Source organism: Jaculus jaculus, chromosome X (assembly GCF_020740685.1).
Source record: "Jaculus jaculus isolate mJacJac1 chromosome X, mJacJac1.mat.Y.cur, whole genome shotgun sequence".
Taxonomy (NCBI): Eukaryota; Metazoa; Chordata; class Mammalia; order Rodentia; family Dipodidae; genus Jaculus; species Jaculus jaculus.
In genome coordinates this window covers 53,263,046-53,407,224 of record NC_059125.1, presented here as the reverse complement: position 1 = coordinate 53,407,224, position 144,179 = coordinate 53,263,046, and the positions used below count along the sequence as shown (strand labels likewise).

The 144,179-nt window shown below is 39.7% G+C and overlaps 2 protein-coding genes and 1 pseudogene across 2 annotated transcripts; all 3 read left to right on the top strand.

Annotated features, from left to right (window-relative positions):
- Positions 1–46,705: 46,705 nt before the first annotated feature.
- Nbdy (negative regulator of P-body association) lies at positions 46,706–61,555 on the top strand. The gene is made up of 3 exons (XM_045140718.1): positions 46,706–47,039; positions 49,133–49,269; positions 61,297–61,555. The coding sequence occupies exon 1, from the start codon at positions 46,804–46,806 to the stop codon at positions 47,011–47,013; it is 210 nt and encodes a 69-aa protein (XP_044996653.1). The 5' UTR covers positions 46,706–46,803; the 3' UTR covers positions 47,014–47,039; positions 49,133–49,269; positions 61,297–61,555.
- An 8,638-nt stretch (positions 61,556–70,193) lies between these two features.
- On the top strand, positions 70,194–110,287 carry LOC101610782 (annotated as a pseudogene).
- Positions 110,288–111,658: 1,371 nt separating this feature from the next.
- LOC101596677 (spindlin-2) lies at positions 111,659–115,692 on the top strand. The gene is made up of 2 exons (XM_004670053.2): positions 111,659–112,217; positions 112,937–115,692. Exon 2 carries the CDS (start codon positions 112,939–112,941, stop codon positions 113,716–113,718), a length of 780 nt encoding a protein of 259 aa, XP_004670110.1. The 5' UTR covers positions 111,659–112,217; positions 112,937–112,938; the 3' UTR covers positions 113,719–115,692.
- The last annotated feature ends 28,487 nt before the right edge of the window (positions 115,693–144,179 follow it).

Here is a 144,179-nt window from a genome sequence, read left to right as displayed (position 1 = left end):
CAGAATCTGAAACTGGGAAGTGCTGTAGACTATCTGCAGAACTGCTATGCAAAACCAAAGGAGCAACTGAAAACCTCCACCTGATGCAAGAGTCTTGTACCAGAGAACTAAAACTAATCCAAGATTCTTGAGTTCTGAGTGAGATTAGAAATCTAACCTAAGTCTTTATCCACATTTAGCAAAGAATTTAAAAACACTGACCTGCTGGGCGTGGTGGCACACGCCTTTAATCCCAGCACTCAGGAGGCAGAGGTAGGAGGATAGCCATGTGTTCAAGGCCACCCTGACACTACAGTGAATTCCAGGTCAGCCTGGACTACGGTGAAGCCCTACCTTGAAAACCAAAACAACAACAACAACAATAAAAAAAAAAAAACATTGACCTGAGGAGTAAATTATTAAAGATTTATTTGAAAGAGGAGTATAAGTAAGAAAAGAAAAGATATAAAGGTAGCCAGGCATGGTGGCGCATGCCTTTAATCCCAGCACTCGGGAGGCAGAGGTACAAGGATCGCCGAGAGTTCGAGGCCACCCTGAGACTACATAGTGAATTCCAGGTCAGCCTGAGCCAGGGTGAGACCCTACCTCGAAAAACCAAAAAAAAAAAAAGAAAAAGAAAAAGAAAAAGAAAAGAAAAGATAAAGGTCCCAAGGTGAGTAGCCGGGAGGAGTTCTGAGCAGATTTCCAGTGGCAGCCTGGTCTGGGCTTCTTTCTAACTTTAGAAATGTAATTTAAGAGGCATTTAATTGAGATGTGTCTACTGGTCAGGGTCAGATGCATAGTGGAGATTTTGACTGATTGGTAGGCACTCAGAAAAGGTATCTATGCTTATAAGGGGTCCACCAACCTGGGAAGGGTGCAAATATGTTGGGGAAAAGTCCACTAAGTTGTTCAAGATCAAGAACCAGAAAGTGGTGCTAAGTAGCTGTTTTTTAATCAGACCAGGATAGGCTAGCATCCATATTCCACTTTGGCCTCTGTCCCTGACTGACCACCTATGAAAAAGCTACCTTACTCCTATTCTCTGTCACTCAGGGGGAAGTGTGGTACTTCAGAAGAGATGGGCAGCTACAGTGCAAACACAAGACTTTATATCAGCTACTGAAAATGAGAAAGACAAAGTACAAATTTACAAAATATCACTTCAAGTTGAGCTACTTGGTATAATCATGGTATGAAAAGAATTTGCATGTAATAAAATGAAGGAAGGTCTACATCAATTTATTATTAATAAGAACATAAAATAATATCCATGGAAATTTTATGTTCCATGCAGAAAGCTAGTGGAGAAAGAGGCTTCTGAAGGACAGACAAAGTGGAAGCCAGAAATGAAGAAGAAATGCATAAAATTCTCTTGAATGGTTATGAATATTGCCAGAAACAAAACAAATTCTGATGAAAAATGCTGAATTTAAGAAGGTTTTCCAGCAAATTTAAAAGGAGATAGTTTGATAATTTGTCTTCTTTTTTCCCAGAAGAAGCCTAGAGAAAGAGCAGAAGATAGTGTGGGAACTGATACCTCTGATATTTGAATAAGATTCTGAGTAACACTACAGAGAGAGTATAAGGGACTTATGAAGAGGAGACATAAATTAAATTGAACAGTTTTTTCCCCTTCAACCTGGTTTTTGCTTATTTCTGTCCTTAAAGGTGTCTTTGGCAGCCTCCACCTTGCTAGAGACCAGAAATGTCAGAAGAAGGGTCTGGTCTTTCCTTATCTCTTTTTCCCCCAGAGGAGTTCCCCTTCCCTAGAAAATATATAGCTCACCATAACATGTGAGGGAGATACCACTTCCCTGTTATGAGACTTATTTATTGGAAGAAAAGGACTATATTAAACAAGACTGGTTCCTTTTAAAGAGCAAAACACAAATTTTGAGAAAAACAATGGTTTTTTTTTTTTTTTACAGATTTTTAAAAAAAAAATATTTTAGAGAAAAAGAGAATTGGTGCACCAGGGCCTCAGCCAGTACAATCGAATTCCAGACACATGTGCCACGTAGTGGACATGTGTGACCTTGTGCTTGCCTTACCTTTGGGCATCTGTCTTCCCAAAAGAGCTGAAATGCTAAGCTATTTAAAAGAATATGAAACCTTTGTATAAGTCCTATTAGTAAAAGAGCATTGGGTTCTGTGAAAAAAAAAATGAAAGTAAGATGCTTGGATGGAAACAAAAACACTAGAATGAGTTGCCTATTACCATTATTGAAAGTAGAACTTGTAGGAAATTATTTCTGTAGATGTTTACTTTTTGTCCCAAATACAGTTGGCATTGGAAATTTAGCTTTCATTTGAATATATACTGTAGATTTTAATTTATCTTTATTTACTTGAAAGAAAGAAATTGACAGAGAGAGAAAATGGGTGTGCTAGGGCCTCTAGTCACTGCAAATGAACTCCAGATGCATGTGCCACCTTGTGCATCTGGCTTAACATGGGTACTGGGGAATCAAACCTGGGCCCTGTGGCTTTACAGGCAAGTGTCTCAGCCACTAATCCATCTCTCCAGCCCTACTGTATATTTTTGACAAAGCAAGTTCTGTATTTAATATGTTTAGTGTGATTTGAATTACCTCTTTCTTATGTTTTAAATAAAGTGAAATTTATGCATGTATTATAAAATAAAAAAGAAAAGATTTCAAGTGTTGGCAGGAACTGCCTGATTATAGGGTCTAATTCCAAAATAATTGGCTAGTCTGTTAAAGTCGTCTTTGGGGCTGGAGTGTCAGGAGGTTTCCAAATCCCAGGGTGTCTGAGTCAGAGGACAGTATCTGTAGTCTCACACCAGGAAGATGTGGAAGTCTGTGCCACATGTTGTGGAGTAGTCTGGTTGAATCATTTAGCAGATGGCTAGAGAGGGGCCTATGTATGTAGAACTGATACAATTATTGGGGGAGTAACAATGGGTATTTTTGAAAGCATTTGAAATTGGATCTGCCTAAATGAATTGTATAATTTGGCAAATTAAAGACTGAACTGGCATGGCCAAAGAAGTATCCATACTAATGCCATTGGAAAGCCAGAAAAATCTCAGTAAATGTAAGCCCTTGCATAGAAAAGAATGATGATTAATCCAGAGGAAGTAAGCAAGGCCTCATGTACAGGTCCAGTTTAAAATGGTATATGTCTAGAAGATCCATAATATAGAACAAGGAGTACCTTACCTGGTTACAGAGATTTCTGGTGAAACACAGGGAAAGAGACTAAGTTGGCAATTTTAAAAGGTTATATTATAGCCAGTAATAATTTTGGCTCTGGACGTGTAACATTTAAGTTTCCACAACTAATGCAGTCAGCAATTAAGATTATAATATACAGGTTTCTTTTGGCCACTTCAGAATTTGGTTCCATTTTGACCAAGCACCATATTATATGGTGCATTTGGTGAATTGTTATTGTCCCACATTGCTAAGGGGCTTACTATTAGGGTCTGCCATGAGGCTGAAGAGGCAGTACATCAGGACACAGATATAATTTAATCTATAGAGCTGTTATACAAGAAATTCCTAGATCACATTAATCTAATTAGCTATTGTGGTGATTTGATTCAGGTGTCCCCCATAAACTTAGGTGTTCTGAATGCTAGGTTCCCAGATGATGGAGATTTGGGAATTAACATCTCCTGGGGGAGTGTATTGTTGGGGGCTGGCTTATGGGTATTAAAGCCAGTTTTCCCTTGCCAGTGTTTGGCACACCCTTCTGTTGCTGTGGTCCATCTTAGGTTGGCCAGGGGGTGATGTCCACCCTCTGCTCATGCCATCGGTTTCCCCTGCCATCAGGAAGCTTCCCCTTGAGCCTGTAAGCCAAAATAAACCTCTTTTTCCCAGAAGCTACTCTTGGTTGGGTAATTTCTACCAGCAATGCGAACCGGACTGCAACAGTGAAGTGGTACCGAGGAGTGGGATTGCTGCTAGACACCTGACTGTGGCTTTGGCCTTTTGGAGCTGGTTTTCAAGAGGAATGTGGAAGGAGTTGAAACCTTGGCCTAAGAGATGCCTTGCAGTACTGTAAGTACAGCTTGATGGACTATTCTGGTCTGAGCTGCAAGACCTGAATGCAATAAGAACTATGGACTGTGAGGTTTGGCTTATGAGAGTGAGAAAAAGCTTTGCCTGGACTGGGCTAGCAGTTTGTGTGAGAAGTTTGCTCTTGTGCCCATGTCCTGAGAAGTTGTGCAGGGTTACTTTGTGTAGAAATGAACTGGTGTGTGCAGAGGGATATGGCACAGAAAGAAAAATCTTTGGGTGAACTGTTGCCCATTCAGCTGCAACTGAGAGATTACAACCTTTGAGACTGGGCTAGCTGACCTGTGCTGGGGCAACAAGAAGAATGTAGACTTTTTTGAAGGGGTCTTGGTGCTCAAGGAGTGTCCTGTTCTTCAAAGTCTGCTTTATTCCCCCATGGATTAACAAATTGGCACCCTACCTGGTATCATGGAGTATAAGAAATGCTGGAGGACTTCCGGTTAAGATGGCGGCGTAGGTACCACGCCAAAGCAGCCTGGGGGGGAAAAGACCAAAAAAAACTCAGCAAAATACACACTTTTACTAAAAAGTGAGGTGTATAGGAAGTTGAGGCGGCAGCTGAGAAGTGGAAGAGTTATAGAGCATCCAGAGCCTGCACAGGCGGGAACAGCGGCCCCGGGGCGGCTCGGCTACCCGCCGCAACCGCGGAGCGGCAGAAAACCGCCGGACTCTCGGCTCGAGCCACAGGACAAGCCAGGTGCGGGATTTTCCCCTCACACCGCGCTCTCCGCAACTCGGGAAACGTGAGGGGAGAGCGGCAGCGAGCAGCGGAGGGAGGAGCAGACCGCGAAGTAAAAGCACACGTGGAGAAGCGATACAATCAGAGCAGCCGCGGCTCCCTCCCCTCCCCCGCCGCCTGAACCCAGCTCCAGCGAACACAGCAGCGGCCTGGGACCCGGCCACGCCAACTTGGGCTGACGGCGGGACCCAAGCAGGAGCAGAATTCGGCAGCAACTTCAGCGGCTCCAGCACCGGTACCAGTGGCCCCAGAAGCAGCGGACCCAGGAGCGGCTTCGGGGTGAGCAGCAGCGGTGGACACGGCAACGAAGCAGCGGACCCAGGAGCGGCTTCGGGGTGAGCAGCAGCGGTGGACACGGCAACGGCAGCTTCAGCAGCGGTGGGGGCTCCGGGGGTGGCAGCTACAACAGCTGCAGAGGCGGCAGCAGCGACTCAGTTTGCCCCGTAGGAAAAGCAAGTGCCCAGCTCCAGAAATCAGAACAGCAGCCCGACGACCCAGGCAGCAACTTGACTGAGACCAAAATCACCCAAGGTAACTGGGATTGCACCAGGGAAGGGTCTCACTTGGTCACAAGCTGACTTGGATACCTCAACAGACCAGAAATCTAAACCTCTTTGTTGATAGAGGATCTGGTCATTATAATAACGACTCTTGCATACATACTCGGGGCTGTTTTTGATGGAATGGGTACAGTGTTTAGTTAAATTTTAGAATCTACCAGTATATTATTCCACTCAGCCTGCTTGAATACTCCTATAGCAGGGAAACTCAACCCCTAAGAACATCTTTGTAGATACTCTGAGAGTCTTAAGAGCCACACCTAATACCTTAAGGTCCTACCCTGAAAATATATTACATCAAATCAATTGATACACCTAAGAATACACAGCTAGCTAGAAAACCCAAGCATTAACTTAATCCAAGATGCAAAAATATATACATTATAACACAGGAAACACTAAAAAGCAAGACGATATAAATCCACCTAAAAGTATTAATGCATCAGAAATGTCCTCCAGTGAGAAAGAGTTAGAGGAAATGCCTGAGAAAGAGTTCAAAAGAATAATTATAAATATGTTCAAAGAGGTCAAAGAACACATGAAAACAATCAAAGAAGAAATCAAAGAGGAAATCAAAGGAATCAAAGAAGAGGCAGGACACCAATTTAATGAAATAAAGAAGGCAATACAAGACATAAATAGAGAAATAGAAATAATAAAGAAAAACCAGTCAGAATTACTAGCAATGAAGAACACAGTTAATGAAATAAAAAACTCTGTAGAAAATCTCACCAGTAGGATGGATGAGGGAGAGGACAGAATATCTAAGCTAGAAGATCAGGTGGCAGACCTAATGCAGTCCAACAAAGAGAAAGACAAACTTATAGAAAAGTATGAGTGGGAATTTCAAGATATTCGGGACACTATGAAAAGATCCAATATAAGAATTCAGGGCATAGTAGAAGGAGAAGAATTCCACTCCAGAGGCATAGTAGGCATCTTCAACAAAATCATAGAGGAAAATTTTCCCCAAATTGGGAAAGAGGTGCCAATACAGATACAGGAAGCCTTTAGAACCCCAGCCAGACAAAACCCAGAAAGAAACTCTCCTCGCCACATTATACTCAAACTTCCAAACACACAAACCAAAGAAAAAATATTGAAAGCAGTTAGAGAGAAAAATCAAGTTACCTACAAAAGCAAGCCCATCAGGATTACAGCAGATTATTCAACACAAACTTTTAAAGCCAGAAGGGCCTGGAGTGATATATTCCAAGTTCTGAAAGATAACAACTGTCAACCAAGGTTACTTTATCCTGCAAAGTTATCCATCCAAATAGATGGAGAAATAAAGACATTCCATGACAAAAGCAGGTTAAAGGAATATCTGAAGACAAAACCAGCTCTACAGAAAATACTTGATAGAATCCTCCATGCTGAACAAAAGGAAAAGCACACATATAAGGAACCTAGAAAAAACCAGCCATACTCAAATACCAGTTAACAGAAGAGAGCACAGGTAGAACAAGTAACACACACACACACACACACAAATGGCAAACATAAATACACACCTTTCAATAATATCTCTTAATATCAACGGTCTCAATGCCCCAACGAAAAGACATAGATTTGCAGACTGGGTTAAAAAGCAGGATCCTACAATTTGTTGTCTCCAAGAAACTCACCTTTCTACAAAGGATAGACATTATCTTAGGGTGAAAGGTTGGAAGACGGTGTTTCAAGCAAATGGGCCTAGAAAACAAGCAGGGGTTGCTATCCTAATATCAGACAGGGTGGACTTTAGTCCGACGTTAGTCAAGAAAGATAAGGAAGGTCACTTTATATTGATTAAGGGCACACTACAACAGGAGGACATTACAATCCTAAACATATATGCACCTAACATGGGGGCTCCCAAATTCGTCAAACAAACACTATTAGAACTAAGGTCACAGATAACACCAAACACGGTGGTGGTGGGTGACTTTAACACCCCACTCTCATCAATTGACAGGTCATCCAGGGAAAGAATAAACAGAGAGGCATCTGGACTAAATGAGGTCATAGAAGGAATGGACCTAACAGATATATACAGGACATTTCATCCAAAGGCTGCAGAATATACATTCTTTTCAGCAGCACATGGAACATTCTCTAAAATAGACCATATATTAGGACACAAAGCAAATCTTAACAAATTCAGGAAAATTGAAATAATTCCTTGCATTCTATCTGACCACAATGGAATTAAACTACAAATCAGTAGCAAGAAAGGCTATAGAGCATACACAAAATCATGGAAACTAAACAATACACTACTAAATGATGAGTGGGTCAATGAAGAAATCAAAAAGGAAATCAAAAAATTTATAGAGTCAAATGATAATGAGAACACAACATACCAAAATCTCTGGGACACAATGAAGGCAGTTCTAAGAGGTAAATTTATAGCCTTAAGTGCCTATATTAAGAAAGTAGAAAGGTCGCAAGTAAACGACCTAATGCTTCGCCTTAAAGCCTTGGAAAAAGAAGAACAAGGCAAACCAAAAAGTAGTAGACGGGAAGAAATAATAAAGATTAGGGCAGAAATTAATGAAATAGAAACAAAAAGAACAATCCAAAGAATTAATGAAACAAAGAGTTGGTTCTTTGAAAGGATAAACAAGATTGATAAACCCTTAGCAAATCTGACCAAAAGAAAGAGAGAAGAGACACAAATTAATAAAATCAGAGATGAACAAGGTAACATCACAACAGATTCCAGAGAAATTCAAAAAATTATAGGGACATACTATAAAAGCATATACTTCACAAAGTATGAAAATCTGAAAGAAATGGATGATTTCCTTGATCTATATGACCTACCTAAATTAAATCAAAATGAGATTAATCACTTAAATAGACCTATAACAAACATGGAGATCCGAGCAGTTATCAATAATCTCCCAACTAAAAAAAGCCCTGGCCCGGATGGATTCACTGCTGAATTTTACCAGACTTTTAAGGAAGAGCTAACACCATTGCTTCTTAAGCTTTTCCAGGAAATAGAAAAAGAAGGAATCCTACCAAACTCCTTCTATGAGGCCAGCATCACCCTGATACCAAAACCAGGCAAAGATAGAACAAAAAAAGAAAATTACAGACCAATCTCCCTCATGAACATAGATGCAAAAATTCTCAACAAAATATTGGCAAACAGAATACAAGAGTATATCAAAAAGATCATTCACCCTGACCAAGTAGGCTTTATCCCAGAGATGCAGGGATGGTTCAACATACGCAAATCTATAAATGTAATACATTACATAAATGGGTTGAAGGACAAAAATCACATGATCATCTCATTAGATGCAGAGAAAGCATTTGACAAAATCCAACATCCCTTCATGATAAAAGTCCTACAGAGACTGGGAATAGAAGGAACATATCTCAATATAATAAAGGCTATTTATGACAAGCCTACAGCCAACATATTACTAAATGGGGAAAAACTGGAAGCTTTTCCACTAAAATCAGGAACAAGACAAGGGTGTCCACTGTCTCCACTTCTATTTAATATAGTTTTGGAAGTCTTAGCCATAGCAATAAGGCAAGAGACACACATAAAAGGGATACAAATTGGAAAGGAAGAAATCAAGTTATCATTATTTGCAGATGACATGATTCTATACATAAAGGACCCTAAAGACTCTACTAGCAAGCTGTTAGAGCTGATCAAAACCTACAGCAATGTAGCAGGATACAAAATAAATACACAGAAATCAGTAGCCTTCGTATATGCTAACAACAAACACACAGAGGATGAAATCAGAGAATCACTCCCATTCACAATTGCATCAAAAAAAATAAAATACCTTGGAATAAACCTAACTAAGGAAGTAAAGAATCTATACAATGAGAACTTTAAGACACTCAAGCGAGAAATTGCAGAAGACACTAGAAAGTGGAGAAACATCCCTTGTTCCTGGCTTGGAAGAATCAATATCGTGAAAATGGCAATCTTACCTAAAGCAATCTACACATTTAATGCAATCCCTATCAAAATTCCAAAGGCTTTCTTCATGGAAATAGAAAAAACAATCCAAAAATTCATTTGGAATCATAAAAAACCTCGAATATCTAAAATAATACTGAGCAACAAAAAAGAGGCTGGTGGTATCACCATACCTGATTTTAAACTATACTACAGAGCCATAGTAACAAAAACAGCATGGTACTGGCACAAAAACAGACATGTAGATCAGTGGAACAGAATAGAGGACCCGGATGTAAGCCCAAGTAGCTATAGCCACCTGATATTCGATAAAAATGCCAAAAATACTCATTGGAGAAGAGACAGCCTCTTCAGCAAATGGTGTTTTGAAAACTGGATAAATATCTGCAGAAGGATGAAAATAGATTCTTCTCTCTCGCCATGCACAAGAATTAAGTCCAAATGGATTAAAGACCTTAACATCAGACCAGAAACTTTGAAACTGCTAGAGGAAAAAGTAGGGGAAACCCTTCAACATATTGGTCTTGGCAAAGACTTTCTGAATACAACACCAATTGCTCAGGCAATAAAACCACAGTTAACCACTGGGACCTAATGAAATTACAAAGATTTTGCACCGCAAAGGACACAGTGAAAAAAGCAAAGAGGCAACCTACAGAATGGGAAAAAATCTTCGCCAGCTATATATCTGATAGAGGATTAATATCTAGGATATACAAAGAACTCAAAAAGTTAACTAATAAGGAATCAAACAGGCCAATCAAAAAATGGGCTAAGGAGCTAAATAGAGAGTTCTCAAAGGAAGAAATACGAATGGCATATAAGCACCTAAAAAAATGTTCTACGTCACTAGTCATCAGGGAAATGCAGATTAAAACTACATTGAGATTCCATCTCACTCCTGTCAGATTGGCCACCATCATGAAAACAAATGATCATAAATGTTGGCGGGGATGTGGAAAAAAAGGAACCCTTCTGCACTGCTGGTGGGAATGCAATCTGGTCCAGCCATTGTGGAAAACAGTGTGGAGGTTCCTAAAGCAGCTAGAGATTGATCTACCATATGACCCAGCTATAGCACTCCTGGGCATATATCCAAAGGACTCATCTCATTTCCTTAGAAGTACATGCTCAACCATGTTTATTGCTGCTCAATTTATAATAGCTGGGAAATGGAACCAGCCTAGATGTCCCTCAACAGATGAGTGGATAATGAAGATGTGGTACATTTATACAATGGAGTTCTACTCAGCGGTAAAGAAAAATGAAGTTATGAAATTTGCAGAAAAATGGATGGACCTGGAAAGTATTATACTAAGTCAGGTAACCCAGGCCCAGAAAGCCAAGCGCCACATGTTCTCCCTCATATGGGGATCCTAGCTACAGATGACTGGGCTTCTGTGTGAGAATGAAAATACTTAGTAGCAGAGGCCAGTAAGTTGAAAAGGAGACATAAAGGGTGGAGAAAGGAAGGGAGGAAGATACTTAATAGGTTGATATTGTATATATGTAATTACAATGATTGAGATGGGGAGGTAATATGATTGAGAATGGAATTTCAAACGGGAAAGTGTGGGGGTGGGGAGGGAGGGAATTACCGTGGGATATATTTTATAATCATGGAAAATGTTAATAAAAATTAAAAAAAAAAAAAAAAAAAAAAGAAATGCTGGAAAGAGGGTCATTGAGTTTGCAACACGGTCTTGTGTTTTGGAAATGGCCATGGGCAGTGTGAAACAGGTTTGCTGGTTGCCTGCATAGAGACCCCATGGGGCCATGAAGATGAACCGTGGCTTGCAGTGGAGACCCAGTGGAGATGCTGGAACCATGAGATGGCTGCCGAGGAGCTGCCGGCCCTGATGAAATTTGACAGGCCCGTGAGTAGCCTAGCTGGAGGGGCAGAATTGGAATGCCAGAGACTTGTGCTGGTTTGAATTATCGGACTTGAAGATTTGTCACTGGCTAGAGTTGCTGGACTTGAAGCTACAGAGTTTGATAATTGCCCTGGTTGTTCTAAATCTTGTATTGGTTGAATGTTTCTTTGCTATGCCCAATGCCATCTTTTGCAGTGTGAATATTTATTCTGTGCCATTATGGGTTTTTTGAGGTATTTTTTGGTATTATGGCTCAGTTAAAAGATCTTGGACTATGGGGATGTATGAACATCATTGAGATTGATAAAAACTATGGGGACTTTTAAAGTTAGATGAATGCATTGTATTTTACATCATGTATGGATATCAGTTTATGGGGGCCAGGGGCGGAATGTGGTGGTTTGATTCAGGTGTCCCCCATAAACTTAGGTGTTCTGAATGCTAGGTTCCCAGCTGATGGAGATTTGGGAATTAACGCCTCCTGGAGGGAGTGTATTGTTGGGGGCCAGCTTATGGGTATTAAAGCCAGTTTTCCCTTGCCAGTGTTTGGCACACCCTTCTGTTGCTGTGGTCCATCTTAGGTTGGCCAGGGGGTGATGTCCACCCTCTGCTCATGCCATCGTTTTCCCCTGCCATCGTGAAGCTTCCCCTCGAGCCTGTAAGCCAAAATAAACCTCTCTTTTCCCAGAAGCTACTCTTGGTTGGGTGATTTCTACCAGCAATGTGAACCGGACTGCAACAGCCATTATGATCTGAGTCTTAATCATATACATTTTCTCTATCTTTCCTGACATTTACATGTGACACATCACTTATGAGTGTATCAGGTGACATTTGGAATATCTTGAACAGTTTAAAATTATTTAAATATGTTTAATAAAGACTTGGTTGGAATATGGAAGAGAGCCAGTCCCCAGACAGTTAGCCCATCTAGTCCTGGAAGGTGCTATATGAGCTACTGGGGGAAAGTGGCCAATATCTGTCCAAGCAACTCAAAGTCTAAGCTACTCAGAAGCAAACAACCTGACATGATGCTCACACAAGTGCAATAGTGGCACACAGCCATGGTGGGTAACCAACTGCTCTTGGATTGGCTAACCGATCTGTTCAGTGGAAAGGAAACCATATCTGGAAATGGGAAACAAGTCAGAATCATATCAAGAGAACAATTTTGCTTTCCAATGTCAAGCTCCTACTAATCTTAGGCTATAAGAGGGTCTACACCCTTTAAATTATCTCTAAATTAATAATGGTTATCCCATTGAACCAGTGCTTACTTCACTCTCCATTGAAGATTCTGTTTCTCTTTTTCAGATGGGAGCTGGGCCTGAGGAGATAAAGACCCAGTGCACTCCACCCCAGCCCCAACTGAAACCACAGAGGAATTGGGGACATGAGCAAGAGTGCTGCTTTCTTTTGTGAACCTGATATCAGCACAAAGGTGAAGGAGATCGACACTGAGGACACTCAACATCTACCAAAGCAGAGATCCAGAGGCTCCTAAGAGCCCATTACTGAAGTAGACTTAAAACACATCCAACATGGCTTAGGGAATTTCACAGATAAGGGGTAGAAAGATTGTTAGAGCCACAAGTTGGGTCTTTATGCCCAGAGACATTGCCTCTCCCCCATAACTGACTGCTGTCCTCATAATGTAAAACCCACAATCCCCATGAGGTTGACCTGCATCCACAAGGAGGAGGGCCTTTTTGGAAAAGGGGCAGGGATGAGGGAAAGGATGGTACTAACATGTGTTGTTTACATACTAAGTATATCCATATCTAATAAAAATAAATTAAAAAAAGAAATTAACCAATAAGTTTTTTATCTAACAATTATAGACTTTCCATAATGGGAAAACAAATAAACTTAACATTTGTATATAATTTAAGAATAGATTTTGCTGGGCATTTATTTCAGCACTTTGATGAGTTTTGAGTCTCCTAAAGTACTTATGAAGAGAAGCTTCTCTATCCAAAGTGAGAGCAGGGTTGGAGAGATGGCTTAGCAGTTAAACGCTTGCCTGTGAAGCCTAAGGACCCTGGTTCAAGGATCAATTTCCCAGTACCCATGTAAGCCAGATGCATAAGGTAGCACATGTATTTGGAGTTCATTTGCAGTGGCTGGAGACCCTGATGCACCCATTTTTTTTTTTCTCTCTCTCTCTGTCTGCCACTCTCAACTAAATAAATTAAAATAAACAATTTTTTTTTAAAGTAAGAGTAGTAGCTGGTACGGTGGTGCATGCCTTTAATCCTAGCACTTAGGAGGCCAAGGTAGGAGGATTGCTGTGAGTTTGAGGCCAACCAGAGACCACATAATGAATTCCAGGTCAGCCTGGGTTAATGTGAGACCATATCTCAAAAACAACAAAAAGAATAGGTTTTAAATGTCTTATTTAGCAACAATAAATAAAATTCTCTTTTTTTGCTGGTAGGAATGCAATCTGGTCCAGCCATTGTGGAAATCAGTGTGGAGGTTCCTAGAACAGCTAAAGATTGATCTACCATATGACCCAGCCTTAGCACTCCTAGGCATATATCCTAAGGACTCATCTCATTTCCTTAGAAGTACATGCTCAAACATGTTTATTGCTGTTCAATTTATAATAGCTGGGAAATGGAACCAGCCTAGATGTCCCTCAACTGATGAGTGGATAATGAAGATGTGGCACATTTATACAATGGAGTTCTACTCAGCGGTAAAGAAAAATGAAGTTATGAAATTTGCAGAAAAATGGATGGATCTGGAAAGGATTATACTAAGTGAGGTAACCCAGGCCCAGAAAGCCAAGTGCCACATGTTCTCCCTCATATGTGGATCCTAGCTATAGATGATTGGGCTTCTGCATGAGAAGGAAAATACTTAGTAGCAGAGGACAGTAAGTTAAAAAGGAGATATAAAGGGAAGAGAAAGGAAGGGAGGAGGGTACTTAATAGGTTGGTATTTTATATATGTAAGTACAATGATTGAGATGGGGAGGTAATATGATGGAGAATGGAATTTCAAAGTGGAAAATGCGGAGGGGGGGGAGGGAGGGTATTACCATGGGATATTTTTTATAATCATGGAAAATGTTAAAAAAAATTGTGAAAAGAAAAAAATAAAAATAAAAAATAACAAAAAAAAATCTCTTTTGTAAGCCATTATTGTAAACAATTAGTAACAGCAGAGCAAATATTTAAGAAAACCTTGGGGACTGGGGAAATGGCTTAGCAGTTATGGCATTGGCCTGCAAAGCCTAAGGACCTGGGTTTGATTCCCCAGGACCCACATAAGCCAGGTGCACAAGGAGGCGCACGTGTCTAGAGTTTGTATGTAGTGGCTAGAGGCCCTAGTGGGCCCATTCTCTCTTTCTCTCTAACTGTCTCTCTCTCATAAATACATAAATAAAATATTTTTAAAACTTATTGCTGTAAACAAAATCAAGTGTAAGTTTTAGAGTATTGAAGTTTTTTTTTTTTAAATTTTTATTAACATTTTCCATGATTATAAAATATATCCCATGGTAATTCCCTCCCTCCCCACCCCCACACTTTCCCGTTTGAAATTCCATTCTCAATCATATTACCTCCCCATTACAATCATTGTAATTACATATATACAATATCAACCTATTAAGTATCCTCCTCCCTTCCTTTCTCCACCCTTTATGTCTCCTTTTCAACTTACTGGCCTCTGCTACTAAGTATTTTCATTCTCACACAGAAGCCCAGTCATCTGTAGCTAGGATCCCCATATGAGGGAGAACATGTGGCGCTTGGCTTTCTGGGCCTGGGTTACCTGACTTAGTATAATACTTTCCAGGTCCATCCATTTTTCTGCAAATTTCATAACTTCATTTTTCTTTACCGCTGAGTAGAACTCCATTGTATAAATGTACCACATCTTCATTATCCACTCATCTGTTGAGGGACATCTAGGCTGGTTCCATTTCCCAGCTATTATAAATTGAGCAGCAATAAACATGGTTGAGCATGTACTTCTAAGGAAATGAGATGAGTCCTTTGGATATATGCCTAGGAGTGCTATAGCTGGGTCATATGGTAGATCAATCTCTAGCTGCTTTAGGAACCTCCACACTGTTTTCCACAATGGCTGGACCAGATTGCATTCCCACCAGCAGTGCAGAAGGGTTCCTTTTTTTCCACATCCCCGCCAACATTTATGATCATTTGTTTTCATGATGGTGGCCAATCTGACAGGAGTGAGATGGAATCTCAATGTAGTTTTAATCTGCATTTCCCTGATGACTAGTGACGTAGAACATTTTTTTAGGTGCTTATATGCCATTCGTATTTCTTCCTTTGAGAACTCTCTATTTAGCTCCTTAGCCCATTTTTTGATTGGCTTGTTTGATTCCTTATTAGTTAACTTTTTGAGTTCTTTGTATATCCTAGATATTAATCCTCTATCAGATATATAGCTGGCGAAGATTTTTTCCCATTCTGTAGGTTGCCTCTTTGCTTTTTTCACTGTGTCCTTTGTGGTGCAAAATCTTTGTAATTTCATTAGGTCCCAGTGGTTAATCTGTGGTTTTATTGCCTGAGCAATTGGGGTTGTATTCAGAAAGTCTTTGCCAAGACCAATATGCTGAAGGGTTTCCCCTACTTTTTCCTCTAGCAGTTTCAAAGTTTCCAGTCTGATGTTAAGGTCTTTAATCCATTTGGACTTAATTCTTGTGCATGGCGAGAGAGAAGAATCTATTTTCATCCTTCTGCAGATATTTATCCAGTTTTCAAAACACCATTTGCTGAAGAGGCTGTCTCTTCTCCAATGAGTATTTTTGGCATTTTTATCGAATATCAGGTGGCTATAGCTACTTGGGCTTACATCTGGGTCCTCTATTCTGTTCCACTGATCTACATGTCTGTTTTTGTGCCAGTACCATGCTGTTTTTGTTACTATGGCTCTGTAGTATAGGTTAAAATCAGGTATGGTGATACCACCAGCCTCTTTTTTGTTGCTCAGTATTATTTTAGATATTCGAGGTTTTTTATGATTCCAAATGAATTTTTGGATTGTTTTTTCTATTTCCATGAAGAAAGCCTTTGGAATTTTGATAGGGATTGCATTAAATGTGTAGATTGCTTTAGGTAAGATTGCCATTTTCACGATATTGATTCTTCCAAGCCAGGAACAAGGGATGTTTCTCCACTTTCTAGTGTCTTCTGCAATTTCTCGCTTGAGTGTCTTAAAGTTCTCATTGTATAGATTCTTTACTTCCTTAGTTAGGTTTATTCCAAGGTATTTTATTTTTTTTTGATGCAATTGTGAATGGGAGTGATTCTCTGATTTCATCCTCTGTGTGTTTGTTGTTAGCATATACGAAGGCTACTGATTTCTGTGTATTTATTTTGTATCCTGCTACATTGCTGTAGGTTTTGATCAGCTCTAACAGCTTGCTAGTAGAGTCTTTAGGGTCCTTTATGTATAGAATCATGTCATCTGCAAATAATGATAACTTGATTTCTTCCTTTCCAATTTGTATCCCTTTTATGTGTGTCTCTTGCCTTATTGCTATGGCTAAGACTTCCAAAGCTATATTAAATAGAAGTGGAGACAGTGGACACCCTTGTCTTGTTCCTGATTTTAGTGGAAAAGCTTCCAGTTTTTCCCCATTTAGTAATATGTTGGCTGTAGGCTTGTCATAAATAGCCTTTATTATATTGAGATATGTTCCTTCTATTCCCAGTCTCTGTAGGACTTTTATCATGAAGGGATGTTGGATTTTGTCAAATGCTTTCTCTGCATCTAATGAGATGATCATGTGATTTTTGTCCTTCAACCCATTTATGTAATGTATTACATTTATAGATTTGCGTATGTTGAACCATCCCTGCATCTCTGGGATAAAGCCTACTTGGTCAGGGTGAATGATCTTTTTGATATACTCTTGTATTCTGTTTGCCAATATTTTGTTGAGAATTTTTGCATCTATGTTCATGAGGGAGATTGGTCTGTAATTTTCTTTTTTTGTTCTATCTTTGCCTGGTTTTGGTATCAGGGTGATGCTGGCCTCATAGAAGGAGTTTGGTAGGATTCCTTCTTTTTCTATTTCCTGGAAAAGCTTAAGAAGCAATGGTGTTAGCTCTTCCTTAAAAGTCTGGTAAAATTCAGCAGTGAATCCATCCGGGCCAGGGCTTTTTTTAGTTGGGAGATTATTGATAACTGCTCGGATCTCCATGTTTGTTATAGGTCTATTTAAGTGATTAATCTCATTTTGATTTAATTTAGGTAGGTCATATAGATCAAGGAAATCATCCATTTCTTTCAGATTTTCATACTTTGTGGAGTATATGCTTTTATAGTATGTCCCTATAATTTTTTGAATTTCTCTGGAATCTGTTGTGATGTTACCTTGTTCATCTCTGATTTTATTAATTTGTGTCTCTTCTCTCTTTCTTTTGGTCAGATTTGCTAAGGGTTTATCAATCTTGTTTATCCTTTCAAAGAACCAACTCTTTGTTTCATTAATTCTTTGGATTGTTCTTTTTGTTTCTATTTCATTAATTTCTGCCCTAATCTTTATTATTTCTTCCCGTCTACTACTTTTTGGCTTGCCTTGTTCTTCTTTTTCCAAGGCTTTAAGGCGAAGCATTAGGTCGTTTACTTGCGACCTTTCTAATTTCTTAATATAGGCACTTAAGGCTATAAATTTACCTCTTAGAACTGCCTTCATTGTGTCCCAGAGATTTTGGTATGTTGTGTTCTCATTATCATTTGACTCTATAAATTTTTTGATTTCCTTTTTGATTTCTTCATTGACCCACTCATCATTTAGTAGTGTATTGTTTAGTTTCCATGATTTTGTGTATGCTCTATAGCCTTTCTTGCTACTGATTTGTAGTTTAATTCCATTGTGGTCAGATAGAATGCAAGGAATTATTTCAATTTTCCTGAATTTGTTAAGATTTGCTTTGTGTCCTAATATATGGTCTATTTTAGAGAATGTTCCATGTGCTGCTGAAAAGAATGTATATTCTGCAGCCTTTGGATGAAATGTCCTGTATATATCTGTTAGGTCCATTCCTTCTATGACCTCATTTAGTCCAGATGCCTCTCTGTTTATTCTTTCCCTGGATGACCTGTCAATTGATGAGAGTGGGGTGTTAAAGTCACCCACCACCACCGTGTTTGGTGTTATCTGTGACCTTAGTTCTAATAGTGTTTGTTTGACGAATTTGGGAGCCCCCATGTTAGGTGCATATATGTTTAGGATTGTAATGTCCTCCTGTTGGAGTGTGCCCTTAATCAATATAAAGTGACCTTCCTTATCTTTTTTGACTAACTTCGGACTAAAGTCCACCCTGTCTGATATTAGGATAGCAACCCCTGCTTGTTTTCTAGGCCCATTTGCTTGAAACACCGTCTTCCAACCTTTCACCCTAAGATAATGTCTATCCTTTGTAGAAAGGTGAGTTTCTTGGAGACAACAAATTGTAGGATCCTGCTTTTTAACCCAGTCTGCAAATCTATGTCTTTTCGTTGGGGCATTGAGACCGTTGATATTAAGAGATATTATTGAAAGGTGTGTATTTATGTTTGCCATTTGTGTGTGTGTGTGTGTGTGTTACTTGTTCTACCTGTGCTCTCTTCTGTTAACTGGTATTTGAGTATGGCTGGTTTTTTCTAGGTTCCTTATATGTGTGCTTTTCCTTTTGTTCAGCATGGAGGATTCTATCAAGTATTTTCTGTAGAGCTGGTTTTGTCTTCAGATATTCCTTTAACCTGCTTTTGTCATGGAATGTCTTTATTTCTCCATCTATTTGGATGGATAACTTTGCAGGATAAAGTAACCTTGGTTGACAGTTGTTATCTTTCAGAACTTGGAATATATCACTCCAGGCCCTTCTGGCTTTAAAAGTTTGTGTTGAATAATCTGCTGTAATCCTGATGGGCTTGCTTTTGTAGGTAACTTGATTTTTCTCTCTAACTGCTTTCAATATTTTTTCTTTGGTTTGTGTGTTTGGAAGTTTGAGTATAATGTGGCGAGGAGAGTTTCTTTCTGGGTTTTGTCTGGCTGGGGTTCTAAAGGCTTCCTGTATCTGTATTGGCACCTCTTTCCCAATTTGGGGAAAATTTTCCTCTATGATTTTGTTGAAGATGCCTACTATGCCTCTGGAGTGGAGTTCTTCTTCTTCTACTATGCCCTGAATTCTTATATTGGATCTTTTCATAGTGTCCCGAATATCTTGAAATTCCCACTCATACTTTTCTATAAGTTTGTCTTTCTCTTTGTTGGACTGCATTAGGTCTGCCACCTGATCTTCTAGCTTAGATATTCTGTCCTCTCCCTCATCCATCCTACTGGTGAGATTTTCTACAGAGTTTTTTATTTCATTAACTGTGTTCTTCATTGCTAGTAATTCTGACTGGTTTTTCTTTATTATTTCTATTTCCCTATTTATGTCTTGTATTGCCTTCTTTATTTCATTAAATTGGTTTCCTGCCTCTTCTTTGATTCCTTTGATTTCCTCTTTGATTTCCTCTTTGATTTCTTCTTTGATTGTTTTCATGTGTTCTTTGACCTCTTTGAACATATTTATAATTATTCTTTTGAACTCTTTCTCAGGCATTTCCCCTAACTCTTTCTCACTGGAGGACATTTCTGATGCATTAATACTTTTAGGTGGATTTATAACGTCTTGCTTTTTAGTGTTTCTTGTGTTATAATGTATATATTTTTGCATCTTGGATTAAGTTAATGCTTGGGTTTTCTAGCTAGCTGTGTATTCTTAGCTGTATCAATTGATTTGATGTAATATATTTTCAGGGTAGGACCTTAAGGTATTAGGTGTGGCTCTTAAGACTCTCAGAGTATCTACAAAGATGTTCTTAGGGGTTGAGTTTCCCTGCTATAGGAGTATTCAAGCAGGCTGAGTGGAATAATATACTGGTAGATTCTAAAATTTAACTAAACACTGTACCCATTCCATCAAAAACAGCCCCGAGTATGTATGCAAGAGTAGTTATTATAATGACCAGATCCTCTATCAACAAAGAGGTTTAGATTTCTGGTCTGTTGAGGTATCCAAGTCAGCTTGTGACCAAGTGAGACCCTTCCCTGGTGCAATCCCAGTTACCTTGGGTGATTGTGGTCTCAGTCAAGTTGCTGCCTGGGTCGTCGGGCTGCTGTTCTGATTTCTGGAGCTGGGCACTTGCTTTTCCTACGGGGCAAACTGAGCCGCTGCTGCCGCCTCTGCAGCTGTTGTAGCTGCCACCCCCGGAGCCACCACCGCTGCTGAAGCTGCCGTTGCCGTGTCCACCGCTGCTGCTAACCCCGAAGCCGCTGCTGCGGGATCTGCCACCGGTGCCGCTCCTGGGTCCGCTGCTGCTGGGGCCACTGGTACCGGTGCTGGAGCCACTGAAGTTGCTGCCGAATTCTGCTCCTGCTTGGGTCCCGCCGTCAGCCCAAGTTGGCGTGGCCGGGTCCCGGGCCGCTGCTGTGTTCGCTGGAGCTGGGTTCAGGCGGCGGGGGAGGGGAGGGAGCCGCGGCTGCTCTGGTTGTATCGCTTCTCCACGTGTGCTTTTACCTCGCGGTCTGCTCCTCCCTCCGTTGCTCGCTGCCGCTCTCCCCTCACGTTTCCCGAGTTGCGGAGAGCGCGGTGTGAGGGGAAAATCCCGCACCTGCCTTGTCCTGCGGCTCGAGCCGAGAGTCCGGCGGTTTTCTGCCGCTCCGCGGTTGCGGCGGGTAGCCGAGCCGCCCCGGAGACGCTGTTCCCACCTGTGCAGGCTCTGGATGCTCTATAACTCTTCCACTTCTCAGCTGCCGCCTCAACTTCCTATACACCTCACTTTTTAGTAAAAGTGTGTATTTTGCTGAGTTTTTTTTGGTCTTTTCCCCCCCTAGGCTGCTTTGGCGTGGTATCTACGCCGCCATCTTAACCGGAAGTCTGAAGTTTTTTTTAATCACCTTCTGTCATCCTCCCTTTGTTACTCTCCCTCCCCCCCCCACCTCCCAAATATCCCCTCAACTGAATCCCTTCTTTACAACTAGTCTATCTTTTATTTTTAGGCTATCTTATTTTTTTCCTCCTATTATGCAGGTCTTCTGTAGGTAGCATCATCCACTGTAAGTTTATGAACATATAGGCCACTTTGTGTTTGGATGACAGTATTGTAAACATTCCCCTGAGCATTGAAGGGTAGGATTTCTCACTGAGTGCTAAACACTGTCACTACTCAGCACTTTGGTGAGTTTTAAATCACATCAGTGGTAACAGCTATCTGAAAAGAGAAGCTTCTCTAATCAAAATTGAAAGTGCTGAAGTTTAATAGTGAACTGAGTTGTAACCATGTCACCTCTTTTAGCTTAATTATTTAACATATCTTAGTGAGATTTAATAGTCTTTTTAAACAATACTTTTATTTATTAATTTGCAAGAAAGAGAGAATGGAGAGAATGAGTGCATCAGGACCTCTTTCCACTGCAAATTACAGATGCATGTGCCACTTTGTGTATCTGGCTTTATGTGCTTTATATGAGTGCTAGGGAATCAAACCTGGGCCATCAGACTTTGCAAGCAAGCACATTAGCCACTGACCCATCTCTCTAGCCCTAAATACTCTTTTATTTAACCTTTTTGTTTAGAATTGTACGTTATATCTTTTGTATCTCTCTTTTTTTTAAATGAAATCCCAGTGTGATGGTTTACATGAAATGGCCCACATAGTCTCATGTGTTTTGCATACTTGGTCCCCAGATGGTAGTAATTTAGGAAAGTTATGGAGCTTTTGGGAAGTGTAGTCTTGCTGGAGGAGTTGGTGCTCTTGCTGGGGGCAGGCTTTAGGGTGATATAGCCCAGCTCCAAGACCAGTAGATAGACACTTCCTGCCCACTGATGTGGAAACATGACCCAGGTTTCCTGTTCAGGACTCTTATGCTTTCTCCACCATATGGAAGCCTCCTTCCTCAAGAGTGAAGTTGAAATAAGCTCTTTGTTCCCATAAGCTTGCTTAGAGTTTTTGTCCCAGCCATGAGAAGCTAACTGCAATACCAGAAAGTGGTAATTAGAAATACTTTTCAAATGAAAACTTGGGAAAGACAGAAAGCATGCATATTATATCTTAACAGTTAAAAATATAAGCAAAACATATTAACAGTCCTATGTCTTATTAATAAGCACAAATTAATTAATTTTTAATAGATATACCATATAAAAAACCTTGACCTTTTACTTGAATCTGTAAAGCAATTTAAAAAGCAGGATTAAAATTTGATATTTTTGTTCACCCTTAAAACATCTGTGTGTTAGCCGGGCGTGGTGGCGCACGCCTTTAATCCCAGCACTCGGGAGGCAGAGGTAGGAGGATCGCCATGAGTTCGAGGCCACCCTGAGACTACAGAGTTAATTCCAGGTCAACCTGGACCAGAGTGAGACCCTACCTTGAAAAACCAAAAAAAAAAAAAAAAAAAAAAGAAGAAGAAGAAGAAGAAAAAAAAAACATCTGTGTGCCATCACAGTAAGCATGAACAAGCATTTTTCTTTTAAAGCCAAAACCACAGAGATGAACTAATTTTTTATTAAGTTTTAAATGAATTATGATAGTGGAGAGAGGGGGAGAAAATGAAGCCAATGAAGAAATTTTAAGAGTGGGGAAGAGAGGTGAAAGTTATATTAGAATTTAGGGTGCTTATTAAATCTTTATCAAGTCGATTTATTTAAATTTGTTGGTAAAAATTATCTCCAGGGCTATTAACATGTTTGGCCTTTACTTACAAATGTTAGATATATGCTTTCTATCTTTTCAGTTCTGACTTATAATGTAACCAAACAACTTGTTGGGAATGATATAGATCATCTGTTAACTACAAGTGTTTTTCTAAAGACAAAAGATGATCAGATATGCTCTATATCCATACTTTTCCTCAAGACTGGTGTAACTTTTCTTCTGGGTGTTCAATAGTCAGATGTAGAAGCTTTAGGGGAAGCCAATATTTGCTCCCAGCCTCCAGGTCAAGAAGGATCTGAGAGATGACAGGATACTGCTAAAGGAATTCATCCACATCTCTAGGAAAACACCTGTTGTCTTGACCAGAAATGTCATGGAGAGGAAGGGGTTGAACTCCATTCAAGAGGAATGCCAAAACCGGGAAAAGTTGTCAATGCTTCCAAGGGAAGTCACATGATCAGTAAGACTCTGTCTCATCCAGCAGATGGCAAGAATGTGAAAGGAGCCATGGGACGCCTTCCAGGTCCCTGAATGTTTCGCCAAAGAGGTGCAAATGAACTTTAAAAAATTATATACATATGGGCTGGAGAGATGGCTTAGTGGTTAAGCGCTTGCCTGTGAAGCCTAAGGACCCCGGTTCAAGGCTCGGTTCCCCAGGTCCCATGTTAGCCAGATGCACAAGGGGGCTCACCGCATTTGGAGTTCGTTTGCAATGGCTGGAGGCCCTGATGCACCCATACTCTCTCTCTCTCTCTCTCCGCCTCTTTCTCTCTATGCCTGTGGTTCTAAAATAAATAAATAAAAATATTTTAAAAATTATATATGTAGTTAAATCTTAGCTACCTACTTGGTCATAAACACCCAGCAGAATAGTATAACCAGAGAGTAAAGAATGCCTCAAAAGCTTTGGGAAACACATCCCAGGGAATTTCTCTTCATAATTCAGCAGTTCAAATGATGAGGGACAATTATACAGAGCCATGTGACTTTAGATGGGTTCACAATGACTCAGAGTGACACTGGTGCCAATGTCAGAGCTAAATACTTTGGATACAGTCCTGATAATTATTCTAATGTCTTATCTGATTTACCAGACCTACAAAAACAGATTCAGATAATTTCAGATAACAGAGTGACATTTGATAAACAGCTTTAGAAATAGATTTCTGGATTTTCATGGTAAAAAAAAATATGCCTATCATTCTGGTAACAGTAATTATGTGAATTTTTTAGGCCTAATGTACTTAGCCACTGTTTTAACTTTATCTCCTTTCATTTCCAGTCAGTTCATACTCAAATGGTCTTACATCAATCAAACTCGATCTACCTGGATTCCCTTGATCAATCTGCAAGCTTTAACAAACATGGGAGTCCTAAGGAACCCAAAATTTACTCAGTGCCATCACTCCCTGATTCCTCTTGTTTTTATTATTTCTCCATGGCCTCTTTCTTCAGGAATTTCTTCTTATATTTTATCACTGCAGTTTCAGGGTCCCTTAGATAGGCCCACTGGGAGGTACCCCAACTACCACATGCAATGGCCCCTTTTAACTCAAATGAAGACTGATTATATGTTGCATCAATTCCCTAATGGCAGTTAGGGTTACAGTTTCAAAGGGGGAAATGAGACAGTTTAGCCTTCAGAGTAAATTAAAAGCAGCAAATGTCTTTCAATCTGTGAGGGGTAAATTCAGTTCGTCTTTATCCTTTCCCTAACAGTGTCCTACAGTGTCCTTGCAGCAGCTACCTTGCTGGAAACCAGACGTGTCAGAAAATTTTTACCCCATTTCATAGAAGTGAAAATTATTATTCCTTTTCCTAAGAAGATAAATGAAAGTATTCTCTTTCCTTTAAGATTCCTGGAAGATTACCCCTTTCAAAAAAAGAAAGAAAGAAAGAAAAAAATAAAACACCTGGAACCTTCCATGATAACTGGACTGACCATTTCTGCCACCGTCCTGTAAATACCTATAAAAGACCCCAATCAGAGTCACCAGGTAGGCTTTCTAATTTCCAGGACCACCCTCTACCTCATATTAGAAGCTGTGTCTTTTTTCCTTCTCTTAAACTTTATAGTAAAATCTTTTTTAGATTTATCCTCTGTGGTCTATGAATTTCATTTGTCAAATTCAAAAGATGAGAACCTGGAGGCCACTGACTTAGTGGAAGTTTTGAGTTACAACCCAACCAAGAGCTAAAAAGGGCTCCTTCACTCTCCAAGACAGTACAACTTCCAATATCATTTCTAGCACATTGGCCAGGAATAAAAGAGGGGGAGGAGTACACAGACTGTGGTAGTTTGAATGTATGTCTCTTAATAGACTCAGTTGTTTTATTAAAGCTTATAACTTGCATTTCCAGCTGCCTGGCTGGAAGAGGTGTGTTTGGGGGCAGATCTGATTCCAACTGAAATGTAGGCAGAGAGGTTTCTGAGCTCTGCCTGGGTTCCTGCTGCTGGCTGATGTTTCCCTGTTGTTTTGCTTACTGTTTGTGCTTGCTTGTGGTACTGGTGATTTTCTCTCTGCTTGGATCTCTATATGGGGACCAGTATTTTCCACCACTATGGAACTGCACCTGGATCATAAGCCTGAAATAAATTCCCTTCCTACGATAAACTGTGTCTGTTTGGAAGTTCATCCCAGCAACACGGAGCTGACTACAACACAAACCTAGTCTATCCTTCACTTTCTTGCTTTCTTCAGCTGTTTTCCACATTTCTGCCTTTCTCTGCTACAAACGGGTGGTATGATTTGTTTTTAAATATTTTTAGGGGTGTGTGTGTATGTGTGGGGGGGGGTGTTTAGAGTCTCTTGCCACTGCAAATGAATACCATACATTTGTCCAACTTCTTGCATCTGGCTTTTAATGGGTGCTAGAGAATCGAAGCAGGACCAACAAGCTTTGCCAGCAAGTGCCTTTAACACGTTGGTCTATCTCCCCAACCCCGAGATGTGATTTGTTCTATCCCTGAATTCTCCCTCTTCTGTGAAACTCACTTCTGATTGAGAAATGAGCACATTTGAACCTATATAGATGGTAGATTTGGTGAATTTCTATTGGAGAAATGTATAATATCCTGTTTTCCCTTTCTGTCCACTTGTAAGGCCAGAAGCAAGATGTATATGTTTGTGCTCTATAGAACATTAACTGAGTTTGTAAACTTGTAAATAGAAAAGTGCTCCACACTGGCAGGTGCCAAAGGAACCAGTGCTTTGAGACACAGAATCACACAGTGGCCTGACACAAGCTGCCAAAGGAAGATCATACTCAGGTGGGAGACTAAAGACTCGGGCCTCTCTGAGTCCCAAAGACAACCATCTGGCTGATGTTTCCTGGTCTGCCTTTTGCTTTAGATAATAAAAGATGGCAGTTTGTTAAAGTAGTACCTACACTCCTGGACTTGCATCAGTTTCTATTAGATTTTGAGCTCAACATAGAGGCACCTAACTGATGCAACCATATTCTCACTCTCTCATAAATAAAAATATTAAAACAACAAATAGGAAGCTCTCAAGACAAATTTTCTTGAATCCAAAACTTTATTTTAATGTGCAAGGGAGAAGAAAAGGAAAGAGGAAGAGAGAGGATATATACACGAAGGAGCAAGAGAGCCAAAGAGAGGGAAGAGACAGAAGGTTTTCAGGACTATGGAAAAAGAAGGGAAAAAAAAAAAACTGCCCTGAGTGAGAGACACTGGGTGATGTGCTGAGGCTGGGAGTGAAAGTGGTATTTCCCTCTTTTTATCCTAGGGATATCCTTAATTATCAAAATAGAGAGTAATTCTAGAATCATAGACCTAATCTGAGCATGAAGGTGGGAGAGAGGGGAATGAGGAGAGAGCTCTGGACTCTTCCAATAGGAAACTGATTTCATGTGAGGAACAGAATTTTGCCTCTCAGCAAATGTATGAAATGTCCACCATAGGTTCCACTTTGGCCACTTTTGAGTTTATACTATCACCTACAGCTTAGCAAGTTCCCCATACCAAAATCTGTTCTGTGAGGTTATCAGATTGTGAGATGGTCTTTTAAAGTGATTTCTCTGATGAATTCTCATTTTTAAATTTGTTTTCCTGCCTTTTGATAATGCTGTATTTACTCTGAAAATTTTGCATATTTTGAAACATATCAATTACCTGGGATCCACATAATCTGTCAATTTTAAGAACCAATTCTCCCAATTAAGGACATAATTCCTACCAAACAGAATTTAAGTATTATAGAAGAGAGAAACAGAGTATTGCAAGAACAGAAAGGAAAAATTCATATGCTCCCAAGGTATTCCCAGAGGTTTCTCAGTTGATTTGAATAAGTTGATCTGACCAGATGAATAAGAATTATCCAGAAGAAGAAAGGATAAACATTACAGGCAGAAATATTGTCAGCAAAAGCAGAGAGGTGTGGAAACACATTATGTACTACTTACTGCATTCATTTTTTTTAATACTAGAATCAAGAAAGGCAGGCTACATCATTCTCAAGACCAAAAGAAATTTTCTTCATTTTTTCTGCATAATCCAAGTAAAGAATGGACTAATTACCCCATATGCCTATCTATCACCTAAGTTATTTTATTTAACATGTATCTTCTCTCTTTTATTTAACATGTATCTTCTCTCTTTTATTTAACAGGTATCTTCTCTCTTTTATTTAACACGTATCTTCTCTCTTTGTCTTCAGGTGAAATTTTTATTTATTTATTTATGAGAGAGAGAGAGAAAGATGCAGATAGAGAGAAATAGAGAATGGGCACACCAGGGCCTCTAGCTACTGCAAATGAACTCCAAATGTGTGTGCTCCTTTGTGTATCTGGCTTACGTAGGTCCTGGGAATCAAACCAGGGTCCTTAGGTTTGACAGGCAAATACCTTAATCACTAAGCCATTTTCCCAGCCCAAATCTTTGGGTTTTAACATAGGGATTTTTTTTTGCCATAAAGAAAGTGTTAATGCTGCTATGGCCATGGCTCTCTGGATCTTAAACTTTTGTTTCAATCAAGTAGTCAAATATGTTTTTTAAAATATTTTATTTATTTATTTGAGAGAGAGAGGAAGAGACAGACAGAGAAAATGGGCATGCCAGGGCCTCCAGCCACTGCAAACAAACTCCAGATGCATGTGCCTCCTTGTGCATCTGGTTTATGTGAGTCCTAGGGAATCATACCAGCATCCTTAGGCTTCAGAGGCAAATGCCTTAACCAGTAAGCCATTTTCCCAGCCTCTCAAATATGTTTTTTTTTCAAATATGGTTTTTAGAGACAGTGTTAGAAATGGTTTGGATTTGAGTGAGGATACATTTGTCTGTAAAGTCAGAAAACCAGACTCAAGAGTACATTTGCTTTCTCATATAATAATCTTAGGTCATTTATGTCATTGGTTATTTAAGTAATTGAATGAATTCTTTAAAAATGTCTTTTATTATCATGTTTAGCTATTTTTGGCATGCAGATAATTCCCTTCATGCTCACAAAATATATTTGGTAACTTCAAATACTGCATATCTACTCAACATAAACATGGGAATTTAAGGTGCCTTCAAGAGTGACAGAGCCATTCTCAGCTCTTGGGTGGGATTTTAACTCAGGAGTTAAAGTGCCACATGTTCAGAGTCAAACAAAACTTCCACTAAGTCAGTAGCCTATGGGATCTTTTCTTGTGAATTTGAAGCATAAAATCCATGAACCACAGAGGGGGAGGTTTAGAAACGAATGTATTATAGCACTTAAGTGAAGAAACAAAGGAAGAGCTTCTATATATCAGGAGGGGTCCAAAGCAAATAACCCAGGTGGTGACTCAGACTGTAGTTTCTTTTTTATTTATTTTATTTATTTGAGAGTGACAGACATAGAGAGAAAGACAGATAGAGGGAGAGAGAGAGAATGGGCGCGCCAGGGCCTCCAGACTCTGCAAACGAACTCCAGACGCGTGCGCCCTCTTGTGCATCTGGCTAACATGAGACCTGGGGAATCGAGCCTCGAACTGGGGTCCTTAGGCTTCACAGGCAAGCGCTTAACCACTAAGCCATCTCTCCAGCCCTGTAGTTTCTTATAGGACTAAGACTTTATTGGATGGGGGAATGAGCTGCTCAATCCAGTTTCCATGCCAAGTGTCTAAATGCCTTGCAGTCTTAGTCATGTCCATATGCCTGGTTTTCAGGACAGGGGAAATTCTTTAGGGAAAAAAATAGATAAGGATTCTCCCTTAGATGATCAAAGACATTTTCCACTTTTACCTAAGGTGGGAGGGGAACCTGCTCACTTTGAGGAACCTGTTATCTTCAACCTCCTGGCCATTTATTGTTCTTCATCAGTAGCCTAAAGGCACAGAAGTGGGGGGAGGGGGAGGCTGTGTTTACAGACCTAAAGCATTTTGGACTCTAACTATTTAAAGACTTCATTACCTGCATTTGTTAAACATTTCATTTTAAGGTAGTAAAATTGTTCCTAGAAAACTTGCTTATAATTCCACACATTTCCAGACATCATATTTCTCTGATTAGGTTATTATCATACAAATCACTAGCAAGGAGAATGTACCCACTATCATTGGCTTAAATCTATCCTCGTGCATTCCTGGAGGTTGGAAAAAGAGTCAGTTTCCTCTGACACAGACGATTTTATAAAATCTGATAAAAAGAAATAATCCAGAGTGTATAACAAAGTGGCTGCTGGCAGTGTTCACTTCGTCTCTTATACTTTGAGAGAGTGGAATCAATATCAATACATGAAAGAAGGTGATAAGAGAGAAAGAAGACTGACATTATTCAATTTAAATAAAAGAAATAACCTCAGAGATGCTCCTAGCAGGGAACTTTGTCCTAGGGGAGAAACAACATAGATGACTGATCTAAACCCCTGTCAGGAAAAGGGTAAACCTAGACTACCTTGAGTCAGAAACCAGTGTTTCTGGTTCTTCTGAAGATATGTTTAGAAGTGCCCAAGAGACAGGAAGGAAGGCATTCTAACCTATTTTGAGGTAGAAATCCTCGGCTTCTGGTAAATAGTTAAGAAACTTAGAAACTGTATGGCTGGCTTGGAGACGGAGAACCTACAGAGCTGGCTGAGAACAAGCTGGGGCTCTGAGAATTTATCCAAAAACATCATGGCTTGCCAGGGCAGTTAATCACTGCTTCTGCGATCAGCCTGCCCTGTTACCTCCTCAACACACAAGATCTCTATGGTACCACTAAACTTTCAATAGGCAGTCAGTCAGCCTAGGATACTCTCAATCACAGGCAAGGAGAGCTCCTACATACTCAAGACCCCCTGAATCTGGCCTTCATTTGAATTAGCAGCTTTTGGTGGCTCCCATCCATGTTAATGCATGCTTTCTTGCTTGTCTGATGTTTCTGCCTGTACTGTATCTCTGAATTGTGTTTAATAAAGCTTATTACAATCGCCCACTCTCTCCTACTGGCTTTTTTAAATGTTTTTTTTTAATTTTTTGTTCTTTTTTTTTTTTTTTTTTTTTTTTTTTTTTTTTTTGGTTTTTCGAGGTAGGGTCTCACTCTGGTCCAGGCTGACCTGGAATTAACTTTGTAGTCTCAGGGTGGCCTTGAACTCATGGCGATCCTCCTACCTCTGCCTCCCGAGTGCTGGGATTAAAGGCGTGTGCCACCATGCCCGGCCATTTTTTATTTATTTATTTGAGAGAGACAGACAGAGCGAGAAAGGCAGATAGAGAGAGAGAGAGAGAGAGAGATGGAGAGAGAGAGAGAGAGAGAGAGAGAGAAAGAGGCGCGCCTCCAGCCACTGCAAACGAACTCCAGACGCGTACACCCCCTTGTGCATCTGACTAACATGGGTCCTGGGGAATCGAGCCTCGAACCGGGGTCCTTAGGCTTCACAGGCAAACGCTTAACCGCTAAGCCCTCTCTCCAGCCCTCCTACTGGCTTTTTGATGGATTTGGCTTGGCTTGGTAGCAACAATCTCTGTCATTCTCTAAGTATGAATTCAGGTCGGCAGAGTGGAGCTGCTCCCTCCTGCTTCAGTTTTGGTAGCAAAAGCAGAGCTGCTTCCCCTCCCATTTCAGTTTTATCTCATTGAGGACTCAGAGTGGACCAGAGAGTACACTTTAGAAGTCTTGGTACTTGTCTCTCCACTTACTGTCTCTTGGACTATGGTGTGGCCTTAAGAATTACAAAAGGTTTATCCTGAGAATGTAAAAAAAAGACACTAATTATTGAAACCCTGACTAACACAGCCTCAGTGCAAGCTGGGTGATGGAAAAGTTTGGGCAAAGGATGGAATCATAAACTTAATACAATCCTATAATTAGAACTATTTTGTAATAATCAAGGAAAATGTTCCAAAGTGCATTATGGACAGTCCTTCATGGCTTTCTACCAGGGTAAGAGGCAATATGAATAAAATAACAAAAAGAAGGAACTAAGTCCTGGGGCAAAAAAGGAATAGAGCTTCCTGTCATCCAGCTACTCCTGAAAGTCCAGTTCCCCTAAGGGAAATGCCTGGGCCCACAGGGACAATTATAGTCAATGTTCCATTAATTAAAGATTCTCAGCAATACAAAGAACATTTAGGAAGGCTTTTCAGAACCCCAGAACAACACCAGGGAACTAGTACATACTAATAGGCCATATCTAATTCTGTCTCCTATTTTGATTTTCTTCTGCCTCACGAGGATGTCCAAAAACCCAAATTCTCTGCTCCCATGTCACAATAGGCTCTTGCCTATCTACTCCCTTCCCAAATGGATAAATCTTTTTACTCATGCCAGGCCTACTGCTGTTTGTTGTTTTGATTTATTACTGCCCCCAAAACTATTCCTATACCTCAATAACCTAATTAACTATGTTAGCCCAAGAAATCCTCAATTACAAATACTCTCAAACTGTACAAACTTGGCTGTCAGACATTGTTCAATAACTAAGATCCAAAGAAACTGACCAAACCCTGACTTGACCACCTTAAAAGTCTGAATGTACTCAGGGAAATAGACTGACAGACATAAAAGCAAAAGCAGCCTAACAGATCCACCAGTACTTAACCTTGTTCTCAATGAAGATAGACAGCGATCACACCTTTTTACCTTGTTAACACAATGGGTCAAGTACGCTCATAGTGGTTTTTATGTGATTTATTAAAGGCCATTCCATGTTAAGAGAGCATAGAACAAAAGTCAGTCTGTCCCTACAATTTCCCCAAATAATTGAGCAGCAATACTTATGGCCACTTCCAATTATTTTCATTGATTTTTATTGTTCAATGACATAATTGTCCTTTAGCAGTTCTGTGCATGTGTATGAAAGCAAGCGATTTACTGATATATTAAAGGGCCTGATAAGTACATGATTATAAACAGACATTGTTAGCTTCTCAAAGCCTATTAAAATGGTATCTTTGGTTTCATTAACCTTAAAGTGGTACTTGTTTATACAAAATAGCATTCACTGGGGTCATAAAATAAAAATATCATTAAGCTATGAAATTTAAGTGGATACATAAATTTAATAATTATTTCCTTCCAAAATAGGTTACAGAGAAAATAATTGATTATATTTTCTTTGCTTTAATTAGTTATGTATAACAAAAGTAATATGATATAAAATATAGTATGTTAATCAGTTAATCAATACTTTTAAATATACGTTAAATATTTTATTAGATTTAATGCTATGAATATTTTTCAGGAATATTCTTTTTTGGGGGGGTTGTTGAGGTAAGGTTTCACTCTAGCTCAGGCTGACCTGGAATTCACCAGGTGGTCTCAGGGTGGCCTTGAACTCACAAAGATCCTCCTACCTCTGCTTCCCAAGTGCTGGGATTAAAGATGTACACCTCCGCACCCAGCTTTTTAGGAATATTCTTAACATATAAGTGTTAATGTGAGGTTTTTATTACGGTTATACATGTAAAATGATGGTATATATTTGTCAAAGATCTTTGCATTAAATTTCATTTTCATAATAAAAATTATGAGAAATGATCCTGTTAACATTCAGAATCTGGATAAGTTACTGTATCAGTTACTTTTCTCATTGCTGCTACAAAATACCTAACAAGAGCAATTTAAGGAAGGAGGGTTTATTTCTGCTAACAGTTCAAGGTTGCAGTCCACCATGGAGAGGAAGGCATAGCAGTGGGAATTTGAAGCTGTTGGTCACATTTAGCACAGTGAGGAAGCAGAGAGCAATGAATACTGATTCTCAGTCAGATCTCTTCTTGTCCAATTTAAACTTTAAAAAAATGGTCATTTTAATACCAATTTTAGGGGCTGGAGAGATGGCTCAGCAGTTAAAGGTGCTTGCCTGCAAAGGCTGATGGCCTGGGTTTGATTTCCCAGTTTCCACATAAAGCCATAATGCACAGAGTAGCACAGGTGTTTGGAGTTTGTTTGCAGTGGCAGGTGGCCCTGAAGCTCCATTCCCTCTTTCTCTCTTGCAAATAAATAATAAAAAACATTAAACCCAATGTTAGTCTGCTTCAAACCTCATCAATTCATGAATGATTAGGTTAAACACTGTCTTTGACATACAAAGTCTTCTATTTTATTAATATGCAGAGTCATGTCTTTTGAAAATATAGATACTAGATTAATGATTTTTTAATGCTGTAGAGAAAATAATCAGGTAAATAGCCTAATTTTAAAAATGGCAAGTGAGGAGCTGGAGAGATGGCTTAGTGGTTAAGCGCTTGCCTGTGAAGCCTAAGGACCCTGGTTCGAGGCTTGATTCCCCAGGACCCATGTTAGCCAGATGCACAAGGGGGCACATGCATTTGGAGTTCAAATTTGCAGTGGCTAGAGGCCCTGGTGTGCCCATTCTCTCTCTAACTGCATCTTTCTCTCTCTGTCACTCTTAAATAAATAAATAAAAATGACAAGTGATACAAAACCTTTGGTAATTTTTAAAAATCCATCTATCAGCCATATACATGTAAAATACACACACACATATGTATGTATGTGTGTGTATATATGTATATATATATACACACATATATAATATATATGTGTATATACACATATATATGAATATATATATATATATATATATATATATATATATATATACATATATATTCACATCTGCTTATGTTCTAACATTGTTCACATGGTACCAAATTTGCTTAGAAGTAAATCTTTTAAATAACAAATAAAAACCTAATATATACTTTTAAAATGTTTTGCTTAATGCAGAAAATTTTGTTAGCATGTTAGTAAGATGATAGATTAAAATTCACCAGTGCTCAATTCCATTCAATCCATCTTTCAAACAACTATCATTGCAAAGCCATGTGGGGTTTTACAAACCTTTTCCCCCCACCAATTGGGAGGCCAAGGCAGGATGATTCTATGAATTTAAGGTCCATAGGGATATATAGCTAGTATAATGTTAGTCAGGGCCAGATAGCAACACCCTGTTCCAATAAAAAAATAAACACCTGATAAAGGACTAATATCCAGAATATACAAGGAACTCAAAAAACAGGACAATAAGAAATTAAACAACCCAATTAAAAATGGGCTACAGGCCGGGCGTGGTGGCGCACGCCTTTAATCCCAGCACTCGGGAGGCAGAGGTAGGCGGATCACCATGAGTTCAAGGCCACCCTGAGATGACAGAGTTAATTCCAGGTCAGCCTGGACCAGAGTGAGACCCTACCTCGAAAAACAAAAAACAAACAAAAAAAAAATGGGCTACAGAACTAAACACAGAGTTCTCATCTGAAGAAATTCAGATGGCATATAACCATCTAAAAAAATGTTCTATATCCTTATCCATCAGGGAAATGCAAATTAAAACTACCTTGAGATTCCATCTCTCTCCCATCAGAATGGCTACCATCAATAAAACAAATGACAGTAAATGTTAGTGAGGATGTGGTAAAAGGGGAACCCTTTTGCACTATGCACTATTAGTGGGAATGTAATCTGGTACAGATATTATGGAAATCAGTGTGGAGATTCTTCATACAGCTAAAAATAGATTTACCATATGATCCAGCTATAGTACAGCTCGGCATATATCCTAATGACTCTTCCCACTACCTTAGAGATACTTGCAAAACCGTTTTTACTGATGCTCTATTTATAATAGCTAGGAAATAGAACCAGCCTAGATGCCCCTCCACAGATGAATGGATAATAAAGATGTGGTACATCTACACAATGGAGTTCTATTCAGCAGTAAATAAAAATGAAATTATGAAATTTGCAGGGAAATGGATGGATCTAGAAAGGATTATACTGAGGTAACCCAGGCCCAGAAAGCCAAACATCGCATGTTCTCTCTTATAGGTGGATCCTAACTACAAATATATATATCGATTAGGCTAGCTGACCATCCCCCTCAGTGCAGGGGTTGCAGGCGTGCACAGCCACACCAAGCTTTTTATCTTTTTGAGGCATGCCCAACAGAGTGGCCTGTTTTTATGAGAGAGAGTGAGAGTGTGGAGTGTGTGTGTATGGGGGGAGAATTGGCACACTAGGGCTTTCGACCACTGCAATTGACTCTAGACGTGTGCACCACCTTGTGTGCATGTGCAACCTTTGCACGTTTGTATCACCTTGTGTGTCTCGTTTAGGTGAGATCTGAAGCGTCAAATATGGGTCCTTAGGCTTTGTAAGCAAGTGCCTTAACTGCTAAGCCATCTCTTCAGCCCCACACCAATTTTTTATGTAGATGTTTACTTTATGGTAAAGTCCGCTGAATTGAAACATTCCCTCCTGGAGGGATGAAGAGGATCATGAGATCCAGAAAGAAACAATTTACAGGTCTTGGAAAGTTCCAAAAACTTGTAAGAGTCACAAGGTGATAGAAGCAGCAAATAACTGCTTGTATTAAGGTTTGTATCTTGCCCAATTTAAGCAAGAATGGCCATTTTAATACCAAGCTGTTAGGTTTAATAAAGACCAAGTTCTACTTTACTTCTATTGAGAGACCTGTAATTCAATAGTCAAGATTTCACAGTCTCGGGCTGGAGAGATGGCTTAGCGGTTAAGCGCTCGCCTATGAAGCCTAAGGACCCCGGTTCGAGGCTCGGTTCCCCAGGTCCCACGTTAGCCAGATGCACAAGGGGACGCACGCATCTGGAGTTCGTTTGCAGAGGCTGGAAGCCCTGGCGCGCCCATTCTCTCTCTCTCCCTCTATCTGTCTTTCTCTCTGTGTCTGTTGCTCTCAAATAAATAAATAAAAAATGAACAACAACAAAAAAAAGATTTCACAGTCTCTCTGTGACATAAGAGTGGGGAATGACTTCCTGAACAATACTCCAGTAGCCCAGGAAATTAAACAGTCACTCAACCAGTGTGATCTCATGAATCTAAAAAGCCTTTGCACAGACAAACATACCATAAACAGAGCCAACAGACTACCCACAAAATGGGAGAAAATCTTTGCCAGCTATACCACTGACAAAAACCTAATATCTAGCCGGGTGTGGTGGTGCATGCCTTTAATCCCAGCACTCGGTTGGCAGCGGTAGGAGGATTGCCATGAGTTCGAGGCCACCCTGAGACTCCATAGTGAATTCCAGGTCAGCCTGGGCTAGAGTGAGACTCTACCTTGAAAAACCAAAAAAGACAAAAAAAAAAAAAAAAAACCCTAATGTCTAGAATCTACAAAGAACACACACAAAAAAAACTAAGTAATAAAAAAAAATCAAACAATCCACTCAAAACATGGGGCAGAAAACTGAATAGGGAATTCTCAAGGGAAGAAATTCAAATGGCTAACACTCACCTAAGAAAATGTTCAACTTCCCTAATCATCAGGGAAATGCAAATTAAAACAACTATGAGATTCCACTTTACTCCATTCAGAATGGCAATCATTAAAAAAATCAAATGACAATAAATGTTGGTGAGGATGTGGGGAAAGAGGACCCCTCATTTACTGCTGGTGGGAATGCAAACTTGTACAACCACTGTGGAAATCAATATGAAGACTTATGAGAAAGATGAAAATACCCAGCCTTTTCTTTATTGGGCATCTACCCTAAATGTTCCATTCCTCATTGCAGGATATTTGCTCAAACATGTTTATAGCTGCTCAATCCACAATAACTAAGAACTGGAATCAACCCAGATGCCCATTGTTTGATGAATGAATGGATAATGAAGAGATGGCACATATACACAATGGAATTCAGCATTAAGGAAAAATGATATGATGAAATTTGTAGGAAAATGGATGCTCTTGGAACAGATAATACTAACTCACACAGGCACAGAAAGACAAATGCTACATGTTCTCTCTCATCTGTGGTTCCTAAACTGGAAGAGCTTGAGTTGCAGGCATATCTGATAAGAAACTGGAGGAACAGATAAGAGGGATGGAAGAGTTCAGGGGGAAGAAAATGGGATGGGTGGATTCACAAAACCAAAATGAATAGTACCATAGAAAACTTCCTCCTGGATAGCAGACTAAAATATGTAACCCTTAATAGAAGCATGAAGGAATTGTCTGGTAAAAAGGGCCCTGGAGCTGGTGGATGAAGTCTAACCCTAAAAAAATTTGCTCTGGCTTATAACTCCCAGTAGTAGAAATTGGTTACAACCCACATTGAGCTGTTGATTGGAGAGACCTACAAGGTCCCCAAAACAAGACAGGCTTCTATTAAAGCACTTGATTACCTGCCTGAGGTAAAAGGTAAGACCCTATTGCTGAAGATACCACATGCTTCTGTTGCAAAACATTGAGAGATCTGTCTCATTCTAAAAGGACACCAGTTCCCAGATGGTTAGCCCATATTGTGTTGAAAAGTGCATGAGCTGCTAGGGGTAAATGGCCAACAACATTGTGAGCAAGCAGGGGCCACTGCTACTTGAAGGCAACCAGCCCAACAAGATGTACACACCTGTGCAATAGTGACATAGCCTGGGTGGGTAACCAATGGCTCTCAGATTGGCTATGAAATATTCTCAGTGGAATGGAAGCCATAACTGGAAGTGGGAACTAAGCCAGAATCCTGTGGAGACCAAAATTATGGACTCCAATGAGAAGCTCCACTTGTCTTTGTACAAAAATGAGGTTACACCCATCAAAATCTCTCTAAATTAACAATGTTTATCCTCTTTACCCTATACTTATCCCACTCTCTGTTGGAGAATCTGTTTTTCTGTTTTAGAAAGCAGCGAGAACCAAGAGCAACCAAAACCTAACAAGACAAGAATAGATAGCCGACTCCCTAGTAAGAGATGAACCAACCCTTTGCACAGCAGCTAAATCCCAGGTGAAACCACAGAGGAATTGACAAGATGGGCATGAGCGCTGCTTACACAGTGAGCCTGATTACCATGCACCAGGGTGATGGAGACAGACACTGAGGATCTTCAAAGCACGCTGTTGCAGTCAGGTTCACACTGCTGGTAGAAATCACCCAACCAAGAGCAGCTTGTGGGGAAAAGAGGTTTATTTTGACTTACAAGTATGAGGGGAAGCTCCATGATGGCAGGGGAAAACAATGGCATGAGCAGAGGGTGGACATCACCCTCTGGCCTACATAAGGTGGACAATAGCAACAGGAGAAGTATGCCAAACACTGGCAAGGTGAGACTGGCTGTAACACCCATAAGCCCACGCCCAACAATAACACTGCCTCCAGGAGGGGTTAATTCCCAAATCTCCATCAGCTGGGAACCTAGCCTTCAGAACACCTAAGTTTATGGGGTGTTGGGAGCTATGAACCAAACCTCAGCCATGTTAACAGAGACTGCCATATAGCAAGTTGTTTTTACTTCCTCACCTAATACTCAACTACCAGAAACAAAGACTGCCATATAGCAAGTTAACTTTCTACTTCCTCACCTAATATTCAACTACCAGAAACAATGGGATAGTACACCTGGCTAAACACTCCCCCATCCTGCCGGTAGCTGATGAAGAAACAAAGGTATTGCGGTTTAACCAGTAACTCTGTGATCTTTGCCCTAACTATGTCCCCTTTCCCCTACAACTCCTTGCCCTGACCACATCCCCTTCCCCCTACAACTCTACATAAACCTACATGAAAGAATAAACTCTCAAGGCCGTGACAAACACCTAGCATGGTCTCCTTCTTGTGTCTGTTTGCCTCCTTTCACCCAGGTTAGCTTCTCCTCGTTTCCTTGTTGACTCCCCGCTGGCCGGGGCAATGGGGGACACCTGAATCAAACCACCACACACACTAAAGCAGAAATCTCGAACCTGCTAAGAACTCAGGACTAAAATAGACTGAAGTACAACCACCAAGGCTCAGGGAATTTTGTGGAATAGGGGGTGAAAAGAATGTAAGAGCCACGGGGTGGGAGGGAATACCCAGAGGCATCGCCCCCCCCCACAATGACTGACTGCTGCTCTCACAACTCATAACCCACAGCTCCATGGTGACTACCAGCAGTCCCACTAAGGAGGATCCCTCAGGGCAGTAGACACAGGGAGGAGGAAAATGATGGTACCAACATATGATGTATCCATACAAAGTTTCTACCTAATAATTTTTAAAAAAGTCTTGGGCTGGAGAGATGGCTTAGTGGTTAAGCGCTTGCCTGTGAAGCCTAAGGACCTCGGTTCGAGGCTCGGTTCCCCAGGTCCCACGTTAGCCAGATGCACAAGGGGGCGCTCGTGTCTGGAGTTCGTTTGCAGAGGCTGGAAGCCCTGGCGTGCCCATTCTCTCTCTCTTCCTCTATCTGTCTTTCTCTCTGTGTCTGTCGCTCTCAAATAAATAAATAAATAATTTAAAAAAATATTTAAAAAAAAAAGTCTTACTTCTGGTTTTACAAGAAGTCCCTGTTGCTTGCACTGGTTTTCAGGACATGATGTCCCTGCTCCAACCCGTAGCCTCAACTTCATAAATAATTGCCCTCATCTTGGAGGGACAGTCCGCTAGGATCTCCTAGTCTTATAATCCAAAGATTGAGGAATGACTTATCCCTGCTTTCAGTTTTCCTTTAGGAAATAATATTCTTGACTACAGAGATAGGCAGATTAACCAAAAGTGTTTTAAATAGAGATGCCAGGACTTTGTACTGCCTTGGTTGCTTTTTCTATTTTTTTTTTCTTTTTTAAAATTTAATTTATTTTTTTATTGACAACTTCCATAATTGTAGACAATACATGGTAATTCTCTCCCTCCCTCCACTTTCTCCTTAGGAACTCCACTCTGAATCATACCCTCTCCCCCTCTCAATCACTCTTTCTTTTATTTTGATGTCATATTTTCCTCCTATTCCAGTTGCTTTTTCTTTGACAAAAACTGTTGCTGAAAGCTTGTTAAATATTTAATTAATTAATTAATTTAAATCTGCTGGTAAAAAATATTTTGCCAAAGCTGTGAATATAATTTGCTTGTTCTTGTATTTAAATGTAAGATATACATACTGTCTGTATTTTAGACATGGAGGTAATCAACTGCTCTCTGATTGGATATGAGGCCCCCTCAGTGGGAGAGAATTCATACCCAGTACTGAGCACCAAGTCAGAAGCCTATGGTTTGGTAGGTCATGAGCCCTAGAAGGAAGCTCTCACTGTTCTTCTAAAAGGAGAGATTATGCTCATAAATAGTCTTCTAAATGTCTATGTTTATCCCCTTTGATCCATGCTGCTATCACTCTTGGTTAGAGAATCTGCTTTTAACAGATTAAGTGAATACAGGGGAAATCCAAGACCCATCAGTAGGACAATAAAAGAAAGCAAAGTGCCTAGCATGAGAGGAGTCATTTCTATTATATCTTCCAGGGACCAGGATACATTACAGAGTAAGTGACAGATTAAATGGAAGTGCTTCTTTCACTCCTAGTCTGGGAACATCCTCCAGGGAGATGGCTGTAGGTGCCAAGAAGACTCAAAATGTATCAAAGCCAAAAATCAGAGGTTGCTGAGAGCTCAACTCTCAAAGAGGCTTACAGAATTCTCTATGAGGCTCAGGGAATATTGTAGAAAAAGGGGCAGAAAGAAGGTAAGAGCAATGGGTTGGGGTGCAAAGGTGTATTCTCAGGCATTCTTCCCCCCTGCCACCCAGAGCCTGGCTGGTGTATTCACGACCCCACAGTGATTATTGATAACACCACTAAGGAGGGCACTCAGAGGAATGGGGTCAGAGGAGAAGGAACATAAGAGTACAACCTAATGGGAAAATGACCAATATGTAATATGTTCATGTGGTGAAGTTCTCAATTAATAAAATAAAAATATTTACATAATTCCCTCCCACCACCCTTCTCTGTCTCCCCTCCCCATTCACTGCACTGAGCCCCTTCTTTCCCCCAACTCTTTCCTCTTGTATTTTGATGGGGATTTTCCCTTCTTCATCATCTATGACAACCTATTAATGGGGCAAGTATTATGCAGGTCTTATGCAAGTAATTACAACAGTTGTGCAGTCATGAATGAAATGACTACTTTGTGTCTGGAAAACAGCATCCAAAGCACACCTCCTCATCTTTGGATCTTACAGTCTTTCCACCAATTCTTCTGATGTAGTCCCAGAGCATTGGAGGGTGTGACAGAGATGTTTAATTTTGTACTGAACACTCAACTGTCAGTTCTCAGCACCATTTTGAGGTTTTACAGCAGTCACTGCTACCTGAAGAGAGAAACTTCTTGAACCAGAGCAACACTAACATATGGACATACACATAAATATTTAGAGGATAATTTGTTGGGAATAATATACCCATTTAGCCAAACAACACTGGTACCTACCCCTTGGGCTTATGTGTATAATTACTATTTAATTATATACTTCAAGTGGTTAAGACAATTATATTTTTATTTATTTGTAAGCAGAGAAAAACAGAAGAGAGACAGAGAGAATAGGCACACCAGGGCCTCAAGCCACTGCAAACAGACTCCAGATGCATGTGTCATTTTGTGCATTTGGCATTTATGTGGGCACTGGGGAATCAAACTCAGCTCATTAGGCTTTGAAGGCAAGCACCTTAACCACTGAACCATCTCTCCAGCCCAAGAGAATAAATTTTATCATGAATATTTTACCATATTAAAAATAACATTATCAAAATAAATTAATTATTGGTATATGGGATAGAATCATGAACTGTGATTATATCATATTTCATGCAAGAAGACAGATACATTAGAACAAAATAGCCAGACTGGAAAAATCCTTCCAGATAGAGAGTGTACTATAGTTTCAAAGTCTGGGTGTCATGAATTACTGTGAGTTTCTTTTTAAAATATAAAAATATTCTTGGAGCCTGGCATGGCAGTGCATGCCTTCAATCCCAGCACTCAGGAGGCAGAGGTAGGAAGATCATCATAAATTCAAGGCCACCCTGAGACTACATAGTGAATTTCAGGTCAGCCTGGACTAGAGTGAGACCCTACCTCAAAAAAAAAAAATACTTGGATTAAATAGTGGTGATGGACATGCAATTTGGTTGAATATGCTTTAATATTCTTAGCTGTCTACTATAAAAGGATGAGCTACAAAGTACATTAATTATTTTTCAATTAAAATACCTATAAATAACCTAAATATTCACAAATACCCAGTTCTAGAAAATTAATTAATTAAAAACATTGTTAGGTCCATACAGAGGGATTATATATAGCCACCACAAGGATATTAAAGTGAAAATAAATAACACATACAAAGAATACATAGTCGGGCATGGTGGTGCACACCTTTAATCACAGCACTCAGGAGGCAGAGGTAGGAGGATCACCATGAGTTCGAGGCCACCCTGAGACTCCATAGTGAATTCCAGGTCAGCCTGGGCTAGAGTGAGACCCTACCTCGAAAAATCAAAAAAAAAAAAAAAAAGAATACGTTATATATAAAAGGTATTTTGATTAAGTTAAAATAATACTTCCAATGATTTGAGAAATAAAAAATATATTTGCAAGTAGATGAATTTCACACACAAGTATCTGTTTGTTTGTGCATGCACACACATATATCTCCAATGTCCTGTAAGAAATCTGTCAAAAGTGATCATAATGGCCAACTTTAGGGCTTTGATTTTAATTTGACATCTTTTTGACATACTGTTTTTCTTAAGCTTATACTATTTATCTCTTATTTATTTGAAGTTTTAAATAATTTTAGAGGTTATCCAGCCTCATAGTGGACCTTTTGCATTCTTCCTTGCATTTCTTACTATTCTAAAATAGTCCTACTCAAATTTGTTCAGTAAAATAAAGTGAAAAAATCCATTGTGTGTAGTGTCCCTCTTCATTATTCTTATTTTTCAGTTTATGAAAATGTTACATGAACTCCATGGTTCAGATCCTTATATTTATACTTAAAAGCAATGAACAGATATAGACATCCTTCAGATATGCTTAAGTAAGAGAAACATTCTTGGGCTTGAGGCGAAAAGCTAATCATCATGATGATTTATCCAATTTCTCAATAAAAATAATACATGAAAATCGGCAGATTTCACTCAGAAATAAATTCAGTTTGTTGTCTGTTGTCCTTTGAGTACTATTAGCCATGAAAGAAATTTAGATCCCCAACATTTCTAATACCTGGATTAACCATTCTTCACCCTAACAGTGCCCTCTTCTGGTTTTCTGATGTTAAACAAAAGTTTAATTGGGGTCAGGCATTATGGACTACACCTATAATCCCAGCACTCTGCAGAAGCTGAGGTAGGAGAATGGCTTGGTCCAGGTCAGCCTGGGCTAGAGTGACAGACTGCCTCAAATAGCCAAAAAAAACAAAAACAAAAAAAAGTTTAACAATTTTTCAATATAATAAAAACAAACAATCAATTAAAAACCATTGTGAGTAGAATATTTGGCGGTTGGCAGGAATTGGGGGAAGGGGAAAATGGAGTCTTCTGTTTAAATGGGAATGAAAAAGTTCTGAAGATTAATTGTATATCAAGGTGAATACACTTCATCATATTGACATGTATATGTAAAAGTGGTTGATATGGTAAGATTTATGCAATGTTCATGTTCCTACAACTAAAAACAAACAAGTGGGTTGAGGACTTAGCATCATTGGAGTGCTTGCCTAACATGCAGGAAGGAAGTCCTGGATTTGATTCTCAGCACAACATAAATAGGGTATGGTATCACTGGTCTGAAATCTCAGCACTTGAGAGGTGGAGGCAGGAGGATCTGAAATTCAAGGTCATCTATGGCTGTATAGTGAATTTGAGACTAACCTGGGATACCTGAGACACTATCTCAAAAACAAACCACAAAACAAACAAATCTGGTTATAGTGTCAAGAGGGTCATGGAAGCAGCTCGAAGGCGACACTGTCGTCAACTCAAGTAATATGTTTATCATAAATCAAGTCTGCCTGAATTTGATACAAATTTTATTTCCTATCATTTTACCAAACAATCACACATTTCCTTTAATTTACTAAAACTATAGCTATGAAACAACTTAATTTCAATGTTTACTTTTAATGGTATTGATTTTGCATAGTTAGAAACTCATTAAAATGACCATTTAATTTACTTTGGGAAATAATAAGGTATCCTTCAAATTGAAAAATGAATAAATAAAGGCTCCAAGGTGTAACTTACATAACTGGGTGGAGGGCGTAACATTCCAAGATAAAAATGACTAAGAAAGGAACAAGTTTGGAGGATAAGGGATATAACAATTATCCTCAATGGCAGATTTTTGTTTACCTTGAAGATTTTTGGCTTGGTTATCATAAGTAGAAGGCTAAGAAGTGCTGCTGGTACACTCTGGGATTAGACTACTTCTAAATATTTCACAATGTACTGGACAGGCCACCACCACAAAGAATGATCTAGTCTCAAATGTCAATAGTACTAAGTTTCAGAAACACTTGGTCAGACTCTGTTTTGACTTGTTCACTCTCTGAGCATTTGCTGATATTTTTTCTTCTACCTGTCATTAACTACTCCAAATGTATTTTTAGGCCACTTTTCTTTCATCCACATTTTCTCATGGGATATCATCATACTTATGACTCGAATGTACTTCTTACGTTGCTGACCCTGATACTATGTTTAGACACTAAGGTTCTTGGTGTAAGGCATTCTCTCCCTCTCTCTCAATATCCCCTCAGTTTTTTTTATTATGCTATTAATACACCTGAATTTTCTGTTTTTATTAGTAGTAACTAATAAACAAACATAGGGCTATTGACTTTGCCTAAAAAAAAATTATTGGTACCTAATTTATGTAAAAGGCTGTGCTGGCTCATTGGAAAAAGTTACTAATGGTAGAGATCAGAGGTAGTCATGGTAGTAAATTATGCTTAATATAGTAACATTTTCCACAGAACTTATTAGAATCTGGAACCCCAAACTCCATTTTCTTTTTGGTTTTTCGAGTTAGGGTCTCACTCTAGCCCAGACTGACCTGGAATCAGTCTCAGGGTGGCCTTGAACTCACAGGGATCCTCCTAGTGCTGGGATTAAAGGTGTGCACCACCATGTCCAGCAAAACTCCAATAATTTAATTAAAGAGCTTTAAAACATCACAGTTTATAAAAGCTAGTTCTAGTGGTGCATGTGTTCTGAGTTCATTTATAGTGGCAGGAGGTCCTGGAGCACCCATTCTCTCTCCTTTCAAATAAATAATCAATAAAATTTTTTAAAAGCTACTTCGCTTTTGAAATGTACTTAACTTTTTTTAAAAAAATATTTATTTGCAAAGGAAAAGAGGGGGTGGGAAGAGAGAGAGAATGGGCATGCCAGGGCCTCTTCCTGTTGCAAATGAATTCTAGATGCATGCTCCACTTTGTGCACCTGGCTTTAGGCTGTCAGGCTTTGCAAGCAAGCACCCTAATCACTGAACCATCTCTCAAGCCTTTAGCTGCTTTTATTAGAAAATATTAGGGATGTTAGGCATGGTGGTGCACACCTTTAATTACAGCACTCGGGAGGCAGAGGTAGTAGGATCACCATGAGTTTGAGGCCACCCTGAGACTACATAGTGAATTCCAAGTCAGCCTGGGCTACGGCAAGATCTTACCTCAAAAAACCAAGAAAAGAGATCGTGGATGGTGCTGAAAAAGCATAGTCTAGTCTGTGAATAGCTAAAGAGGCATTGATATTACGATTATTTTTGTTTGCTTGTTTTTGTTTATCGAGGTAGGGTCTCACTCTAGCTCAGGCTGACCTGGAATTCACACTGTAGTCTCGGGGTGTTCTCGAACTCACAGTGATCCTTCCTACCTCTGCATCCAGAGTGCTGAGATTAAATGCATGTGCCACCATGCCAGGCTTATGGTTATTTAATAATGAAAATCCAAGAAGTCCAAGAGCCTCTCCTTGGGTGGTACAGTGAGTTTTCTGGTTATTTTCTTCTGGTTACTTACCATATGACATAGAATATAGCATACTACTATTGTAAGATGAGTCATTATCTTCAACAGCTTTAAGGGGAAAAAAATGTTGCCACTTAAACTACAAAGTATCACCAACTGCCTAATTTCAGAGAGTTTCAAGATGTTGAAATGTGAAAAAAAATGGTAAGATTTCAAAGGTTATAAATTTTTTTTAAATATGAAGAAAAAGGTAATCTTGGGTTCTGACAGTCAATTAATTTTTTCCATTCAATTTCTAAAAATCAATATTCTAATTAGCACTTTAGGTAACTAGTCCACATTTGTATACTGCTTTTCAGTTGGCTGTAACTAGTTTCAAGACTCTGTGATGTGCATATGAGACTGTATTGTAAAGCTCTTAACTTATTGGGTTACCACACCCAATACAACCTTCCCACACTATACTCATTAAAACATGGAGAGTTGACAAGTTAGAGGCAAACTGGGATTTCTTGCTTAGATTATATAAAACTCTCCATATGTTTAGTTATAATGTGTGGGGGCGCTAAGGGAAAGCATTTTATTAAACATAAGCTTCTTTTTTGAAGTCCCAGGTTTGTAGAAAGGTTTAAAATGGGATGGGGTATGCCGCGCTGTGGAGGCGGAGAGGGGATATACGTCTCAGGATACAGGAAATACGGTAACAGCGAAATCAGGAGGAAGCCAGCTCTTTGCCTGGAGGGGATCCGCCATCTCAGATCTCTCGGCCTTGCCAGGGCCCACCAGAGAAAACTGACGTCCCGGTCCTATCATACTTATGGGGGACCAACCTTGTGCCTCCGGGAGATCCACACTCCCACCTGGAAACACGCGGGAACCAAAGCCTCCCAAAAAGCGCTGCCTCCTCGCTCCGCGGTGGGATTATCCAGAAGGCACTCCCAGCGGAGGCAGTACCACTCTCCCCTCGGCGCCTCCTCCTGCGTCAGCCGGCATGAAGTCTCACCCTCCTCCTCCGGAGAAATCCTGAAATATATTTTTCCCACCTTAAATCAGGTCAGATTCTTTCTTTCTCTTCTGGGACATCCAGGCTCTCTGAAACTTAATTATGCATTTCCCAGATCCTCCCCCCTTTCTCTGTTCTTCCCACAAATTCAAATTTTTTTTTAAAAGGACATGCGTGCATTAAACAGCTTTTTCATTAGATACATTTAGATGGAATGGATGTTTGATGACATTAAGTAATTTAAAAAATTTATGTGGCATGATTGTATGTGATGAACTGGAATATTTTGATTTGCGTGAAAGTAATTCAGTCTGACCAAGATGTAGGAAATTATAGAAAATATTAACGAGTACAGAAGTTAAAACGGAATAATGTATATGTGGGAATTTATTATACTGTTCTCTCTACTTTTGTGTATACTTGAAAATTTTCCATTGGAAAAATGCTTAGTTCAAGACCAAGACCAAGAATGTATTGAAGGCTTAATGCCTGTGCCCAGCACTGTGCAAATAGAGATCGTAAGGTGAGCTTAATGAATGCTTATGTGTAAGGTGGGATTTAATAAGTAAAAACAAAAGTTAGAATATGACGATTCAAACCATATTTGCTTGTTCAAAGTATTCAGGAAGCTTGAGCCAAGTCAGTGCCTGTAACCAAGTGCCCATGAGGAAGGGAGAATTTTGGGTGGGCCTTAAAGGGTGAGTGACATCTGTCATATGAAGGCCGGCATTTCCACAATACAAGCCCCAAGGCAGGCAGGGTTTTTGTTTTTTGTTTTTGTTTTTTTTTCTGGGAAAGCTTGAGTAGAATTATGATCTATGAAACAGATGAAGAGAGGTAAGAACACAGTGTTGTAGGGCCTTCCCTATTACGCAAAAGAGTATGCAGTTTATTCTTCAACCAGTAGATACCACAGAAGACTTTCAAGCAAGTGCTATCATCACTTGTATGTTGGGAATCTAAATCTTACCTGTATACTGTTTTACTGAGTATTGGAGGATACAAAAAATAAAATAAAATAAAATTTGATTAAATTCTCAGAGATCCTTGTAAGCCCTTAGAGAGGGGCATCCTTTCTTTATCCTTCCAATAAACCTTTGTGGGGCCCTTGCAGGGGTTAGCCATTGTGCTGGGAGATGTGGGGGATGGAGGACCAAGGCATAATGGCTGGAACATAGCAGGAGTGAGGTAGATCTTTGAGTAAGTCAATGAATGAGGAGTTAGCACCGGCAACCATGGAGGTTCTAGATATCCTGTTTGGTGATAAGGATGGAAGAGGAATGAGCTAGCTCTATTTCACTTGGAAGCAACTCCTTGTCATCCATAGAACTTTATTTTCTTCTTGTTTACCTGTGCCCAGGGTGGGAAATGGGGTGCAGTGGTGCAGGCTACAGATAAAAGCAGTGCTCACAGAGAAAACAAAGGAGGCTGGGTAGAGCAGAGAGCGCAGGAGCTACATAGTTTCTCCTTCCTGATTCAAATCCTTGAACATTGGAATGACCAGTATTTACTGAAGTTAGTTTAAAAAAAAAGAAAACTGAGTGGGAGAATTTACTACTGATGTATTTTAGTAAGAGTGAAGGAGAAAATAAAAGTGCTTAGAAATAGAAGGAAAGTACACCTGAGACCATGGGTGTAGGCTTCTTTAATTGTCTTAGTGGTAGGCATACATATCATTTCAGAGACTTTCAAGCTATACCCCAAAAGGTTGCTAAAAAGCCTTTTTTCTCTTCCCTTTCTTTCACTCTCTTGCTCTCTTATTTGTTGACATTGTTATACATGTATATAATATTTTTATATCACTGTAGATTTTTGAATTTGCTTTGCATGTTTTAGTTTAACCAAATAAGTTCATTAAGGGAGTTTGCACAGACCAAAGGAAGTTTGTAACTTGCCACAAGTGCAAGGCACTTAACTAAATCGCCAAGATGGGATTTTTTTTTTTTTAAGTTTGATTCCAGAATCTATGCTGTAAGGTGCTTTTCAGTACATTCTTTGTAATACTATTATACAACTGTTTAATAGAAATTTATCATTGAAGTGGGGACAGAAAGGAACAGCAAATAAGGAATTGGAAAGGAGACAGAAAATGAGATGGGCTGTAACAGAAGAAATGATTTCACCTTGTTTTACTATTTTTCAGTCTTTGAGGAATTTCAGTATGACTTCATTTCCTTAGTGCATTTGTAAAATAGTTCACCCATTGAAGACTATGAAGATTATTTACAATGCTATCCTGCTTTTTCTGATGTGCTGCATCTCGAAGTTGTGATGTTAAAGGTAATGTCTTTACTAAGAATGTATAAAGAAGTGGGCTGGAGAGATGGTTTAGCCGTTAAGCGCTTGCTTGTGGAGCCTAAGGACCCCAGCTCAAGGCTCGATTCCCCAGGAACCACGTTAGCCAGATGCACAAGGAGGCACACACATCTGGAGTTCGTTTGCAGTGGCTGGAAGCCCTGTCACACCCATTCGCTCTCTTTCTCTCCTTCTGCCTCTTTTTCTCTCTGTCACTCTCAAATAAATAAATAAAAATAAACAACAACAACAAAAAAAACCCTTTAAGAATGTATAAAGAAGTGGTCCTCCTACCTCATTCAGCCTCCTGAGTGGTGTGATGATTTTTTTAAAAGAAGTTATTTATTTATTCGTTTGTTTGTTTAAGATAGAGGGGAACAGAGACAGATAGAGTGATAGTGAGTGTGGGTACTCCAGGGCCTCCTGCCATTGCAAATGAACTCCAGATGCGTGTGCCACTTTGTGTATCTGGCTTTATGTGGGTACCAGGGAATTGAACCTGGGCTGTCAGGCTTTGCAAGCAAATGCTTTAATAACTAAACCACCTTTCTAGCCAACATTGGTAATTATTGATTTAATCAGTTATTACCATGAGTACTTCATAAAAATTATTGATGCTATCAATTATTTTAACGGTACCAGATTTAGCTATTGGCTACCTATTCAAGTTGCCTTCTGTATCCTTTTGATGTATCCCACCATTCCTTGATAGATTTTTGACTTATTTTAATATTTCTTTTCTTCCTTACTTTCAGGCTCATCTTATATTTTCCACCCCATTGACCATTTCTGTATTTGACTCTGCTACTGGGAGATCATATTTACAAATTGAGGCGTGGGTATATGGATCTTTTTTATCTTAACTTTTTGTTATTGTTTCACATTTAATTTCAATGAGTACAGGTGTTGCTTATATGATACTAATCGTTTAGTATTTGTTGAAATTTGACTTAGGTCCTAGAGAAAATGATTGACAAATTGTTTCATGAGATGCTGAAAAGATTCTGTATATTTTTATTTCTAGGGATCCATAAATATTCATTAAACTTAATAATGTTGTTGTCCAACTCTTCTATATCACTACTGATGTCTAGAATAGACACATCTTTTATCATTTACAGTGTCCTTTTCTAACTTTTTGATTTTAAAATCTAGTTTATTTCCTATTAACAGTTATACTAGCATTCCTTTGTTGGGGTAACATTCCCCTTTTTGGCATATGTGTGTGTGTGTGTGTGTGTGTGTGTGTGTGTGTGTGTGTGTGTGTGATTTTACTATGAAGTAAAATGAAAGCATATTTGCATACTAATAAAATTGATTGATGTGTTTTCTCATTTTTACATGAAGAATTAAATTGTGGATGAATATTTCATACAGCAGGACATAGAGCATCTTAAACATTTTCCAGAATTGATTGATATTTTGATTTTACAGTCATCAATGTTGAGAATATGGCTATGTGTATATATAGTACACAATGGCAGAAGAATGCCTAGAGCCATTATGGAAGTTGTTACCTACTTACTATTGATCTTCTTGGTAATTTTCAGAAAATGCTCTTCCAAAAGCACAAATGCATTAATTTGTTTCTGAATTTATAAATTTATAAATTATTTATGTATCCAAACATTATTTTTAATTTTAAAAAAATATTTTATTTATTAGCCAGGTGTGGTGGCGCATGCCTTTAATCCCAGCACTTGGGAGGTAGAGATAGGAGAAGCGCCATGAGTTCAAGGCCACCCTAAAACTACATAATGAATTCCAATTTAGCCTGGACTACAGTGAAACCCTACCTCAGAAAACCAAAAAGAAAAACAATTATTTATTTATTAATTTGACAAAGAAAGAGGGAGAGAGAATGGGCATGCCAGGTCCTCTAGCCAGTGCAAATGAACTCCAGACATGTGCACCTCCTTGTGCATCTGGTTAACATAGGTCCTGGGGAATCAAACCTGGGTCCTTTGGCTTTGCAGGCAAAAGCCTTAACCGCTAAGCCATCCCTCCAGCCTTTTTTTAAAAAAAAATGTTGTATGTATGTATATATGTATATATTTTTATTTGTGTGGAGGTGTGTTTTCATGGGTGTGGCAGTCTCTTACTGTTACTATATGCTGTTGCAAATGAACACCAGATGCTTGTGCCATTTTATTTTTTGGCGGGGGGGAGGAGGTTCTTGAGGTAGGGTTTTGCTCTAGCCCAAGATGACCAGGAATTTACTATTAGTCTCAGGGTAGTCTTGAACTCATGGTGATACTCCTACCTCTGCCTCCCAAGTGCTGGGATTAAAGGCGTGCACCACCACACCCATCTTATACCACTTTTTGAGTCTGGCTTAAGAGAGTGGCTTGGCAATTGAACTTGGGCTGGCAGATTTTGCAAGCAATCACCTTTAACCACTGAGCAATCTTCTGAGGCCATTATTTTTTTATTTTAATATGTAGATTCACCAGTTATTTACATTTTGCTATATATGGTTTTGCTCAACTGAATATTTTATTTATTCACACAAATATCCATATATACATGCTTTAAATATTTAATTTTTTTTATTTTTGGTGTATGTATAATATGTGATGTGTGTGTGTATGTATGGTTTATGGACATGTGTGTTCAGTTTCATGTACCCCATGCTCATTCATATGTATTCCAGAGGAAGTATGTTAGGTGTCCTCTATCACCTTTCTGTCTTATTACCCTGGCACAGAGTCTTTCACTGAACCTAGAAGCCCATTGTTTTTATTTTTTTTGCTGACCAGGGATCTCTACCAATCCTCCTGGGTCCTCCCCTTCAGAGCTGAGGTTACAGGCCTGCACAATTATGCCTGTTTTTTTTTTTAAATAAAACTATTTTTCTTCTTTTTATTAATAACTTTCATGATTGTAAACAATATCCCTTGGTAATGCCCTCCGTCCTCCCACTTTCCCCTTTGAAACTCCACTCTCTATCATATCCCTTCCCCCTCTCAATCAGTCTTTCTTTTATTTTGATGTCATGATCTTTTCCTCCTATTATGATGGTCTTGTGTAGGTAGTGTCAGGCACTGTGAGGTCATGGATATCCAGGCCATTTTATGTGTGGAGGAGCACGTTGTGAGGAGTCCTACCCTTCCTTTGACTCTTAAATTCTTTCTGCTACCTCTTCCACAATGGACCCTGAGCCTTGGAAGGTATGATAGAGATATTGTAGTGTTGAGCACTCCTCTGACACTTCTTCCCAGCACCGTGATGCCTTCTGAGTCATCCCAAGATCACTGCCATCTGAATAGAGAAGATTCTCTACCAAAAGTGAGAGTAGCATTAATATATGGGTATGAACATTAAGAGAAGTGCTCACTGGGCAGTTTGGTGACCATAGTATATACATTTAGCCAAACAGCAGATGTTTCACCCCTAGGGTTCATGACTACCCATGTTTTAGGTTTTCAGTATCAGGGATGTATTCCCTCCCATGGAGCCAGCCTCCAGTCCAATTAGAGGGCAGTTGGATTCCTCCATAACAGATGTGCCACTATTGCACCCATTGGCTCATTTGGCCTGGCTGGCCACTTATAAGGCTTGCAGTGTCCACTGTTGAGTATCTTCACTGGTGATTTCTCTCTCTCCCATTGAACTGCATGCAGAATGTATGCATGTTTTTTTATGTGGACACTGGGGATCAAATTCAGGTCCTCATGCTTGTGCAGCAAGTGCTCTTACCCATTCAGCATTAACTTCCAATAGCTCCTTGGAAGGAATGGGGTCCTATGAGCCCTTTTCCATCCACAATGGAATGTTTGCAGGCTCTTTCTTGTGCAGGAAACCATGGCTGCTGGTGAGTTCATGGTATAACTGCTGTGTATCCAAAAGACTGCATTCCACAGCCATCCTCCTTATACTCTTGCCCTTACATTCTTTTCACCTGGTCTTCCATGATGTTCCCTGAATCTTGGAAGGGGTAATACGATTGCATATTTATTTTAGAGATGGCATTCTAAGGACTCTGGCAAGAGCAAACAGGCAGTACTGAATATCGTTTTCAGTATTACAGCCTCTACCATATATAACACTGCTATTTTCTATATTTTTAAAACTAGTTTTCCATTGACTTAAAAATATTTTTATTTGAGAGAGAGATACAGAAATAGGCAGGGGGAGAGAGAGAGAGAGAGAGAGAGAGAGAGAGAGAGAGAGAGAGAGAGAGAGAGAGAGAATGGGCATGCCAGGGCCTTCAGCCACTGCAAATGAACTCCAGATGCACGTACCCCCTTGTGCGTCTGGCTTACATGGGTCATAGGGAGTCAAACCTAGGTCCTTTGTGCTGGCCATCTCCCTTAAAAGACCCTGGCCATTCAGTTGTGATCCAGCCTCCAGGGTGAGTGGACCTCAGGGTATAGGTATCATAGGTAGCTGTCTCCAGAAGACTACTGTCATGTTCCCTGCAATGCACTGGCTCACAAGGTGGGATGACTGGTCTCCCTGCACACAGAAATTGCTAGCCAAGTTGATACACTTTAGTTCAAAAGCCATATATAACTGCATCAAAATTATTTTACTGGGCTGTAGAGATGACTTATTGGTTAAAGCACATGCCTGCAAAGCCAAAGGACCCAGGTTCAATTCCTCGGGATCCACATAAGCCAGATGTACAAGGTGGCACGTGTGTCTAGAATTTGTTTTCAGTGGCTGAAGGCCCTGATGCACCCATTCTCTCTCTCTCTTTCTCTCCATATGTGTATCTCAAATAAGTAAATAACCCATCACTGAAGTGAAATTAAAATTCTCCCAGTATGCCTTATGGAATTTTGCAGAAGAGGGGGTGGAAAGATTATTAGAGCCACAAGTTACATTTTGCACAGAGACATAGCCTCTCCCCCTATAATGCATGACCCACGATCCCCATGGGGTTGACCTGCATCCCCAATGAGGAAGGCCTCTTCAGAAACGGGGCAGGGAGAAAGGAAAGGATGGTACTAACATATGTTGTTTACATACTAAAGATGTCCATATCTACTAAAAATAAAGTAAATATAAATAATATTTTTTTAAAAAATTAAAATTATTTTATTTTTATATTTCTTTTCTGCTAACTTTTTTTGACAATTTTCATCCCAAGTACATAAGGTATTTTGATCATAATCCACTCTCAATACTTTCTTTTTTCCTTCCAATCCTGATCCTCTTTCCATGGAACCCCCTTTTCTTACCAACTATTCCTCCCTATTTTGGTGGCTTTTTTGTCCTGTTCCATCATTCATGATAGAATATTGATAAGCCCAAAATTGTGAAGGTCTTATGAAGGTAACAACAGGCACTGTGAGATCATGAATGCAATGGCCATTTTATGTCTGGAAGATAGTGTTTCAAAGCACTCCTTTCCACCCTCTGGTACTTTCATTTTTCTACTCCCTCTTCGGTAATGTTCCCTGAACTTTAGAGGAGTGATGCAGATGACTCATTTATTCTCAGCACTTTGATGAGTTTTGAGTTTCCCTAGTAGTCATTGCCACCTGCAAAAAGTAAATAAAAATTTCTCCGATGAAGGATGAGAGAAGCATTAATCTATGGGTATAAATATGAATATTTAAAGGGCAATTTGGTTGGTGCAACATATCCATACCAAACAACAGCTTTAGATTCTGCCATACCATCACCTTGGGTCTATGAACTTCCTAGCCACAGGCTTTGACTATATTTTCAGTACCAGGCATAAATTTCCTCCCATAAAGTGGGGCTCAGATTCAGACAGAGAGCAGTAACAGTCATGCCACTATTGCACCAGTGGGTACATCTTGCTTGGGTTGTTGGTTAAATAGTTTGGAGGGTCCACTGATGATTAAGACTATTAATGACTTTTCTCCCTCAACAACCTGCTTAGAAACTTCCAGCAGTATGACATTTACCCAGCAGAGAGGATGGTGCAAGCTCAGTTTCAACTTGATTTCTCAGTGTCTTGCAGCTGAAGCATGTGGATTCTTTGTCAATGGTATCTTACTATCTAGTTCTAGTGCTAGTGGGCAACCAAGATCATTGGCAAAAGCCTGAATTATTTTGGGGGTGTCCCTAACCAACATGTCACTGGGTTGTATGCCACACCTGGCACTGAGATTTTCCTATAACAGCCTGTGGCCTTTGGGAGCAGCATTATCCACTCCTGCTGATATTTCTGCCCAAACTCCCATTTAGCTATTTTTAATTAACAAATAAAAAAGTAGGTTTTATAATGTTCTTTTTCATAATGACTTTAGTTTTAGTTATCTCTCCCCTCATCTGCTCCTCTCCCCCATCCTCCTGCTCTAACTTCCTGCTTTATACATATACATATCACGTTTTCCTACCACCATTTGTAAAACCATTCTACCCTCAGAATTCTACCCCTGTACTTAAGTTTCTATGATCCTGTACCCTTAAGCCCCTCTACCCCTACCCCCCCATGACCCTTTCCTAACTTCCTGGCCTCTACTGACTCTTATTCGAACTTACGTACAAAATTTAAAAATTTAAAGCAAAGATCTGTATATGAGAAAGAACATGTATTATTTGACTTTCTGAGCCTCTGTTACCACACTTATATTTCCCCTTTTCATTAATCTTCCTGCCAATTCAGAATTTCGTTTTTCTTTAACAACTGAATAAAGCTCAGTTGTGTAAATTTACCACATCTTCATTATCCATTCATCAGTTTATGGGCTTCTAGGCTGATTTCATTACCTAGCTATTGTAAATAGAGCTGGAAAAAACATGGATCAACAAGTGTCTTTAAAGTAAAGTGTCCTTAGGGTATACGCTCAGGAGTGGTATAGCTGGGTCATGTGGTAGTTCTGTGTTTTGCTTTTTAAGAATTTTTCATACATATTTTCATAATGGCTGTACCAGTTTACACTCCCTTCAACAGTGAATGAGGGTTTCTCTTTCCCCACACCCTCACTAGCATTTGTAGTCAGTTGAGTTTATTTATTTATTTATTTATTTATTTATTTATTTATTTATTTATATTTTAGAGAGAGAGAATTGGCCTGCCAGAGCCTCAGCCACTGCAATTGAACTCGAGATGCTTGTGCCACCTAGTGGGCATGTGCAACCTTGCACTTGTGTCACCTTGTGCATCTGGCTTACATAGGATCTGGAGAGTTGAACACAGGTCTTTAGGCTTCATAGGCAAGCTCCTTAACCAATAAGCCATTTCTCCAGCCCCTCATTTGATTTCTTGATGAAGCCATTCTGACCAGAGTGAGATGTAACCAAAAAGTGCTTTCAATTTGCATTTCTTTGGTGGCTAAGGTTGTTGAACACTTTCTAAAATATTTATTTGCCCTTTCTATTTCTTCTTTTTGAGAACTCTCTGTTCATTCTATGGCCTGTTTTGAATTGTGCTATATGATTTCTTGTTGTTCAGTTTTTTGAGTTCTTGTATATCCTAGATATCAATCCTCTGTCAGATGTGTAGCTGGCAAAGATTTTCTCCCATTTTAGAGGCTGACTCTTTACTAGATTAACTACTTCCTCAGCTGTATAAAAGCTTTTCAATTTCATTATGTCCCATTGGTTGATTATTATCCTTATTTCTGAAGTAATTAATGTTTTATTCACAATGTTCTTACCTTGAAGTGTCTGCCCTACTTTTTTCACTGTCAGTTTCAGAGTTTCAGATCTGACATTAAAGTCTTTGATCCAATTTCAGTTGATTCTTATGCACGGAGAGAGATATAAGAATCTAGTTTCATTCTTCTACATATACATATTCAGTTTTCCCACCATTTGTTAGAGTCTGTCTTTTCTCTAGACTGATCTCAAACTGGTGATCCTCCTCCCTTACCCACCCAATTACTGAGTTTATAGGATGGACATTTCACCAGGATTTACTTAAAAATCAATTTCTGTTAACAAAAAAATCATTTTTATAAAGTATGTGACTTGGTTTGGATACATCTTACTCATTGGTCTTGAAAATCTGTTCAACATCTAACCCTACACCTTGAAAAATAAAAACTTTATTTTATTTTATTTATTTATTGCTTTTTGGAGGTAGGGTCTCACTCTAGCCAAGGCTGACCTGGAATTTACTCTGTATACTCAGGGTGGCCTTGAACTCATGGTGATCCTCCAGAGTGCTGGTATTAAAGGTGTGTGCCACCTACCCAGTGCTTTATTTCATTTTATTTGTTTGTAAGAGAGAGAGAGATAAAGAGAAAGAGAGAGAGAGAGAGAGAGAGAGAGAGAATGGATGTGCCTTCAGCCAGTGCAAACAAACTCCAGACATATGCGCCACCTTGTGCATCTGGCTTACGTGGGTCCTGGGGTACTTTGGCTTCACAGGCAAGTGCCTGAACCACTAAGCCATCTCTCCAGCCCTAAGCCTAGTCTTTTTAAAAACAAAAATATATGCTGAACATAGTGGCTCATACCTGTAGTCCTACCACTAGGGAGGTGAAAGCAGTAGAATCACTGCTAGTTTTAGGCCAAGCTGTGCTACATAGTGAAACCCTCACTCTGTCTCAAAAATGTTTAATATTAGTACACTAAACACTACATCATAGGCCAAGGATATAGTTTAATGACAGAGCCAAAACTATAAACTTAGAATATATGAGGCCCTAGTTTTACTACCCAGAAGAAAAAAAATCCCTTCAAACTAAACACAAAACCTCATTCTTTGTTATTTAAAAACATTATATCTGTAAAGAAAATTTAAACCTATATAGCAAATTAATATAACTTTTACTAAAACCTGTAGAGGTTAAAAATATGCATGTATGTGTTGTATGTGTGTATATTTATTTTTGTTTTTTATCTATTTGAGAGAGAGAAAGAAGCAGAGAGAAAGAGAATGGGCATGTCACAGCCCGTAGCCACTGCAAATAAACTCCAGATGCATGTGCCACCATGTATATCTGGCTTATGTGGGTACTGGAGGATTGAACCTGCAGCCTTTGGGTCTGTAGGCAAGTGCCTAACTACTAAGCCATTTCTCCAGTCTATGTCTATATAGCATCTCATCCTACAGCCCAGGCTAGCCAAAACGCACCCTGTATTCAGGATGGCTTCATCCTGATCCTCCTGCTTTGGCCTCCTGATTGTAAGTATGTCCAGCTTATAATTCATTTTCAAAAAAATATTTATTTATTTATTTGCAAGCAGAGAGCTAGAGAGAAGAGAGACAGAGAGACAATGGTCACACTTAATAGGTTGATATTGTATATATGTAAGTACAATGATCGTGATGGGGAGGTAATATGATGGAGAATGGAATTTCAAAGGGGAAAGTATGGGGGGGGGAGGGAGGAAATTACCATGGGATTTTTTTTTATAATCATGGAAAATGCTAATAAAATTAAAATAAAATAAAATATTTATTTATTTATTTATTTGCAAGCAGGGAGCTAGAGAGAAGAGAGACAGAGAGACAATGGTCACACCAGGGCTTCCAGCAACTACAAATGAACTCCAGATGCATGTGCTCCTTGTGCATCTGGTTTACATGGGTCCTGGGAAATCGAACCTGGGTCCTTTGGCTTCGCAGACAAATGTTAATTGTTAAGCCATCTCTCCAGCCCTATAATTCATTTTTGAACATGACAATATTAGACTATTAGAAGATGTTCATAAGAAAAGAATTAAACATGAATATATTATTTTATAATCGTTTTATACCAGGGCTGGAGGGATGGCTTAGCAGTTAAGGCATTTGTCTGCAAAGCCAAAGGACCCAGGTTCGATTCTCCAGGACCCAAGTTAGCCAGATGCATAAGGGAATGCACATGCATTTGGAGTTTGTTTGCAGTGGCTGAAGGCCCTGGTGCCCCCTTTCTCTCTATCTGCCTCTTTCTCTCTCTCTCGTAAATAAATAAAAATATTCTTAAAAATAGAGTATTTATTTAGAAAAAGTAAAATAACTGGAAAAGCTCAAGTCCCTTTATATAGAGAATTATTGATTAAGTTGTCATGAAACCTTGTAGTTATACCATATTTAAAAACTCATATTAGCCGGGCATGGTGGCGCACGCCTTTAATCCCAGCACTCGGGAGGATAGGAGGATCACCATGAGTTAGAGGCCACCCTGAGACTCCATAGTGAATTCCAGGTCAGCCTGGGCTAGAGTGAAACCCTACCTTGAAAACCCACCAAAAAAAAAACCCTTATATTAAATCTGTAATGCTTACTAAGTTTGAGATATTAAATAAGAGCAACATAGAATGTGTGTATATAGAATAATGTATTAAATTAATTAATGTATTAAAAATTCATTTTAATAACAAATGGAGAACCTTACATATTTTTCAATATACTTGTCAATGGTGATTATAGAACAAATAGGAAGCATATACTTTTAACATCTATCAACTTCCTTCACAGACTGGGATGGTAGTTGTTAGGGTGGGTGTGTATAGAGGAAATGAAACTGTAAAATTTTCAGTATTTTAGCAGCATCAAAAAGTTTGTATGTATATGTTTTCACTTGTGTTCCATTTGTGAAATTCATAAAAATAACCCAACACATGGGCAAATGGATTTGTTTTTCATAAATAAAAGTTGATGTCATATTCAATGCCATTCAACAGGAGAATGATTTAATACCTTATGTTGTCATACAATGTAATATTGTGAAACAATTGAAATATTAGGATAGGATAATTTTCATAAACTTCATCAAGAAAGGTGCGCATGGTCTTACATGCCTCTAGTCCCAGCAATTGGGAAGCCTAGGCAGTCCTGTTCTAGGTTAGCCTGGACTATTTAATGAGACCCCCATCATAAAAATAGAAAAGAAAGGACATCAAGACTTAAGTGGGTAAAAATTGTATAGAAATATATAATATTTTAACTTAAATAGCATGTATATATACATTTGGACACATAGAAAATTTTATAGAAATAATTGGTACATGTGTATTTATCTGGAGGTAGAGGCAAGACTGGGGAACAGTAAACATTTGGTGGCAAAAGGATATGTATCTACTTTCAGGAGGTTGAGGTAGGAGGATCACTGTGAGTTCAAGACTAGCCTGGGGCTACAGAGTAAGTTCCAGGTCAGCCTAGGCTAGAGTGAGACCTTCCTTCAAGGGAAAAAAAAAAAGTGGCAGGGCTGGAGAGATTGTTCAGGCGTTAAGGCACTTGCCTATAGAGCCTAGGTTTTATTTCCCAGTACCTATGTAAAGCCAGATGCACAAAGTGGTTCATTCATATGGACGTCATCATTTGCAATGGCTAGAGGGCCTGGTGTACCCATTCTTTCTCCTCTCTCTCTCTCTCTTTTCTTTTTTTCTTTTTTTTTTTTTTTTTTTTGGCTTTTTGAGGTAGGGTCTCCTGCTATCTCAGGCTGACCTGGAATTCACTATGTCATCTCAGAGTGGCTTCGAACTCACCGTAATCCTCCTACCTCTGCCTCTTGAGTGCTGGGATTAATGGTGTGTGTTACCATGCCTGGCCCATTCCTCTCTCTCTTTTAAATAAATAAATATTTAAAAAAAATATAAGTGGCAAGCCGGGTGTGGTGGTGCATGCCTTTAATCTCAGCACTTGGGAGCCAGAGGTAGGAGAATCGTTGTGAGTTCGAGGCCACCCTGAGAAGACATAGTGAATTCCAGGTCAGCCTGGGCTAGAGCAAGACCCTTCCTCAAAAAATACACACACACACACACACACACACACACACACACACATTAACTTAACATATACATATATATGTGGCAATGAAGTAACACTGAAGCTTGTTCAGTGATGTAAGTAAGTCTAGAAAAAGACACATAAGTAGACATCCCAGAAATTTTCCAGGAAGAAATACGCTTAGGGTGTTAGAAACATCTGATCTATTTGACACATAAATGTTCCTTTTGCAGTAGGTACCAAACTCATTTGAATGCTATCAGCATACTATGATTTTGATTTAATTTCTATCAGGAAATCTATTAATTTTGTTTCCCCTGTAATCTGCTTAGAAGGGAAAGTGAGGTATTGCTGTTGAACACATATCTCTGACCTGCATAGTTTTCTTTATCATTATAACCTAATAACCTCTTTTTCATATCTTTCAGTTTTATGATGTAATGAGTGTGATTTCACTTCCTGAATTTGGATGAATTCTGAGACATGGGCAAGATCAGGTTTTAGACTTCTAAGACTGGAGGCCGTGGCCATGGATCATGGTAAACTCACCAAAGCAAATAATGCCCATGAGATGGTCCTGCCGAAACCAACCTTTGCTGTCTTTTGGTGATACCCAGTTCTTGCTGTATTACTTAAAATTTCATATATCCATTAAAGTCTAAATAAATTTGTGTCATTGATGTTTTAGAACTATGTGACTATTATCAAGTAAATTGTGTGAGTTTTAAGTAACTATTCCATAAGAACTTCAAATATAAACTATTACCAAAATTAGTACCAGAAGAATATTACCTTCTTTTAACATATGGCTGTTTATTAATTTATTGTAGTATAAATATATAAGTTCCCAGCACATATTCTTCATTTTACTGCCAATGTTTTTATGATATCTGTGTCCTGTCTTACTAATCGTACTCCTGTATTCTTCAACATTTTCACTATTGTCCTAGTCAAGATAGCTTGTGTGCTTAGTTTTGTAATTTTCTACTTCTAAAATGGTCAATACTGCTCAGTATTAAGTAAGAATACAGTAGTTGTAAACATTTATAAATATTTATGGTGGACTGGAGAGATGGCTTAGTGGTTAAGGCACTTGCCTGCAGATCCTAAGAACCCAAGGTTCTATTCCCCAGTACCGATGTAATTCAGATGCACCAATGGTCCATACATCTGGAGTTCATTTGCAGTGCCTGGAGGCTCTGGTGTGCCCATTCTCTTTCTCTTATCTGCTTCTTTCTCTCTCTCTCTCTCATCTCCCCCTCTCAAATAAATAAATAAATAAAATACTTTAAAATTATGGTGTAAAAACACAAGTAAGATGGGAAAACTTCAGGTAAGAACATTCTTACATTTCATATAACTAATGACTTGTTTACAAATTAGAGATGTAAAGGGCTGAATATGTAGCTCAACGGTAGAACACTTACCTAACATGTACACGTCCCTGGGTTAATCCCCATGACTGCCAAAAAATGTTCAAATGGGCGGGGGGGGGGGCGCAGAAAAAAAGATTAATAGGAAAATTGTGCATACATTATAATGGCTATCTGTCAGAGATGTAAGAAGGGGAATTTATCTACTGAATTACAATCAAAGATAAGTACATTTTTCTCAGTATATAATGTATTTGGAAATGTCATATAAACATGGCTCATAGGCTAAAATATACAATAATCAGATAATTTGTTCAAATAAATGATTGAAGCTACAATATTTAAAGAGGTTCTAAAATCTGAACAATTGCTTCAATCCACTGAAACTATTCCCTGACCTCAGAAACAAAGACTCTCAATAATCATAAATAAAAGTATAGTGTTAATCATGTATATTCCAGAGTTATACAATTCACAATTAATACATTCTAAACAGATACTTTAAAGGACTATGTCTCTAATTGTAGAGTTTTAAAACTATTGAGCCCATGCAAATATCACAAACAGTAATCAGAGACTTCTTGTTCCAAAAGACATCTAGTGAAAGGCATTTCATGGACCACAAGCTTGGTGTTGTAAAGACTATGGTACTGTTTAAAATAAAATATTCAGGGCTGGAGAGATGGTTTAGCGGTTAAGGTGTTTGCCTGCAAAGCCAAAGGATCCCAGTTCGATTCTCCAACACCCATGTAAGCCAGATGCACAAGGGGGTACCTGCGTCTGGAGTACATTTGCAGTGGCTGGAGGCCCTGGCTTGCCCATTCTTTATCCCCTCTCTCTCTCTCAAATAAATAAGTAAATAAAAATATATTAAAATATAATATTCAGTGCAATCCATATAAAAATTGAAGTTACTCTCATAAAAAGTGGTTTGAAAATCCTAGACAAGCAATAGACCAATAATAGCCAAAACAATCTTGAATGAGACAAAATTAGACTCCTTTTTCCAAAGCTTTCTACAAAGTTTGTAAGCTTTCTACAAAATTGCAATGATCAAAATGTTCTACCTGGGCTGGAGAGATGGCTTAGCGGTTAAGCGCTTGCCTGTGAAGCCTAAGGACCCCGGTTCGAGGCTCGGTTCCCCAGGTCCCACGTTAGCCAGATGCACAAGGGGGCGCACGCGTCTGGAGTTCGTTTGCAGAGGCTGGAAGCCCTGGCGCGCCCATTCTCTCTCTTCCTCTATCTGTCTTTCTCTCTGTGTCTGTCGCTCTCAAATAAATAAATAAATAAATTTTTAAAAAAAATGTTCTACCTGCATATAGATAGATATATTAATTAATGAAGTAAAAGCAAAACCCTAGAAATAGTCGGGGGTGGTGGTGCACGCCTTTAATCCTAGCACTCGGGAGGCAGAGGTAGTAGGATTGCTGTGAGTTCGAGGCCACGCTGAGACTCCATAGTGAATTCCAGGTCAGCCTGGGCTAGAGTGAGACCCTACCTCGAAAAAAAAAAAAAAAAACCTAGAAATAAGCTGTCATGTTTATGCTCAATTTTTTTTTTAAATTTGTTTATTTTTATTTATTTGACAGCAACAGACAGAGAGAAAGAGGCAGATAGAGAGAAAAAATGGGTGCACCAGGGCCTCCAGCCACTGCAAACGAACTTGTGCTGTGGCCAGGAACCATCTTTTTTGTTTTGTTTTGTTTTTCGAGATAGGGCCTCACTCTAGCTCAGGCTGACCTGGAATTCACTATGCAGTCTCAGGATGGATGCAGACTCTCCTGCTCCTCCTACCTCTGCCTCCCGAGTGCTGGGTTTAAAGGCGTGCGCCACCACACCTGGTTAGGGAACCATCTTAAGAGGGGCTTTATCATCAAACCTGAGCAATCAGAGGCATTTGACTATGTATTTCCAAGACACAACAATCTTTCCTCTTCACTGGCTAAGTGTGACCATTCTCAGAGTCACTGTGGCCTAAGAAACTGGTTGTGACTTGGACAAGGGTTCACAAACACAAGTTTTCCATGGAAGGAAGCATGGACAGTGCACGGAACTTTCTTCCACTTGGAACCAGCTGCCCAACCTCTGGGATGAGGGGAGAGATCAGCTGTGCGTGGAATGAGCGGGCACTGTGATGGAGATGGGCATGGTGTGGGTAGGAAGACCACTCAGTGCTCTCATCTCATACCCTATCCCACCCCATCTCCAGCATAAACTCTTCGCCATGGTGCCTTTCTCCTGCTTTCAGATTCCAAAGGATATTTTGTGGAAAAAGCCACTGCTTGGGAATTTACCATGACCATATACACATAGACAGTGCTTCTGTGCAAGGGGGTATGCAAGTGGGTGGTTCGCAGGCTAAGCCTGCAGGAGTGGCCCCAGGGTGGCTCTGGCGCTCGCTAGGAGATCACTAACACAGTCATCCCCATCCCAGCAGCAGTTTTCATTTTATGTCACAGGACTACCAGCAAGGCAGAGCAGGGCCCTTTTGATTTCACTGTTTGCAAATAAGAGAAAAAAGGGCTCTTTGCACTGACTGCACACCTAGTAAAATCTTTAAAAGCCCAGGGAGAAAAGCAGAGTTCCCATTTTACCTCTTAGCAAGGAGGAACTGAATCTTTGGGGGTTTTTGTTTGTTTGTTTTGTTTTGTTGTTCGTGTTTTGGTATTTCAAGGTAGGGTCTCACTCTGGTCCAGGCTGACCCGGAATTAACTGTAGTCTCAGGGTGGCCTTGAACTCATGGCAATCCTCCTACTCTGCCTCCTGAGTGCTGGGGTTAAAGGCATGCGCCACCACGCCAGGCATGAATCTTTGTTTTAATGTCTTGTAATTGTTACATTTGGTTTTTGTCTTACTTTTATTTATTTTGCCTTCATCCCATATATTTTTCCTCTTGTTCCTTTTTTCTTTTCCTTTCCTTATTGCCTTTTTGATTGCTATTACTATCCTTATAAAATTAGAATTTCCAGCTGAGCATGGAGGTACACACCTTCAATACCAATATTCATGAGGCTGAGGTAGGAGGATCGCCATGAGTTCAAGGCTAACCTGGGCTACAGAGTGAGTTTCAGGTCACTCTGGGCTAGAGAGAGACCTTGCTTCAATTTTTAAAAAGTCATATAAATTTCCCATAAAATCATACCATCTAAATTCCTCAACGACTAAACTTCATAAGTGATGCTTTGTTACAGGAAGATCTCTTACATTTCACTCCACCCCAAATCTACTTCTTCACTTTTGTCCTTTTAATTCTAGGCTACTCTGATTATATACACATCTCCTCTGGCTTTATTCCTTCTCTTTATTTCACTTTGCCTATACAGCACCAATTAAAGTTTCTTACCACTCAATCTCACTCACCACTTGCTCAACAGCTTAAAAAAGAGCCTGGCCAATGGCTGGTTATACCTTTCCTTCTCGTCTGCATACACAGCTATTCCCACATTTTACCAGCTTGGGAACATTCACAGGCATTACTCTGTACCCCAAAACAGAAGGGACCTATTTCACTTACTGCTCTTTTGTTCATACCTCACTAATCTGGCAGACTCTTCCTCCAAACTGTATGGCAAGATATCTCTAAACTTATATCCAATAGGGTCTCCATCATCGGGCCCCTCAACACACATATACTTCCTTGATAACCCGGGCCCCCTTTGCTTTACAAGATGTCCCATTTATGAAGACATTTCAGTGAGACAACTGCATGCCTCTCTGTATTATAGTAACATAATTTCCAAGCCCACTCTGATCACTTCTGATTGGGTCCCCTACTGGTTCATTTCCCATGCTGTTAATTTACCTTCCTATCTATCAGTTTGAATTCTGCTGGATCCCTCTATTTCCAGGGACACTTGAGCTTACCCATCACTCTTTCCTCTTGGCCAGTAATGAATGGGGAGTCCAGACAAATCTGTAAAGGTGTCCTCCCTGTATTTGACACCTCTGCATCCAACCATCTGGATACATACAGACATTTTTTATTCTTTCAAACCACCACAGCCTTAGATCTGTGTATTAGTTAGGATTCTCTGGAGCAACAGAACTGACAGGATGAATGTATATTTTAAAGGGGATTTATTGAATTCGCACGCAGGATGTAGGTGAGTCAGTCCCAACAATGGCTGTTTGAAGACTGGAGAGTTAGAGAACCAGGGAGCTGCTCAGTCCATGAGGCTGGTAGTTTCAAAAGTACCAATATGGAACTGAAGACCTGGAGGGGTCCTAGAGAGCTTCCAGTCTTCAGTCCATGTTAGAAGATTGATTAAGGCAGATTCCAGTGTCCAGAAAGGACAGCCAAAACAAGGTAGATGCACATACCAGCAAGTAGCAAGTATGTAAGGTCCAAGCAAAAGTATGTACGGTTGAGTGGCACAGGCAGCTAGGTCAAAGGATCTGTGTTCTCTGAGAGATTCCTTATGGATAGTTCACCACTGGAAGGTCCACCCACTTCTGGGTGGCGGGCTTCCTCCCTTCACCAGTCCTTTTTAAATGCCTTAACAAACCTGCCCAAGAGGCATGTCTGTTACTTTATTCATAATCTAATCAAATGAACAATAGAATTTAATTATAACACCCTATTATGATGCATCAATCCTTGATGGGGACAGCTTTAGGTAGCTCACTTTTGGTCTGGGTGAATAAACCCAAACCCAAAACATCAGGTTCATACCCATTAATGCATCTCTTCTTCCTCCATCTTATCACTTGTCTATTCAAACAGGGCATTTGTGTGGCACCTCATCCTATCTGTGTCTTCCCACTAACTGTTCTGACCATGCACCCTGGCATACCTATCCCCCAATAACCAGAGACTCACAATCCCCTTGACTAGTAGCCACATATGCAAAGAACGACAACTCATTCCCTTCCTTGGGATCACAGCAGGTGTTGGCGCCAGAATGGGAGGTTTAACCTTATCCTTGATATACTATCATTTCTTATCTTAAGACATACAGGAAAATCTTAGTCATGTGTGGTGGTGCACGCTTTTAATCCCAGCACTCAGGAGGCAGAGGTAAGAGGATCACTGTGAGTTCAAGGCCACCCTGAGACTACATAGTGAATTCCAGGTCACTGTGGTCTAGAGTGAGACCGTACCTCAATAAAACAACAAAAAAAAGAAAGAAAAGAAAAGAAAGTCTTTATGATGTCTTTCAGAGCCTAATAACAATCTAGAATCAGGTATATTCCTTCAGCAGCAGAAAATGTCTAGATATCTCTCTCTCTCTCTCTCTCTCTCTCTCTCTCTCTCTCTCTCTCTCTCTCTCTTTGAGGTAGGGTCTCATTCTAGCCCAGGCTAGAATGTAATCTAGCCTGTGTAATCTCAGGGTGGCCTCAAACTCACAATGATCCTCCTACCTCTGCCTGGGATTAAAGGCATGTACCACAATGGCAGGAACTGTGTCTTTTTAAGGAGGTGGGATGGTGGTTTTCTGTAAATCAGTATGGCCTGGTCAGAGATGGAGCAAAATAGCTGACCACTCTTCAAAAATCCAACAATGTTCATCAACATCTTGAGACTAATGATTTAAGAATTTATCCTGGCACTCCTGGTTCATACCTATTTTACCCCCTTAGCCATTTCAAATCTCATGTCAACACATGCCTTTCTAGTCAACCTTCTAACTCAATTTAGTCAAACCACTGTCCAACACACCATACAGCCACACGTGGACAATGTTATCCTGATGTGTGTATTAACTAGCAGCTTCTCACCTAAAAAACATTATGTGACTACCCATCACTGAACCAGGTCTCCTAACCCAATAACACACCAATACAGCAAGAAGCAACCAGATCAATTTTGAATTTTTTCTTTATTCATTGAGAGAATGTATGGACACGCTAGGGCCTCAAGCCACTACAAACATACTCCAGATGCATGTGTCACTTTGTGCATCTGGATTTTCATAGGTACTAGGGAATCGAACCTGGGTTCTTATACTTTGCAAGCAAATGCTTTAACTGTTGAACCATCTCTCCAACCCCAGATCAATTTGGATTCCTGTAACCCTTAGGTCTCCCTCACCCCTTTTCTCCTTTTTAAAATATATAAGCAAAGAGGCTGAAACTCCCAAAAGCAGGGATCTGTTCCTCCAGAACACAAGGCTTCCAGGTAAAAAGGCCCTAAACAGGGCTGGAGAGATGGCTTAGCGGTTAAGCGCTTGCCTGTGAAGCCTAAGGACCCCGGTTCGAGGCTCGGTTCCCCAGGTCCCACGTTAGCCAGATGCACAAGGGGGCGCACGCGTCTGGAGTTCGTTTGCAGAGGCTGCAAGCCCTGGCGCGCCCATTCTCTCTCTCTCCCTCTATCTGTCTTTCTCTCTGTGTCTGTCGCTCTCAAATAAATAAAAAAATAAAAATTTTAAAAAAAGGCCCTAAACAGAAAACTCAAGAAGAGCACACTCAGCCTTCCTGCCCTAGGCCCAAAGGCCACCTCGCCTGTGTCACATCTCTGCACAATTTTCCATGTGCTCTTTGCCCAGAAGTGTGTTTGGAACTTTGCAAGAACCTGTCCCAAAGTGTCTTTTACTCTAATTCAGAAATTTCAAGGTACCTTTACTTACTTCCTTGTGGTGCTAGGCTCCTACCTTGTCCTAAGGGACCTTAAAGGAAGACATCTTGCTTTGTCTCAGTGGGCTGGAGATGTTTATTCAGAGTCTACTTGCTATCAACTTGAAGAAACCTTTTGGCCTGAAAGTCAATGTGCCTTCATCGGTCTCTATTGAACCCCCTTTCCATACCTAAGATATAACCATGATGTCAATGAGAAGAAAAATTAATGAAATAAAGAAATCAATTTGAGGTTTGGACAAGAAATTCCTCAAGAGAGATTCTAAGAACAAATGTATAAACATAAATTCTTAGAAATAGAAAGCTGAATAAATCAAATACAAATTCCAATAGAAACTATCACCAATGCACTGTATCAAAGACAAGAAAAAGTATCAGAGATTCACAACAAGATTTAACAATTGCTTTAAGATAGCAAAGAATAAAGATAAAGAATAAAAAGAAGTCATGACCTAAATTTTCAAAATGTCTGGAACACAAGAAACTAACCCTATAAGTCTTTGGTGTAGAGAGAGAGCCAAGATACACACTAAATGATTCAAAATCCTACTCTAAGGACTAGGGAGATGGCTTAGCAGTTAAGCACTTGCCTGTGAAGCCTAAGGACCCTGGTTGGAAGCTTGATTCCCCAGGACCCACGTGAACCAAATGCACAAGGTGTGGCACATGCATCTGGAGTTCATTTGCAGTGGCTAGAGACCTTGGCATGCCCATTCTCTCTCTCTCTGTCTCTTTCTCTCTCTGTCACTCTCAAATAAATAAAAATAAACAAGAAAAAATTTTTAAAAACTACTCTATAAAATTATAGCAAACTCAGTTGGGCGTGGTGGTGCATGCCTTTAATCCCAGCAATCGGGAGGCAGAGGTAGGAGGATAGCTGTGAGTTCAAGGCTATCCTGAGACTACAGAGTAAATTTCAGGTTTGCCTGGGTGAGAGTGAGACCCTACCTCAAAAAAAACATGTCTATATATATATGATATATATAAATATATATATATATATATATATATTTGAGGAGTTTGCCATATATATGTATATATAATATATATTTTATATATATTCTATTATATATTAATATGTATAATGTATATATTATATAAGATATATATATATATATATATATATATATATATATATATATATATGGCAAACTCCTGAAATTTAGGGAACAATATTGACATTTAAGGTCAGAAGGGAACTAGAACTCAAATTATACTTGTCACATTTATATTATAGTTAAAATACCAAGAGTACAGAATAGAGTGGCCATGCTGGCAATAGCCTAGGGAGGACACCTTTTGGAAACCTTTCCACTTCTACCATCCGAGCTGTCCCAGGACCACAGATCGAGGAGGGGTCATTTACTTCTCCATGATCCATTCCGCCTGGTGCTCCCAAGATGGTGAGAACTCAACTAAGTGTCTCCTTAGCTAAAGAAACATGATGCATATAGAGTGGGGCTTCAGGCAATCAGCAAGTGGCAGGTCTATGGACTCGAAGGCTGTCCTGTATGTTTGTTTGTTTTTTTAATCTCATACCCCTTCCTCCCCTGGTACCAGTGGTACTGGGTAAAGCAATGCCTTAAAAGTCATGCTACCAGAAATCTGAGGTGTGTAACCTGGACAAGTATATGACTAAAAACAAGGCCTAAGATCTGTTTGAACAGAACAAAGAATTCCTGAGGCATGAAGAAGTGAATAAATGGAGACCCCAAAGAGAAACTTCTGGGTGACCCCAGCCTGTAATTATAACTGGACAGTAAGAGCAAGTAGCTTCTGCATGTGAATTTCAGGGTTTCCAAGCTGAAGCAGGCGCCTTGAATTACTATTGCACGGACTCCACACTGGGAATTCATATTGACAAATGTGAACTACATCACTCTAAATCCTTGCTGTCATTCAGCTTTGAGAAGTCTTTCATCATTCTCCTGGGTAACTTCAAAAGAGATGAAGCCTTCACAGCTATGTTTATGAACAGTGATGACATCACAGTAATGTCAGATCTCAGCTGCCTATTGAACCATAAATTCCCTCATATTCTTCCAAATCCTAGGGGAGAGGGCTGGCTCCACTGCTTAGAGATGCCTGACATAATTGTCTTCCTCAGAGCTTTGCTGGTTGAGCCCTTGTGGTGGTTTGATTCAGGTGTCCCCCATAAACTTAGGTGTTCTGAATGCCAGGTTCCTAGCTGATGGAGATTTGGGGACTAAAGCCTCCTGGAAGCAATGTATTGTTGGGGGTGGGCTTATGGGTGTTATAGCCAGTTTCCCTTGCCAGTGTTTGGCACACTCTCCTGTTCCTATTGTCCACCTATGTTGGCCAGGGAGTGATGTCCATCCTATGCTCATGCCATTGTTTTCTCCTGCCACCGTGGAGCTTCCCCTCGAGTCTGTAAGCCAAAATAAACCCCCTTTCCCACAAGCTGCTCTTGGTAGAGTGCTTTCTGCCAGCAATGTGAACCTGACTACAACAGCCCTGTTCTATGGAGGACTGACAGGTGTGTGCCAGCTACTTGATACATGCTTGGCTTAACATGACTGTCTAACAGACCAAAACTTTCCTTTGGAACCCACAGAGAAGACAAAAAGAGACACCCACCTCCAATAGCTTTTGCCCTCTGGATGACCATAGTGGCCAAGTAAAATGGGCCATATTAAATTCTGCAGCTAATCCTTGGGTATAACATTCTTTCCTCAGGCAGGTCTTCTGTTGCCATGGACTGTAGCCCTCAGATAAGCCAAAAACAGAGGCAGGGAAGAACTCATCATGCATCCTGCTATATCCTTGGAACCCGTCTTAAAGAGTAAGCTGATCACCGTTAGCTCAAAGAACTGTTTGGCTTAGTCCAGTTCTAGTAAGATACAGACAGTAATATATTTTGGTCATACCAAGAAGGTAGCAGAATCTACAGAGTTATCAGCCTCTGCCATCACCTTTGAGGGGGGTAGAAGTGAGTGTTCGTGTCTGTAGCATATCCAAAACTTGGATATTAAGCCGAGCGTGGTGGTGCATGCCTTTAATCCCAGCACTCAGGAGGCAGAGGTAGGAGCATCATTGTAAGTTCAAGGCCACCCTGAGACTTCAGAGTGAATTTAAGGCCAGCCTGGGCTACAGTGAGACCCTACCTTGAAAAACCACAGAAAACTTGGATTTTGTTAATGGGAAATATAGGAATCTTTCCCCGATGGCATCTGGCAATTTGTCAACTAATGAACCAGCCATTAGATTCATCATCTTAACTCCTCCAGTCGTTATCAAATTCATTAAGACTTTATCCTCTAACTCTCACAGAGGAATCCTAGGTAGTTGAACATAATGAAACTGAAAATGTTGTCCCCCAGAAAAAATATTCATAGCTATCACTTTTGCTTAAATACATGGAAAGTGGAGCAGCAAACCCTCCCTGTTGGCTTTTTTTAGTTTATGTTTTATTTATTTACTTTGGTTTTTCAAGGTAGGGTTTCACTCTTACTCAGGCTGACCTTGATTTCACTACATATTCTTAGGCTGGCCTTGAACTCATGGTGATCCTCCTACCTCTGCCTCCCAAGTGCTGGGATTAAAGTTGTGCGCCACCACACCTGGCAACAAATTTTTTTTTTTTTTTTGGTTTTTCGAAGTAGGGTCTCACTCTGGTCCAGGCTGACCTGGAATTAACTCTGTCATCTCAGGGTGGCTTTGAACTCATGGTGATCCTCCTACCTCTGCCTCCCAAGTGCTCGGATTAAAGGTGTGCGCCACCACGCCCGGCTTAATGTATTCTTTTAGTGATGTACTGAGGAGTGAACTCAGGGGCTTTACAAGTAAGCCAGTTGCTGTATCACTATTATGCTACGTTCTTATTTCATCACTGAATTTTTTTTGCTTTGGTTTTTGGTTTTCTTTTATTGTTGTTTGTTTTTCGAGGTAATATCTCACTCCGCTCCAGGCTGACCTGTATTCACTATGGAGTCTCAGGGTGGCCTCGAACTCATGGCGATCCTCCTACCTCTGCCTCCCACGTGCTGGGATTAAAGGCGTGCGCCACCACACCTGGCTCATTACTGAATTTTTAATTGGATTCATCAGCCATTTCATTTACAAGAATTCTGCTTGGAATATTTTCAAAATTTCTATCTCTATGTTAAATTCCATGTTTATACCCTATATTATCTTCCTTCATTTTTCTAGCTCTTTCATTACTAGTACTGTCTTTGAAATAAATTAACATTTTTTTACAGTTAACTTGAATTCTTTGTGCAGCATTTCATCAATTTTTATAAATTTGGATTTAGTTAGTGCATAATTATGAACTTTATAGAAGTCATAAAAGTATTTCTTTTATTTATTGCAAAAAAGTATTTCTTGCTGGGCATGGTGGCGCACGCCTTTAATCCCAGCACTCGGGTGGCAGAGGTAGGAGGATCGCCATGAGTTCAAGGCCACCCTGAGACTACAGAGTTAATTCCAGGTCAGCCTGGACCAGAGTGAGACCCTACCTCGAAAAACCAAAAAAAAAAAAAAAAAAAAAAGTATTTCTTTTCATTCTATTTTATGATTTGCAGATCTTTTGGAATTGATATGTTATACTTTTATATGGTGGTATTCCTAATGACCAGACTTTTCTTGGGAGCATTATCCAAAATATGGCTGTGAAGGAAGAAAACAAATTTCAGTAACAACACAACAACAAATCAGATATAAAAATATATACGTAGGGGCTGGAGAGATGGCTTAGTGGTTAAGCGCTTGCCTGTGAAGCCAAAGGACTCCGGTTCGAGGCTTGATTCCCCAGGACCCACATTAGCCAGATGCACAAGGTGGTGCACTCATCTGGAATTATTTTGCAGTGGCTGGAAGCCCTGGCACACTCATTCTCTGTCTCTCTCTGCCTCTTTCTCTGTCTGTGACTCTCAAATAAATAAATAAAAAATAACAAAAAATATTAAAAATATATATGTATAAGTAGGTAAAGGAATAACTAAAAACATCAACTCTACCCCTAATACACTAGAAAACGTGGAGGCTAAAATAGTATAGGATAACATAAGTTAAAAATTAAGCTGGGGGTGGTTGCACATGCCTTTAATCCCAGCACTTGGGAGGCAGAAGTAGAAGGATTGCTATGTATTTGAGGCCAACCTGAGACTATATAGTAAATTCTAGGTCTGCCTGGGCTAGAATGACACCCTACCTCAAAATACAAAAAAAAAAAAAAAAGAAAAAAGAAAGAAAGAAAGAAAGAAAAGAAAAGAAAAGAAAAAATTAATGCGGTTGGGGCTGGAGAGATTTCTCAGTGGTTAAGGCACTTGTCTACAAATCCTAATGACCTGAGTTCAAGTCTCCAATATCCACATAAAGCCAGATGCACAAGGTGGTGCATATGTCTGGAGTTTGTTTGCAGTGGCTAGAATCCAGGGCCCATTATCTGTGCCCATTCTCTCTCTCTATCTCTCTCACTCTCTCTCCTTCTTTCTCTCTCACACAAATAAATAAATAAAACATTTTAAAAATTAATAAGTTAAAGTAATGGTAAATAATTAATTTAAATAGTAGAAGCAAGACTGGATAGAAGGGTCAGAAGTTAAGGTTCTTGCCTGCAAAGCCTGATGATCCAGGTTCAATTCCCCAGTATCCATGTAAAAATGCATGCACAAGGTGGTACATGAGTCTCAAGTTTGTTTGCAATGGCTACAGGTCTTGGCATGCCCATTCTCTGACTATTTGCCTCTTGGCTTAGCAGTTAAGGCACTTGCCTGCAAAGCCTAAGGACCCAGGTTTGATTCCTGGGTACCCACTTAAGCCAGATGCACAGGGTGGCACATGTATCTGGAGTTTCTTTATTGTGGCTAGAGGCCCTGGCAAGCCCATTCTCTCTCTCTCTCTCAAATAAATAAATAAGTAAAAAATTTAAAAATCACAGCTTATTTCATAAATATGTATAAATATTATGGAAATCAGAATAAGTTTTAAGTATTAGCCGGGCGTGGTGGCGCACGCCTTTAATCCCATCACTCGGGAGGCAGAGGTAGGAGGATTGCCGTGAGTTCGAGACCACCCTTTGATTCCATAGTGAATTCCAGGTCAGCCGGGGCTAGAGTGAGACCCTAAAACCAAAAAAAAAAAAAAAAGTTAAGTATTTAAAAACTGTGAAAAAATAATATACAAATAAATTTAAATAAGTATTTAAATAAGTATATAAATAAAATGATGCAAGCAGAAAAAGTGAACTCAAGCCCAGGCTGACCTGGAATTCACGATGTAGTCTCAGGGTAGCCTTGAACTCACAGTGATCCTCCTACCTCAGACTCTCAAATACTGGGATTAAAAGCGTGCACCACACCACACCCAGCAGACTCATATTTTTAAAAATATTTAATTAACTAATTGTGGTGGTTTGATTCAAGTCCCCGCCGCCCAACCCTGCATAAACTTAGGTGTTCTGAATTCTAGGTTCCCAGCTGATGGAGATTTGGGAATTAACGTCTCCTGGAGGGAATGTACTGTTGGGGGTGAGCTTATGGGCGTTATAGCCAGTTTCCCCTTGCCAGTGTTTGGCACACTCTCCTGTTGCTGCTGTCCACCTGATGTTGGCCAGAGGGTGATGTCCACCCTCTGCTCATGCCAACATTTTCCCCTGTCATCGTGGAGATTCCCCTTGAGTTTGTAAGGCAAAATAAACCCCCTTTTTTTCCCCCACAAGTGGCTCTTGGTCTGGCGATTTCAACCGGAAAGAGAGAGAGAGAAAGAGAGAGAGAGAGAGAGAATGGGTACGCCAGGGACTCTAGTTACTGCAAATGAACTCCAGACACATTTGCCACCTTGTACATTTGGCTTTACATGGATACTGAGGTATCAAACCTGGGTCCTTTGGCTTTGCAGGCAAGTGCCTTAACTGCTAAGCCATCTCTCCAGCTCAACTCATCTTTTTATGGGTCTGAAACAACAAAAAGAAATCTCTCATTAAAAAAAAAAATCAAAAATTGGAGAATGGAATTTCAAATGGGAAAGTGTGGGGGTGGGGAGGGAGGGAATTACCATGGGATATATTTTATAATCATGGAAAATGTTAATAAAAATTTAAAAAAAAAGAAAGAAAGAAAAATAAATAAAAAAATAAAAAAATAAAAAAAATAAAAAATCAAATAACCTTAATCCCAGCACTCGGGAGGCAGAGGTAGGAGGATCACTGAGAGTTCAAGGCCACCCTGAGACTACAGAGTGAATTCTAGGTCAGTCTGAGCTAGAGTGAGACCCTACCTTGGAAATCTAACTAACTAACTAAATAAATAAATAAAAAGTCAAAATATGATAGCTTCACTGATAAATTCCACCAAATATTTTAATGAGTAACACTAATCTTCCTCAAATTCTTCCAAAAGGTTGAAAAGAATATAATACATACAAACATTTTTTTAAATAAGGCCATCATTACTCTGCTATAATATGCAGAGAATACTATTATAAAAGAAAATTACAATTCCATACTAATGATGACCAAAACTGAAAACAATTTCAACCAAAAATTAGCAAATAAAATTCAACTGCACATTAAGAAGTCCTTCACGATAGCCATACAAGATTTGTTCAACAGCTGCCTGGGAGGGCAAGACCACACCAGAGAGGATGGGAGCAGGGCTGCGCCCCACGCCATTAATCTCTTCTTCTATTTCAGAAAGCTGCGAGAATTGAGGACAACTAAAATCTGTTAACAAAACAAGGATAGCTCACTCCCTGGCAGATGAGTCACCCCTCAGCCAGCAGCTAGGCCCCAGGTGAAAACAGAGGAACTGGTGAGATGAACAAGAGTGCTGCTTCCATAGTGCGCCTGATAACCTGGGACAGGGTGATGAGGATGTTCAAAATCCACCAAAGGGCTGGAGAGATGGCTTAGCGGTTAAGCGCTTGCCTGTGAAGCCTAAGGACCCCGGTTCGTGGCTCGGTTCCCCAGGTCCCACGTTAGCCAGATGCACAAGGGGGCGCACGCGTCTGGAGTTCATTTGCAGTGGCTGGAGGCCCTGGCGCGCCCATTCTCTCTCTCTCTATTTGCCTCTTTCCCTGTCTGTCACTCTCAAATAAATAAAAAATAAATAAATAATTAATTTAAAAAAAAATCCACCAAAGCAGAAACCCAGAAGCTGCTGAGAGCTCAACACTAAAGTAGATTAAAACACATACACTACGGTTCAGGGAATTTTGTGGGAGAGGGGGTGGAAAAAACATAAGTGCCACCTGTGGGAGGGAGTATCCAGGGACAGTGCTCCCCCACAGCACAATGACTGACTGCTGTTCTCACAAGTTATAACTCACAACCCCATGGTGAATACCAGCAATTCCACCAAGGGGAGCCCTCATTGGTAGGCAGGAGGGAAATGATGGTACCAACATATGATGTGTCCATACAAAGTTCCTACTTAATAAAAATAAATAAATAAAAGGATTTGGGCTGGAGAGATGGCTCAGCGGTTAAGCACTTCCCTATGAAACCTAAGGGCCCTGGTTTGAGGCTCAATTCATCAGGACCCATGTAAGCCAGATGCACAAGGGGGCACATGCATCTGGAGTTCATTTGCGGTGGCTGGAAGCCCTGGCATGCCCATTCTCTCCATCTATCTGCCTCTCTCTCTCTCTCTCTCTCTCTCTCTCTCTCTCTCTCTCTCTCTGCCTTTTGCTCTCAAATAAATAAAAATAAACAAAAAATTTTAAAAAATGTTTGTTCTATGGGTATAGAGCTAGTCCAAACATCCATAAATGTATATAGGTGATTAATAGAATAAATATGAAATTATTATTATTATTTTATCATTTTCATTATCATTTCAGTAGATGCAGAGAAAACCCTTGATAAAATTCAAAATATTTCACAGTCAAAACTTCAAAACAATTACATTCAATAGGAAGGTGCCCTAAGCTTATTCTTTTTAAAAAATATTTTTAATTATTTATTTGAGAGAGAGAGAGGGAATGTGCATCTGGTTTACGTGGGTCCTGGAGAATTGAACCTGAGTCCTTTGTCTTTGCTAGCAAGTGCCTTAACCACTAAGCCATCTCTCCAACCAATAAACTCATTCTTAATAGGGGATAGTTGAAAGTGTTTTCTCTAAGACCAAGACAGGTATTCCTACTCTTGCCATTTGAATTCAACAGAGTACTGAAGGTCATGGATAGATAAATTGGACAAGAATGAAATGAAAGGCATGAAAATAGAAAAGTATAAAAATTGAAGGTATTAGCTGGGTATGGTGGTGCACGCCTTTAATCCCAGCACTCAGGAGGCAGAGGTAAGAGGATCACAGTGAGTTCAAGGCCACCCTGAGACTACAGAGTCAATTCCAGGTCAGCCTGGGCTAGAATGAGACCCTACCTCGAAAAATCAAAAAAAAAAAAAAAAGGTATTATTATTGGCTTAAAACATATTCTTATTTGTAAACAAGACAAAACAAGGTTCCACTAAAATGGCCAAAAATCACCAACAATTTGAATAAATTTGCACAATATGAAATTAACATATGAGTCAGCTGTGTTTCTATCCACAATGTGAATAATTTATGAAAAATAGATCAGTAACATAATCACATAAAAAAAATACCTGAGGCCGGGCATGGTGGTACAAGCCTTTAATCCCAGCACTCGGGAGGCAGAGGTAGGAGGATCGCCATGAGTTTGAGGCCAGCCTGAGACTACATAGTGAATTCAGGTCAGCCTGAGCTAGAGTGAGACCCTACCTCAAACAAACAAACAAAAAAACCTGATATACTTTAGATCTGGAAGTGCCTGAAAGGACCATGAATTAAATGTTGGGTACTTGTGTGGCACTATTGGGAGATAGTGGAAACCTTAAGAGGTAGGGCTCAGTGGAAGGAAGTTAAGTCTTTCGAGGCATTACTTTGAAGGGGATTATGGTACCCTGGCCCCTTCCAGGTATGAAGTGATCAGTTTCCTTTGCCACATGTTCTCATCTCAGTGTACTGTCTCACCACAGGTCCAGAAAATGGGTCAATGGACCATGTACTAAAACTTCTAAAACTATCAGTTATAATAAAATTTTCTTCCTTATAAGTTATCTCAGGTAATTGTTCATGGTGATGGAAAATTGAGTAACACAGCAGCTATAAAGCTATAAAATTATTCAGAGTAAATTCATCCAAGAGTGTGAGAGATTTGTACACATAGAAAATAGTATAACATTAATGAAAACATTAAGATAGAAAATACATGGACAGATAACTCATACTTATGGTTGTATAAATTAATATTGTTAAAATATCCTAGCTACACAAAACAATCTATAGGCTTAATGCCCTCTCTACCAAAATACTAGTGAAGCTCTTCGCATACATAGAAAAAGTAATCTTAAAATACATTTGTAATCACAAATAAACTTTCAAATCACCACAGCAATTTTTACCAAAAAGAACAATACTGGATGATGTTGACACTAAAATGGACATGTAGAATTAAGAACAGAAGAGAAAGTTAAGAAATAAGTGATTGCATTTTCATTCAAATTATTTTGCACAAAAATGCCAACAACACACAATAATAAATGATAATCTATTTAATAGATAATGTTGAGCAACCTGGATACAACCATACAGTTAAAATATCAGATCTTCATCTCACATCACACACAAAAGTCAACTCAAAACATACTGAAAATATAAGTGATGCTTTCATTGTTAGCCTGAGAACTTCCTCCAGGTAGATGGTGGTAAACATTGAGGAGACAAAACTCATCAAAGCAGAAAATCAAAAGTTGCTGAGAGCTCAACACTAAAGCGGACTTATGAAACAATCTCTAAGGTTAGACAACATTGAGGAAAAGGATGTAAGAATGTAAAGAATGTAAGAGCCACAGGATGAGGAGTACGCAGAGGCAATGTTTCCCCCAACATACACACATACACAGAGAATGACTGGTACACTCATGACTTCACAGTGATTACCGATAAACCCACTGAGGAAGGTCCTCACTGTAATGAGGGGCATTAAGACTATAACCTGGACGCCAGGCGTGGTGGCGCATGCCTTTAATCCCAGCACTTGGGAGGCAGAGGTAGAAGGATTGCCGTGAGTTCAAGGCCACCCTGAGACTCCATAGTGAATTCCAGGTCAGCCTGAACTAGAGTGAAACCCTACCTCGAAAAACCAAAAAAAAAAAAAAAAAAGAGTATAACCTGGGCTGGAGAGATGGCTTAGCGATTAAGCGCTTGCCTTTGAAGCCTAAGGACCCAGGTTTGAGGCTTGACTCCCCAGGACCCACGTTAGCCAGATGCACAAGGGGCACATGCATCTGGAGTTCATTTGCAGTGGCTAGAAGCCCTGGCACACCCACTACTCTCCTCTCTCTCTCTCTCTCTCTCTCTCTCTCTCTCTCTCTCTCTCTATCTATCTCTCTTTATCTCTCTCTGCCTTTTTCTTTCCCTGTCACTCTCAAATAAATAAATAAAAATAAAAAACAAAAAAATTAAAAAGAGTATAACCTGATGGGGATATGACCAATTTTCAATAATTTTTATATAATAAAGTTCTCAAATTTAAAAAAAAAAACACTGAAAAATATAGCAAAAGGCTTCAGATTGGAAAACTACTATAAGGAAACAAAGAAGGTAAATTCCATGACATTTTTCTGGGCCATGATAGTTTTGGCTAATAACTCCAAAAGTACTGGTGATAAATTCCATCTAAACAAATAGGAGCACAAAAACTTAACTATTTCTTCACAAGAAAGAAATTAATCAAGAGTGAAGAAACAATCCGTAGAGAAAAAAAAAATATTAGCAATCCATATAACTGATGAGGAGCTAAAATCTGAAAAACTGAAAACAAAACTAATAGCAAGCAAGAAAGTCAGTGAAAAATATGAGTGAATGATCTAAATACACATTTCCCAAAAGACTTCATGCAAAAATAGACAATAATTAAATTAAAAATATTCAACATCATTGACTATCAGGTAAATGTAAATTATAAAAGAGCACTGAATCCTAGATCACCAGAGATACTAAAATTAAAACTACAATGAGTTATCATTATGCACCTATTAGAATTGTACTATTATAATTAAGAACAAGAACAAGTGTTGGATAGGATGCTGAGTAAATGAAAATCTTACACACTGTTGTAAATGAGTACAGTGTTTGTAAATAATGTAAAACCGTACAGAATTTACTCAATGGACTAATCATAGGACTACAATAAGATGTAACAATATCACTGTGAGCTGTATGCTTAGAGGAACTGAAATCAGTATGTCAAAGAGAGGTCTGTACTCCAATGTTCATTATAACATTGTTCATAATAATGGAGATATGGTATCAACATAATCTGTTAATAGATAAATAACAATTGATGATAAAATGCTACATGTATTTATATAACCACTATTCAGCCATAAGAAGGATTTTTTTTTTGAGTTAGGGTCTTGCCCAGGTTGACCTGAAATTCACTATGCAGTCTCAGGCTGGCCTGGAACTCAGTGATCCTCCTACCTCTGCCTCCTGAGTGATGGGATTAAAGTTGTGATCTGCCATGCCCAGCTAGAAGGAAATCTTATTGTTTTATTTTCAACATATATGGACATGGAAGGCATTATGCTATGTGAAATGAGCCAGGAACATGACAATTCATATTGAATTTCCAGTTATAGTGGAGAGTTTACATAAGGCCAAAATAGGCTTCATCCTAAAGAAAGAAGCAGAATAAGAGCTTTGTAAATACATGAAGGAAGTGAAAGAACACTGGAAAAAGAACCCAGAAACTAAGGCTCAGAACTAAGAGGCACAAGTTAAACACAGTCTCAGGTATACAGTTCTGTGGTAGGGGAAGGGGCCTCAGAAATTACTCCCAAAAGGTAAGCCACACACAGGCCAGTCTTCAAGCCCACAACCCTCATGAGCCTCAAATCCAGTTGTCATTTTTTTAAAATTTTTTTTTAAATTTTTTTTTATTTAAAAAAATTTTTTTGTTCATTTTTTATTTATTTATTTATTTATTTATTTTTAAATTTTTTGTTGTTGTTGTTCATTTTTTATTAATTTATTTGAGAGTGACAGAGAGAGAGAAAGAGACAGAGAGAATGATTGAGAAATGGCGCGCCAGGGCTTCCAGCCACTGCAAACGAACTCCAGACACATGCGCCCCCTTGTGCATCTGGCTAACGTGGGACCTGGGGAACCGAGCCTCGAACCGGGGTCCTTACGCTTCACAGGCAAGCGCTTAACCGCTAAGCCATCTCTCCAGCCCTTTTATTTATTTATTTGAGAGCAACAGACACAGAGAGAAAGACAGATAGAGGGAGAGAGAGAGAATGGGCGTGCCAGGGCTTCCAGCCTCTGCAAACGAACTCCAGACGCCTGCGCCCCCTTGTGCATCTGGCTAACGTGGGACCTGGGGAACCGAGCCTCGAACCGGGGTCCATAGGCTTCATAGGCGAGCACTTAACCGCTAAGCCATCTCTCCAGCCCCCAGTTGTCATTTTTGATGAAACAGTGATTGGCCTGAAGGATTGGACAATGGAGGAGAGAAAATCCCATTTTGTCAGACTGTATAATGTGGAGGGCAGTGGCTTCTGTGGTTTGACATCATCTTGAATGAGAATCTTTGAAAACTAAGCTACGTGCCAGTGGGGGAGAGAGCACTAAGGTCAGGGAAAAGCCACAGGTTAGGAGCCTTAGTTTGGTCTATCACATCCCCTAAATGAGAGAAGGCCAAGAGGGGCAGTTGTGGAGAGCAGGCGGTCATACATAGCCAAAGGGGAGCCTTATCTGGAAGGTGCCCAAGAGGAGACACCTTCACAATTTTATGGTCTGTAAGAGATATCAACTGAGCAATACTCTGAAATCTGATAGCTCTAAACCTGAAGCGATCAGGTGGAACAAATGTCAAGTTAACTATCTATTCATTGTCGCAGAGTACAAAAATTCTAAAGTTCTGGGGATATACATGATATTCCCAGTGCTATCCCTCAACCAGCATAATTAATACTCAGTAGGCTTTGAAAGTGTAAAGGTAGGCCCTCTGAACTGATCTTTTTGTGGTTGCTTCCCACAATCCCAGTGAATTTGGGAGACACCATTCAGCTAAAATAACCACTGCAGAAGGTGTAATTTGGGGAGTTTGGGGGGATGGAGAGAATGTGACTAGCCTACAAAGTGGAAAAAAAGAAAACTATATATGTAGTCAGCAGAGGGCTCCAGTATGCAGGGTAGATCCTGCTTTCTGATTCAGCCTGTTAACCTGTGAATTTTGATTGGTGAGTTGAGTCAATTGATATTCAGAGTTATAATTGAGAGGTGTGAGTTAATTCCTGACATGTTGATAATTTTGTGGAGTATGGGGTTTTCTTGGTCTTCATTTGCTTTAACAACTCTTCTGGTTTAGATTATTGTTTTTTCTCTCTCCTGTAGCCTCTTGAGTATGCTTATTCTTCTCTGTGGTGCGCAGTTTTCCATCAGACTTCTCTGTAGGGCTGGCTTAATGCTCATGTATTCATATAGCTAGATTTATTATAAAAGTTTTTCTTTCCACTTATGCTGTCAGGGATAATTTTGTTAGGTTTAGGTCAGCAGTCATGGTCTTTAATATTTTACATACTCTATTCCATTCCAATCCTTTCTGGCTGTTAGTATTTCTATTGCAAAATCGGCTGTTATTCTGAGGAACTTACCTTTATAAATGGTGATCTGTTTCTCTTTTATAGTTTTTAGTACCCTTTCTTTGGTGTGCTTAGTGTTTTAACTATAATGTGATGTTGGGGAATTTCTTTCCCGGTACTATCTATTTGTTGTTCTGTATGCCCCTTGTACCTGCATGGGCCTTTCTTTTGTAAGAGTTGGAAAATTTTCTTCTATAATTTAATTGAAGATTTTTTTTCTTGTTCTTCTTGTTTTTCCATGATCTGAACACTTGGTCTTTTTAAAATGTCTCACATTTCTCTTGTGTTCTGACCAAATAGATTTCTTTTTTTTCTACATGGCATTGATTTTAGCATCCTGATCTATTTCCTCTGCTTTGTCCTCAAGTCCTGATATTCTGTCATCCACATGGTCTGTTCTTTTGGTATAGCTTTCCTGAGAACTTTTTAATTGAGTTATTTCACTCTTAAGTTTTGTTTATTTTTTAAATTATTTTTTGTTTATTTGAGAGTGACAGAGAGAGAACGAGGGGGAGAGAAAGAGAGAGAGAGAGAGAGACAGAGGATAGTGGGTGGGCAAGGGCCTCCAGCCACTGCAAACGAACTCCAGATGAGTGTGCCCCCTTGTGCATCTGGCTAACGTGGGTCCTGGGGAATCGAGCCTTGAACCGGGGTCCTTAGGCTTCACAGGCAAGCGCTTAAGCGCTAAGCCATCTCTTCAGCCCTTGTTTATTTTCTTATTCAGCATCTTTATATTTTTGTTGAAGTTCATTTTCATGTCTTAATTTGACTTTCTTATTTTATATAGGTACTTATTTGTGTTTTAGAGCTCATTCAGTTATTTATTTGGGCCCTCTTTGAATTCATTTGGGTGTCTATTGAGTTCTGTTTATTAGTTGATTGTTTGAGTTTCCTTGGATTTCATTTAGGCATTTGTTCATGCTCTCTTTAAATTTTTTGTATGTATTTGTTATATTGTGCTTTGGAATTCTTTGATATTTACTCTAAGATTTTCTCATTGGAGGTTTTAACTGTGAGATTAGATATACTATCTTGCCTTAGTTTCTTGTGTTAGATGTTTTGTGTTGGGATTTGCCCATCTGGAGATAGTGCCTTTGTTTGGCAGAGAATGGAACAACAGTGGGTCCACTGGGACACAAGGCAGGCTGGGACCTAGAGTGTTCCCCATAACAAACACAGTTTGTATCTCTGAGGGAGAGAGGAAGAAGGTCACCACAAATTCACTGGGCCTGGGCCAGGACCCTTGGTGTACTCATGTATAGGATGGGAGGAAAAGTGGTTGAGTGTGAACTCACCCAGGCCTATGCCCAACTGGCTTGATATTCCTGGTTCCAGGTGGCCTACAGCAGGGAGGTGGGACAGAGGAGCCATTTAGAAGACCACCTGGGGAAGGGGTTGTGCTGGCTGAGTATACAGGCATCTGGATTGAGGCCAGGAAACTAGTGAGAGCTTTCAGGGCATGGAGTCCTGTGCCTGGCCAGCCTGGTTCTCCTGGCTCTGGAAGTCCTATATGCACCTTAGTTCTGGAATGAGTTTCTATCCCACTTATGCTGGGTTGTTAAAAGGCTTTCCTCCTTTTCCATCTTTGCATTCTTTCAGCTTATGTCTGCTGGCTCGGTAGGAAAATGGTTTAGGCTTATCTGGGCTCTGAGCTGTGTGGGGTAGGGGTAAGCCTTTGGATTCCTGTCAGCGTTGTGGTGTTCCTGGTGCTGGAGTGTGGGGAAGGAAAAGTTGTGGAATGTTGTCTGTTAGTGTTGCTGTGGAGCTCAACTTGTCCCCTATCCTCTCCTTAAGTTTCTTCCAATTTGGCAAGGCTGTTGTGGGTGCGGGGGAGCATTTCCCAACAGTTTCTCAGGCTCTCCCTGGTGCTTGCAGGGCATGGCTGTTGAAGCATGTGGATGCTTTTCTTGGCAGATGGCCTGAGCTGATCACCACTGGTTTGCAGCAGCTCCCTTTTACTTCTTCATTAGATTCTTGCTCTGCTTAATAAGTTCATTTAGAGATCTGATCTATTTCTAACAAGAAGTGTATTGTGCATTATCTTGGCTCTTTCATTTCCCCGGTTTCTGTAGTGAGGCTCCTATTCCTTCTTACCTGGAATTGTTATTTATTCTTTTTAATTTTTTTTGTCTAATTTCTCATACTTTTCCATTTCAAACACTCTTCTCAAGTGTGTTTTTTGACTTTGGTTTAATTAACTTTGTGTCTCTTCTACTTTTCCACTTTTTTGCTCTTTCCTTAATCTCATCCACTATTTCCATATTTACTTTAAATGATTTTTAACATCACAGCCTATTTATTCTACATTGGCTTTTCCGTTTTCTATTTGATAGTAAATTGTGATTATTTGTTGGCTTAATTTATTTAAGTGTATTTATTTACCTTGTACAGTTTAGTGTTGTTGTTGCTCTAACAGGTTGTTTTGCTTCTCTCTGAGTGCTACTGGATTTTGAGCCCTCAATAGTATGATGCTCTTAATATGAAGATTTAAAAATGAAATAAGAAGAGATATCTAAAACAACAGTTGTATAAATAGCAACACATAAACACAAGAAATATGGCAAAGCAAAGCAACATGACTCCCAAAACCTAGCTTGTCAACTGCTGATGTCAAAGATATGGGTAAGATGGTAAATGAAAATCTCAGAAGTTTACAAGCAAAAATTATCAATGATGCCAAGAAGGATATAAATAAGCAGATGAATAAACCAAGGAAAACAAATCAGGACCTAGAGAGGAACCCAACAACACAGAAAAATTGATGACAAAATCAGCAGTATAGATGGAAAGTCAATAAAATGGAAAAAAAAATTCAATAAGAAATTTATGTTCCAGAAAGCTGCTGAAACTAAGTAATTTAAGGCTGGTTTGCAGTTCTTGTAAGGAGACCTTGTGGGTCTACTGTGAGATGCTGTGAAGGTGAACCCTAAATTGCAATGAAGACCCAAAGATGTTGGGTCAATGTGTAGGTAACTAACATACTAAACCAGACCATATGGTTCATAAGCCTTTGGATCTGATTTGTGGGAGGAATGTGGAAGAGTTTGGGCTAGAAAAGCCTTACAATGCTATATGTGAGTAGAGCTTAATAGGCAGTTCTGGTGAGGGTTTTAGAAGATGAGAATGCTGAGAGAAACACAGAAAGTAAAGTCTCAGCTCATATTTCAAAAGGGAACAAAGGCTCTAGTGAGAACTGGTCTAGAGGTAGCTCAATTGAATATATTCTGCCCATGTTCTGAGAACTTTACTGAAGTTGAATTTAAAGTTAATGGACTAGGGCTGGAGACAAAGCTTAGTGGTTAAGGCGCTTGCCTGCAAAGCCAAAGGACCCAGGTTTAATTTCCCAGGACCCATGTAAGCCAGATGCTTAAGAGGGCACATGCATCTGGAGTTTGTAGCAGCTGCAGGCCCTGGCAGGCCAATTTTCTCTCTCCCTCTGCCCATTTCTCTCTCAAATAAATAAAGAAAAATCAAATAATGAAGGAATACACCAAAAATATTTTTATAAATAAATAAAATTGGAGCTAGGAGTGGTGGTGCACACCTTTAATCCCAGCACTCAGGAGGCAGAGGTAGGAGGATCACTGTGAGTTCAAGGCCACCCTGAGACTAGATAGTGAATTCCAGGTCAGCCTGAGCTAGAGTGAGACCCTACATTGAAAACCAAATAAATAAAATTCATGGACTAATTCTTTTGTTGGAAGAAATATCAAGAAAATTAAGCATTTTCTTTGTGTTGTAGCTTCTGTTGACAGCCTATTCAGATTTATAGTAAAAGAAAGAAGCAGTGAAAAGACATAAAAATGTAAACTTTGACATGGAAAGAAATGTGAACACATATAAAGTTCCAAGCAAGGAGATTACAACCAACCAATGGGCTGTAATTGTTTAGAAGACTAGCAGCATTAATGAGAGGCCTCCTTCTCTACACTGCAACAATAGGAAACGTATTCTAACGACAAATCACCACCCATTGAGAGCTCTAGGTTTTAGAAATGATTATTCTTTTAAAAAGAAAAGGCCTAAAATATGAGTGCTGCTGTCAATGCTAGCCTGAGAACCTCCTCCAGGGAGATGGTAGTGGATACTAAGGAGATTCAAAACTCATTAAAGCAGAAAATCAGACGCAGATGAGAGTTCAACACTAAAGGAGACTTATAACGCATCCTTCAAAGTTCAGGAAACATTGAGGAAGGGGGGGGGAAATAATGTAAGAGCCACAAGGTGAGAAGGTGTACTCTGAGGCATTGTCTCTCCTCATAGAGACTGACTGGAGCATTCATGACCCCACAATGAATACAGATAACTCCACTGAGAAGGGCCCTCACTGGTACGGGGATGGGGGAAAGAGAACATAAGAATTTAACCTGATGGGAATATGACCAATTTGCAATATGTTCATATAGTAAGGTTCTCAATGAAAATTAATGAATCTATCTTATAAGAAGAAAAGGCCTAAAGTGGGTAATTGGCAGACTCCTTCCCAAGCTAATAACAGTGCTTGGTAACATTCTCTGCATGCTAGTTTACAGCATGAAAAATATTCAAGATTGGAGGGATCATGGAATACTATACCATAGTTCTAGATTGCTTCTGAGGTGAGGCAATGTGATGCAGAGTCACAGTTCCTGATAGGCAATTGCATGGAACTATAAAAATGAAGCTTAAAGCAGAGGCCAGTAAGTTAAAAAGGAGACATAAAGGGAAGAGAAAGGAAGGGAGGAGGGTACTTAATAGGTTGATATTGTATATGTATATGTATATATATATATATATATATATATATGTACAATAATTGTGCTGGGGAGGTAATATGATGGAGAATGGAATTTCAAAGGGGAAAGTGTGTGGGGGGGAGGGAATTAACATGGGATTTTTTTATAATCATGGAAAATGCTAATAAAAAATTTTAAAAAATGAAGCTTAAGGGTTGGAGAGATGGCTTAGCGGTTAAGGTACTTGCCTGTGAAGCCTAAGGACCCAGGTTCGATTCTTCAGGTCCAACATAAGCCAGATGCACATGGTGGCACATGCTTCTGGAATTTGTTTGCAGTGGCTGGAAGCCCTGGCATGCCCATTCTCACTCTCTCTCGCTCTTTCTCTCTGACTGTAATAAATAAAAAAAATAAAATCTTTAAAAGAAAAATAAAAAATGAAGCTTAAGTTACAACGGAGATTCCAGGATGGTAGAGATGCTAGAACCATGAGACATTCTCCAAGAAGGCTCAAGGTTCAAAGTCAAGCCAGCGCATGAGAAAGGCTATGTGTACTACAGGTAGCAGAACTAGAAGAGTGGGGCATTTTGAGCTTTTTGGAGCCTAGATGATTTCATCACAAGTCCCAGATACTGGACATAAGAGATATAGAATTTGGTGTTTGCCTTGCTGGGTTTCAGACCTGCTTTGGTCCAATTTTTCCTTACTATGCCCCAAGTCATCCCATTTTAGAACGGGAATGTTTGCTTTGTGTTATTGTATGGTATAAGTATATAACTTGTGGTCTGATTTTACAGAGATCACAATTATCTCTTAATTGCCTGGCATCTCAGGTGACTATTTGAACTTCGGAACAATGGTGGGATTGTAAAAAATATGAGGATTTTTAGAATTGGACTGAATGCATTTTGCATCATGAGATGATCATGAAGCCTATGGGGACCAGGAACAACACGCTGAAGTTTGAATGTAAAATGTTCCCCATAGGCTCCTGTGTTTGAACACTTGATCCCCAGATTAAAGCACTTTTTGCAAAGGTTGTGGAACATTAGAAGATGAAACCTTATGGGAGAAAATGGGTCACAGGGTTCAGCCTTAAGGTTTTATCAGATGACCCCACTTCCTGTTCTTCCTTTGATTCCTGCCTGCCAATGTGACAAGTGGGCCTCCCACTCCTGTCACCATGATTTCCTTGTCAGGATGGAATGTAATCCCCTTGAACTGCATGTGATTTAATTCCAACACTTCTGTAAGTTTCCTCTGGTCAGCTATTTTGTCTCAGCAATGAGGAGGTAACTGGTATATACAATAATAACAAAACATCATACTATTGGCTCAAAAGTAGACAGATCAATAGAATAGAATAGTAGACCTAGAAAAAATGAATAGTTATACCAGGCTAACTTGTTTTCTTTTTTAATAATTTGTTTGGGGACTGGAGAGATGTCTTAGTGGTTAAGGAGCTTGCTTGCAGAGCCCAAGGACCCAGATTGGATTCCCCAGTACCCATGTAAGCTGAATTTTTATGTTTGCCTTCTTCATAGTTTCTCAAATGTCTTGAAATTCCCATTCATGCCTTCCTATTACTTTGTCTTTCTCTTTGTTGGACTATATTAGATCTGCCACCTGGCGGTAGTTTAGATATTCACTCCTCTCTGTGATCCATTCTACTGGTGAGACTTTCTACAGAGCTTTCTATTTGGCTAACTCTGTTTTTCATTGCTGGTCTTTCTGATTGGTATTTTTAAATAATTTCTATTTCTTTACTCATGTCTTGTACTGACCTCCTTATTTCATTAAGTTGGTTTCCTATGTTATCTTGGGATTCCTTCAGGAGTTATTTATTTATTTATTTATTTATTTATTTATTTATTTATTTATTTATTTTGGGTTTTCAAGGTAGGGTCTCACTCTAGCCCAGGCTGACCTGGAATTCACTATGGATTCTACATTCGACCACAGATACTCGAGCTTCTATGGTCATTGCCACTCTATTCATGATAGATAGGAAGTAGAATTAACCAAGGTATCCATCAACTATTGAATGGATAATGGAAGTGTAGTACATATGCAAAATAAAGTTTTACTCAGCTGTAAGCAAGCAGAATTTCAGGAAAATGGAAGTATCTGGAAAATATACTAAGTGGAGTAACTAAAGCTCAGAAAGACAAATACCATATATTGTCTCATTATGTGGATCCTAGCTTTGAAGTTTTAGATTTGTGTGTTTATAGTGAAGGGAATGACTGTAGATGCCAGGAAGATACAAAGAGGCCATGGGGAGGAGGGAAAATCTTTAAAGAAGGGATAGTAAAACACATAAATATGAAAGTAGAAAGGAAAAATAGCTTCAAAGTTTTAAACAAAGGGTGTATGCAAAAGGCATATGGACACCTATTTCTTTGCAAGCTAATGAAAAAAATATAACAAGAAGAGTTTAAGCAAAGTTATCCTAGATGTGTGGATACTATTTGTCCCAGAAGCCCTAGGTTATTAAATATAAATCCCAATACCAGAGGTGGGAACCCCCTGACTTGGTGGTCAGAGAGTTCATAGAGGCCACTAAAACAATATAGCCTGTTAACATTTGTATTAGTCAAGGTTGTCTAGAAGAACAGATTTGAAAGGAATTTATTGGATTAACTTATGGCAGTCCAACAATTGCTGTCTGTAGGCTTAAGAGTCAAGGAACATGGTAATTGCTCAGTCCACATGACAGGATGCCTCAGCAGTCCTAATCTAACACTGAAGACCTGAAGGAGGATTCCTTTAGAGCCACTGGTCTTCAGTCCATATTGAAAGGCTGAGGAAATTCGGTTCCAAAGACAATGAAAGATAACCAGACAGGACAGAATAAATAGCAAGAGGCTGGGGGAGAGCAGTCAAGTAAAAGGCACTCACCATCAAGTAGCACAGGCAGCCGGCAGAAAACAGGACTGTCCTCTTAGAGCTTCATTATATCTAGTCCATCACCAGGAAGGCCATCCACTCTGTAAAAAGGACTTCTTCCTTCAGTTAATCCTTTCTGGAAGCAACCCCAGAAACATACGCAAGAGGAATGTTTGTGGATTCCTAATCTGATCAAATTGACAACAGAATTTAATCATCACACCATTACTCTTGGTCAACTAAGTTGTAAGAACCTACTGCTAAAGATACTATACACTTCAGTATCAGAATGTAGAGAAATTAAGCCGGAACTGAGCTGGAAACTTCCTCCCTGCTGGATAGCTGTCATAGTGCTAGAAGGTACTATGGAAGCTATTAGGGCAACAAAAAATCAATAGTCTTACCTGGCTGTATACTCTGTGGTACACAGCCAACCTATTAGACAAGATGTACCTACTGGTGCAATAGTGGAAAGACTTCTATGGAGTGACTGATAGTTTTCTGATTGGATTCAATTTGGATTTGAAACCTGCTCCTCAGGAGAGATCTCATGCTGGATACTGTAAATTTGGCCAAAGCACGTCATTGGTCCTAGGGAGGAAGCATCTACTGTTATTTGTTGAAATAATGTTTTGCCCATCAAACTATCTTCTAAATATTTATTTTTCTAGCCAAGGCTCAGGGACCATTGGGGAAGAAAGAATATAGGAGCTAAAAGATGGAGAGGAGTGCTTTGGAGTACCATCTTCCAGACACAAAATAGCTGTTGCATTTATGACCTTGAAGGGCTGAGGATACCTACACAAGACCTGTACAATTTGAGGGGAAAATGACATCAAAAGAGAATAGGGACTAGTTATGAAAAGGAAAGTGATTCGTGGAGTGGGCATACAGGAGGTTATCTATTAAAATGTTTAAAAATATTTATTTTATGATCATAGACTAGTCACTTCTCCCAATTTTGGTTAGAGATGCTTCTGTTTGCAGTGGGTTATGATTAATATAGAGACTAATAACTGGTCAAAGTGCTGATAATACTTGATGATTGAATGCTCAGTCCCAAATGAGATATCTAATTCATCCTACCCATGGCTCAGGAAATACCAAAGAAGAGGAGCAAATAATGTAAAAGCCAGAGAATGTGGAGGGGTCCTCTGGAATTCTGCCTTCTTGATATGACATAGTAGCTATTAAACTCATAAATTTACAGCAGCTGTGGTTACCATGCAGGATTGAACCTGTCAATATTCTGCCATGCTTGTGGACTCATGAGTCCCCACCCCATCCTAGCAGTTAATTGTTTCTAGTGAAACGTGAGACATTTGATTCATTCTTATAGCCATTGCTATGTAAGCAACCCTAATTAAACTCAGCAAGTCAATAAAGAGTCATTAAAATAGTAGGGAGACTACTTGAGAAGAAGTGGTTACACAGGAGTGGGACAGGGACAAGAGAAGGTGATGTGGGTAAATGTGATCAAAATATATACATTCATAAAATTGTCAAAATAAATAAATTATTAATAATGAATAGTAGTATATTAACAACTATACACATCGTAATACACTCTCATTTATTCATTATAAAAACCTATGAATTAGGTGCTACTGTAAGTATTCCTTTTAGAAATGGTAACACTGAGTTCTTGAAGCTAGTAAGTGATAGGAAGGCTTACATGACTCCAGAATCCCAACCTTCCATGACATACTGTATCCCTAAAACATACCAGATTAACATGTCACTATCCTCTGAACACTTTGCAAAAATTTTTACTTGTCTAATGTAAGAATGTGTTCCTTGGGTCCAGTTTTAGCACATATGGCTATTTCTCATTTGTAAACTCTAAGAATACTCAAAAGATAAATAATAACCATTAGGAGATAGATTTGTCTAACTTTATTTAAATGTTAAGCATTATATATATGCAAGCATATATCACATTGTCATGTGTTGTACATAAAATTTATGTAAGTTAAAATAAATCTATTCATATTTGCACATATATGCACATAATTACATAAATATAATAGAATTGATATGTAAAAGATTCATTCACACATGTACTTGGAGGTATCAATATCCTCTCAGCAATCAATAGAAAAGTCAAAAATTGATGATATAGAATGCCAAAGAAACATAGACCATAATCTAGATCATTAAAACCTTAACAAATTAGGAGGTAGGATGTAGCTCAGGGCTGCATGCATGATTAGCATTGCCAATCCTCTGAGCTCATTCTTCAGGACTGAGAAAGTATACGTAACAAATTAAAAATAGATGTGCATAGCATATATTTGACTTTTACAGAATTACTAATTTCTAATTACTAATTACTAATATTTCCAGGGACCAGTCTCAAAAATTCCAAATATCCCATTCTGATCTGTAAAGCATTTTTCATCACTGAGATACCAACAAAACAATACAACATGAAAAAATTAAATACCATCATATATTCATAGATACATCACAAAATTGAGACATCAAAGAAAATTGCTGTGCCCCAAATTTGAGAGATAGGTAGCTGAATAGAGACAATCATAGATTACTGTGAGCAGATTCTCAAGAAGAAAACACACACATGGATTCAGTGTTCGCAGGAACTTCAACTGAAGAACTAACAGGACCCAGTGGGTATAAAGCTAAGTGTTAAAATTTCATGAATGTTTCTGCTAGGAACCATAGAAGGATTTCACTGTGAATATTAGAGTAAAATACTCTTATCTCTTTCTGAAAAACAGCAAAGAAATTAAATATTTTGAAATATCCCAGGCTTTCTATTATGTCTGACAGAGTTCTTCCAAATCCTAACTGACTTGGGTTTTACTAAATTCTAACTGACTTGGCATTAGATAAATATGGAACTCTAGTCTCTCCTGTTTTAAAGAAAGATGGAGGGAAATATCTAATTAAAGGTGAAAGTTATCCCCATCCCCTGAGCTACCTAAAGAGAAAGTAAATAAGAAAGTTGAGGAACACCTATGAAGGTTGCAGCCTATGGACCAAGCAACATACAAGACTGACAACAGCAGGACTACTACAGAACCCTTCCCACCACTATATACCTTACCACTAGGTCACGATGATTCTTGCACAACAACATATTACAGCTAAAGAGCTGTGTTAGGCTATCTTTAAGGAGCACTCTACTGAAGGGACTAGAGAGATGGTTCAGGGGTTAAGGTGCTTGACTGCAAAGCCTAAGGACCTGGATTTGATTCCACAGTACCTATGTAAAGCCAGATGCACAAGTGATACATGCATCTGGAGTTTAATTGTAGCAGCTAGAGGCACCCTGGAGTGCCCATTCTCTCTATCTCCTCTCTGTTTCTCTCTGTTGACAAATAAATAAAAATATTCTAAAAAAGAAACACTCTATTAAAAGAAAACAACATGGACACAATGGGCATTTTATCCTCTTATATCATAGCCAAAGAAAGAGTAAATACTCATGCCACAGATACATTGAATAAAGACATACACATGCCAGATGCAGTGGCACACACCTTTAATCCCAGCACTCGGGAGGCAGAGGTAGGAGGATTCCTGTGAGCTTGACGTCACCCTGAGACTACATAGTGAATTCCAGGTCAGCCTGGGCTAGAGTGAAACCCTACCTCAAATAACAAAACAAAACAACAACAAAAAAAGACATCCACAAAAAACAGTTCTTTCCAGGTAAATGTAACATTTCAGTTGAAAGACATAGAAAATACCACATCTATACAGGCAGGTAAAACAGGATATCATCTGTCCAGCACCTTAATACTCCACAAGGAAAACTCAAATGCTAGCTTCCTTTCAAGAGTTGAAAGGCTTGTATCACACATAGTGCCCAGCTTTTACATTCTCTGTCACAGGGCTTGCCTTTGAAGTCATCATGGTTAAAGGCAGCACACAGTGTTTTGGGACATTTCCAGCTGCTATAGTCACTGAGATCAGCACACTTTTAGATTTATTGATGGAAAGGTGTGGCCTCATCAATTTTTGGAAACTTTTCTAGTAGTTACCTGTGGTTATGATTCCTAAGAATCTAATATTTTGTAGTCCATGTACCAAATAAAAACAATAAAAAAATCAAACAACCCACTCACAAAATGGGGCAAAGAATTGGACAGTGAGTTCTCAGAGGAAGAAATACAAATGGAAAACACACATTGAAGAAAATGTTCTTCATCCCTAATCATCAGAGAAATGCAAATTAAAACTATGAGATTCTACCTTACCCCAGTAAGGATAGCAAACATTAAAAAATCAAATGAAAACAAAATGCTGGCAAGGATGTGGACAAATAGGAACCCTCATCCACTGTTGGTGGGAATGTAAGATGGTACAACCACTTTGGAAAGCAATACAGAGACCCCTAAAATGGTTGACTATAGAGTTGCCGATAGAGACAGTTATTCCCTTACTGGGCATTTATCCTAAAAACTCCACCCCTCAGCTTAGAAAAATTTGCTCAACCATGTTTATAGCTGCTCAATTTGTAATAGCTAAGAGCTGGGATCAACCCATATGTTCATTATTAGTTTAATGGATAACTAAGATGTGGTATATCTACATGACGGAATTCTACACAGCAGTAAGGAAAAACAGCACAATGAAATTTGAAGAAAAATAGTCAAACAGATCATTCTCAGTGAACTCACCCAATCACAGAAAGATAATCGTCATATAGTCTCACTCATCTGTGGCTCCTAACCTGAATCTACCCAAGATACTGACATACCTAATAAGCATCTTGAGGACCTGACAATAGGGTGGGTGGTGCAGGTGGGGAGGGAACCAAACAGCAATGGTACCACAAAATTCTACATCCTAAAAGACAGACTAAATGGGTGAACCTTCATCTGGTCCTTCAAAAGAACACCTGAATCACAAGGCCCTGGAGAGAGTATGATAAAGACTGACCTTAATCTTCTCTCTCTCTCTCTCTCTCTCTCTCTCTCTCTCTCTCTCTCTCTCTCTCTTTTCTCTCTATCTCTTTTATAATACTTATCTTTTTATTCCTTCTCTTCTTGGGCGCTGACCTGTAATTCCCAGTATAAGCATGTGGCTAACATCCACAATGAGCTTTTGATCAGAGAGATCTGCAAGGTTTTCCAAAAGGAGACAGATTTGTCAGAGTACTTGATGACCGACCAAAGGTTAATGATAAGACCCTACTGCTGAAGACACCATATGCTATTGGTACAAAACATGGAGTGACCTCGCTGGAATCTGGAAGAGGGTCAGCCCCCAGATAGTTAACTCATCTAGTGCCAGAAGGTGTTATATGAACAAATGGGGCAAAATGGCCAACATCTGTCCAAGCAATTTGTGGTCTAAGCTACTCAGCAGCAAACAACCTGATGTGATTCTCACACAAGTGCAATAGTGGCGCAGAGCCATGGTGGGAAACCATCCGCTCTTGATTTGGCTAACTGATCTGCTCAGTGGAACAGAACCCATAGCTGGAGCTGGGAAACAAGTCAGAACCATATCCAAAAATAGCCCCACTCTCCATTATAAACTCCTACAAATTGTGGGCTACAAGATGGCCTACACCTATTAAATTCTCTCTAAGAAAACAAAGGTTGTTCCATTTATCTGGTGCTGACTTCACTCTCCATTGGAGAATTTGCTTCTCTTTTTCAGATGAATGCAGATTCTAAGGAGAGAGCTAGCCCATCACACCTCAAAAGGGTCCCAGCTGAAACTAAGGGTAATTGGGGAAATGAGGACGAGTGCTGCTTCTTCGGTGAACCTGGTACCAGCACAAGGGTGAAGGAGATAGACACAGAGAACAATCAACTCCTCCAAACCAGATATCCAGAGACACAGAGGCTCCCTAGACCTCCTCACTGAAATAGACCTAAAATGAACCCAACATGGCTCAGGGAAATTTGCAGAAGAGGGGGCGGAAAGAATGTTAGAGCCACACATTGGGTCATTATGAACAGAAACATTGCCTCTTCCCCATAAGTGATGGCTAGCCCCACAATGTATGATCCACAATCCCCAATGAGGAGGGTCCCTGCAGAGGGGGGAGGACAGGGAGGAGGCTAACAATGGTACCAGCATGACTGTATACACTGTGTACATAACTAATTAAAAGTATATATATATATCATGCATATATTGTTTTTAAAAAATAAAATCTCCTCCAGCCTAATAGGTCAGTATTCTCTATGTGTCCTTGTAGGGATTTATTCTGGAATAATTCCCATCCTACAGTCTGTGAGGTAAAAGATTGAAGGTCTCTGCCAGCATGAATAAAAATGCAGCATTCCTTGTGCCTATCCCAAGGTTAGCTCCTGAGATGAATTTCAGCAATCTCTTTTTAGAGAGAAGCAGGAGAACCTTTCTGTGCCTAAGAGGGAAATGGTGAACTCCCTGTGCCTTTCCACCTGTGTTACTTCACTGATAACTCCATAACAGAAGGCACATTCTGTAAGAAGGTACAGAGACTTCTTGTTTGAAAAGAAGAATGGATACTTCCTACCTGGCTTGTTACTGATATTCACATCCAAATAGTCTCCCATGGAAATAGGCTATTGATTCCCTCCTGAAACAACAAAAGAGAGGGTACTCCTTCTATCCTCCGGCCAGTTTTCTCTAGACATAAACTCTGATGATTTCTCATTGAAGGAAGCTGGTAGAACATTCAGGGTCGGAAAGATAAAGTGAGGAGTCCTTGTGCCTTTCTCCCTGGCTTGATTTGGTGATAATTCTAGACTATAACTATCACCACTTAAAGAGTATGAGTTTTCTGCTTACTTAAAGAAAAGAATAGGAGACACTCCCTAAAACGTCTTATTTGGCTTGCTCCAGCCACATATTCACATCTTTGTATGCCTCTGAAAAGTATATTCTACATATGCTGAATATTCCAAATTTATAGGTTTCATTTAAATGACTGGTTCTTAAATCACCTAGCTTTGCATGTCATGTACTTCTGAATTTCCAAAATAGCAGATGTACTTCTGAATTTCCAAAATAGCAGATAATAATAAATGTGACATTGAAATTTGCAAATATTCAGCAGCTATGTTATTGGGTTCACAGCATATAATTTGATAATAATATAAACATTTGGGGCTGGAGAGATGGCTCAGCAGTTAAGGCACTTACCTGCAAAGCCTAATGATCAGGGTTCTATTCCACAGTACCTTGTGAAGCCAGATGCAGAAAGTAGAACATGCATCTGGAGTTCATTTGCAGTAGCTGGAAGCCCTGGTGAACCCATTCTCTCTTTCCCTCCCTCTCTCTGCTTACAAATAAGTAAAAATATTTTTTTAAAAAAATATAAGCATCTCCTTGTGACACTCTTTGTAGTAGACAGCCTCATGTAGCTGAGGTGAACTTCCAAACCAGGTACAGTTATGGAGGAGGAAGGGATATTTATTTGAAGCTTATAGATCCAGGGGAAGTTCCATAATGGCAGAAGAATCTGGCCTGTTCTCATAGGTCGAGAGAGAGAGAGAGAGAGAGAGAGAGAGAGAGAGAGAGAGAGAGAGAGAGAGGAGTCACAAACCAAAACCCAAAACCCACACCACACAGCACATTTAGGAATTTCAGGCAAAGTGCAGTCATTTTGTGTATCTTTAGAATGGGATTCTAAATCAACCTTCAGACCTTAGGGCTGGAACCTAGGATCCACCCACAGGGACAGTACCTCTAGCTAGGTGGCTGTAGATCTAAATTATAAACATTAATCAAATCCCAGATACATCGAGTCATCCATTCAAGCCACCACACTCTTCTTGGTGTAGGTTAGAATGAGTAGAGGGTAAATTTTGGCTCTTAGCTCCTCTACAGGACAAAAGGAACTGCAGCACACATCTAGTATTATAGCCATCCCATCTGTATCCCAGGGATAGTTTCTATGTCACCTTTCTCATGGAAATAGTATAATCTGACACTTCTTAATTTCTTGGTATCTTGTAATAACAAATATGAAACAGAAAGATGGAGCATTTTCTTGGGTTTTTGGGATTTTTTGTGTTTTTTTTGGTTTTTTTTTTTTTTTTTTTTTGGTTTTTCGAGGTAGGGTCTCACTCTGGTCCAGGCTGACCTGGAATTAACTCTGTCATCTCAGGGTGGCCTTGAACTCATGGCAATCCTCCTACCTCTGCCTCCTGAGTGCTGGGATTAAAGGTGTGTGCCACTACACCCAGCTAATTTTCTTGGGGTTTTATAACACAAAGATAGAACAAGATGGCAAGTAAGTAAGATCCTCCAGAAATTGTCACTCCCCTACTATATTGGTTTGAACAGCTAGTTACACGTTAATGTACCTTCACAAAAGCTGAGTCAGGCAAGAGAACATAGTGTTTGGTTTTGGTACAATAAAAAAAAATGAGGGAATGGGAGACAGATCAGCAGTTCAGTAGCTTGCAATCCAGCGGCTTGCATTTGATTCCCAGTACCCATGTAAAGCCAGATGAACAAAGTGCCACATGTGTCTGGAATTTGTGTACAGTGACAAGAGGCCCTGGCATGCCAATTCTTTCTATGTGTGTGTGTGTCTCTCTGTGTCTCTCTGTCTTTCTCCCTCCTCCCAAATGAATAAAACATTTAAAACAAAAAGAGAAGACAGTATGAAAAAAGCTGCTAGCATCCTCCTTCCTCTAAATCCAAGCAGTATGGAGAGAAGTTTACTGCTTAGAGGTCCAGGTCTTTGACTTAAAACTCAGTACTGGGGCTGGGATGATAGATCAGTGGGTAAAGTACTTGCTGCGAAAATGTGCCGACCTGAGCTTGGATCACCAGAGTGCATACATCTGAAATCTCAGTCTTCCCACAACAAGATAGGAGGTGGAGGCAGAAGAATCCCTTAAACTCTGGGGCCAGCCAGTCTAGTGGTGCAGCAATGAACAAGACCCTGCCTCAGACAAGGTGAAATGAAAGGACTGGCATGTGGAATTGTCTTCTGACCTCCATATATGTGCTTTGGCAGGTGCATACCCATATTCACACATGAATACACATACACACACAGATTTAAAAAATCCCTCAGTTCATGGACATTGGAACCCAGTTATTATAACCCTTGGTTACCACTCTTGGTGCTGGAAAGGACCTCATAACTTGTATCCCCAAGCCAGAAAAACTCATATTGAGCTACTGGACTTGCATTAGTCACCTGACTTCCTCACCACTTCTCTTTCAACTTAGAATAGAGAGAAAGGCGACTTACAATGGTGAGGTTGGCCCACTCTGGTCAGATCAAAACCAAGTAAACAATGGCTTCTATATCTAGGCCAAAGGTCACAGACAGAGCCTCTTGATCTGCATCAGAATCAGGTGGCTACCTGCAGCCAGAGGGACAGACCTGAGTTTTGGCATACATCTGTAATAACTTTGGAGTGGACCTGAGTCAAATCCCATAGACTGTAGGTTTCTGTGGCTGTGAGACTCAGGTAGAACCCAGCTTAACATTGGGCTTGGCAGTCAAAGAAATGTTCCAAAAATCGGTCCCATAACCTCAGGTAGTGCAGGTAGCCCCAGTGCTTCAAGGCTGACCCTCTAGGCCAGTCCTGGTTCTAGGTGGAGATGAGCTTCCTGGTGAAATAGACTCTTGGATAGGTCTGCATGCATTACCATCAGCTTCAGCATAGGCTTGGGTGTTCCCGAGACTTTGCATGTTCTATGGCTGGGAGATTGAGGTATAATATATTTTATCACTAACCTTTTTGGCCAAAGAATTGTTTCCTCCCAAACAATGCCAACTTCAGGCAGTAAAGCATGGAGCAGACTCTATTCACAATGGGTTGCATAGTCTGCGCAGAACTTTACATTGGAATTTTAAGTGCTGGGATGATGCAGTAGTCAGGATTCTTTCTTGAATAGAATTGATAGAATAAATATATGTTATAAAGGAGATTTATTAGAATGGATAAAAGGATACAGGTTGACAGTCCAACAATGGCTGACAGAAGCATGGAGAGTCACAAAACATGATAGCTGTTTAGTCCATAAGGCTGGATGCCTCAATGATCTCAATCTGACACTGAAGTCCTGGAAGATTTCTGGAGAGCCACTGGTCTTCAGCTTATATGGGAAGGCTCCTGAAACTGGGGTCCAATGTCCATGAAAGATAGCAGTAATGGGGTAGACCAGTGACTAGCACAGGCTGGCATGTAAAGGTCGTGTGTCCCCTTGGAGCATTTTTATACATAAACCACCACTGGAAGGGCTGCCCACTCTGGAGTAAGGTCTTCCTCCCTCCATTAGTTCTTCCTAGAAACAGCTTCACAGACCCATCAAAGAGGTGTAAGTATATCTCTTTTAAGAATTATTTATTAGCCGGGCGTGGTGGCGCACGCCTTTAATCCCAGCACTTGGGAGGCAGAGATAGTGGAATCGCCATGAGTTCGAGGCCACCCTGAGACTCCATAGTGAATTCCAGGTCAGCCTGGTTTACAGTGAAACCTTACCTCGAAAAACCAAAAAAAAAAAAAAAAAAAACCAAAAAAAAAGAATTATTTATTTATTTATTTATTTATTTGAGAGAGAAGAGACAGACAGAGAGAAAAGAGAGAATAGTCACGCTAGGGCCTTTAGCCACTGCAAACAAACTCCAGATACATGTACTCCCTGTGTATCTGGCTTACTTGGGTCCCGCGGACTTGAACCAGGGCGCTTAGGCTTCTCAGGCAAATGCCTTAATTGATAAGCCATTTCCCCAGGCCTCTTACTTGGTTTTTAATCTGATGAAGTTGACAATACAAGTTTAACTGCCACTTCTGTAAAAATTAATACTGGTAAGACAAGAATGGCCCAACCATGAAATGGAATTCCTGAAACAGCTTGGTGTCAAGCACAGACATATGGCTACAGTCTGGAACACTTATATTCTGGGGCTGGAGAGATGGATTAGTGGTTAAGGCACTTGCCTACAAAGCCAAAGAACCCAGGTTTGATTCCCCAGGACCCACATAAGCCAGATGCCCAAGGTAATGAATGCATCTGGAGTTTGTTTGCAGTGGCTAGAGGACCTGGCATACCTATTTTTTTCCTCTCTCTCAAATAAATAAATAAAATATTTTAAAAATGACTTCTGTTCTGGCTAGTATCACTTGTAAATGACACAGAAGTCCAGGGCCATGAGTCCACTTAAGCAGTAGGCAGTACAAAGCAGTACATGCCTTGGCCCTAACCCAGTGCTGTACTGGTCTTATCAAGCTGTGAAATTAGGATGTAATCCAGGAGTGTGGTGTCCATAGCCACAGTTACTGTATTCAATCCAGGGAATGGTCCCTTGATGGTGATTGTGCCTAGAGCCAGGCAGAATCTCGCAGTGCTGACAACAGCCTGGTGACTGTGAATGGGGCATCTGGGCCTACGTCAGTCCCAGGGAGAGGGCTGATGTTATGGATGACGCTTTTTAGGCACTTGTCTAGTTCACAATGTATAATTCACAATCTGTAGATTAGGATATACCTAGCTGAGATCATACTTAATTACTGAAAAAGTGAAAATCCATCAACAGTAGATTAATAGAAAACCAAAAATTAGGGTTCAGACTAGTGCTAGAATGTGGACGTGGAGCTGGAGTTGGAGCTCAGTAACGCAGTGCTTGCTTATAAGTCCCCAGACTACGAGCAGTAAAAAGGTGGAATTAAATATAGTATCAGAGAAAACTAAAACCATGTTCAGAATTTCTTTAAAAAGATGTATAAAGCAAGGATTGTAAAGACTAGAATAAACAATGAATCCCTCAACACCCAGATACTATCACACACCAAGCATCTAGGGTGAGTGTGAAACAAGGAAATCAAAACAAAGTGTTAGCAACTGATCAAGTAGTAACCAATGAACACAAACTTCTGCAAAGAAAATTTAGAACAGCTGTTTAGAGAAAACAACAGATTTCAAAAAAAATACATAGAGAAATAGTCCAATAATATTCGAACAAAGAAACTGACATTCCTCACAAAGTTAAAAACATCCTAAAATCCGTATCACACACACGCACACACACAGAGAGAGAGAGAGAGAGGGGGGGGGGGGGAGCAAATAGCCATAGAATCTTGAAAAAAAGGAGCAAACCAAAGATATCACAATGCCTTATTACAAAACATACTACAAAGCTTTACTAATAAACCCAGCATGACATTTTCACAGAAGCAGACACAAAACAATGGAAATAACTAGAAATTCCAGAAATAAAACTACACATCTGTAGCCAACTGATTTCAATAAAGGTATCAAAAACAAACGCTAGTGATAGCACAACCACTTAAATAAATGATGCTGGGGAAACTGGATATCTATATGGAGAAGATTGACACTTGACCCTGATCTCACTCCTTGCACAAAAGTCAGTGGGAGATATAGGAAGAGACAATTCTTTCAATGAGTTCTGTTGTAATGGAAAGTAGGAAATGAAGTAGAACTGAAAGGGTAATTGAGGTCAGGAGAGGGTATTTGTGTGTGTGCATTTTCATATGGTACTAAGGATTAAAACTAGGGCCTCATGCATGTTAAGCAAGTGCTCTACAACTGAGGTATATCCTCATACTTCTTTTTACTTTTTTGTTGAGACAGGGACTCATTAAGTTGCCAGGCTATGAGATCACTCTCAGACAGGTCTTGAATGTGCACTCCTTTTTCTCAACCTCTTCTGTAGCTGGCACTAGAATCTGGTGTTCCACCAGGCCTTGCAGAAGATATTTTTAATTTTTAATTTTAATTTTTATATTTGTTTGTTTGTTTTTATTTATTTAAGAGTGACAGAGGGCTGGAGAGGTGGCTTAGCGGTTAAGCGCTTGGCTGTGAAGCCTAAGGACCCTGGTTCAAGGCTCGATTCCCCAGGACCCAAATTAGCCAGATGCACAAGGGGGCACACGCATCTGGAGTTTGTTTGCAGTGGCTGGAGGCCCTGGCATGCCCATTCTCTCTCTCTCTCTCTCTCTCTCTCTCTCTCTCTCTCTCTCTCTCTCTTTCTGTCTGTCGCTTTCAAATAAACAAAAATAAATAAATAAAGAGTGACAGAGAGTAAAAGGGAGAGGAGAGAGAGACAATGGGCTCATCAGGTCCTCCAGGCACTGCAGATGAACTCCAGATGCTTGCTCTAGCCTTTGCATCTGGCTGACGTGTGTACTGGGGAATCGAGACTTGAACCAGGGTCCTTAGGCTTCACAGGCAAGAGCTTAACGGCTAAGCCATTTCTCAAGCCCTAATTTTTATATTTTTAATTTGATAGAGAGAGAGAGAAAATTGATGTGCCAGGGCCCCAGTCAATGAGTTCTCACTCCAGACATTTGTAAAACCTAGTGGGCATGTGTAACCTTGTGCTTGCCTCACCTTTGTGCTTCTGGTTTACGTGGGATCTGGAGAGTTGAACATGGGTCCTCAGGCTTCACAAGCAAGTGCCTTGAACACTAAGCCATCTCTCCAGACTGAATGTTTTGATGGCAATAAGCCAGAAAAGTATAGCATGACATAAAATAAGCAATTCACAAAGAATAAGAACAACAAGGCTTAATTTATAACTAAAATTATTTATATTCTTTTTGTTCTCCTTTTCATTTTTAAATTTTTTTTCACATTTTATCATCTTTGAAATTATATATGTCTTACAATTCACAGATTATTATAGTTCAATGGATTATATTATTTTTTTATTTGAGTGGTATGCAATATAAAAGTTACATTCAAATGTAATAGCATAGCATACTCAATTATAAGCAATATATATTTTCTATCAGTATGTAAGTAAAGAAAGCTAGATAGCAAATTCAAAACAATTATAATGACTATGGAATTAACCCAACTGTAATTGACAATACTCATCTTATTATAAATTAAGCATATAATGGATTCCAGACTTTGATGTGTCATTTTAAAATAAAAATTTATTTTATTATTAAAATATTTTAATAATAAAAAATTGTTTTGTTATTAAAATATTTAAATTTATTTATTTGAGAAGGAGAGTAAGAATATTGATACCAGGGCCTCTTAATACTACAAACAAACTCAAGGTTCACACACTATTCTGCATCTGGCTTTACATGTGTGATGGAAAATTGAACCAAAGTCAGCAGGCTTTGCAAGCAAATGATAATTTTAGATAAAATAAGAAAATTTTAAATAAAATGCATGAAAGTTGCCAAATTCAGGGATAGCAATATGCAAATATATTACTAAATGATAAAAAGTAAACAATGCCAAAATATGAAACTATCTTGTGAAATTGGAATACTAAATAGCCAAACTAAACAGGAAAATAAGTTCAAGTTCACTAGCACTCAGAAAATATAAATGGATAAATGCAGGCACTTCGAGGCTTCTTTTGCTAAGAGGCACTGGCTCCTCACTTGGGCCCACAGGGTAACTAAATACAGGATGAAAGTCTGACATCTGTACCTTTACCTCATTTCTTTTTAACTTTGGCTGCATGCACAAAAAAAGTCATTATCCCTGACCATTATTTTTGAGTCACCTTGGCTTCCAGGAAAAAGAAAATCTCATAGACTAGACATACTCTTAAATGATGACAGTTGTAGAGGCATGCACCCTGGAGCAGAAATAATCTTGTAGGAACCAATTTGATCATCTCTGGCTGGAGAGATGGCATAGCGGTTGACGTGCTTGTTTGCCTGCAAAGCCAAAAATCCCAGGTTCAATTCTCCAGAGCCCAAGTAAGCCAGATGCACAAGGTGACACATACATCTGGAGTTTGTTTGCAGCAGCTGGTGGCCTTCGTGTACCCATTCTCTTTCTCTCTTTCTGCCTCTCTCTCAAAACTAAATAAATAAAAATTTAAAAATATTTTTAAAATAATTGACCATCTCCAATAATGACAGCCATAGGCCTTCTTTGGGTCACTTTGCAGAACCAGAACTAAGACAATGGTCAACCATACCACACCTTAACCAGGACTGTTTCATTATGCACACTTATAGCCCCTGACCCAGTTGCTCCTCTATTTAAACCTAAAGCTCATGTTAACACTCCAAAGATGGATGCAGGGTCACTGGACTGTTTTATCTGCTTATCTTCCCAATGTGACCACACTGAGTAAATCTCTCTGTGTTTTCCATTATTAACTTTTCTTTTTAATTGGTATAATGGGGACACGTGGTGAGTCTGGCTTGTTAGAGTTGTCAGTCCAGGCTTTTGCCTAACAACTCTGAACTGCCCTGCCTGTACTGCTATTCTACATTCAGTAATTTGACCTGTGCTAAAAATAAAATTTGAAAATATCAAAAGTTCAGTCATGTGGGGAACAGGGTGTGCATTTATCTTGAATATATCATTTGGCATAGTCAATTGAAACAACACCTTAGCAACAGCCTTTGTTGAATAGGCTTAAGAATGGATTTAGAAAATTTAGCATGCTTATACTTACAACTCAGTATTTGTTGTTCGAGAACTTACTCTAAAGAAAGTACAAAAGTATTTATTAACTGTGTTTTTGGTTTTTGGTTTTATGAGGTAGGGTCTCACTCTAGCCCAGACTGACCTGGAATTTACTATGTAGTCTCAGGGTGGCCTCGAACTCATGGCCATCCTCCTACCTCTGCCTCCCGAGTGCTGGAATTGAAGGCATGCACAACCAAGCCTGGCTTATTAACTGTGCTTTTGCACGAATGAAATATGGGAATGAACCACATGCTCATCAGCTAAATGGATAATTGAATGTATTATTTGACAGCTCAAAAGTATATATGCATTCTCTATAGTAGTTCCACTTATAAGGCATGTCACCATTCTGTGTGAGGCTTCCTTGTAAGTTGATCATCAAGAAAGAAGACTTTTCTTTAATATCCTTCAGATTTGATTTATCTACTTAGGAAAGATATGCTCAGTAAGGCTAAGTACAATGTTAGTTTTACAAAATGGAGAGCTGTTACATTTTTTATCAGTTGTATAGTATATTGGGTCAAAAAGGAAAACAAAATCCACAAAAATAAAAACAGAGCTATCTCCCTAAACCTCAGTTTATCTGGAAAAATTGATCTAGACCCTCTAGTCTCATCCTGCAAAAAAAAAAAAAATCAACTCCACATGTATCAAACACCTCAATATGAGATCCAAAATTCTAAAATGATATAGGCAGAGGGAAAGGCTTTCTGAATAAGATCCCAGTACATTGAGATCTCATGAAACTAAAAAGCTATTGCAGAGCGAAGCAAACTATCAACAGAATCAACTGACAACCTGCAGAATGGGAGAAAATCTTCACCAATTATACATCCAACAAAGGTTTACTGTCTAGAACACACAAATAACTTTAAAAAAAAAAACTAGGCAATAAAAGAAAAATCAAGGGCTGGAGATATGGCTCAACAGTTAAGGCACTTGCCTACAATTTCTAATGACCTGAATTCTATTTCCCAGTACCCAGGTAAAGCCAGAAGCACAAATTGATGTATGCACCTGGAGCTCATTTGCGGTAGCTAGTGGCCCTAACACACACCCATTTTCTCTCTCTCTCCCTCTCTCTCTCCTTGTAAATATATATTTAAAATAAACCAAGTAACCAACTCAAAAATTGGAGCATGGAAGTGAACACAGAGTTCTCATAGGAAAAATACAAATGAGCAGTAAACATCTAAAAAGATGTTTAAGCCAGTGTGATGGTGCACACCTTTAATCCCAGCACTCACAAGGCAGAAGTAGGAGGATCGCTGTGAGTCTGAGGCTAGCCTGGGACTACAGAATGAGATCCAAGTCAGCCTGGGCTAGAGTGATACCCTACCTCAAAAAAGACTTTTAATATCTTTAGCCACCAAAGAAAGGCAAATTACAACTAGTTTGAGATTTTTCTCATTCCTGTCAGGATGGTTATCACCAAAAAAAAAAAAAAAAAATCAGCCAACAAATTCTGATAAGGGTGTCAGATAAGAAAATCATTGATCTACTATTGGTGGGAGTGCAAACTCTTACAGCCACTATGGAAATCAGTACAGAGGCTCCCCAAAAATCTAAAAACTGCCTGGAGTGGCTGTACCTAACTTTAATCCCAGCACTAGGAAGGCAGAGGTAGGAAGACCGCTGTAAGTTCAAAGCCACCCTGAGACTACATAGTGAATCCAGGTCATTCTGGGCTAGAGGAAGAATATACATTTAAAAGGCCAAAAACTAAAACCCTAAAAATAGATCTACTATTTGAACCAGTGAAACCACTCCTAGGCATATACCCTAAAGACTCTACTATAGAAATACTTGCTCAGCCATGTTTTTGCTACGCTGTCCACAATAGGTAGGAAATGGGATCAGCCCAGATGCTCATAAATTGATGAATGAATAATGAAATTATGGTACATATATGTAATGGAATTATATTCAACAGTAAGGAATAATGGAACAAAATTTACAGGAAAATGGATGGACCTGGAAAAAATCATATTAAGTGATACACAGGCCCCAGAAAGACAAACATCTCTATCATATGTGGATCCTAATGTGGGATACTTTGATTTGCTTATAAGTGAAATAAGGATCAGTAATATTAGTAATGTATTTAGAATGTGGTTGGAGAGAGGGGAAGCAGGGAGGGATGAGAGGAGGGGATACTTGGCAGCCAAGTGGAAGGACATGTTGGAGGGGGTGAAAGGGCTGGGGTAACTGGTGTATGACAGGGTGTGGAAGGGAGAGGTACACAAAACTAAAGGTGGCATAAATCAATACAATAGAAACCTGCCTTGAGACATTTATCAGACCAACAACTGTGGGCTAACTCCACAAGGCATGACACATCTACCTTAACAAGGAGGGGCCAATGGGGAGGGGGTAGGTCACGGATGAGCCTGATAATGGTACCAAACTGCCTGTATTTCCTGAATAGAAAACTAATAAAAAAAATTAAAAAGAACCTGCCTCTTAGTTAACTAATTAATATATATAACTCTTGCTGGGCGTGGTGATGCATGCCTTTAATTCCAGCACTCAGAAAGCAGAGGTAGGTGGATCACTGTGAATTTGAAGCCAGTCTGAGACTACATAGTGAATTCCAGGCCAGCTTGGGCTATAGTGATATCCTGCTTAAGAAAAAAAATTCAATTTTGACATGATGGAAAGTGAAGTTGCAAAGGAGAAAGTGTGTGTTGGGGGGAATTGCCATGGTTTATTGTCTATAATTATGGAACTTGTCAGTAAAATATATATATATATATATATATATATATATGAAAGGGGAGGGATAATTTGGGCAGAAACATCTTGTAAGAGTGGAGAAAGCTGTGGCAGAGATGATGTCCAGCCTCACCTCCTGCCATGCTTTCTTCTGCCTTCATGAAACTTCTCCTTGAGATAGTAAGCCAAAATAAATCCCATCCTCCCATGGGGGGGGGGGAACACATAGGCTATTGTTGGTTAACTCTAGTGCCAAAACTGCCTTCCACAGTGAGCTGTTGGTCAGGGAGGCCCATGAAGCTTCCCAAAACAATGCAGGTTATTGCAAAAGAACTTGGTTATACACTATGTCTAACTGGTATGACCCTATGGCTAAAGATGCCACAGGCTGTGGTCACAGAGCATTGGGAGATCGTGTTGGAACTGAGATGGAAGCCAGCTTCCTGCTACCTAGACCTCATAGTGCTAGAAAGTAGTATGTGAGCTGCTGGGGGATAATGCTCACCAACAGTGTGAATAAGCAGCCAGGTAAGGTGTACACAATAGTGCAATAGTGGCACAGAGGATATGTTGGTAATCAACTGCTCTCTGATTGTATGTGATGCCCATTTGGTAGTGAGAGCCAAGCCTGTGGTTTGGAAGGTCATAAACCCTAGAGGGATGGTTTCACTACTCTTTGATAAAAGGGAGAGGATACACCCATCAAAATGTCCTCTTATCCAGGTGTGGTGGCACATACCTTTAATCCTAGCACTTGGGGGGCAGAGGTAGGAGGATCACCATGAGTTTGAGGTCACCCTGAGGCTACATAGTGAATTCCAGGTCAGCCTGGGCCAGAGTGAGACCTTACCTCGAAAAACAAAACAAATCCAACAAACAAAAAGTGCTCTAAGCATCTATGTTTATCCCCTTTGTTCCATGATTCTCTCATTCTTAGTTAGAAAATCTGATTTTTATAGATGGCAGCAAATACTGGGGAGAACCAAAACCCATCAGTATGACAATGAAAGAAGAAAGCTGCCTGCCTAGCCTGAGACAAGTCCTCTCTATCACACCTACCAAGGGCCAGGAAACATTACAAAGGAAGTGGCAGATGAAGTATGAGAGCTCTTCTCAGTGCAAGCTGGAGAACGTTCTCCATGGAGATAGCACCAAACACTGAGAATCAAAATGGAAAATGTAGGCTGGGGAAATGGCTCAGCGGTTAAGGAGTTTGCCTGCAAAGCCTAAGGACCCCGGTTTGACTCCCCAGGACCCACATAAGCCAGATACACAAGGGGACACATGTCTGGAGTTCGTTTGAAGTGGCTGGAGGCCCTGGTGCACCCATTCTCTTTTTCTCTTTGCCTCTTCCCTTCTCTCTCTTAAATAAATAAATAATATTTTTTTAAAAAATAGGAAATGTAGGTAACTAAGGAAGGCTTATAACATGCCCTTCAAGGCTCAAGAAACATTGTGGGAGAGGGCTGTAGAAAGGATGTAAGAGCCACAGGGTGGGGAGGTGTATTCTGCAGGTGGGGGAGCTGGAATATGAGAGTATTACAAGATTAGGGATATGACCAATATGCAAGATGTTCATACAATAAAGTTCTCAATTAAAATATCACTGGTTTAGGCCACTGAAGAGAAATATAATTTTTGGTTTGGTTTTGTTTTTTCAAGGTAGGGAGTTGCTCTAGCCCAGGCTGGCCTGGAATTCACTATGTAGTCTCAGGGTGGCTTTGAACTCATAGCAATCCTCCTACCTCTGCCTCCCGAGTGCTGGGATTAAAGGCGTGCGCCACCACAACTGGCTCGAGAATTCTTACTTTTGTTACAGTATGAAGAACTTATCTTTCATGAGCTATACTTAAAATATTTTAGGAAATAAAATTCACATATTCAGTTGTAAATATGCATATCCTTAATAGTGTGTGTATCCTAAGAATCTTTGTATGCAAAATTTTTATCCTTAGAGGGGGACAAGGGAACAGAATCTGTGCTAGAGAATAAAAGAGTTACATCCTATTGATGGTTTTCTTTCTAATTTTAAAAGCTTAAAAATGTTTAATTCTGAAGAATATTTAGTACTTTTAATATTGCTACATATTTTTGTATTTTTGAAAATATACTAAAATTTTTTATATATAATGTTTAGCAACCGAGTTTGCATAAATGATCCAAGATTTGTTCAGAGCAGAGAAAAAGCAAAGGAAATATGAGGACCCGTGTTTTGCTGAGGCAAGGAGAATGGGAAACAGGTGAAGTTGATTTTCTTCAAGTGCTTTGCTGTATTTTACACGTTTCTCACAATGTGCATGCAATTATTAAGGGAAATAAAAAATGGGAAAGTACCCTCAAAATGAGAAATCAGCAAAATTTATATATAAGCCAGATCAAAAGGACAGATTGCACTGAACATCAGGGCATTTCTCTCCCCCTAGCTTCACTTCCCTTCAATGACAGCAAAGACAGGGTTTTGCATATAAAGAACTCCGTGAGGGCACAGGGTAAAGGAAACGGCGAATTCCTGAAAGATGGAAAGCAGATGGGATTTAGGGCTCTGAAACGTGCAGTTGGAGGTGGGGGTGCGGAACCCGGGGACCCTGAACTGAAGGAGGGGATTCTAGGCGGTAAGGGAGAGGTGTTTTGTGGGCCCCTCGCTTCTAATTTGGAGGAAGGGACCGGAACCCGAGTGCGTTAATGCATCCCGCACCTAGAACGGTGGTGTGGAATGGGAGTGGAGGTTGCCGATCGGTGTTTGGCAGGAAGGGGCGGCCTCTCGCGGGGCAGGAAGCTACGCTAGGAAAAGAGGGAGGAGACTGCGGCGGCCGGAGCCGCGGGTAGTGGAAGCTCTATGTGGTCCAGGTGCTGCTGCCTCAGACACCGAGGCAGAGGACTAGGGATCCCACCGCTGGGGACTTCGTCGGTGCCTTCGTCCCCTGCTGCGCTGCTCTCCGAGATAAGCTCCTTGTCTCAGAATCCTCCCCTTCTTGCAAGCACTCTTTCCGCTGGCCGCTTGCAGATCATCCTTCACCCGCAGCTTGCAGCGGAGGCAATAGTGTTGTGTCCTATTTGGGCACGTGAGTACTGCGAACCCAGACCTTAGTGAGGTGAGCGCTGGACTGGGTGCCAGAGAATGGGGGCGGATCTGTACTTGGCAGGAAAATTGGAGGGAGTGCTAAGATTTGAGGTAGGGAAACTGGGATACGAGATTTGGGGGCGGGGCAGGGAGCAAGGAACATCAGCGATGGTATACAAAGGTGGCGAGAGAGAGAGAGAGAGAGAGAGAGAGAGAGAGAGAGAGAGAGAGAGAGAGAGAGAGAGAGAGAGAGAGAGAGAGAGATGGATGAGGGAATGGGCATTGCGAGCAAGAGATATGAAGAAGTAAACCACACGCAGCAGCAGGGATGAGCATGAGCGGAAAGAACAAATGAATAGCAAAGGACATTTGGGCAGGAGACATGGTAATGGCATGCATGGATACAGAGACATAAGATTGGGACTCGAAATGGGGACTGTAGAGGAGGCAACTAGAGTGGTAGCAGTGAGTTAGGAAATAGAGGAGCCAGCTGTCTCTTGCTTGAGTCTCAAATACTGTGACTTCTCCAGCCACCTTTTCTCTAGCTCTTCTGTGTAGCCAAACAGGACTCAGAAGAGGGTACTGCAGGCATTTATCCAAGAGTGTCATGATATATAACACTGCTACTAGACACATATGAATAACTTATGCAGTGGTATAGTGAGTGCATAGGAACTTTCCAATACAGAAAACCAATTCATCTTAATATTACATAGCGTGTTCTCCCTAGCCTCTCTTATCCCTTTGCAGGTATGAAGACCCCTCACAAAAAGGCAGCTGCAAGACAGAAAACAAGGGAAGCTGTAGGTCACCACATTGGATCTACAACCATGAGAAAGAAAAAGACTTCTCTAAAGAAGCAAAGGGGCAGACCCTCGAGCCAGTCCCACAGGAACCTCGTGGGCTGCAGGATTTCTCATGGATGGAAGGAAGGAGATGAACCCATCACCCAGTGGAAAGGAACCGTACTGGATCAGGTGCCTATAAACCCCTCTCTTTACCTGGTGAAATATGATGGAATAGACTGTGTCTATGGACTGGAACTTCACAGAGATGAAAGGATTTTAAAGCTTAAAATCCTTCCTGATAAGGTGCCATTTTCTCGAGTCAGAGATGTGCGCCTTGCAAACACCATAATTGGCAAAGCAGTGGAACATATGTTTGAGGGTGAGCATGGTTCTAAGGATGAATGGAGGGGGATGGTCCTTGCCCAAGCGCCTATCATGAAGGCCTGGTTTTATATTACCTATGAGAAAGACCCTGTGCTGTACATGTACCAGCTTCTAGATGATTATAAAGAAGGGGACCTCCGTATCATGCCACAGTCCAGTGAGCCTCCTCCGGCAGACAGAGAGCCAGAAGGTGTAATAGATGGCCTGATAGGTAAACATGTGGAGTATACCAAAGAAGATGGCTCCAAAAGGACGGGCAAGGTCATTCACCAAGTTAAAGCCAAGCCTTCTGTGTATTTCATCAAGTTTGATGATGATTTCCATATTTATGTCTATGATTTGGTGAAAAAGACCTGTTAGAGTAAAATGTGCAAAGGATGGGGAAGCAAATGTATAATTTGTAGTTGTGCAAAGAATGTTAATTTTTCAGTGTTTTAGAAGGCTAAGGGTCTGTGATAACCCAATAGCTTTGCCAGCATAACAGTTGTTTTGTTCTGAAAAATACAAATATATGGACTTGACATGTTGTATGTAAACATTTAGTCTTGTGGAAAAGATTTGATGTATTTGGTGAATGGGACATGAAAGGAAGGAACAGCTGTAAATTCAGCCTGTAAATAAAGGGCATCTAGTATCATAATCATTCATGTAAAAATGGAATTATACTTAGCTGATCTGGTCTGAGGGGAGGGGAAAGAACTGTAAATGGGGTGTGGGGAGGGAACAGGAAGAAGTGACTGCTAAGGAAGAGGTGGAGAAGGTCTAGAAATGAGGCTCCTTGGAGGAGGAATAAAGTTAAAGGGAGAAGCATACAATTGGGAAGGGAGAAAAGTATAACAGAGTGATATCTTGGGGCTTAGGAGCAAATAGATTAAATGTAGCATAAAGGGACACAAAGAAACTTAGAAAAGATCCAGGATAAGTATAAGAAAGATCAAGTTGACAGTGATCTGGGCAGAGACTAAATGATACATAAAGGAGAAGCATGGATGGCGCTGAGGAAAAAAAAAAAAATGAATACCAGGAAGAAGGCATGAATGAGTATTCAGAAAAAAAGGGTGTGTTTTGTGAGAACTAGGATAGATGGGAAGTTCCTGGAAAGCTGAACTTCCAGCAGTATCTGCATTGACCTTCTTGACTCCATTCACAAAGGTATTGTCTATTGTTAAAGAATATAGATGTAGTAGAAGCTCCTTAGAAGGGTATTTTGATGAAGATAACATGGATACATTTTGTCAGACACTTTATGTATTGAGATAATCTTGTGATTATTGTCCTTGATTCTGTTTATGTGCTGTATTATGTTGATTAATTTGCATATGCTAAAATATCTTGGTATCTGTTGTCAAATTGATTGGATCGGGAATCAAGCTAGTGACATGCCTCTTGAGTAGAATCTGTGATGGTAAACTGAGGGGGTAAAACCCTCATTCAGATTGGACAACCCTTCTGGCAGTATTCTATATATAAAGAGATTCTGTGAAAAAGCAGTATGTGGCCACCCTTGCCGGTGAGTGCATCTTCCTTCTCAGAAGGGCATTTTGACAAAGATAACTCAGATAAGCAAATCAAGAGGAAAGTTTACACCTGTAAGACTTTTTATTTCAGGCTGTTTGTGCCACAACTGACAAGCAGAACCTCAACTCTCAAGCAAAACGAATATGGTGCTTTATAACCTCTAGCCTGAAGGCTGCCTCCTTGTATTTAGAGAAGCCTCAAAATAGTAAATCTAGGACCAGAAGGTTATGATTCATTTCCGTTATTGTGAATGAACAATATGTTTGGAGAATGAATTACTGAGGTTCTCAGAACTTATAAATTATGGCATCATGAGTTTGGAATATATTTTATCTGGAATAAATGGAGTCCTACAAAGCCCTGGTATAGAGGACTTATCACTGTTCTTCATCCTGCTGGAATATCCTTTGTCTTCCTAGGCATCTGATGATTGAGCTTCATGTCTCTCAATGATGTGGAGAGAGCTAATGTCAGCAGTTGCCTGAAACCTGTAGGTGGCTCCATCCAGTGTACTACCAAAGGAGACCCTCACCCTCTTGGAGCCCCATTCTAGCTAGAACCCCCCTCTCCCAAAGGCCATGACTCCTCACTTCTCCCTGCTGGCACTTGATGAATATTGCCATGGATCCCATTAAACTCATGAGAGCTATGATGGAAGTTTGTGTAACTATTTGTTTCCAGGTAATATAGATGTCATGGGCAGCAGGGCCAGGAAATGTGACTTTGTATAGTTTCTTCAGCTGTATATTGCCATGTGGAAGGGTTGTGGTTGGTGGGGAGAAGTGGCATTTGCAATAAAGTTCCTCACAACTATGATTCTTCTCTTTGTCTTTACCTAATCTCTACCCTGTCTTCCTGAAGTGTCTCTCAAAATGCTTTCTCTGGTTTCTTCACCCTGCCCTTTATTAAATTACTTCTATCCAAAGAGTGCTACTCAGTCACCACTGACTAGATAGTCCTAACTCTGTAAATGACAGGGAAACAACAAACTGATGGTAAGTGTCATTCTTTCCACCCAATATTGACCTGAGGCGGTCTGTTTCAAGAGTCACACAAAGCAATCTCACCTCACCACAGTAGGATTTAATTTTCCTTCATATATTCCATGATTTTGCCCAGTCAACACCTTAGGCCACCCAGGAACCAATTTTAACTAGTCCCATGCTTTATTTCTTCTTTGTGTTTTAATTGTTTTCTATCTCAAATTAGGTAGCTTGGACCTTTTGGGGAGAGTTCTTATAATATATATGTATATCTGGCTTCTGCTGAAAGTCAAATGAAACCATGTATAAATGATTATATCTCACATTCCAACAAGGATACAGGCAGTTTTGTCTAAGAAAGTGTTCAACCCATTGTAGGCTCAGAATATTACAGTTGTCCACTCTCACAGTTGTCCTGCACATTTGTTCCCTGGAAATGTTTGCATTTATAACTTTATGTGTAGACCCATGAGAATCTGTTTGTACTTTGACCCCATTTCCTTCCAGTTCCTTGCTTTTACTTTCATCCCACAAATAGATACCTTAGGTCATCTCTGCCAGGCACTCATTGAGACATAGGTACTGATGATACAGTAGTGAGCAAACGAAGCAAGCAATAAAGTTCCTATGCTCATGGAGCCTTCATTTTAGTGTGTGAGCAGGCAGTATCCAGGATGCATAAGTACATCTAAAGTATGTTCATGTTGATAAGTGCTAAGGAGGAAAACAGTAAAGCAAGTGTTAGAGAAGTGCAATTCCAAGAAGGAAATTCTTTTCACCACTTGCCTTTTGAGTAAAGACTGAAAGTTGCTGGGAGAACTGGCCTTGTCCCAGTCAGGGTGAATGCACTTTCAATATGCTGAGCCCATGGCCAGAGAAGAGGCCCCATGTGTGAGGACAGGAAGGCAGCATGGCTGGATCTGAGAGAGCCCGCTGGAGAACTGCAGGCAGTGACTGCATAGAGGACAGGGGGAAAGGGAGACTCAGAGACCCTAGAGCTCTGCAGTTTGCAGTCTCTAGAATGTATTGTGCCTTTTACATGGAAAAAAAGAGGAATATAGGGCTGAAGAGAGGGCCCAACAGTTTAGGGCACTTTCTTGTAAAGCCTGTGTACTCAGGTTCAATTCCCCAGTATCCACATAAAGCCACATGCACAAAGTGGTGCTTAACTAGATCTAGAGTTCATTTGCAGTGCCAAGAGGCCCAGATATACCCATTCTCTCTCCCCCACTTTCATTTCTATCTTTCTTCTGGCAAATAAATAGATAAAATAGTTTATTTTTTTTCAAAAGAGAAAACCATGCAGATGTTTAAAGCAAAATAGACATGTTTTGTCTTATAGTTTAACAGGATCACTTTGGCAACTCCAGAGAATAATCTGTCAACATTAGCAGATTAAGCCAGGGAAATCAATTATAAGAGTAGAACATATTAAGTGATCTAAAAGACATTTACACAGCAAGTTTGTGTCATAGTAGAAGTGACTTTTCATGTGATTAATGAAAATTAGTCTACCTAATAAATGTTGCTGAATTAATTTATCATCCATATGACTAAAATAAAAATCCCCTTATACCTTACAAACAAAAAATGAAATTCAAAAACATTACATTTATACTCATATAAGAAACACAAAATGACCAGGCATAGTGATGCACGCCTTTAATCCCAGCACTCGGGAGGCAGAGGTAGGAGGATCACCATGGGTTTGAGGCCATGCTGAGACTACATAGTGAATTCCAGGTCAGCCTGGTCTAGTTTGAGACCATACCTCGAAAAAAAAAAATAGAAGAAGAAAAGGAAAGCAAAACGTATAAAACATGTAGCATACATTGTTAGGTAATATGGAATATTTATTTTTGAGCTCAGGAATTGGAAAGACCTAAAACTCCAAACAAACCTATCATGGAGGAAAGTTTGATGAACATAATTAAAATATAATATAGAACTTCCTAATTACAAAAGATATCAAAATGTAGAGAAAATATGACTAGAATGGCAACTAAGATAGACACAATGAGTGAAATAAATGAATAGCTTGTAAGGTACAGATAGTTTGCATAAAACTGGACAAAAGTTGTGAATAAACAATTAAAAAAGCAGTAGACTACCTGTGGTAGAATAGTCTAAGTAGGGTCAGGAGAGAGGGATGGAAGAAAGGAGAGAGTAGGAAGAGAGCTAATCAAAATGAATTATGTGAATAAGCCATATGAAAACCTACTTCTTTGTTAGCTAATTAAAAATATAAAAGTTTAAAAACACAATCAGAGGTTGGGAAGAAGTATGCTGTGGTTAATATTGAGGCCAGAAGCCATAGGTTATTATAAGAAATTTTCAGTGCTAGAGGTGGAATATCTCCCAATGAGTTGTTGGTCAAGGAAGGCCCCGAGGTCCCCAAAACAATGCAGACTATTGCCAAGTCTCCTGATTGTTTGCCAGAACTATGTTGTAAGAACATGTTGCTAAAGACACTACATGCTTCAGTTGAAGGGTATATAGAAATCAAGCTAGAACTGAGCTAGCAGCCTCCTCCCTGTTCACTAGCAGTCCTAGTGCTAAAGTAATCAGTGGTATTAACCAGCAGAAGACCCTGAAAGCTACACAACTGGTCAAGTAGGCAAGATGTGCCCACTAGTGCAATAGTGACATATCTGTGATGGGAGTAACAAATAGCTCTTAGGTTGGATTTAAGGCCTGCTCCACGGGAATGAATTCATGCCTGAAACTGAAACCCTAATCAGAAGCCTATTGCTGTTAAGGTCATAAGCCCTAGGAGGGAAGGTACTGCTGCGGTTTAGCTACATGGATATATTATATCCAACAAATTGCCCTCTTAATGTTTGTTTATGCCCACATATTAGTGTGGCTTTCAGTTTTACTTAGAGAAGTTTCTCTTTTCCAAAGATGGTTACTGCTAGGAATAAAACATCTCTTCAAAGCAATGAGAAGTGACAGTTGAGTATTCAGAGCTAAATAAGCATCTCTATAACATCGTCAAACTACAGGAGATGAGGTGGTGAAAAGAATAGTGATCATTGTATTCATGACCTCATAGTGGCTATTTATACCTACACATGACCTGTGTCACATTGGGCCCACTGACAGGATGTAGGTGGTGATAGAGGAGGGCCTAAAAATGTATGAAAACAGAAGAGAAGAAAGAAGTAGGAAAGAAGAGGGTGTTCTGTGGAAAGGGTTGCAGGGGAATAAAAGAGGGTGGAGTGAATAGATTATGTCAATTTTAAATAAAGTTTTATTATAAATCATAAGGGCAGTAGACTATAAGCTCCATAAGCATGAACTCCTCTACTACACCTCAATATTATACATTACCTTTTAGTGTACTGTATGACTTAATTAACTAAAACGTTTGCTATTTTTCTTTCCACAACATAAGGTCCTGAAAATGCATGAGTTTTCTTCATTTCTGTTCCCTGATATACTTGTGAATACCTGGAATATATTAGATAGTCAATAAATGTTTGTCAACCAAATAAGTTTCATCAAGAATAAAGAAAATGCAAGTTAGCATTACATATGATCACATACAAACAGATATGCAAAGCGTATAAGCAAGTTTATAGAGAGGATTCGGGAATCCTCTGAAGGTTAAATTCTACTGCCAATTTCATCAGATTAGGAATCAAGTAAGAGACAAGTATTTTGGAAGGAATTTCCAGGATGGATTAACAGAGGAGGAAGTCCTTCTCCTAAAGGGGCAGATGTTCCAGTGGCAGGCAATATATAAGGAAGCTCCAGGAAAAACAGTATCAGTTTGCCTGGCTACCCTGGCTACTCACTGGTGAGTGGACCTCCTCTCCTTCTGCCATCCTTTGTGGACATTGAAACCCAGCTTCATAAATCTTCCAATGTTGACTAAAGATCAGTGGCTCTCCAGGAACCTTCCAGGCCTTTAGTGTCAAATTGTGACTGATAAGGCATCTAGCTTTACAGATTCAGCTGCTGCTATGTTCTCAGCCTCACTAGCCTGATGACAGCTATTATTGGACTGCTTTGCCCATATTCTATAAGTGAATCTAATAAGTAAATTAAACAAACCCAACCAGCCAGTAAAGAAGCAAAGCAAAATAAAATAGAGTAAAAGAGAATGCATGATCAGTACATATTTGAAAGATGAAGCTCCTTCAAACCCAGGATTCCTTTCCTATAATGTATGCTACTGCATGTTGATGTCACAGGATCATTTTGCATCACATTGTGGGAAACAGAGCTTAGGGATCTAGACAAATCAGAGTATTGCTATTGATCCTAATAATAAACTATCTTTGGTATATAATCATGTATTTTCATTCCTTTTTTTTCTGATTTCACGTTATATTTCAGAGCCCAACTACTAACAATAACATGATATGGCACAGAAACAGACATATAAATCAATGGAATGGAGTAGAGAATCCAGGGATAATTCCATGTGACTACAAAGATGTCAGATAGCCATGTTAGAGAAAAGGCAGCTCTTTCAACAAACAGTACTGGGAAAACTAGATATCTACTTGTAGAGAATAAAATTAAGTCCTTACAAATGATCAAGGACTGCAATATAAGACCTGAAACTCTGAATCAGCAAGAGAAAGAAGGGAGCACAATCCAAGCCATCAGCATAGGGAAGGACTTTCAGAATAGGACTAGGATACCCCAGAAATAAGGGACCCAAGCAACAAATGGGATATCATGAAACCAGCAAACTATTGTATAGCAAAAGAGACTCTGAAACAAGTCAAGAGGCACCCTTACAGAATGGGAAGAAATATGACCGAGGATTAATATCTAGAACACACATGGAATTTAAAAAATTGCATCAAGACAACCAGCCACCCAAACAGTGGCTGTGGAATTGAACAAAGAGTTCTCAAGGGAGGAGATACCACTGGTTGATAAATATTTTTAGATGTTCAACATCCTTAGCCATTGGGGAATTGCAAATTTAAATTACGTTGAGATTCCATCTTGCTCTGTTTGGAATGGTTAGCATTAAGAAAACAAATGAGGGCTAGAGGAATGGTTTAGTGGTTTTCCACAGCTGGAGCTGGGAAACAAGTTAGAACCATATCCAAAATTGAACCTACTCTCCATTATCAAGCTCCCACCGATTGTGGGCTACAAGTGGACCTACACCTGTTAAATTCTCTCTAAAAAATGATGGTTATCACATTTATCTGGTGCTAACTTTACTCTTGTCAGAGAATCTGCTTCTCTTTTTCAGATAGACATAGATCCTAAGAAGAGAACCACCCCATTATACCTCAAAAGGGCCCCAGCTGAAACCAAGTGTGCTGTTTTCTTGGCAAACCTGGTACCAGCACAAGGGTGAAGGAAATAGACACAGAGAACAATCAACCCCTACCAAACCAGATTTCCATAGGCACAGAGTCTCCCAATATATCAACATGGAAGCAGACCTAAAATGAGCCCAACGTGGCTCAGGGAAATTTGTGGAAGACGGATGGAAAGAATGTCAGAACCACACATTGGGTCATGATATGCACAGACATTTCCTCCTACCCCAAACTAAAGGCTAACCCCACAATTCATGATCCACATACCCCAACAAAGGGGGTTCCTTGTGGAGTGGAGAGGACAGAGAGGAGGTTAACAATGGTACCAACTTGACTGTATTCACTGAGTACAAAAAAAAAATTAAAAGAGTGGGCGAGCAAGAGAGAGAGAGACAGAGAATTGGCATGCCAGGGCCTCCAGCCACTGTAATCAAACTCCAGACATGTGCGCTACCTTGTGCACCTGTGTGGCCTTATACTTGCAGCACCTTGTGCATCTGCCTTATGTGGGACCTGGAAAGTCAAACATTAGTCCTTGGGTTTTTTAGGCAAGCGCCTTAACCATTAGGCAATCACTCTAGCACTGATTATTTTTAGAATTTAATTTTTCTTGACAGCTGGATAAAACTCCACTGTATATATGTACCCATCTTCATTATCCATTCATCAGCTGAGAGGCAACTAGTCTGATTACATTGCCTAGTTATTGTGAATGGAGCAGCAATAAACATGGGTGAGCCAGCAAATTGCAGAATCTTTAAGGTATATGTCCATGAGTGTTATAGTTGGGTCCCAAGTTAGATCTATTTCTGGCTTTTTGAGAAACCTCCATAGTGATTCCAATAGTGTCTGCACCAGACTGTACTCCCACCAACAGTAAGTCAGGGTTCCTCTTTCTCCACATCGTCACCAGCATTTCTTTTCTTTTCTTTTCTTTTTTATTTTAGATATCCAGAGAGGGAGAGAGGGGAAGAGGGACAGAGAGAATCGGTGTGCCAGGGCTTCAGCCACTGCAGTCAAACTCCAGATGCTTGTGCCACTTAGTGGGCATGTGTGACTTTGTGCTCGCTTCACTTTTGTGCCTCTGGCTTAGGTAGTATCTGGAGAGTCACCCATGGGTCCTTAGGCTTCACAGGCAAGTATTTTCATTTCTTCTACTAGCTTACTCAAATACTTGCTGTTTGTTAGCTCGTAAGTAGGACAAAAACCTCACAATCTCCACAAATTATGATGATTTGCAGTAAAGAGGATGGGATACTTATAAATGTTACTTTCTGGAAGAGGAATAATGAGACCTTGCTATCCCATGAATATAATTATATACAGACCATGGGGTGTAGTCATTCATGTAATATGTGATTCTCCCCTTGATGATTTGGAAGAATTAGGGAAGAAGCTGCAGGATGAGGTCTGAGGATTCCTTGCCTTAGTGAAGAGCAAGGGTCATTCAAATTTGGGTGAGTATAATGGAAAATCTTTGTAAAGGGAGTCAAACTTGTGCAGTATTATTGAATATGGATATCTATGTCATTACTCTACCTGGATCCATGGAAGGATATAGCATACAAAATCACTTAATCGGTCATGGGTTGTGATAATGGTAGGGAAAGAAAGCCAATATGACATTGTGAGCAAAATATTTTGAGCCAACTCTGTGCACTCTTCATATGACCTCCACATCTAAAATGTACTAGGAAATGAGGCTTGTATTTCCTGTCCCATAAGTGATAGAAAGTATTAAGCCATTGTGGTGGTTTGAATCAGATGTTTCCCATAAAGTTATGTATTTTAATGTTTGGTCCCCAGCTTGTAGAAATTTGGGCAGTGGAGCCTGGCTGGAGGAGGTATGTTGTTGGGAGTAGACTTTGGGATCTTATAACCAACTCTCCATAGCCAGAGGTTTGTTCACTCCCCTGCTGCTGTTTTCCACCTGCTATGGAAAGGAGGTGATGTCCAGTCTATTGTTTCTGTGCCATCATGAAGCTTCCCCTTGAGACTGTTTGCCTAAATAAGCTCTTTTCTTCTGTCACCTGTTTTTTTTATTTTTATTTATTTATTTTTTAATTTTATTTATTTATTTATTTGAGAGTGACAGACACAGAAAGACAGATAGAGGGAGAGAGAGAGAATGGGCGCGCCAGGGCTTCCAGCCTCTGCAAACGAACTCCAGACGCGTGCGCCCCCTTGTGCATCTGGCTAACGTGGGACCTGGGGAACCGAGCCTCGAACCGCGGTCCTTAGGCTTCACAGGCAAGCGCTTAACTGCTAAGCCATCTCTCCAGCCCTGTCACCTGTTTTTAGTCAAGTGTTTTGTCCCAGCAGCATGAAAGTAACTACAATAGCAACATACAAATAAGCGTTAGTTGTACACGAAAAACTTTTTTCCTACCAGCCATTCTGTCAATCCTTGGGTGTGTTGAATTCCAGGAAGAAAAAAGAATTGTAGCTCTATTTAAAGGCTTAAAGGAAGCAAAGTTATTAAGAGACAAAAGGTCTGTATATAATAGCCCCATAGGGCTGGAGAGATGGTTTAGTGGTTAAGCGTTTGCCTGTGAAGCCTAAGGACCCCGGTTCAAGGCTCGACTCCCCAGGACCTACGTTAGCCAGATGCACAAGGGGGCGCACGGGTCTGGAGTTCGTTTGCAGTGGCTGGAAGCCCTGGCGTGCCCATTCTCTCTCTGTCTCTCTCCCTCTCTCTCTCTCTCTCTCTCTGCTTGCAAATAAATATTTAAAATAATAATAATAATAATAGCCCCATAAAAAGTCTAAGTTGATGCTGACAATTTGTAGTGGATTATTGTCAAAGAAATTTAAGTGGTTCTCCTACAAGTCTGTTACAAATGTCATAACTCTAAGAAAACACATTTCATAAGCTAAATCTAGAAGAATTGGATCAGTTAGAATTTAGCACAAATGTTTCTATACTTAAAAAAAACCTTTTACTGTCAAGATTTTTCAATTTTTAAAAAATATTAAAAAATATTTATTATTATTATTTATTTATTTATTTGACCGAGAGAAAGAGAGACAGAGAGAGAGAGAGAGAGAGAATGGGCATGCCAGGGCTCCAACCACTGCAGATGAACTCCAGTTGCATGTGCCCCCTTCTGCATCTGGCTTACATGGGTCCTGGGGAATTGTATTTGCAGGCAAGCACCTTAACCACTAAGCCATCCCTCCAGCCCAAGATTTTTCAAATTTTCTAATAGACATTTATTCAGCAATTATATGCTTTCCTAAAGGTAACAGGTATATAGCTACATTTTGAGGTGAATGAGCATGGAAGAGCACTGGAAATCATAAAGATAAAGTGCATGATTCTGAAACTTGTATGATTATACTTTTATATGATTACAACTTGTATGATACATTTGTATGATTCGGAAGCCTGGCACAACAGAATAGTAAGACAAAATATCACACTATCTGTCACCCAGGTTCCATAGACTGGGGTTGGGTACAGTGGAGGAGTTTCTCCTCTACAGCAGTAAAGATGAAAGTGAGAATTTCAAGGAATTCTATTAACATGGATGCTGGAAATACTAGCTATTGACAAGTTTCACAAACAAAGCTGGCTTGCAGTCTACTTGAATAGACGACCTTAAGTTAGCACAGTAGCTTTGCTTTGGGCAAGGATGTTACATCATCTTCCAGTAAACCTGCAGAAAGCTGTATCCAGAAGCCATATTAATCAGGGGACCTTTGTGTGAATTTGGATTGCTGAAGTGGTCAGAAATCCCTGCACATTTCCCCTTATAGAATACCACAGGCATTCGATGGCATTGGCTTCACATACTAAATCTGGCTCAGCAGAGTGACTCCAACTCAAAGCTGCTAAGTTCCCTGAGCTTTAGTAGACAGGTGTAATAACACAGCAAAATGTAGGGTGTATCCCTGAAGAACTAAGAGAATTGGGAGCCTGTCCTCTGAGACCAATGTTGTGGCCACATGTATGAATTCCTGCTGGTGACAGGACTGAAGGCATTCATGCATGTGGCTCCAGCTGTTCTTCACCCAGTACAAAGTGGAACTAACAGGGTGAAGGAAATAACTTATTTCCACTGCTGCTCTGCCCACAAGAGCTTGCTGTAGAAGCCTTCATCAATGCTCCTCTCCACTCCTCTCCAGCTGTATCCCCATCACTGGTGCATGCAGCCTAAAGAAATCTGGAGAGAAACGTTTTCTGGATGTAGTTGCTTTCTGCTATTGGCCACGACTGTGGCCATTTCAGCTAAAAGAGTTGGGGAGAAGAGCCCCCATTGTCACTTCACACTTGGATTTGGATAGTCCAAAGAGACCCTAAAAAGCATTTTGCCTTGCTCCAGCCATAACCCACTGTTACTTATTCCCTTACAAGCACTGCATTTGAAACAAGTAAGGGCAAAGCAGCTCCAGCTACTGTCCTGTCCATAGGTATGCACAGCTACAAAAGCCTGAGGTCCCACTTCTTGGTGAACATACTCCTAGTAGTAACAGTTTCTGGTACAGCAGTACCTACCTATTCAATCCCCAGTACAGGCCACTGTCACATTTTGTTTGATCAGCTGATCAAACTACACAGCACTTGGTATGAGCATCACAAAGGGAGTGTGGTAACTCTTGACACTTCTTCCCTCTTTGAGCCAGCTGGTCAGAGGATAAGAGTTTCAGATCACTCACCGGCTACTGGAGCAGTTGTTGCCAGATGTTCTTACAAGTATCAGATGCAACATCAACAGTGTTTACAGAAACTCCCATTATCTCATAAAGGTCCTCACTCTTTATAGGAAGAGTCACAGTGTGCATCCACATACTGTTCTGTCTATAAGGCAACAGCTTAAACTGCTAAAGTTACTTCTAAACAACTCAGTGTGACATGAAGAGACAGAAATAATCAACAGAGTTAAGAAACAACCTACAGATTGGGAGGAAATATTTATCATATTTTTATCTGATAAGGTATTAATTTGTAGGATATATAAAGATATATAAATAAATCAACAATTTAGCAAAAAAAGGAAATTACCTCAACAGATGCTTATAAATAGATGTACAAATGGCCAATAAACACATGAAAACATAATCATTATCTTCACCCATTAGAAAAGTGCAAATAGGCAGTGCATGGTGGCGCATGCCTTTAATCCCAGTACTTGGGAGGCAGAGGTAGGAGGATCGCCAGGAGTTTGAGGCCACCCTGAGACTACATAGTAAATTCCCGGTCAGTCTAGGCTACAGTGAGACCTTACCTCATAAAACCAAAAAATAAAAAGAAAGAAAAAGAAAAGAAGAAGAAGAAGAGTGCAAATAAAAAAATATGTTGAGGGCTGGAGAGAATTCCCAGTGGTTGGTGCAAAGCCTAACGACCTGGGTTTGATTCCCCAGTATCCACGTAAAGTCAGATGCACAAAGGGGTGCATATAGTTGGAGTTTGTTTGCAGTGGCTGGAGGCCATGGTGTGTTTATTAATTCTCTCCTTGCAAATAAATAAATAACATTTTTAAAGTGCATTGAGGTTCCATCTAACACTAGTTAGAATAGCTATTACTTTTTAAAAAATTACTGGTGAGGTGAGGTTGTGGATAAAAAAATGAGCCTTTATGCAGTGTTGGTGAAACTATAAATTAGTACAGCCATGGTGCAAAAATAATATAAACTTTTTTTTTCTTTTTTTGTGGTAGGGTCTTGCTCTAACCCAGGCTAACCTGGGATTCACTATGTAGTCTCAGGCTAGTCTTGAACTCACAGCAATGCAACAACTTCTGCCTCCCCAAGTACTAGGATTCTTTAATGTTCAGCAGTATAGAGGTTTTTAAAAAATTTAAACTGGAACTACAATATGACCCAGCTATATGACTTCTGGGTACATCCAAAGGAAATGAAGTTTGCATACAAAAGAGATACACATATACACAAATTTATTGTGGACTATTCACAATAATTACAGTCTGTAATCAACTTAGGTGCCTGTTGTCTGATGAATGGATAAAGAAAATATGATATATGCACATAAGAGAATTATTCAACCATAAAGGAAATTGAAATCATGTTATTCACAGAAAAATTAAGGGGACTGTAGGACTAAGCAATATAAACCAGACACAGAAGGATACTTATCAGATGGTTTCTTTCATGGATGTAAACTAACAAAAAAGATAAGATGAAAGCAGTAGAAAGTCTGTAAGGGAAATGTAAGGGATCAGGAGGAGGCAGAAGACAGTGAGTGGCATCAGAGAGTATGAGAAGGAAAAGTGGATGTGATCCAAGTACAATACATAGATGTATAAATATGCTACAGTGAAATGAAACCCATTAATTTGTACAGTTAATATATGTTAATTATGATAATCATCAAAAGATAAATAAAAGGCATAGTTAATGATGACAATGATTTTTTTCAGATAGTATCCCCAAAAGCATAGGAACAAAAGTAAAAAGTTGACAAATGTGATTGCATCAAATTACAGTGCTTCTATAAAGCAAAGGATACAATGCAGAGTGAAGAAGAAACCTACATAATGGGAAAAAAAGGCTATTCAGGTGACAGATGGCTAATATCTAGAATATATAAAAAACTAAAAAGTTTGGCAATGACAGGAAACATATGCCCATTGGTACAATAGTGGCATGAATATTATGGGAGCAACCAAACACTTTCTGATGGAATTTGAGAGGCCTGCTCCACACAAAAAAGTATTTTGGGCTGGAGGGGTGGCTTAGCGGTTAAGCACTTGCCTGTGAAGCCTAAGGACCCCGGTTCGAGGCTCGGTTCGCAGATGCACAAGGGGGCACACGCATCTGGAGTTCGTTTGCAGAGGCTGGAAGCCCTGGCGTGGCCATTCTCTCTCTCACCCTCTATCTGTCTTTCCCTCTGTGTCTGTCGCTCTCAAATAAAAAAAAAAATTAAAAAAAAGGTATTTCATGCCTTGCACTGTAAACCTGTTCAAAAGCTTATGGTTAAATTCATAGGCCCTGGGGGGAACCTATCATTGTGATTATGTGAAATAGGAAGCATGTCAGACTGCCTTACAGATATATATATATTTATTCCTATAGATTAATACTGATTGAAACCTTGATCCTAGAAGTATCTTATTAGAATGAGCAGTGGTTAAAGCAGAGATGCATAGCTGGCAAAATGGCCAAGTAACTACTGTGTGCTCAGCCTCAAATAGGTCATCTAATCCACCCCCTCTAATGCCCAGGGAACCTTGAATAAGTGGGGGTAGAGAGAAGATAAGAGCAGGAGAACATGGGGGTCATACAAAAATGCTGACTTCTGGATATGCATGACCATCACCCTCTTAAACTGGTAGTGGCTATGGTGGTTTCCTACACAAAATTTTGCCTATAAATACATTACCTTGATGGGGGAAGTATACATGAAAACCAAGATCTCCCAGAGTTTCTAATGCCAGCTAATAGTTCTTTGGAGAGGGGAGTCATGTTCATCCATGGTATAGCCACTGGTAAGCTGCTCATTCCATGGTAAGTAATTGTGGTGGTTTGATTCAGGTGTTCCTCATAGACGTACGTGTTCTGAATGTTAGGTCCCCAGCTGATGACAATTTGGAAATTAAAGCATCTTGAAAGCAGTGTATTGTTGTGGGTTGGCTTGGGGGTGCTATAATCAGCTTCCTCTTGCCAGTGTTTGGCACATTCTCCTGCTGTTTTTGTCCACTTGTTGTTGGCCACGAGGTGATGTCCACTCTCTGCTTATGCCATTGGTTTCCCCTGTCATCATGGAGCTTCCCCTTGAGTCTTTAAGCCAAAATAAATCTTTTTTTCCCCACAAGATACTTTTGGCCAGGTGTTTTCTGCCAGCAATGGGAACCTGACAACAACAGTAAAGTTGGTACCGAGCAGCAGTCTCATTGCTGTCAGACACCTGACTGTGTGGCTTCTGGCCTTTTGGAGCTAATCTTTGAGAGGAATGTAGAAGAATTCGAAACTTGGCCTAAGAGAGGCCTTCCAGTGCTATAAGTACAGCTTCATGGATTATTCTGGTCAGAGGTGAAGGATCTGAATGCAGTAAGAACTATGGACTGTGAGGTTTGGCTTGTGAGGGTGAAAAAGAGCTTTGTCTGGTTGGGACTAGAAGCAGTTTGTGTGAAAGGCTTGCTGTTATGCCTGTGTGCTGAGAACTTGTGCAAGTTTGCTTTGCATAGAAATGGACTGGTGTGAGAAGAGGGATATGGCACAGAAAAAATGAAAACTTTGTGCCAAAAGTGCCTGTTGAGCTGAAATTGTATGAGAAATTACAACACTGACCTTGGGACAACAGAAAGAATGCAGAGTCTTTTGAAGGGGTCTGAATGTTCAAGGAGTGTCCTGTTTTTAAAAGTCTGCTTTATTTCCCCTTGCCCCCGACTAACAAATTGGCACCTCAACAGGTATAATGGAGTATAACAAATGCAGGAAAAAGAGGGTCATTGAATTTACAAGGTCTTGTGTTTTGGAAATGGCCATGGGCAGTGTGAAGCAAGTTTGCTGGATTACCTGCATGGAGATCCAATGGAGCCATGAGGATGGACAGTGGGTTGCAGTGAATGTTTAGGAAGCAGCTGCCATCGTTAAGAAGATAAGCATGATTCAAGCAAACCTTGTAACTACAATAGAATAATAGGAAAGGTGCCCAGAGGGTATGATATCACCCACTGGATGGCTTCATCTTGTGAAAATCCAAATTCATTTGATGTAAGAAAGCCTAAGTGAAGGGGTTCCCTGCTACAGCTATGGTCCAAGAAGAGCAGGCTATATAACAAGATAGAAGAAGTGCTGTTCATGTAGTACTAATATTGGAGCCATGAAACATGCAATATTGAGAAGGTCATGGAGTCTTTCCTGTGGTTCCAGAAAGGCATTGAGGAGAAGCATTGCTTGGCAGGGCTGGATTACCTGCAAAGATGTCAATATAAGTATAAATTGAACCCAGGGCTATTTGACAACTATTCTTTTCAGAGATTAATATCATATTCAATAGGCATTTTATTATTCCTTAATAATCTAAATAATCTTGCTGGGATAACAGGCATGTTCACACAGAATCTTTCTTAGGAAGATAATCTGTTCAGCCTATATGTTCTCTTATCCATCCCTAAATACAGCAATAAATGACCTTTTGACAACGACCAGAAGACTACATTTGTGCAAATATATATATATAGGATTTAAGTAGAAATAATTGAGTAGTAGTATCAGGAGGGTTGGAATATGCTCTTGGGCCTTAAGAAATTTTAGGTCTCAAATTAAAGCTCTCTGTGACATGGCATTTAAAATCCTTGATCTGTCAAATCAATATAGTAGCGCTTGATTTCTAGGTTACTCATTATGGGGGGAAAAAACACTAGTGAGATAGACATATCTTGAATTAGCTTGTTATACAGTTGGATGTATTAATTTATTCCCATATATGGTTAGTCACTTCACAACCATGGCTTGAAAGAAGCCACGATGGGACTAATTATGGCAAAGAACTTAGAAATATATATAAGTTAAAGCTTTCTCTAATATCTTTCCATCCATCTCCAATAAATATTTATAAAACATTGCTACTACATCACTAAGTACAGCTCTTTAAAATTGTAAGTTCTTGTGAGTTAAGCTTTCTCACTCCCATATAAAAGGTAACATAAATCTAAGTTGAATAGGAAATTCAGAAAAGTGTTTAGAAAGTACTCAGTCATGGAGAAACTAAAAGTAAATAGTGAAGAAAGTCTGTAGGGATTTAGTGGACAGCATTAAATGAAAAAGTACATTGTGGGAATCACAAGAAGAGAAAAGATAGGGAATGAGGAAAATAGCTCATTTAGTGAAATAACTGCTGGAAACTTGCAAGTCTTGAAAGAGATATGGACATCCACATCCATAATGCTCAAATTTATCCAAATAAATATAACCTAAAGAGGTCTAGCCAAAAGCATACTATAGCCAACTGGAAAAAGTCAAATACAGGGCTGGAGAAATGGCTTATCTGCTAAGGTGCTTGCCTAAAAAGTCTAGGGACCCAGGTTCAATTCCCCAGTACCCACAAAAGCCAGACACACAAGGTTGCACATGCATCTGTTCATTTGCAGTGGCTGGAGACCCTGGTGCACTCATTTTCTCTATCTCCCTTTCTCCTTCTCCAATAAATAAATAAAATATTAAAATATGTTTTAGGGCTGGAGAGATGGCTTAGTGGTTAAGACATTTGCTTGCAAAGCCAGGTTTGATTCCAGGACCCACGTTAGCAAGATACACAAGGGGGTGCATGTGTCTGAAGTTCGTTTGCAGTGGCTGGAGGCCCTGGAGTGCCCATTCTCTCTCTTTCTCTGTCAAATAAATAAATAAAAATAAAATATTTTTAAAAATATATGTTTTAAACTGGGCATGGTGGCGCACGTTTTTAATCCCAGCACTTGGGAGGCAGAGGTAAGAGGATTGTCGTGAGTTCGAGACCACCCTGAGACTCTATAGTGAATTTCAGGTCAGCCTGGGCTAGACTGAGACCCTACCAAAAAAAAAAAAAAAAAAAAAAAAAATATATATATATATATATATATATATATATATATATATATATATATATATGTTTTAAAGGCCAAATACAAAGAAGTAATGTTAAGTGTATCATGAAGTAAGTGTCAAGTCACATAAAAGGAAATCCCTACAATAATATCAGAAAATTTCTCAGCAGAAACCTTGCAGGACCGAAGATGAGATGATGTATTTAAACTTCTTAAAAGACAGAACATTTGCCATCTTAAATTATTATACACAGAAATATAGACCTTTCGAAATGAAAGAGAAATAAAAATTTTCAAGATAAGCAAAATCCAAATGTTATGAGAAACTGAGCCGTATAGTGATGGCACCAGAGATAGAGTAGATAATCTGAAAATTTATTCATGTCAACATGGACTCTGGGAAATAACTTTCAAAACCTGATTCTTGGGCTCTGATAGCACAGGGGTTTTATAGATAGTATAGCAGGCAGTCTGGCATCACCTCAAATTCTTTACACTATTGATGGGTTAAAAGTTTCTAAGGTGGGCTGGAGAGATGGCTTAGCAGTTAAGCGCTTGCCTGTGAAGCCTAAGGACCCCGGTTCGAGGCTCGGTTCCCCAGGTCCCACGTTAGCCAGATGCACAAGGGGGCACACGCGTCTGGAGTTCGTTTGCAGAGGCTGGAAGCCCTGGCACGCCCATTCTCTCTCTCTCCCTCTCTGTCTTTCTCTCTGTGTCTGTCGCTCTCAAATAAATAAATAAATAAATAATTTTTAAAAAAGTTTCTAAGGTTACGTAATTTTGGGTCACGAACAGAAAATTCATCAGCAATAAATTGATGATAAGAAAGTACAAATGTAAGCCAAGCATGGTAGTGCATGCTTTCAGTCTTTTATAAATACTACCAAGAGACATCACCTATTCTGGTATCATTATAGATGTTAACCTTTTAATATCTCTCGAGGAGTATTTGGAATTTTACTATCATATTGAGAATATAGAAGCTAAATTGAAGGACTATGGTAAGCATCAAGAAGGGATCAGCAAATGGAAGAAGCCAGAATCCATTTCATGTGTTTGACTATCGCTAACTGGTAGAGCTTAAGAGGGTACAAGCTGTTACAAGTACAAGAAGCAGATATATTTTTTACCAAGCACAGTAAATACATGAGGAACACGGTTAGAGTTATTATTTTTTTCCCAGGAGAACTGGTAAACATCGTGTCCATTTTTCCTGTATCTCACATAAAATTTCTCAGGCTTCTGACATGTGTGGAAGTCAATGCACTTCCAGGATTATGACTGGAGCAGGGCTGTAGACTCTTCAAGCTTGCGACATATGTAGACTAGTCAGCTTCTGGAGTGATTAGAGCAGGGCTGTAGTCTCCTTGTCAGGGGCAGGTGAGCTCTACAGCTAGATCCTTAGGGGTTTTCAAGGTCTTTGGTAAATTGTCAGCTGTCGCAATCAGCTGAGAACATTGTCCTCTTGACTCTGGTGTGTGTGATGAATCTGTATTATATCTTTTGGCTGATGGGTATGAGCCTAATTCCCTAGGGTTATGTGTATCCCCTTGTGTTACAAATTTTAAGGGCATGCCATCAATGGTAGAAAAACTGGCTCACTTTTTATAATCTAAGCAAAGAGACATCATCAAATAACCAGCACCACCAACATCAGCAAACATGAATAGCCAGAGCTCCATATCATAGAACTTTGCTCCAGATCTTCCCCCACTGACATACCCCCCTTTCTTGGTAAGGCCTTATCCATTGGAGACTTAAAAATTAAGACTAATATTATGGAGGCCACATATTTAAGTCACTATATTTTGTCCTTGGGCCCCATATATGCATGATTATTTCATTATGTAAACTGTATTTGGTTTAACTTTAAATGTCACCATAGCCTTTACCAACTTTAAGATTGTTTTAAAGTCCCAAGTCTGATCTCAGATTAAGGACTGTCTGATAACTTAAGTCCTATAAAATCTAGACAATTTACATTTTTTAAACACTTACAGGCACAGAGTAAACATTTTCATTGTAAAAAGGCATGACAAGGATTGACTGGACCAATACAAATCAATAACCATCAGGTAAACATAACCAGTGAGGACAATTTCTGAATTATTTTTTATTTAAAGTCAAACAGTCGCTGACTAAGCAGGGCCAGGCAGAGGTAGAAGAAGCTATTAGTTAATAAGGTAAGAGCTTAGTATTGTAAGCTGCATCTGAAAAGGGAGCCTATTAATCTGAATCTTTGTTTATATTATGATATTTTTATGGTCATATTCTCTTAGTGGGTGTTTAAGACCATACAGGTAGACAAAATTAATAATGTATTGTATTTTCAGAGGTTCGTAATGGCTCTGTAGGAGACTCTTGGAGACCTGAGAAGAGCTCTATGACTTTCAGCATTGTATCATCTGCTAGAATAAGTCAATGCTGTGCTGACCATGTGGCTGCCTTTAGAAGCATTTGTTGTGACTCCCTTTTGCAGGTACATTGATTTAGAGTTCCTCTCCAGGTCTTTGTGTCCTCTCGGATCAAGAAGACAGGTAACTTACCAGAGGATAGAATCTACAAGTGCCACATCCTTCTACTAACTTTAAAAAATATTTTATTTATATTTATTTATGAGAGAGAAAGAGAGAAAATGGGCATGCCAGGGCCTCCAGCCACTGCAAACATACTCCATAGGCATGTGCTACCTTGTGTATCTGGCTTATGTGGGTCTTGGGGAATTGAATTGAGGTCCTTTGGCTTTGCAGGCAAACACCTTAACCACTAAGCCATCTCTCCAGCTCACTCCTACAATCTTTTGACCTGGGAGCAGGAACCAAAATATTGGTTATCCTTTTAACTCCAATGTTTCCATTTGGCCTGGGATTTTACATATTGTTATTAATCACTCAGAGACACTATACACCTCTAATTAACAAAACAGATTAAGTTAAATAAGTACAGAACATGTCTGGTTAACAAAAGATCTGGTTAGAGAATGACAGAAAAGTTTAAAATTATTCTGATTAATACTTAATTTTGGTTGGCATGTGATGATGTAAGCCATTTCTAGATCATAGAAAGCAGTCATATATTATCCTTTAAATATCTGTCAGTTATAAGTATAGAGAAAACATGTTCACAGTCCTAGAAACAATATTTTTTCAATAACTTTAGATCAATTGATTTGACCTAGAATTTGTATGTCAGGAAAAGAGAAGACAGTATGTTGTCTTGGCATCTGTACTTGAAAACATCTTTAGCTAGTTTGTATACCAATGTAGGTATCAATTATTCTGGAAAATGTGGAAGCAAATTAACAGAGTTTAAGATCATTTCCCTTCAATGAAGATCACTTGAACATGAGTTTGTATCCTAGAGTACAGAACAATGTTTGTTTGTTTGTTTTTGTTTATTTTTATTTATTTGAAAGCAACAGAGAGAAAGAGGCAGATAGAGAGACAGAATGGGCACGCCAGGGCCTCTGGCCACTGCAAACGAACTCCAGACGCATGTGCCCCCTTGTGCATCTGGCTAACGTGGGTCCTGGAGAATCGAGCCTCGAACCAGGGTCCTTAGGCTTCACAGGCAAGAGCTTAACCGCTAAGCCATCTCTCCAGCCCCAGAACAATGTTTTAAGAGTTATATATACATACATATGTGTGTGTGTGTGTGTGTGTGTGTGTGTATGGGGCTGGAGAGATGGCTTATTGGTTAAACACTTGCCTAAGGACCCTGGTTCGAGGCTCAACTCCCCAGGACCCACGTTAGCCAGATGCACAAGGGGGCACACACGTCTGGAGTTCATTAGCAGTGGCTGGAAGCCCTGGCGCGCCCATTCTCTCTCTCTGTGTGTCTCTTTCTCTCTCTGTCACACTCAAATAAATAAACATGAACAACAAAAAAAGTATCTGGAGCTGGAGTGACAGTTTATCTGTTAAGTCACTTGCTTGTGAAGCCTAAGGACCCATGTTTGACTCTCGAGATCCCACATTAAGTCAGATGCAGGTGAGGCAAGTGCAAGGTCGCATGTACCCACTAGGTGGCACAAGCATCTGGAGTTCAATTGCAGTGTCTGAGGTCCTGGTGTGTTTGCTCTCTCTCTCTCTCCTTCTCTCTCTCTATAAAATATGATTAAAATTTTTTGAAAAAACTAAGGAAAATAGAATTAAAATATCTAAAAGCAATGAACTTGAGATATCAGAAATGAAACAAATTCTTCAGTAAAATTGTGACTGAGACTTTGGTTATCCACAGACTGACTTTTTAAGATACATTTAGACTTCGTGACAAACAAAATAATTTCATAAATAAGCACCTTTAACTATTGAGGCACTTTTTAACATAATGTAATATTTATGACATTTAGACTATATGAAGCCTAGACAAACTACACCAACATTATTTGTATATAGTAGGTTTTCCTAGGACATAGGGAGTTTACTCAGTTCTTTTAAGAACAAAGTCACAATGCCTAAATCACTTTTTATAAGACTTAGATGATAACTTCAGTGACAATAACCCAGAAGAACCTGCATGAACAAGACAGGAACCATCTCAAAGTTACAGTGTTCATCACATAAAATACTTAGAGTAGAAAATTAAATACTAATAATTAAACCTTAATCTTAAGGCTCAGTTTTTCTGAAACTGAAAGACTTACAGATAGAGGGACATAGGTAACTTGCTTAAACATCTAAAGTCAGTCTTTTATAACCATTATCATGAACAGATTAACATCAGTGAGTTGAAGTTTAACCTTGATATTTTAGGGCATGGTGACAAAAATTCACAACGTGAATACCATTATATCCTCTAACCAGCCAGGATCATCTTTTGTTAGTTGGATATAAGCCCATGGCAAGTCAAACACTCATCTATTATGTCCCCAAAGAGTCTGTAATCTGATCAAGCACTTTAAGACTCAGTTTATCTATTGTGTCTTTCTGACTAGGAAAAATCTTATCTGACCGAGGTATCTTCAGATGACAAAAAGCAGGAGAGAAAACGCAGATTTATCTGCATTCTTTTACCTTACAATGTATTTAATCATTTTATCACAATTTATTTTTATCAAATATTTAACATCTAGTATTTAAAGTTTTCTTTCTAGTTTATCCTTTTAACCAGTTTATCTTATAATTACCAACAAAAACTTCCATTAAAAAAAAAAGGGAGCCGGGAGTGGTGGCACAAGCCTTTAATCCCAGCACTTGGGAGGCAGAGGTAGGAGAATCACCGTGAGTTCAAGGCCAGCCTGAGACTACATATTGAATTCCAGATCAGCCTGGGCTAGAGTGAGACCCTACCTCGAAAAACAAAAACAAACAAACAAACAAACAAAAACCACATTGTGCTGGAGAGATAGCTTAGTGATTAAGCGCTTGTCTGTGAAGCCTAAGGACCCCACTTCGAGGCTTGATTTCCCAGGACCCACGTAAGCCAGGTGTACAAGGTTGTGCATGTGTCTGGAGTTCGTTTGCAGTGCCTGGAAGCCCTGGTGCGCCCATTCGCTCTCTATCTGCGTCTTTCTCTCTGTCATTCTCAAATAAATAAATAATAATAAACAAAAAAAAAATTTAAAAGCACATTTTTTTGGCTGGGTGTGGTGGTGTACACCTTTAATCCCAGCACTCTGGAGGCAGAGGTAAGAGGATTGCTCTGGGTTCGAGGTGACCCTGAGACTACATAGTGAATTCCAGGTTGGCCTGAGCTAGAGTGAGACCCTGCCTCAATAAAACCAAAACAAAATATTGTTTTACTATATAAACAAATCACATGTTGGTCCCATTTCTTTATGTTATCTTACACATCTTTTTTATCCCCATTTCATTATTTAATTGAGGGCCCTCCTTAGTGGGGGTATGAATGTATCATCCAGTCTCTGTGCAAGGGGGGGCAATGTCTCAGAATATTCTTTACGATAAGATTTTTAAGGTACTTTTTATTAAGTAGCTGTTTGAAATAATTTTTAATTGTTTTATTTTATTTTTATTTACTTATTAAAGAGAGAGAGAGAGAGACAGAGAATGGATTGGTCAGGGTCTCCAGCCACTACAAACAAACTCCAAATGCACGTGCCACCTTGTGCATTTCACTTTACGTGGGCATAGGGAAATTGAACCTGGATCCTTAGGCTTCACAGGCAAGTGTCTTAACCACTAAGCCATCTATGTAGCCTTAAAATAACTTTTTATATGATAGTAGACAAGACTTTATTTGTAACATTTACCCAGAATACAGATAGATTTTATCAATTGCTGATTTTGGAACCTCTTCTCTTATGAGTTCTTTGAAACACATTTTTAAAATATGAAATCAGGTTATAACATTACTAGAAACTTCAGAAATTTTCTGACAAACTCAGTATTGAGCATTTCTGAATCTAAACATAGGAAATCATTAGGCTGTGTTTCCTATTATCTGTTTCATAAAACCATAGAGAAATAAAATTTAGGAGAGTTATGGCAAATTTCAAATAAGATGTCCCTATCTGTGTCAAGACTCACCCATCATCATCCTGGGGCCAGAACTCTGAGCCACCAGGAATACCTTTGTGAGTGGTATAAACTCCTGAGTGATCTGTGGCCTGGCTTCCCTGCCCAACAATGTGACTTGTGTGTCAGGCTCTCCCTTTGACTCCCAGGGTCACCTGGCCATCACATAGTCTAAACCCTGTGGGGGAAGCACTGAAGGAAACATTACAGGGGCCTGCTGTGTGTAGTCCCCCAATTTCACGCTTGCCCTAGAGAGCTGCCCCAGCCACAGCATGTAAGGGCAAGATAGATGAGTTCCTCCCAGGCTTCTAGTGTCTACCTGGGACTGGTCCCAGAGCTCAACTATTCCTGATTGACCCCTGGCTCCTGGAGAACATAACAGGACAGCATAAATCTTAGAGATCTGTGCAGGGGAACTTTGCTTCCCCTAGTTCCCTTTGATAGCTTGTTATTGTAAAGAAAGCAAAATATTATATTTCTCTACATTTCTTTATATCTAGACTAGAGACACATAAAAGTCATGAGACTCTGTTGATGTCAGACAAACAGGAAGTTCTGCTAATAGCAGGTAAACAAGAGGCTCTGGGGGATGAATAACATTTCCTGAGGCCTGCATTGTTGAGCAAACTCCTTAAGATAAGCAAGACTCCTGGTCACAGGCCTACCTCACACCCCCCAGGTGGTGCTTCCTGTAACTGGCCAACAGACCTATTTACAAGTTCCTTGTTTTTTACTTTTATGACTGTGACTGTCACATGTAAATTGTGACTCATGGCTTAATTCCCATATGGTTTCTTTTTTATAAAAACTGACACTTCCCAACACTTCAGGGTTTCACCCAGAATCTGGAGTGACCAGACTTTTCTTTTTTGCCCAATATAAGTTTGCCTCACATTCCATGAGTCCATGGTCTTACTTGTGGGACACCGGACTGACTCCATAACATTACAGAGCAAGGAAGACAAAACAATCTTTTAAATAGGTACATTTCTCTCAGAGCCAAAAGCCATGGACCAACAAAGGCTCTGCCATTAGCATAGAGCCAGAAGCAATTTCAGTTAGAGAACATCCTCAGATATGGCCTAAGCATCTCATCCACATTGAATTCAGATCTTTGCATAAACTCACAGCAAGACTTGCATCTTGGTTTGCCTCCTTCTGTGGTTCAATCTCTTTCCCAGGGTCAGCCTTGGAGTGGTGGAACTCCCCAGTAGCCCAAACAGCCATGGCCGCCCCACTCATTCTGTGGCCTGAGGCCTAGTGATCCTCAGGCCTGCCCAGCCAGAACTTCATCCTCTCTCTTTACTGTAAAGTGCATTTGGAGGCAGCTGTGTGTGTGTTGGGGGGTGTCGGTTGTTGAGGGGCTTCTGCCCTTGAAGTTTTTGGCCTGAAACCCGTTGAGCTGTTTTATTATCCATATTCCAGGGAGTGTTTTGAATTTCTCTCAGGAATCCAGGGCAGCTCCCTGCCCTCACTGCTTTAAGATTTTGTTTTTTCCAGGTAGGTTCTCACTCTAGCCCGGGCTGATCTGGAACTCACTCTGTAGTCTCAGGCAGGCCTCAAACACACAGTGATCCTCCTACCCCAGCCTCCTGAGGTCTATGATTAAAGGTGAACACCATCATACCCAGCTACAACTTTTTTATTTTTTTAAGAGTAAGAGAGTCTTGCATTTTCCGTGTCTATAATTTTAATTATACTCAGCTTCCTCTGGGGGCTATTCAACATTAATAGCTGGTCATCCTAATTTATAGAAAGTCTTTAACTTTCCCTGGTATTATCTTAGTATCATAATCTCCTGAATATCTCTTTATGAAGTGTTTTTTTTTTTTTTAATCACACATTAGAGGTCAGTGGGCATAGTGGAGGACTTGCCCCATGATGATTTTTACACTGTGTTGGTGTTGCAGAACGGACACAAAGAGAAAGGTCCGAATTCACTCTGCAGCCTCAGGGCTGTGACACACACACACACACACACACACACACACACACACACACGTACTCACATATTAATACTAAGTGCGTCCTTATCATACTAGATTCCAGATAACCATCTCCCACTGAAGTGACCTAACTGAGCAGTCAGAATTACTGTGAGTTAATTATAGCCCCCATCCACCATTTGGTGGGTCTGAGCACCCTGGGATTACTTTGTTTCTTATGTCCCAGATGAGTTGTCTACTTTTCTCATCAGGTATATTGGGTAGAATATAGTCTTAACAGCACAGGTGCCCATGGAGTCTGGACCTGAAAAAAGGTCAAGTGTTGCCTCCCAGTCATCCTTGGACCACTGTTGGTCACACTGTAGTGGATCAAAGGGCCAGCCTTCTCTGTGAGCACAATGGGGTTTCATGGCCAATGCACCAAAATGTTACAAGAAACTGAGTCCATAGAGACGGCACCATAGGTAGACTAGAGAATCAGAAAGCTTATTCATGTTGACAGGGACTCAGGGGAAGAACTTCCAAAGCTTGAGTCCTGAACTCTGATAGCTCAGAGGTTTTGTAGACAGTATTGTAGGCAGTCTGAAATTACCCTGAATTCTTTACATAATTGGTGAGTTAGAAATTTCTAAGGTTACATGATTTTAGGGCCCAAATAGAAAATTCCTCAGCAATAAGTCAGTAACAAGAAAGTACAAATGTAAGCTATGTGTGGCTGTGCATGCCTTTAATCCCAACACTCAGGATGCAGATGTAAGAGGATCACCATGAGTTAGAGGCCACCCGGAGACTACATAGTGAATTCTAGGTCAGCCTGTGTTAAAGTGAGACTCTATCTCAGCAAAACCAAAAAAATGATGACGACAACAACAGCAAAATACCAAAACAAAACAAAAAGGAGAAGAAGAAAGAAAGAAAGTACAAACGTAGAACAGAAAGCTGTTTGTTCAGAAGTATTTGTGCCTATGGCACTAACCAGATAACATACAAAGGTACAGCTGCACAGATAGGGAAGAGACTCAGGGTCATGTTGTCTTTATGGTAAAGAGTTCTACAATAGAAACTCATGTTTTGCCCGTTTCTTTGTTAAATTTCATTCTTTCTTAAACTAGTTTCTTTATTAAATTACTTCTACCACACAAGGAGCTTCCTAATCATTAAAATTTACTCATATAAAATGTTTGAGGAAGCTTTTTAAGTGTAAATAAAAGACCCTAATCATAAAGAAGAGAATAAATGAAAGTATATGCTTTATCAGTATGGGTAAACAGATAAATTATGAATGCATCAATAATACTTCATATATATATATTACATATATATTATATATATATTACATATATATTATGTATATATTACATATATATTATATATATATTACATAGAAATTAGAATTCAAACAGTTAAATAGCTATAAACATAGCTATAATAAATCATGAAGCAATGCATAATATCAAATATTATAGAAACCTCAAAGTATAGACTCTAATGTATATGGTAAAAGTTAAGTTTCTTTTTCTAAAAAATTTTGTTTATTTTTATTTATTTATTTGAGAGCAACAGAGAGAAAGAAGGAGGCAGAAAGAGAGAGAGAGAGAGAATGGGCACGCCAGGGCCTCTAGCCACTGCAAATGAACTCCAGACGCGTGCGCCCCCTTGTGCATCTGGCTAATGTGGGTCCTGGGGAATCTAGCCTCGAACTGGGGTCCTTAGGCTTCACAGGCAAGCGCTCAACCACTAAGCCATTTCTCCAGCCCAAAGTTAAGTTTCTTAAGCAACTAAATATAAGTCATTTTGATATCAAATAGTTAATTATATCTATAACATGCTTTCTGTAAGCCTCATGGTAATCACAGAGTAGAAAAATATACTTAAATGAGACAGAAAATAAATAGAATGCAACACTAAAAAAATCATAAAGGTAAACATTAAGACAGAACAGAACAAATTGGCCTGGGCGTGGTGGCTCATGCCTTTGATCCCAGCACTCAGGAGGCAGAGGTAGGAGGATCACTGTGAGTTCAAGGTCACCCAGAGGCTAGGTAGTGAATTTCAGGTCAGCCTGGGCTAGAATGAGACCCTACCTCAAAAAAACAAAAAAGGCAACAACAACAACAACAAAAAAAAAACAGAACAAATTATCAACAAAGTAACCAGAAAATAGTGAACAACTTGTCAGTAGTAAATCTTTATCTATAAATAATAGTGTTGAATATAAATGGATTAAATTCTACCATCAAAAATGTAATGTGGATGATTAGATTTTGGGGGTGAAGTTGTTGAGCCAGTGTCTTACTATATAGTACTTACTGCCCTGGAATTCACTATGTAAACTAGGCTGGTTTTGAATTTGCAGCGATTCTCCTAATCTTTACCTCTCAAGGTCCTGGGATTATAGGAATTAGCCACCATACATAGCTTACTTTACTAAAAAAAGATCCAATTACATCATATCTATAAGAGAGTTACCTTTGCTTTTAATACTCCAATGGGGTGATCATGAAGAAATGGAAGAAGCTATTCTGCGCATTTGGCTATTTAGCTAAAGAGAACTTATATCAAATGCAATAGATTTTTCATTTAACAATTGTCACAACAGGTAAAGGAGAACTTTTTATAAGAAACATGAAAAGTTGAGGCAATATAACTTCTTAATAGCAATGTGTGGGTCCCTGGGTCCTTGGGCTGGCTGCAGTCCTCAAAGGAGTCTAGGCAACCATAGAGAGCAAGATCGAATGTGTGATGAAAAAATCACTTTCCAGAGACAGTTTCTGTGAACAGCTCAGTTTATTGTCAGAGAAATGGGTTTATAAGCAGTTGAGGCTGGGAAGAGGGTCCTATGGGGATTGGATGTACAAAGTTGCTTGCTGATGCCTAATTAGCATATGGGGACACGCATTCCAGCATGTAGGCAATGGCAGGGGGATGGGCTGTGCCAAGGTTGCTGGCTAATACCATAGGAGTTTCCTAGGCGACTGGCCAAAGGTCACAGGGTTATAGGCAAAGGCTAAGTCTTATCTGAAAGTCCAGGTATTCCATGGTTGGAGAGGGAGTGGCCTTTCTTCTTGCTAATCTCGGTCAGTTGAGATTTTGTCGAGGGGTCCAGGCTCACTGCAGTCCCCGCCCCCCAAAATGGGGGAAGGATCTCCCCTGCTGGTCTGGTCCTCGAGAAATGATCAGCAGTTCAGGCTACTGTGACCTCTCCATAGCCTGGGGCCTTCATGTCAGCTTAATTTTGCTTTAACCCAGGGCCCTGCCTATGTCTGACAGCAATGAACTTAACTCATCAAAAATATGCAAGAATTATGAATATGTATGCATCAAATATTGAGGTCCCTAATATATAAAAGCAAATATTCACTGACATGAACTGAGAATGCCTTAGTAATAATATTGTAGGATATCAACATCTCACTTAAATAATCAACAGGTTATCAGAAAGAAAATGAATTAAAAATTACTGGAAGTAAACTCTTTAGACAAAATGATTCTAACAGATACATACAGAACATCTCACCTAATAGCAGAATATAAGTTTTTATATAGTACATATAAAATATTCTCCAGGAAAGACTATATTGAGGTTACAGGAAATTTCAATGAATTTTAACACATTTAAATCACATTTAATTATTTCTGACTATAATGATATAAAATTATAAATTGATAAGAGGAAGAAGCTTGGAAAAGTTACAAATATTTGGATGCTCAACAATATGATCCTGGACTTCTGGGTAAGATAGCAAATTAGAAGCCTTACCAGTGAAACCTAAATACTCTTTTCCTGTAAGAGGCAAGGTCTGTATTTTTACTTATGAAGCCAGGTGAAAGTTACATGAGGAAGCAGATGGAAATGGCTGTAAACTGATGAACAATTTGTCTTTTGTGATTGTTTGTATGTCATAGAAACTTTTAATGCCTAGCTTTTAATCTTCACTTTGGTTTTGCTTTGGTTTATATATTGTTCAATTGGATTTTAGGATTTCTTGTGTTTCTCCAGCCACTGTACAATTGGGTACTATCTATCACTACTTCTATGGTTTTCTTCTCATTCCAGTCTCTTTTCCTCTTTTTTTCTTTTTTATCTCCTACTCTACATCTAATAACTACA

Excerpts from the sequence above, each read along its gene's own strand:
- Nbdy (XM_045140718.1), top strand. The coding sequence starts at position 46,804 with ATGGGGGACCAACCTTGTGCCTCCGGGAGATCCACACTCCCACCTGGA.
- LOC101596677 (XM_004670053.2), top strand. The coding sequence starts at position 112,939 with ATGAAGACCCCTCACAAAAAGGCAGCTGCAAGACAGAAAACAAGGGAA.